The sequence below is a fragment of the Adiantum capillus-veneris genome, chromosome 3 (genome assembly GCF_014529385.1).
Source record: "Adiantum capillus-veneris isolate H3 chromosome 3, ASM1452938v2, whole genome shotgun sequence".
NCBI classification, from domain to species: Eukaryota; Viridiplantae; Streptophyta; class Polypodiopsida; order Polypodiales; family Pteridaceae; genus Adiantum; species Adiantum capillus-veneris.
In genome coordinates this window covers 147,444,201-147,588,379 of record NC_140933.1, presented here as the reverse complement: position 1 = coordinate 147,588,379, position 144,179 = coordinate 147,444,201, and the positions used below count along the sequence as shown (strand labels likewise).

General features: G+C 43.7%; 1 protein-coding gene across 3 annotated transcripts; it reads left to right on the top strand.

Moving 5' to 3' along the window:
• Window positions 1-39,653: 39,653 nt before the first annotated feature.
• On the top strand, window positions 39,654-133,310 carry LOC147461891 (proline-, glutamic acid/leucine-rich protein). Of its 3 annotated transcripts, none has more exons than XM_086509357.1 (13): window positions 39,654-40,067; window positions 40,431-40,543; window positions 40,644-40,705; window positions 73,183-73,285; window positions 73,403-73,474; window positions 105,232-105,291; window positions 105,390-105,519; window positions 105,607-105,800; window positions 130,120-130,319; window positions 130,406-130,533; window positions 130,907-131,202; window positions 131,281-131,533; window positions 131,613-133,310. In XM_086509357.1, exons 2-13 carry the CDS (start codon window positions 40,508-40,510, stop codon window positions 132,560-132,562), a joined length of 2,484 nt encoding a protein of 827 aa, XP_086365483.1. In that variant the 5' UTR covers window positions 39,654-40,067; window positions 40,431-40,507; the 3' UTR covers window positions 132,563-133,310. The 3 variants fall into 3 exon arrangements, with proteins under 3 accessions (XP_086365483.1, XP_086365481.1, XP_086365482.1); XM_086509355.1 differs by having other exon boundaries at window positions 40,427-40,543; XM_086509356.1 differs by having other exon boundaries at window positions 39,655-40,067; window positions 40,427-40,543; window positions 130,126-130,319.
• The last annotated feature ends 10,869 nt before the right edge of the window (window positions 133,311-144,179 follow it).

Below are 144,179 nucleotides of genomic sequence, written 5' to 3'. Positions count from 1 at the left end.
ATGGTTATGGTATGGCACAAAAATTATGGTTATGGTATGAGAAACAGGTTATGGTATGGCAAGTGGGTTATGTTTATGGTTTTGCGGTTTTCATATTGACGTTATGGTTATGCTTTTGAGAACTTGTCATGATTAAGCTTTTGATTTTGTGGTTTTGTTCCTCTTACAATTTTGCTAATCTGTATACACTCGCTCTTTAGCGTCAAACTATAGGTGGAGTGCGATTGCTTGTGCACTCTTCCTTTGGGTAGAGAGGGCTATTTTTTGCTGTTGTCATACATGCAGCATCAGCTCCCAGCCCTCTCTGCCCAAAAAAAAAAATGCAGGTTTTGCCGCCGGTGCAGAAATTTGTATACACATTGGAATAAGCCTCCGTATAGGCGTCGATATAGCAAAACTACATACCGACTCTTATTGAGACGCATATATCGGCGTAAGTTCCATTGCTTATTCTGACAGGTTTAATATCGGTGCATATACAGACGATACGATTATGACAGTCATTCCGACGTTTATTCCAGGGTTTTTTACTTTTAAAACAAGCTTTGAGTCGTCGGAACCTGTGTCGAATTTTGCGCGGCAGAGTAAACTGCACTCTTGAATACTCCACGGTATACGACCACTTGTTAGGAATTTAATTGCTCCTTGCTTAGCCGACATTGACTTCCCTCAAGAATTGCTCTTTTAGCTAGTAAGGTGGCAACTCTACTAGCTTCTCCTTGAGAGACTTCTTCTTTGGGATGTTATGAGTAGATGCCATAGCTCATGTGATCACCAATGCTGGAAGTTTAGTCCAAGTCTTTCTTGTAGGACCTCTTAGCATCTTTCTAGGCTGATTTAAACTTGCAACAAACAAATAGAAAAGCATGTAGAGAGAAATGAAGCCAAAAAACAAAATTTTGTCATTTGGCTATTAGATGTTAAGTGATAACTTAGCCATTTAATACGAAGCTCGGCATGATGCTGTAATTTAATATGTATCAACTTTTTGACAAATTTTGCAACAAAAATCACCCAATTTTAGGTACATAGCTATTAAGCATGCCTAATAGCTAGGAATCCCAAATCTTGGTCATTTCAGTTCTATCTTGTGGCCATGGTTGTGTGAGGTTATATTATGACTTCTCATGCATTATCGCCTCAAAATGATTGATCAAGGCCATTGTGTGCCATCCATGGTAGGATTGTGACTTTTAGTGATGCTACCATTGTGCATATTATATAAGCATGTATAAATAGTGAGAGGTTCAAATCGTGCAAAAATTGGAGTTTGACTTGATAGGTCTTCCTAATAGTGGAAATACCAAAAATATAACCCTTTTGCCCCCTTCTTGCCACAAATGAGTGATTCTCAATCTTTTTTTTTTTTACCATCAACACTGGGAAGGAAGTAGGGAGAAATTATACACCTATCATGAATTCAAAGCACAATAATCTTACGTTAAGTTAGGCAGTCCAACAAAAAGAGACAACCCATGGAATTTGTTCATGGGCTCATTCAAGGATTTTCCACCTTGTTGGCCTCATTCAAGAGAATATTGATCACCTTTGCATTAGCATCGATTAATAACAGTAACTTCCAAAGATGTTTCCACTTGTTGTCTGAATATGGGCCAGTGAGTTGACTATCTTTCCAAAGGTCCCAAGGCAACCTAGCAAGGTTGAGCAGAAGACCTATGCTTTTCAACCACACAGTTTTATTATTGTCTATTGGCATTGATATCTTGATTCATATCAATGAATGTTTAATTGGATAGAGGACTACCTATATCTAGCGGTTAAGGAGAAACCCATGCTGGGGGCATCTTGCTTCTGGTTGTTGGTATCAAGCATCTCTACAATGGCTTTGACAATATCATCCTTTGAGGTCATTGCTGAATACCAAGTAACCATGCTGGCTTCATCCTCAAAGTGAGGAGGAGATATCAAGAAGATGGAGGGGGATGATATCCGTTGTGAGATTTTAGTTGCCATATGTACGATAAGAAAGACACTCAAGAAAACTAGTAGTCCTTGTCATGTAAAGCATTGAGATATAAGCGTCTCACATAAGAAAAGTTTTGACTAGATGTAAGTGACCCACTAGTTCACTTAAACTTCTTAGCATAAAAGTGAGTGAGGGATAAGGTCATCTTTATGTATTTCTCCATGAATAGTTTTCAAACGAACTCCATTAACCGGTTTGAAAAAGAACTTTCCATCCACATTGGTTGGCAAACATGTCTTGTCATAATCTTTTCTACAATTTGGAAAGGTCTTACATATACTAGTCTAGACGACGTCCTCCGACCGCCTCTCTCTCTCTCTCTCTCTCTCTCTCTCACACACACACACACATTGTCACACGTTGTGCAGGGCACACAACTGGAGCAACCTGCTTTTGCCACGTGTCAGGGGGCGAGGGGGGTTTGGAATCCCTCCCCCTTTTATAATAGTATAGATGATTTTCAATCTTCCTAGTCTATTTCAAGGAATATTGAAAGATCCTTTGAGCTAAGAGAAAGCAAAAAGGAAAGGAAAGTTTTTTCTTTATTGATTTGATAAGTTAAGTTGGCAAGGGAGTGCTCCAAGGTAAGCAAGTGAAAAGAGGCCGTGGGGGGAGGGCGCGTGGGGGGATTCTATATAGGCGACCACAAGGCAAGCCAACAGGAGGGCGTGTGAACTGGGGTGAGAACGGATGGTTATCACACATGCCAAGACACAACGCACATAATATGGAGCTGCCAATTGTACATTGGCTTAGTGGTGCAAACCATACACCATCCTAAATGGTGTGATATCAATACTCACTTTGTATGCTATTTTGAAAGTGTAAAGTGTTGGATCTAGCTTTACATCCCAATTATTTTGAGAGATACCCCTCCCGAGGGGTCTATGTACAAAATACACAATTTACACTTTTATACAATTTTCAATATACATCACAATTGCGGAAGCATTTGCACAAGGGAGAAGTTCTCAACGTCGACCTAGCATAGAGTTTAGGCCATTAACCGGACTGCATTCAGAGGCACCTAGCGACTAGTGCTACCTCTGAATGGGTGGTATGAATGAAAGGGTACTCGAGAAAAATAACATTATGGAGGGTGAATATGCGTGTACACCGTATTGCAGGGAGGGGGGGGGGGGGGGAGAGGGGGGGGGAGAGAGAGAGAGAGAGAGAGAGAGAGAGAGAGAGAGAGAGAGAGAGAGAGAGAGAGAGAGAGAGAGAGAGAGAGAGAGAGATAGTGGAGGGTAAAATACAGTGTGCACGCGAACATAAGAGAATGACAAAAGAGAATCTTTAAATGCCCCATCTAAATTAAATATGCAATTACGCATTAATGCAATAACAAAGTCTAGGTATACCATAACATAAAAAATATAGAATGACTAGTAGAGCATCGGACCTTGTGTAGGGATCGACCAGTCCACCCATTCACTTCCGCTTTACTATAGACAAAGAGAATTCACTTCGCTGGGAGCGAGCCAAAACACCTCCAACCTACTTGAGCCAGACATAGAATGACTAGTAGAGCATCGGACCTTGTGTAGGGATCGACCAGTCCACCCATCCACTTCCACTTTACTATAGACAAAGAGAATTTCACTTCGCTGGGAGCGAGCCAAAACACCTCCAACCTACTTGAGACCGCTTCGCCTCCCTCCATGAACTTGAGCTTCGAAAGGATCCCAAATACCAACAAATGGTAGGGTATCAACACCAACCATACCTGTCTCAATGTTGATGTGTTAGCCGTGTAGGTCATTCAAACCCCGACGCACTAAGCGTGTAGATGAGCTTAACAAAAAAGAAGACCTAGGCAACACTCCCAATCTAGCAAAGCCTGACCCTTTTGCCTAAGGATAAGCGATATAGGCGATCCTAGTCTTATAGCGACGCTGCCATGAGAAACATGACACACAAGTCCAATCACAATAGTATCTTCTATATGCACAAACAATCTTTTCCAAGCCCACACTATATAGGGTCTCTACCCTTATACGTCCACTATAAACCAATCTTCTATATGCACAAACAATCTTTTTCCAAGGAGTCAAACTGTAGAGGGTCTCTACCCTTACACGTCCATTATAAACCAACAAAACCACTTCATGATCCAATCCAAAACTACAACCCATAATCCAATCACATCATAAAGGGTAAGAACTCCACCCAACTCAGGGTGATATACATCCAATCCTGCAAAACCACTTTAGCATATAACATGGGTGCAAAAATTTTGGTAGCACAACTATATCCCAAAAAAAAATCCAAGAGCCATACCATCTTCCACAATCAAAATCACAACCATAATCCATGAGAGATCTTAGCCCTTGACCATAAACCACATTCCATACCGAACCAACTCCCACAGTTGAAGTTTGACATATCTATTGCAATCAAATTGAGCATACACACATGGCCCTGAAGATATGAAGTTTTTATGCATAAAATAAGTCCAACCAACAACTAATCATGATATCAAAATCCAATTTTGACATCATCCAATCATGCATAAGTGATGTACTATGACCTCACCTCACCCACTAACACATAAAGCTAGTTTTGACCTAGAAGAGTGGAAAGCAACATGCACATGTACATGAGGTGTCCACATCCATCCATGGGGTTGTATACATCACATGAAATCATTCCATCAACATAATCATGATGCAAAACAGCTTCGTCACTTTGCTTAACCATAAACCATAACTTTACATATATGCAAAAAACAACCTTTTACCATTTTTGGGTGCATGAATACCACACAAATGAAAGTATTTGACCTCAAACCAATACATAAATCTCAAATCCATAATGTGTAATAACACTTTATCAGATTACTTGGCCGATATGAGACTCACGCAACAAACGACAACATAGAAAGAGAGCCACTTTATCCATATATGCCCGTACGGTTAGGGTTGGCTAACCATATATCCCATATAAGTTTATGGACATCAAACACTTGAAATCAACTCACAAAAACAAACCATAAATCATATATGAACACATCCAACTCACTACATCATATGGTACTCCCCCTTGGTAGCACCCCTACATGCGTAGGTAAACCCGTACATGGAACTATTAATAAGTCACATTTACGAAGTGATCTCAAAGACTTAAATAGATTTATTAGCAAGTTTAATCAAGGTTTTGATTTGACAAGTGGGTTCACTCATCCGATGAGTCAATATAGTGGTTCTCCAAGGAACCTGGGGTCCAAAATTTTGACCGTGCAATGGATGTAAGTTGTTTTTTGACCATAACTCTTTGCTCGTGCGGAATTTTCAGATGACATCCAAGAGAAAAAACATTCTATATGATGTGTTTAATTTTTGGTTTGATGGGTTTGGACTCATTCATAGCGATTTGTGAGATACGACCAAAACAGTGTTCCTATTGTCTACGTAACGTGAAACAAAAAGCGCTTATTTATGTACATACCTGATCATAAACACACTGTGTGCATAAACCAACATGCTAAACACGATGAAACAAACATGGAGAAACCTCATACACACTCAACAAGTCCATACATGCCTCATACAAAAAAAGAAACCATCGAGAGGGTAGCTACTCAAAAAACGCAGTAGAGAGAGAAAGAGATGATGGCTATGGAGTTTAGAGCTTCTTATCGTGCTTTAGGATTAATTACGAGCTGTCAAAAGTCTTCTTGCTTTGCCACAAGAGAGCACTGATGAGAACTACGGAGAGGTTTTCACCACAAAACCATTGGAGAACGCGGACACCGTGAAAAGAGAAGAGGAGATAGTAAACAACTAGAGAGAGAATGTTCTTCTTCTTCTTTCCACAAATGAGAGAGATGATCTTATGGAGATTGTGATAGAGAGCTTGCACCACTCCATACAATAGATATGTATTGCCATGCACTAGTAGACACAACTGTTGGAACTGAAAACAAGTGGCTATAAGTCAATTTATAGGCATTGTGGCAAGGCCCAAGCCAGGAGGTAGTTCTACCTCTTCTCCAAGAATAGCCCCCATCTTTTTGGTAACTTTGCTAAAAATATGGCCTTTGCTTTTGGCCCTCAACTCTCAAATTTTCCTTCAATTTTTATAGTAAAAATTGACTCATTGGACAATATCTTGGCAATTTATGTGACTGTGACTAGACTATGCTACATTGTGATGCCCGACATAATTATGACTTTTCCATACTATCTTGACATATTTACGGTGTTGCTTTTTGTTAAAATAATTCTCGTAAAAATCTCATTTAATCCCGTTTTTTCTTCGAGTGGTTGTTTTTAAATTTGACAGTGACTAAAAAAAATATTTTTTTAAATTTAGGTCATCCTAAAAAGCAAATTGCTTTTCAAAAACGACAAAAAGCAAAAAAAGCTAAAAATAGTGTAAAAAGAAAAAAAAAACAACCACGAGTTTCCCTCATCCACCGAACTAAGAAAGCGGATTCGCTTTTCACTAAAAAGCATTAAAAATCATGAAAAGCTAAAACAACGTGAAAAGCGTTTGAAAAATATAAAATTGGACGATAGCTTTCTCGAGACTTGTAGATTAAGAATCCGGCCTTGCTTTTTGCAAAAAGTACTGAAAAGCAAAAAAAGCATGAAAAGCTTTTAAAAAAAGCGGATTTTTTCAAAATTGAACCAAATGTTCGTCTAACCTATTGGAACATAAAAGACGACCTTGCTTTTTACTTTAGAACCTTACAACACTTCCAAGCAAGCACTCTAAACCAAAATTTCACGAAACAGATATTAGAATCTATTTTTCTTACTTTTAAAAGAGACCCAAAAATTGAGAATTTTACATCCTCCCACACCTAAAAAATTAAAGGTGTCCTTACCTCGACATGAAATTTGGATAATTTAGTTTCATTACATCATCACGTTCCCAAGTAGCATCTTTCTTAAGATATGTTGACCATTTAACAAGGTGTTCAATAATGGTCCGATTACAAAGAGGTTTAGCTGTACTTTGAAGAATCACTTCAAGGTATATTTCAAAAGTCCCATCGGTGGAAGTAAACAACACAGAAGCATTTAGAACGTGAGTTGAATCGGGTACATACTTTTTGAGTAAACTGACATGAAAAACATCATGTACCTTGATATGCGGTGGTAACAGAATTTTGTAAGCTTGATCATTGATTCTCTTTGTTATGGCAAATGGTCCACAATATTTGGCGTGAGATTCTTACATTTACCCATTGATAAAGAGCTATATTTATGTTTCACTCTCAAAAATACCATATTTCCTTCTTCAAAGAATCTAATAGATTGTTTATGGTCAACGTAACTTTTCTCTCTATCTTGAGAAATCTTCATGTTTTGGCGTATAAGGTCTATCTACAATTAACATGTCTTTGGATGCTTGAACTCTTATTATAGGGTCTGTCTATTTTAATGGTGTGAGAAACTTTTGTCCATACAATGCTTCAAAAGGAGACATTCCAATTGAGCGTTGGAATGAAGAGTTATACGCAAATTCAACCAAGTAAAAATATCTGATCCATTTACTGTGTTCATGCATACAGTAAGCTCTTAACATATCCTCAATAATCTGGTTGGTTCTCTGTGTTTGCCCATCTGTTTGAGGGTGATAAGCAGTACTAAAGGCCAATTGGGTTCCTGTAGTAGCTGAGAATAACAACCAACAATTCCAAGTCATGTGTAGGGTCATTCAACTCATAGTACGTAAGATATTGGCCTTCCTTCTTGAGATAGAACGCCACCGCTTGCTTGTCCACTTGCATCAATGAGTACAAGGAACATCTTTGAGAAGTCTGAAGCTATAATATAGGAGCATTCACCAAAGCTTCTTTGAGTTTCTCAAAGCTAGCTTGTCCACTTGCATCAACGAGTACAAGGAACGTCTTTGAGAAGTCTAAAGCTATAATATAGGAGCATTCACCAAAGCTTCTTTGAGTTTCTCAAAGCTAGCTTGAACATGCTCATTCCAAGTAAACACTTTAGTATTCTGAAGGGTATTAGTCAATGGAGATGCAATTTTATCATAGCCTTCAATAAAAGTATAACACCATCCTGTTAATCCAAGAAATCCACTTATGTCTTTGATAGATTTAGGTATAGACCAAGCCACAACAGCCTCAATCTTACTTGGATTAGTAGAAACCTTGGATACAATAAATTCCAAGTAGTCCACTTTGTCCGTGGAGAAGGTGCATTTGCTACACTTAGCATAAAGTTGATTCTGATGTAGAAGTTCAAGCACTTGCCGTACATGTTATTCATGTTCTTCTCTGTTATTGATGTCGACAGAGCGAGGAAAAGAATGGTACTGTGTAAGGCTTCGTGAGGAGAGAAAGAGAAAAGGAGACAAGTAATCGGGGCTTTGAACTTGGGGTTAGCCATAAGTTTTCAAAAAAGTTAGGTAAACCATAAAGGACAAGTCCCACCATCAAGCAACTCCCTTGACTTTGAAAGGGAAGTTTAAGCAATAAATTTTATGGTCTATACTTGAGAATTTTATTAGGTGTTCCTTAGGAGTTATCGAGAAGGAAGAAAGTTCCTTGTAGAATGAGAGCTCCAATACCACTACAAGCATTCTTGGGGTAGGAGAATTTTAGGACACTACATAATTTCTCTAAGAATATAGTGAAAAATTTATCATTGGTAAATCCAGGAGTATTGTAAAAAGTCCTACCCCTTAAATGAAAAACTTTTTTTAGGTTTTTTTAAAAGTAGGCCCATCAAAAAGTCTTAGTAGATTTGTGTGTGTGCGTGTGTGTTCTTGTATTAAGATATTATTTATACATAGAACAACATTTTGTTCAAAAGACAACTAGCTTTAGACATTAGGAAGATGGTTTGCATAAAAGCAATTTTGCATTCGACTCATTTTTGTACAATATGATTAGAATGACATCACATTGTTGTTATCATATACATTAGGAATTAACCATGTTATCAGGATAAATATGCCTTTATCTTTGAGGTCGGATTGCACCAAAGCTAAACCTTTTTAAGCAAAGATAGAATGCTCACCTGCATCCATATAGACAAGGAAACATATTTTGTTAGACTTGACTATATATAATAGGTCTCAAGAACCGACTAGTTGTTATTTATGCCATACTTTAAAAATTATTAGACAATCTACAATGCTATATTTGCAAAAGTTCTTAATATAACAAATGTCAAAGAATCGGTCACTTGTTATCCGTGTCGTACTTAAAAATTACTAGACAAGCTACAATCCTATATGTGCAAAAGTATTTAAAGCAAATTTTTTTGATCAATCTTAAGATTAGAAACCATCCTTTTGTTTGAAGCTTATTCCACAATTTAAAAATATTGAAAGAATAACTGCTCTTCTTCATAAAATCTTATTACTTTTTTCACAAGGAACCCATAAACAAGCCTACCTCCCACTTTGGTCTAAATAGACCAGTTTTGCAATAGAAACCAATATAAACAATTAGGGTGGAGACCAATGCAAGGAACCATATAGCTTCAAAGTACTTCAAGAAAATAACAACATTCTAGTTCTACTAACATTCCAATCTGCTTGAGAAAAAAGAACTAAACAAGAAATTGTATTCATTGATTAGATCATATCATATCTCATAACAATAGAAAAATGTGAAGGGGTTCCTAGTCAATAGGAACCATCAAGGCGATTGGAAAATTCATTGCTCTAGAAGCCAAGTATAATAGCCATCAGAAACCCAAAGAAGAGCAACATTCCCATCATTAGACCAATAGCATGATGCTAAAACCAACCCAAAAATTAGTGCCATACTCAAAGAACAAAAGGAATTAGAGTCCTCTAATCAATCCATAATATTCCATATTCTCAAGACATCAAAAGCCCATCGTAGGAAGAAGAGCCATGTACCTTTCAGACTTGTTTTCTTTAAGTGTATTAGAAAAGCATCAACATTATTATAAGAACTCACCATGTCAGTGCTCATAAAATGTACAATATTTTAGTAGTGAGACCTAGAAAGATCAATTTCAATCAATTATCAATGGAAGGATGTGAAGGGGTTCTCAGTAAGTCCTAGGGGCACCTCTTGCACCATACCACATCTCTTAGGAGCTAGATTGTAAGATGTTAGCACTATCATAACAAGCCAAAGAAAATAATATAGAACAGAGCCTTCAGTATTTATAAAAATCAAAGTTCCATGACCATAACCAACAACAACATGAAGTTATTTTTTTCAAACAAAGGAGTAAGATCATTTTCCACTTAGTTGTAGACTAGTGCTCGACACCTACAGTCGAAGTTTTTAGTCTGTAGAATTGTACTCAACCAAAGCAACCAAAGTTCAAAGAAGGTTATGTAACTCCAAGCATGAGTGACAATATAACTCTACTAGAGTAGTATAGATTTTTAAAGAGATTTTGTGTCATGCAGTAAATCAAAGAGCAATGACAAAATAAATATATTAGAATAGTATAGATTTTTGAAGAGAGTTAGTGTCAGGTAGTAAATCAAAGAGCAACGACAAAATAGCATGATTAATGAGATAGGAGTTGAGTAGGAAAAACATTTGAGTAGCGGAACTTGTTAATCGCATCAATAGATATCATAAGGCAAGAACATCAAAGCATTAGGGTATTTCAACAATCAACAACTGGTACAATTAAGATAAAAAAAGTGCATCCAATCCCATAAGGGAATGTTGAAATAAGTAGAGCTAGATTGGTAACTAGTTTTAGGCCCTCAAGTCTAAGTCAAGACCAATGTGCTACATCTAATCCAAAGGGTAAGATACTCTAGCAACAATAATTAGATTGAAGAAAAATGTATATTATGGAGAACTTCTAGCCTAGAAGTGTGAAGGGATTCAAGGTAGGTTAGAAAATAAAATGTAGCCTAACTCAATTAGCCATCACATGTTCCAAATATTGCATAACCCAAAATTTCTAATGAAAAAAAATTCAAGTAAAGCATTCGAATTTTTTGAATAATTCAGTTACAACAAATGCAACCATCATGTAGGAGAGTAAAAACCACCTATCTAAATAAGTGAGTACATACTTATCTAAAGCCTTCAAGGGTTCCAAGCTAGTGAAGGCAACCATAACTATCCACAATCATATTGGTAGTGTGTACCTTTTGCAATACAACCAAATCAACACCATTTCCTCCCACTTGCTCTCGTTCTGTTTGTAAACAAGAAATAAGGAAGTAATTAAGCTAAGTGAGGGTTAGGATCCTCACCTTATATAGAAAAGCGAGAGACGATGCACAGAGGAAGTCCACAACCATTGAAGACTTGGCAAAACAAGCCTATCAGAGCAAGTCACAAGGAGGAGAGTAAAGTTGCAAATGCACCATCCCAAAGTAGCACCCTAGAGAGGAGATTCAGTTGCCCATGCCAAGTCCATGAACTAGAATGCTAGAACCATACCTCATCAATGAGTTACGACGAGGTTATGGTAAGAAAGAAGAGAATAGAGTACCCATCAATGACACAATAATCAAATCATGCATAAAAAATATAGTACATGACTACCTTACACTGTGAAGAAGCCTAGCCAGTGGTCACACAAACCGGCCGAAGGTACTGAAGGCAGTCTCCATTGGGATGAAGAGGGAGGGGGGAAGGAAACCTCACAGCCCAATATTTACAGGAAAAAATCGGTGATGCATTAAGAGAAAGTTGGATTCACTTTTGGGCCTTTCAGTTCTACAGAGAGAGTGGTGCTCGACGAATGAGGAAGAGGCTTATGTTACGTTGAGAATCGACATTTTGGAGCCAAGCTCTTTTAGAAAAAAAGGGAGAAAATATTATTTTTGTTCATCAAATTGACGTTTTCAAAGCATAACTGCCATAAGTCGTACTAACTCCGTCAAATTTCAAAACTTTCATTGAAGACTCTAGTATCTATGTTCCCGCCCAAATATTACTTTGAGTAGCTCTACTTCCCTCTCAAAACTATCTTCCCTTTTTCATATTTTGCGCTGACTTTTTTGTGTATTCTAGTGCACATCATGACTACTTCTTGAAGGCTTAGCACTACCATTGACTCTGTTAGCATTTTTAATAGCTATATTACAGATGATCAAGTATGGATACCATTTCGAATAACTATCGGAAGTTGGGTACTACTGCAAACTAGGAGGAGGAAGAGGAGGCAACGCAATGATTTTGTGGAGCCGTTCAAGGGACAAGCTAAAAAGTTTAAAGTGTGTGCACAAAGCAAGCGGGTAAAAGAGGTCCTCATACAACATGCTTTCCAGCATGCAGACTTAAGGTTGCAAACATCTCCTCCAAGTTTTCCACTGCATCGACCCAATTGTAAGTTATTTTGAGCATCTCACTTAGTGCATGATTATATTCAAAGGTTAAGTGGTGGATATCATCTTTGGTATGTTTAAGATATTTATCCATCGAATAGGACGGGCTGGCAACCAATTGAGAGCATAGTTGGGATTTGTGATGCTTTCCATGCATTTATTGGTGATCGAGCAAATGTACCGAGGAAGACAATACACGGAGCTTGCAGATAATGGAATATTCTTTTATGATATGTCATATTTGGAACCGAGAACTTCCTTTGGTTGGGATCGTGTAACTCCTTTGCCACTTCCATCCTTCAACAGCAAGGATTGGTCTTGCCATCTTCACAAACTAGTGAAAGCTTTAGGAATAGGTTGTTTCCACTACAAGAGGTTGTGTGCTCTTGTGACGCTGTTAGCGACGGAAATACACTGGGTTTTTATAACCCCGGGCGTCGCTAAAACCGTCGCTACGAGCGTCGCTATATAGCGACGCATATAGCGACGTCCATAGCGACGCATATAGCAACGTTTACACAGAAGACTATAGCGACGCTCATAGCGACGCTACAAAGCCATAAATAGCGACGCTTATAGCGACGCCCGAGAGAATTTTTTTTTGGTGGCAGGGCATTGAATGCCCTGCCACCCATCAACCATATTGTACTTGATTCACTTTTTTAAAAAAGTGCAAGGGTAGATAATAGACCCAAAATAGTCACCCACAAGACGCATTGTTTGCAAAATTGACAATTGTACATATCATAGGCAAAATGAATTGATTGGCAAATGTAATAATGACAATTGTACAACATCATAGGCATAAAGAATTGATTGGCAAAAGGAACTGCGGTGACAAATGTAATAATATACATGGTTCAAAAAGACGTATAAAATCCGTCTCATGATACATAAGCTATGAGAAACCCTAAACTAATGCTATCTAGCTACGGCTAAACTGGCGTCGTCTAGTCAGACGTCTCATCGCGTCCAAGTGGCGTATCTGTCGGATTCTGCAAAAAAAGACAATAAGACAGCTTTCAGTAAGTATAAACATATAACGACATTTATAAAACAATACAAAAAATAAAAAAGAGTAAACCCTAATACTAACCATGCCGCCGCGAGAACTGAGAATGTCCATCAGGGCGTTTAAGCCCTTCCTACCTGCGTACTCACGCTCGTACGATGTGGGATCACGTCTTGTCATCGACCACTGTCAAAACATACAAAGATTTCATTATGTTAGAACTAAAAAACTCATAAACCCTAAACTATCAAACATAAAGAGCAATGTGAAAACACTTATAAAATCGGCCTCAAATGATGCCCATCCACCGCTCCCCAAGTGGTGCGAGCTCCCTGCCTCTACTCGCGCTCTGGCTGCATCCTTTTGTTGCTTCCACTTGTTGGGATTCTCGCGCGCTGCTTTCTTCGCATTCTTCCAATCTTCTTTGGCCAGCCAATCTAGCCTGTTCCACCCATTCTTGATTGCTTTTTGCACTTCGGAACGCTTGTGTTTGCAGTATTCACGCATTCGAATCTTCATCAGGTCTTCATTGAAAGCTGATCCCGTGTTGGAACGGGAAACTCATCATGAAGTATGCTGATGACTCTGTTTTTTAAATCACTTGGTACTTCACTCCATTTGTTTAGTATGTAGTGTCTAAACAGCTGAGAGCAAAGACCACGCATGCGCGAGATCACCTTCTTGCCGTCATCATCCATGATGATGCCGCCGCTGATGTCGACGGAGTAAGGCAAGCCCTCTGGCCGGTGACGCGTGAACCTGGGTGTCCCGGCAGGGGTCTCTAGCGGCGTGTCGATGGGGGTACGGACGTCAGGTGTCTCCACCGGCGTCTGCGCCCCGAAGCGAGGAGTGTCGAGTGGGGTGGCTCCTGGCGGAGTAGGTAGAGGTGTGTAGCTTCTAGGAACAGTCAGCCGTGCAAAACCTGGCGTAGATGGCGATGTTGTGGCTGGTGTGGGGGCGGGCAAAGAAGGGGAGGGTAAAGAGCCTCGTCGAACACGAGGCGGTGTGGAGGCATCGGTGGCGGAATCCCCACAACAACCGCCACCGCCACCACTAGAGCGCCGGTGTCTAGACGAGTGTGAAGCTCGTCTCGTCGACGCCGAAGCTTCAGAGCGCGCCGAATGCTCCGAAAGAGAGGGAGATGCGGATGGAGTAGGAACGCGCGATGATGCGCCAGAGCGATGACGCTCCACGTACCACTGTCTTTGCTGCGGTGACAAAGAAGAAAGAAACTCCTCATCATCCATACCTGCATTAAACACACGAATATTTAAACTTAATATTGAATGAATAGAGTAGACAATGACGCAAAGACCATTAAATACAATGACGTAATGACGCATATAAATACAATGACGCAATGAATTGAGTGATAGAAGAGGCAAGTTGAAAACTCAGAATTTTCAATAAAAAGATGTGAGCGCGAGTAGAAAAGAGCGTTATACACCATGGAAGGTACTTAGAGAGCCAGAGCTTTTACAACACGGAGCAAAATTGTTCAAATACAATATTTGTGGCGTTAAGAGATCTCTCTCTCATCTTCGCATAACTCAGCATAACTTCCTATATCTATATAGAGCTCTCCGTTTAAACACATATCCTCTGTTTCATTTTGTAGCTCCTCTGCATGCACCCCATATAGAGTAGTAGCATCTTGATGCTCGTCTGGCACCACCGCAGCGGCTTCTGATTGAGCATCTTCTCTGATCTCCTCCATTGATGTCGTTGTGATTAGCACATGGTAGCCTTCATACGTCCTTGCACTACGAGGGGCTACCTCTATGACGTACCACCAGTTTGATGTAGACTTTGTAGGATGAAATATTACCTGCCAGAGCCACATAACTTACATGAGAGCTTTCAAGCACATAACTTGTAAAAGGGGGATGTTAACTATTTACATACTTACTTGTTCACAATGCTCGGGTAGTACGAAAGTGTCTCTTAGGTCAGTCCATTTCTTAGTAGAATCCACCTCAAGAAAACCAGACTCTCCTCTACGCACAGTAGCGTTGCGACCCTCCATGATTATCTTGAACCATTGCACGTCGAACAAGTCGACAAAAAATCCTCTATAATCGATCCTCAAAATCTTTTGCAACGTGCCGAAGTAAGTGAGTTCCGCCACCACAGGATCTGCATCAGAGGAACGTCGTCGACTAGACTGTTCAAATTTTGCCATGATTCCACAATCTTGAGTAAAACGCTTTTTGTCGATTCGTTCCACCCTAAAATGTCGACCTTTACACCATGCTGCTGTGTATGACTTATACTACAACGAACAAAGATTATGAGTGGCCGTTCAAACGTTTATAAATAAAGTCACTTGCTAGTCGTACATTGCAAACTTACCTTGGTCGCGCAACCCCGAGAGTACTCCCACTCTTCTTCAGTCACTTCGTCACCGCATTGTTGTGCGCTTTTCAATTGGTTGTGCAACCATCTTAAGCTCATGAAGGTTGGTAGGCTCTCCAGAACCGCTGGATAGTGCATCGGTGGTCGTCTTCCACGTCTCCACTCGATTCGTGCCCTTTGTCGCTCTTTCTTTGCATCCTCATATTGTGAAATCCACTTTTGCATCACTGGATTGTGAAGCATGCAAAATCGGTTGATTTTAGCCTCTAGATCTTCCGTCATCTTCTTCTCAACACCGAGATTGCACATGACAATCCCAGATATGCGCTCATCATCTATGGTTCGCCATAGCGTGTCCCGGGATTTATCAAATCCGTCTAGCCACTCTCCAATGTACACTAGGGACTCTGATACCAACCAACCTTCTGCCATGCTACCCTCCGGATGTGCCTTTTGACGCACATATCCCTTAAGCGTTTTCATGAAACGCTCTAAGAAGAACATCCATCTGGAATGAACTGTGCCAGCTATTTCCACCTCATCAACTATGTGAACAAGAAGATGCACCTGAATGGTTAGCATTGTAGTAGGAAAATGTTTCTCAAACATGCACACAAGCTCCGCAGCATTTAGTTTGGCGAATGGTATGGAGTCTACGTTGATCTCCTTTTGTGAGATCCATTGCACCAGCTTTGCAAGTTTGTAGATTGTGTTACGGATGTCGAGAGACAAACATCCCTCAATGGCAACCGGTAAAATAAACTGTAAAGTATGTGCAGCAATGATATTAAAGTCCACATTTTATGCAATGATATTAAAGTCCACTATGAACGTACTTGACACATTTTATGCCAATCGTGTGACTTCAAACCGGTAAGCTTTCCTTCTATAGTAAAACACGTTCGGAGCGAGTGCATTACGCCAGTGGGGGTCCGCAAAGATCGAATGGTCTCTTTTACTTTGCGTTCTTGGGCTCCTGTGAAAATCCATGGTGCTTTAGGGAGTTTTATCGATCCATCATACGCTGTTTGCGGCCAATATTGCTCCATACGATCCACATTTCTAAGGTCAACTCTGGCTCCCAAAGTATCTTTCTTACCGGTCAAATGGTCCCATAGTAGATTACCCACATTCTTGAATATGTGCATTGGATCGAGCAAGTGATTGATCATGAGTCGGGGCCAGTATGGTAACTCGTACCATGGAGATAGTCTCTTCATCCCTGGAGGCAATCCGTCATCGCACATCTCCTTCTACTCTAACCATGCTTGTGCAGACATCCTTGGTGGCTCTCTTCCCAAAAAGCCGTCGCGTAACACATGATTCTCTGGAAGATACGCTTGATGACCTTCGTAGATTTGCTTCTTCAGTGAGGGTGCCCTACGTGCATTCAGTCTAGGTCCACATGTGACACATGCTCTGTATCCGCTTGTTTGAAGCCCTACATGTATACACATGATAATAGATCAACTATGGGAAAAAACAAGATTTACAGTGTCTGAGTGAGGAGTGTCAATAGATCACCTGAGCATTCTGTTAGCCCGGGATAGTCATGCATGGTCCACATTAGAATGCCTCTGATCAAAGCATTCCGTCGTCCTGTGTGTCGGCTCATATCCACCACCTCTATGCCAATCAACAATTGTTGTAGCTCTTCCAATAGTGGACGAAGATACACATCCATATTCCCCACTTTATATCGCCCTGGCACAATCAAGCTTAGCCATAGGTGCCGTTTCTTCGTAGTCAACCACGGGGGAATGTTGTAGTTGACGATGACAACGGGCCATACACTGTAAGATGTTGAGCTTTGACCAAATGGATTTACGCCATCCATATCCAGGCCTAAGCGCAAATTTCAAGCTTCCCTGGCAAAATCCGACCATGTTCCATCTATATGTTTCCACGCTACGCAATCTGCAAGAATTCGTAGCACACCATCCGAAGATTTATTCTCCTCATGCCATGATGCTAGGGCGGCCATGGACTTACATTCGAAGAAATGCTTGATGCGAGGAAGCAGAGGGAAATGTCGCAAAACCTTTTGTGGAATTTTTGTCCCGTGGAGATATACTCGATATCTTTCGGAATCACATTTCAGACACTTCTCCATGTCTATGTATTCCCCTCTGAAAAGAATGCAGTCATTAGGACAAGCGTGGATAGAATTGTAATCCATCCCCAAGTTTCGCAAAATCTTTCTTGCTTCATCTCGGGAATCTGGCATCACATTGTCAGCTGGTAGTATGTGCTCTTTCAGCAATCTACACAACATAAAAATATGATACAGTCGTGTAAAAATCTATCAGATCATTATACATTTAGAGTTCTATTAAAGTAAACTAATTGTAATAGATCACCTGAAAAGCGTTGTGACGCTAGTGTCGCTCCATCCAAACTTTGCCTGCATGTTGAGAAGAACCAGGAGTGCTTTCAATCTAGACATACGTGCTCCATTATACAATGGCGTATCGGCTTCACTTTTCATATCATCATAGATAAGCCTTTCTGAATCCATGATCGTCTCGATCATTTCATCAATCTCGGGCTCAAACATTGCCTCGTTGGGAATGTGCTCTGCATGATCATCCCCCGAGCTGTCAGAGGCTACATCTTGTGGCCTCACATATGCTGCTTGACCAAAGCGCCTGCGAACACGTCTATTGGGTTGCAAGATTGCTGCTTGTTGGCCAGCGTCAGAGTCCGACGAGTTATAATTGGCAACAACTCGATCTATAATAGATGGATCGAACTCGCCAAATTCGCGAACGTGCTGCAAAGAAACACGTCTTGTCCGTCGCACAGCATGCTTGCATTGATTACAAGGACATAAGACCCTCGTTGAGAGATAGGTGTTTCGGTTGGACGGTCCTACATCTTCGTCGCTACTCATAATGAGGATAAAAAACTTATAACCTGGACAACAAATTTAATATTCTATTGGCATTCTTCGTCTTATCTCTCTCTCTCTCTCTCTCTCTCTCTCTCTCTCTCTCTTTACCTCACATTCTCTAGTCATGTCCAATCCCCGCACACCTCGGTCTAGAGGTGCACGGAGATCAGAACCACCGGGTTATAATCTCGTCTTTATTGGTCAATACCTATATTTGTGGGTACAAGAAATCTACACACCCACGTCTACATGATACTGCATGTAGTGGACAAAACCCCTTTGCCTCTTCTCTAGCTGTAGCACTTCACTTCATCTTAACATCTTTTCACAGTAGATCTTTTCATTGTTCGTCTAACTCTAAACCCTAAACCGTAAGTAATTCTTGCGTGGACTCGATCTAACGTAAATAAACGTAAATCTAAATAAATGTAAATCTAACTAAAAATAAAGCTAAATCTAATTTAACGTAAGTCTAATGACTAGAGGTTGTCTAGATGGTCATTGTGTCGGGGATGTAGTGACTCTTGCCGCCCTGAAGATCCACCTTCTTCCCTATCTTCTGAAGACATTTCACCAGTACTTTTGGATCGACGGAGCCCACCATGAGTGAAGGCAGCAATACCCTATATTCCATTGAGGGCTTTCTTCACCCGCTTCATGCAGGCATCGCAGTCTATGGAGACCTAAATCTAATCAAATATAACGTAAATCTAAATCTAGCTTAAATAAACATAAATCTAGTTAAAAATAAACCTAAATCTAATTTAATGTAAGTCTACATATAACCTAATCTTTAACGTCTTTTAAGATAGTTTCCTACGACGTTATAACTCTCTTCTTCTTGTGTGTGTGCGCGTGTGTAGATGTGTGTGCCAATAAAAAGAGATAAATGGTATAACCTTTCTATCACCCATGCCAAGTATGATAGATTGATTATGCCATTTCCCTCTTGAATAATAGGTCTTGAGTTCAACTCCTCGTCGGCTAGATCTTTAGGTCTTTTAATTTGAATTAGTTTCCTACGACGTTAAATTAGTTTCTCTCTCTTTCTCTCTCAATGTGTGTGCGTTTTTTTGGATCGTATGCATGTTTTCTCTCTCTTTTCCTCTCTCAATGTGTGCGTTTTTTGTTTATGCATGTTCTCTCCCTCTTTTCCTCTCTCAATGCGTGCGTTTTTTGTTTATGCATGCTCTCTCTCTCTTTTTCTCTCTCAATGTGTGTGTGCATTCTTTGTTTATGTATGTGTGTGTGCGTTTTTGTTTTTGTTTGTACTCTCTCTCTCTCTCTCTCTCTCTCTCTCTCTCTCAAAAACACTATGTGTGTGTGTGTATGTGTGTGTGTGAGAGAGAGAGAGAGAGGGAGAGAGAAAGAGGGGAAGGGAACATGAGAATGAGGAGAGGAAAGGAGCATACCTGGCTCTCCTTCCTCTCCTCGTGTGTGTGTGTGTGTGTGTGTGTGTGGAGAAGAAAAAGAGAGAGAGAGAGAGAGAGAGAGAGAGAGAGAGAGTGAGGGAGGGAGAGCGTTACCTGCTCCTTGCTTGAGGGCGCCGAAAAACTCAGATCTGAGATCTGAGTTTTTGGGCGCGCTCGGTTATTTTTTTACCCCAGCCGGCGTCGCTATGAGCGTCGCAAATTTCTTTGTAAATTTGCGACGCTCATAGCGACGCCGGGAAATTTTTTTTTGAGCGTCGCTAATATGAAGAGCCTCTTGTAGTGTTTACGATATACAAAAGTCCCTCAAGTATTCAAATTGCCACAAAAATAGTCGACTCGCACTATTTATGCCTCTTGAAGTGTTTGTAGATTTCTTCTTCAATGAGCAAATAAGAACTACCGCAACAATGTTCATTTGCAAGTCTGAAAGTTGTTTGGACTTTTTAGATGATAATTGGGATAGGAAACAGTCACAGTGCAAAATTTGTATTTTGCAAAAGAAGTCCATAATTTGTAAGTTTATTATAAGCTCTCAAAATTTCATAGTGTCGTTTTACTATTTTAGATATCATCTTCTGAGTGGGCAGCATATTCCACTCGACCAAGATACATAGTCTAGCCCTGAGAACAAACCTTTATAAATGGAGCTCTACTTTCGAGACAACCTACTTACTCTGATGGAGACAATGTCAAGCAAAACTCTTGCACAGCTCAGGGTAGATCTTACATGTGAAGAACTTCCACTTTTGTTGGAATTGTATGCATTCAATCTCAACAATAGAAAGGTGCTCACTAAATGGATGAATTTTGATTGTCTTTAATACATTGAAACATAGAATCTAACTCTTTCTTCTTTGCAGATTCCAAGACACAAGGAGAAAACAACATTGTGCAAGGAGTCACTCTCAAATACACTTCACTTAATTGCTTCCACCGGAAGCTAGGTCACATACATTGTGCATGCAATGAGCTTTGATGCCATGCAAACCATGATGTACTCTTCAAAATGACTAATGCAGAGACATTTTGTGCCGCTCAAACAATGTTAAAAAAATGTACACTTTTCATTGTCTCAAAACTTTACAAATTGTGTTGTTTTTGTCAAGATGTATACAAGGAGAGGTAGTTATTGCTCCCTTCCCCTGCTACTGCTCCCCTGTCCTCTCCCCAGGTTGGTGCCAGTGGTCCCCTGCCCTCTCCCTTGGTTGCTGCCACTGCTCCCCTGCCCTCTTCCTTGGTTGCTGCTTCTTCTCTCTCGGGGGACATTGGTCTCAGGCATCCTTTTGTGTCGTTCGAAATCATGGGCCTCTTCCATGGATTCCCATGCATCTTGCACATATGAAGTTCCCTTTGTTCTTGCTCTTGTCGCTAACGTGTAACCCATTCCTCTACTTCTGTGACGTCTGCATAATATCGATTGATTGATTCTTGCATATTTTGAACCTCGTCTTGAGTTTGCTGGTAGCACTGCGTCATTTCGTCAATGCGAGCCTGTTCAAACTCCTCAGCTCTCGCGCTTTCCTCTTGAACGTCTGTTTACCGATATTATAATATGCTGGATGGCCATTACAGAAAAATTTTGCACATCATTGGGGGTGTATTTATGTAATTGAAGTTCCTGTAGGAGCGTGATAATAAGAAAGTAAGTAAAGATGTTGCTTCTTTTAATACAAACATTGCAGCAAACAAACAATGAAACAACACGATTACTTACGTTTGATAGATCCAAAATTTGACTGAGGAGCAACAAGGCATTCAAACACGTTCCCCAGCCACAACTATAGTCATCAACCTGCGTGGACACGCTGACTCGTTGGTGCCGGCTGGTAGTCCCTAGATCATGTTCTAACAAAACATGCTTAATACAACATACAAATTTTTACGCGGCACTACATATGTAACCACGTGAGTCAGTACACATTACAAAGAGATACTATTGCCAAATGTATCCAGATGTGCCTTACATTTTTCCACACCCATGAAACCCCCTGCTTTGCCCAGAGTTTGCGTAGTAGATAATCTTATCTTCAAGGTCAAATAACAACAGACTACAATGATCACTACACCAAAACCATCAAGGATGAGGAGAAAGAAGATCCTAAATCCAACATGGTTTTTACAAGGCAAGATTAAACTCACGATTGATTGTATGCAGTGACCAAAAAACGCTCTAGATTCCAATTGACTATGCTAAACCAGCCCAACAGAGCCAAAAAGAAAACTACGTTGTTATGAAGCATAGGCAAGATCAACGGATCTGTAGCATATATTTTGTTCTGAACATCAGCGGGCAGAAGCGAGATAGTGTGCCTAGTATTAATCAATGGAAGAGATTAGACTTTTCAGCGGGCTGTCATTGCCACAAGCACATGGGTCAATACCGAGCAATTGGGGCACCTATCCAATTCCATAAGCCACTGACTCGCTTGGTATTGACCCATGTCTTAACGGTAGTGAGCCATCTAATGAACCAAGCTTGACTCATAAAGAGCTTGAGACGTACCACATAGCAATGTTGACGATTGCCGCAAAGACATGGGTCAATACCGAGCGAGTTGTGTATCTATCGAATTCCATAGACCACTGACTCGCTTGGTATTGACCCATGTCTTAGCAGTAGTGAGCCATCTAATGAACCAAGCATGACTTATAAAGAAAAGCTTGAGACGTAACACATAGCAATGTTGACGAGTGCCGCAAAGACACGGGTCAATATCGAGTGAGTGGTCTACCTATCCAATTCCACGGGTCAATACCGAGTGAGTGGTCTACCTATCCAATTCCATAAGCCACTGATTCACTTGGTATTGACCCATGTATTGGCGAAAGTGAGCCATTTAATGAACCAAGCGTGACTTATAAAGAGCTTGAGAAGTACCACATAGCAATGTTGACGAGCGTATCTGTTGTGTTGGAGTTGGAGAAATTGCGCATGCACAAGAAGTCTTATTAATCGAGGTTCAAAATGCAGGACTCCTCTGACCTTCCAAGCAACAATATCTATGCATGTAGAGGCGTTGAGCTGATCATAACTTGCAATTCCTCTTTGTTTTCTTCGTTGATTTGCTCTAAAATACTCTAGTCCTCTTGTAAAGGCTCCTCGTTGGATGGCCCTTGTGAAGCAGAGGCTTCCCCTTGCCTTTCTTAAGCTTTATCCATCTCCTCCGGTACAAGCTCAGGGTCCTCCTTGGTAAGATCATTATCCTCCCTGGAGGGCTCATTTCTCTCCCTAGTTGGCTCATTCTCCTCCCTGGAAGGCACATTTTCCTCCCTTACTTGCACGGGCTCCTCCCTAACTGGCTCATTCTCACCCATAACTGGCTCCGGATCCTCCATGCCTTGCTCATTTTTCTTTCTAGCTAGTTCCTCCCTAACAGGTTCGCGCTCCTCCATAAATGTCTATGTTTCTTCCATGATTGCCTCAGGGTCCACCCTGGCTTGCTCGTGCCCCTCTACGACTGGCTCAGCAGAGGCTTCCCCTTGCCTTTCTTGAGCTTTATCCATCTCCTCCGGTACAAGCTCAGGGTCCTCCTTGGTAAGATCATTATCCTCCCTGGAGGGCTCATTTCTCTCCCTAGTTGGCTCATTCTCCTCCCTGGAAGGCACATTTTCCTCCCTTACTTGCATGGGCTCCTCCCTAACTGGCTCATTCTCACCCATAACTGGCTCCGGATCCTCCATGCCTTTCTCATTTTGCTTTCTAGCTAGTTCCTCCCTAACAGGTTCGCGCTCCTCCATAAATGTCTATGTTTCTTCCATGACTGCCTCAGGGTCCACCCTGGCTTGCTCATGCCCCTCTACGGCTGGCTCAGCCTGCCCATCTGTGTCGTTTCTCTCGACCCGTGATCGTGTCCTTCTGCTGTTTTGAGCCCTAGAAGGATTTGTCTCTCGTGCACAAGGATGGAGAGGGGGGATGTTAAGAATATCCATGGTTCTAATATCCCGGATAGGTACTGGCTGAAGCAACCCATCGTAGCGGAAGCGTAGTCTCTGAAGAGTGTCAAAATCTCGTGGCATGATAGTAACGAGGTGTGCATGGGAAGCCGGGATATATCTATCACTGAAGAATTCAACGAGGTAGTCTTCAGCAATTTCTTGCAGGCATAGAAGTGCACTGCTGGCCCATCGCATGTCCACTCTCCAATGCTCGCAAATACTACTCGTTGGAAAGGAAGACGTGGAATGGCCGGTTGCGTGTGTCGTTCGATCCTTTGCAGCACTTGCAGGACACCTGTGTGCGCCTCGTATCGATATCTTCTTGCTTGAGCATGCAAAGAGTCACCTGTTGCCCTTCTAGGCCTGGCCTTTGCACGAGGCATCTATACAAATAGCATAACAGAAAATGACACATCATTATTAGCGAATGTCATTTGTTGCACAAGGGACTTAAGCTTTCTAAGGTCAGCACAAAGCAAAGAAGTGCACCAAATACGGTTGTATTGCCTCTACTCGCTTGGTACTAGCCTCAGAAAATTATAATAGCATACCTCTTTAGTGTGTTTTGAAATTTGTGTCATGGTGTTTTTGATTTGCTCTCAAACGCTCTCCTAGGTCTGGCGCTTTCACGAGCTTTCTATACAAACATCATTAATAAGGACTTGAGCCATATTCTGTGATCAAATATCCCTTGCGTAGAAGGTGCTCCGAAGCGACGATGGTCAATATCAAGTGAACAGGTGCAACGAACAGAGTTTGCCTTCCCTTATTTGCTTGGTGCTGACCTCACAAAATACAAGTGCAAAAGTGTAGTAGCATACCTGTTCACTGTGTGTAGAGATGCGTCACTAAACCGCTATAGAACAGGAGTCCAAAAAAGCAATGGAAGCACTAGAGAGTAAAAGAAGGATGCACAAAAAGGGTTGAGAGCACAAAAGAGATGGTTTGCTCACTGCGTAGCGCCGACAAGGGCAGAATTAAAAATGTTGGGCAGTAGAGGATGCGAAAAGAGGCAGAAGAGCGCTCAAGCTTTTACTTTTTGCTCATTGCCTGAGCTCTCATCTGGGGCGAGGATATAGATAGAATGTTTGGCGGGGGTACTGTCTCTAAACTTAGGATGCTCACCTCGATGAGGGTGGCAACCTCAGTAATGTGCATGATTACACCCGAGATTGTGGTTTGTAGATCGTACTCCATGGGAATTTGAGCCCGTTTGTTACTCCCAAACTGGTTGTCCTTGTGAGCACAACCCACGTGCCTTGCTTTTTATTCCAGACATGGGGATCATAGTCCTGGAGATACATGATATGGGTGAGGATACATGTGAAGAAAAACTATACACGTTCTTATACAACGCCCGTGCTCATCACTGTGCACCAAAACTATCAGGAATGTTTAATTCAGAGTTTTCTATACGGAGGATCATTGATTGCTCATTTGAGTACCTACAAACCCATTTGCAACAGTATGAGGCAGTCATTTGTGACAATTCCATGACAGTTGATGGCATGAGATATGTGCACCCAGCCGACCTTGACCCTAACAAGAGTGCAGCAAGGAGATTGAATCGCTGTCTAGAAAAGTGTCCCTCCAATGTACTTCTTGTACGAGACATGTGTATGAAGCACTTAAAAAAGTGTCGCTTAGTGAAATTCAACCACGGGTTTGTTTGTTACTTGTACTTCCAGATGGATGGTGAGTCAGAGACTTCCCAGTCATCAACTTTTGGTAGTTGCCCATTGGCGCCGAAGGAAGAGGTAGAGGATGTGGAGGTGCAGTTAGACCCAGAAGAAGAGCGAGTAGAGGTATTAAAGGAAACATTTGATGCGAACTTAACTCTTGCAAATACAGCATTAGGATGCAAGCAAGAAAGCCCAAATAAGGAAGTGACTTTGCCTCTGAATTGCGCTCTCAGCTTTGCTATGGCGGGCGACACCCACTACATTTTGCTCACATATATCATGCATGAGCTGAATATACAAGAGGACTATTGCCTAGCTGTAGTTGAGAATTTTTGTGAGGTAGACATGGGATTTGTGGATGATGATGGAGTGGACCAACATCTTCTTGCTGACACAACTGTCCACCACTCACGGTTCCTTTCAGGGTGGCAACTGATCAAAGATACATTCAATGAAGCGAAGTCCGAAGAGGCCAAATTGCCAACAGATGAGAAGTTCCAATCGACAACAAAACAACTCATCTTGGAAAACATGGGTAGGCCCATGGCACCCAGAGCCCAGGTACTGAATAGTCAATCTATTCACTTGTGGGGAAGGTCGATGCTAGAAATGGACGACAATCAGATGGTAATTTTTAAAGGCATTCAAACGGTATTGGAGATGGCCCTGTGATGAAATATCATGATCAATCTTTTTGTTGACAAGTGCTACTGTATGATGATAGTTTCCTTAGAAGAGCGGGAGGCTCACAGCAAGGGCTTGTCATTCACTGGAGTACAAGGCAAGGATGCGGCGTTGTGTCACTACATTGGGCGTTTCAACCACAAAAAGGTTTGTAAAAACAATTCAAGTACTTGGCAATTGTATTCGTCTCACTTACGGTCCATAAATGTTTTAATATTGTTTTGTAGATCATAATATACCACAAGGAATACTTCGAGGACAATGCAAAGTTCCTACTATTTGCAATGAAAGTTATTACAAGATTGTGTGGTGGGCACCCCCTCTCACTAAACGTAGAAAGACTAATTTTGATTGAGAAAGAGTTTGCTCTACGCGTCTTTGGCATTGGGTATGGGTGCCAAGCACTCAGAGCCCCCTATTTCATGTCCTACACAACTCGGGCTATGGCTGCAAGGATTGAAGGCCCAGAGAGCTTAGATCCATACAATAAGTGAATGTTTATGAGGGAAAGAAGACGCTTGATGCCCAATGGGATGCTACCATCAACAAAGGAACGAGCTCGTCTATGGAGCTTGCACATTGAAGAGGTACAAAGTGAGGAAGAAGGAGGTGCATCAAAGAGGATAAAAACAACGGGCTCATGTCCATCTTTTCCCACTCCTGAATCGTGACTGTCGCCACTTTGCGTGGTGCTCCCCCGCATTTGAATTTCCCCAAGCCATTTGTTTCTTCTCTTTGCAGATGTGTTGTAAAGACCGTGTAATTTCTGAACTCTTAAGAAGCTCCTTCTGCCTTGCTCTATGAATAAGTCGTCTATAAGTCCATTGGTGTAACTCTAATAGGCTATAGGCCTTATCCTTTCCTCCCCCATGTCTAGTGTGCTTAAAGTAACATGTTCTTGCCATGTAGTGGGTTTTTTCCATGCCTTGTGTGGACCATATTGATAGTGAGCCGTATGTCTTGGCAAAATATGGACCATGGTTGAACAGTATGTGCTACATTGAAATAAAACAAAATGGTGAGTAGAGTATAATTTTAAATTTTGTTTGTATACATAGCATGCTAACCTACCATGTAATGTGTGATATGTTGCCCACCCCACCTTGTAAGGTAAGCCTTCTTCCAATCCAACAAGGCTGCTTAAAATGATGTGAACTTACTTTGGTCCCAAGAATGTTGATCAATGTAGTGGAAAATTTTATCTAGTGATTTTTACACGTTCGCCTTGTGATTTTGGATCGCCCCACCACCAACATTGTATTTAACCACTTTGTGTAATTGTTTCCATTTGTTGAACATGTTTCTCCTCTCCTCTCTATCTGAATCTTTGAGGCTAAACCCAAGAAACCTTCTGGCCTTCACGCCGCCTATCGATGCTTTCCTAGGTACCATGTAATGACTTTGAGACATCTTAGGGTCCTCTTCGATTTGGACATTGCCTCCATGCAAACCAATTTCTGAGAGCACTCTCTCTAATGCTTTGATCACTCTCTAGCTTTAATGTCCATGCAAAACATATGTACAAATGAACCACCTTTCAATTACATGACAGAGTGCATGAAGTGTATGAATGTGAACTCTACTCGGAGGAATATCAAGCATTGGCCTAAACGTTTTATCTTGAAGATGTATGTTGGGAGCTCTATTCCATTGCACACTCTCAAGAGATTGTGCATCAGCCATGCAATATAAGCATGGATTTGCCACAGTCGCAGGGCGTGTTATGTTGTACATACACTTAAGAGTCTTTAAGTCACCTACCATGTGCCATTTCACTATATAGTCACCAAATCCTTCCACTGAAAGTACAACTCTATTTCTTTGTTCACTGATGATAGAAGGAATTTGGGTTCGACTAAAAATCCAATCGAGGATTTCAAAATCTTCCTTATTAACCTGTAATGAAAAACGAAAACAAAAAATCAACAACCAAATAATCAACATTTTTGTTATTATAGAGTGAACTAAGTATACACAAAATGATCCTACAGTTAGAATGTTGTTTTCAGATTGCACGTTGAAGTATCGTGGATCCTCTTTCGTTGGTGATGGATCCAGAGCGCTATTCATAAGGGTAATGGTGACGCTCTCCAGCTTCTTGTTCTTCAAGACCTCGCACTCGTTGAGCTTCAAAACAAACTTGAGAACCCCACCGCACTCCTCTCGACTGATGTCAAAGAAGTGAACTGCATACCTTTGCAATGCTTCAAGATCAACGAAGAGGTTGTTGTGCTCGTTAAACTGTACCTCTTTGCCACCCTTGCCTAAGAAAATTGCTTCAATATGGAATGGTGACCCAAGTTTCTCAAACACCTCATCGTTTATGTGCCGGCGAGCAGCTTTTACATGTGATGGCTTTGGCATCAATGATCCTCTCTGTAGTTTATTTTGAGACTTTAGCTAATGGTTTGAAGAGTGCCTTGTATCCCATCTGCGATATGCCACTCTCATCATGTATTGCTTGCACTTCCATTGGTTCCAGCTGATTCTCGTTCATGAAGGAGGTAAGGAGCCTCCCTTTCAACGTATGAAATTTTTTCTGAGTTATTATCTCTTCAACTACTTCTTTTGGAACTAGATGATTGTAATGCACTTCGACATTGAAGCCTACACCATTCGAGTTTGGATGCAGTAAAGACTTGTAAAAGATCACCATGTGTTATAATCATGTATAGGAAAGTGTATCCATTTCTTAGTGAAGCACATTGAAGATACAAAAGCAGAAAAAAACTTCGAGTTACCTTAAATCTTGTATTTGTTTTTTCAGGTCATCACTACCAATCTTCATGTTATCTATGTTGCACAGATCTCGTTTTCTTTTTCGACTACCAAGCACGGTGTCTTTCTCTCGCAAACTTGTGATCTTCTTCTCAAGGCTTTGGATTGTCTCTTTGTTTGATGAAATCTTCCGAGAGCATGCTTCATTTAGTTTCTTCAGTTGCATGTCCTCCATTACCAGGAGGTTTCTTTGCTTTTCTGCATTCAATCCTCTCATTTCCAAATGTTCGGTGTATCCCAATAGCCCATCCGTGCCATCGCCTATGAAATGTAAGAGGTTAGTGATATTAGCAAAGGGAGGTGGTGCATTTGTCGTAGGATCCTTTGGATAAATAGACCCATTGGCCCACAAATCCAAATGATGTTCCTTTCTTGTCCTTCTAAGTTCTTTCTCCCTTTGAGATAAGAAAGACTCCCTCCTACGTTTCTGCAAGGGTGCATACTCTTGCCATACATCAACATGAATATGATGTGTGATCTTTCTTTGAGTAAGTGTTGAAGATGAAGGGGTTGAGGATTGCAAGTTCAAATTGGTGTTTTCAACAGAAAAAGAAGCGCTCTCCATTCCTAGAGTTAATAGAGAAATAGACAGACACTCGAAACTCATGAAATATCTCAAGTTTTGGGAGGGAAGGCCATATTCTCATGTTTAGAGTTGATAGAGTCCCTGTGGCTTATGTTTCTAGAGGGAACGCTTGTAAGTTGGCATTTCAAATCATTAGTCATACGGTTAGTTGGATTCCTGACAAGAGAACAAAGGATAAGAATGATAAAGATGGCGGCTACCTACCAACGAATGTCATTTTGGTTTTTTGTTGGTGCAAAAAAGTATCACATAAAATGCACAATTTAACAGTTTCATTTTTACTCTCTAAGCCGACGTGGAACTTCTTACAGGGCCCAAAAGTGAGTCCAAATTTCTCCTAATGAGAGCGAGCTACAAGGGAGTTAATGAGACCAAACCCCTAAAGCACTTTCTCTTAAAACAATTTGGGGCACGTCTGGCCGAGATCTCCTATGGCTGTAGGCTAGACAAGGATAAAATTCAATCTGCCAAGGAGTTCCTTGAAGATATGAATGACATGTTGAAGGCAGAAAAAGAAAGAATTCATAGTGCACAGGATCATGCTAAGGATGTATTATGATACAGGATGAAGAAAGGTTACCTTTGCAGAAGGTGACTTGGTATTCCTAAAGGTTCCTCCGAAGTCAAAAACCATGAAAGCAAGTAAGTGTGAAAACTTTTGCCTAGATATTGTGGTCCCTTTAAAGTTCTTTTTTTTTTTGGGGATGTAGCATATAAACTTGAGTTAATGAAGAGTTCTCAAGTTCACCATGTCTCCCATGACAGTAAAATGAAAAATCTTGTGGTAAGGGCTATTGTGAACTAATGCTACATGTCCACCAAAGGCGAAAGGACACAAAAAGAAAAGAACTTATAAATTGGCAAAACACTAGAAATGAAAGTGAATTGTTAAACTAAAGTGTTTTGTGTCTTGCATGTGAGAGAGAGAGAGAGAGAGAGAGAGAGAGAGAGAGAGAGAGAGAGAGAGAGAGAGAGAGAGAGAGAGAGAGAGATGGTTTGTACTTTGTCTATAATAATAACTCTACATGGTATCAAGGGGTTGAGTTATCCTACCTACGGGTTGCCCCTCTTCTTCCTTTGCGCCAGACCTCCTCTGTATTTCGCACCTCTGTGAGCACAATAACACCCTTGCCTGCATGCAACGTAGGTAATGGATCTCAATATCATGGTGATGAACCTTATGCCGCCAGAGCTAGTGTAGCTTGTGAAGATGATGGTCCCTTCTGCTACAAAGTAGAGTAGATGATGACGACCCTCCTACCACAAAGTGGAAAAGAAGGGCAAGAGTACCCTATATAAGGCTACCTCATGTTGAGTCAAATAGTTGAAGGGAATAACCTCGGAAAAGAAACTACCTCCAAATCGACCAGGATGCGAATGTGTATGCCACATCCTCTTAGCCAACTACAAGTCAAGGTGTGTAATGCAATATACCCGCACCCTTTAAGCATGTTAAAGATGAGTTCCTCTTAGCAAATGATGTGCATATCTCCCTCCCATTGACCTTCGAACCAGTCGATGATCACAAATGTGACAAATTCCTTTGTTCTCTTCATGAATTTGCCTTGCATATGCATTCAAGTCAAAACAAAAACCTTCAATTGAGTCAAAGAGCTGGTGGTGACGATCAGCAATCATATGTTTACTTGGTGGAAGTCAAGCTTCCCTTGTATGGCGACAATGTATCCTTGCATTTTTGTCATGGGTAAAATTGCTTATGTTTCTTCTAAGGTCCCTTGGCCCACTGTAAGCAATTGCTTGGATTATGCCTATGTGTCCCTAGGTTACCCAAAGATAATGTAGCCTCATTGGAAACAAACCAACAAGTAGCAAAAAATGCTAAGAATTTGTCCATCCTCTATGACCGTAGCTCATGCTTGGATGGTCACTATGTTTTGGATCGTGGTTTAATGACCAAGCTTATGAAAACAAGATAGCTAGACTTGTAAAGTATTTATACTTGATTTTTGTACCATGTTAATGGTTTAACTAGCTGAGAGACTAATGTGTGAAGAAAGGAGTGAGGCTTGCGATGTAAGTGTGTCGTGGTGTTCATTTCCATTTATGATTATGCTTTGCAATTATATTACTTAGTTTTGCAATAGACTAGGCCTAGAGGGATACGCGTGTGAACCACCTCTTGGAGTGTGTGGTTATGGATTGGCATGCAATGTTTTTGTAAATGAGAGGCCTAAATTTTGGGACAAGTTACTTATAAATAAACCATTCTAATTAGAAAGTTCCAAACTAATTTACAGGTGTAGATTTTTTTGGTGCATACTTGAATATTTTAGATAGAAAGCTCAATAATTTTAGCAACCTTTGGACTTTTCCTACATCATGACCACTCATACTCTTTAAGTAGAGTATATAAGAACACTTCTAGGACCAGTCTGTCATTCCTTCAAATAGTACTTGTATTCCTCGTTGGAAAGTATTAGAGGTCTTAAAAAACGAGAGAGGAAATTATGAGAAACACTTTTACCATATCTAAGCATGATCATAGGACCATCCTTGTTGAAAGACTAAAAATTAGTCATTGTCCAATGTTCTTGTGGCTCTTTGACACGATAAAAGGTTGAATAATGCTATCCTTTTGAAAGTTATATAAGTTCTTGATTACTTTCTTGTATGTGATAAGAAAACGCATGTAGATAACCAAGAAGTGAGCAAGAGCCGAGCAATAGTCGAGCAAGACCGGAGAGTAGCATCAACAAATAAGCAAGGGCAGGAATGGGAGCAATAACTAAGAGAAGGCACATAAAACTCTAGTTTGGGGTTGTTTTCAGTAAGGCAAAGTGAAGGCCTCTTTTCAAATGCAATCACCTATGTTTGCACCTTGATGGCTTCTGAAATTGCACCATATGTTGACACGGGTAAAACAATTTGCAATGAATTTCTAGTAAAAAAACATGGTAGTATTTTGCCAATGTGTATATATGCACTATCCTTTTGAAAGTACGACAAGTTCTTGATTAGTTTCTTGTCCATAATGTCTTTGGAGCAAATTGATTGTAAGATTTACCCTACAAGGTTGTGTGAAGGAGTTGTGGGTTGATTTTGATAAACGTAGAAGTATTGAGTCTTGGACATTGAGCGGAAATTCCTTGTGTGTGTAAACACCCTTAGCTTTAAAATTTGGCTTATCATGAGAGAAGGCCTTCCCCCAAATGGAATCACCTTCGGATGAACCTTAAAAGGGCATGTGGCATTGCACAAATTATGAGCACTAGTGGGACAATTAACAATGATATTGTTAGTGAGGGGCCATTGCAAAAACTTGTCCTACTTAGCAACGCTTTGGTCAACATCTATGCCGAATGTGATGTCCTTAGAGAAGCATGATAAGTTATTGATCGGCTTCTCGCCTGAGAGGTCATCTTCTAGATCACGTTGACCGCAGGATATGTCCAACATAATTGTGGCATGGAATTTATGGGCTCTTTTTAGCAGATGCAAAGTGGAGCCCTTTTCTTGAATGCAATTACACTTACCTATACATACACTTTGAAGGTCCGTGGCATTGCGAGCTCTTGTTGGGCTATTTTCACTGGGCACATGCAAAGAGAAGGTTTCACCCAAGTGTACACTAGAAGTTGTCATGAGATTTCTATCTAGAACGTGCTCTCTTATGATGCAATAATTGTAGGTTCTGCCCAACAACAGGAGGCTAGGGAAGCTCAGGCAAGTTTTTATGGAATGCAAAGTGAATGATCTCTCCAAACATAGTTTGTGGATGGTGCTTTGGAATGTGGTCTCTCGAAATACAATGATCTCAAAAAATGACCAATGCCAAAAGTGCCAAGAATCTCAAGGTTGGTTTCATTAGACAAAGAGAGGGTTTCTCTCAAACTCTACGCAAAAAGCTTTTCATGAGCTTTGTGTCCAGATTGTGGTATCTACAATGCAATGATTCCAGGATATGCCCGACATGGGCTAGGAAGCTTGAGGCTATGTTCATCATAGCAATGATTCTACAAAATGAACAGTGAGGGAAGGGCCAAGAATCTCAAGGCCAGTTTCATTAGACGTGGAGAGAGTGTTTCTCTCAAGCTATAAAATTAAAATATTTTCATGAGCTTTGTGTCTTGATCGTGGTGTCTACAATGCAATGATTATAGGATATGCCGAGCATGGGAAGGGCCAACAAGTTTGAGGCTATTTTCATCATATGCAAAGTGAGGGTTCTCTCAAGTTTTAAGAAAATTTTGTATAGAGCTTGTGTCCCAAACAAGGTCTCTTGGAATGCAATGATATACTAGCAAGGCAAGGGGTAGGAAGCTCATGGCATTTTTCAATGGATTCAAACTCTAGGTTTGTCTCCAAATGTAGTGCCTTGGATGGTTGTTTTAGAAATTTTCTCTCAGGCTATATGCAAAAAGTGCTTTATGAGCTTTGTGCTAAAAAAGTCCCTTGGAATGTGAATCACAGGTTTGAATTCTTGTGAGAAGTTTTGGGTATGCCGAGGTAAGTGTGAGAATGGAATTGGGGTATAAGCGATGAAGATAGGGTGGCAATAAATATATAAACATTTAATGCATTTTGGAATAAGGATCTTTTGTTTGTTACTAATTGATCCGTTTGAAAAACGCATGTTGACTAGAACTTTGAAGAAAGTAAACCCAAGCAAGGATAAAGTCCTTGGGCAAACTAATATAAGAATGCAACATGATCATCTTGACTCCACCATCTTTTGTAAAATTAAGGTAAAAATTTTCTCTCCATGCATTGTAGATCCAAATTGAAAGTAGTCCTCCCATACCCAAGGGAAAAAATAGCGAGACTCTCCAACATTGGAGGAGAAGCATATCCCGACCCTTCAACATTGGATGAGAAAATAAGCATATGAGAGAGGGAAAGTTCCCTACAATTTATTATAACTCGGTAAGGATGGTGCCACCTGTTGGGGTATAGGCGTCTGTGCCTTGCCCGGCCGCCCAGAGTCTGGGCGCCCACTGACTTGTATACCTTATACATAGCATAAGTGTATAGGGGGCTACTCACTCTTTGAGTCTCCCCACCCATATCTGTGTGTCGTGTGTCTCCTTCTCTCTCTCACTCTCCGTCTGTGGTGCTCCCCGATCCCCTTCAATTGGTATCAGAGCTATGGTGACCGCGGAGAGCACGACGGCTTTGAGAGCTCCGAGGCGATAGCTTGCTCGCTCTCGACGGTAGAGAGATTAAGAAAGCTTGGAAGCTTTGTGAGAATGCAATGGGAGCTTGTGAGCTCAGTTGAGAGTGATGTATGCTCTTGTGGAAGCTCAGAAAGGAGTGTGGAAGATTGTGTGTAAGCGAAGGTGCTGCCCTAAAACTGTGTGCGCAGCAGCACAATTTTCAGATTCGTTTTTCTCCTAGTAGAATGCAGATCTGAGAATTCTGTCCACGAAATCCATCCGTTTCGACGTGGTCTACAACATTGCAGAAGAAACTTTTTGCAAATTCCTCACCGTTTTGCTGATATTCAACTCAGACTGACTGTATACAGAAAATTCAAGATTTTCTGTTGTCGCATTGTGTGCGAGTTTGATGCACTTTTGGAAGCACGCGAGATGCTTGAAATTGGGTGCATAAATTCTGAGCTGAAGATGCAATTGCAGCTTGTGTTAAGCTTGTGGTTTGAGGGTTTTTGGTAGACTCGGGCAACGAAGTACGGAGGCGTTCACACACCACCGAGGCGGTCTCTTGAGAGACGCAGTTTTTTGGAGCACACAGGTGGAGCTTCTTTCACTGGTTTTCACAGGATACTTTGGCAGTGATTTTGTGCTTGGATTCATGGTCTTTGCGGATGGTTTGCATATGGTTATGGCGCATGGTTGATGCCCATTATACATGCATTTTGGCGAGCACTTTCAAGTGCCGGTGAGCTCTTTTGAGAGCATTGTTTTCGCATTGATCAAGTTTCCGGGTTGCAAATCTTTTGGCGCTTGCTTATGCGCGGTCACTCCGTTGATGTACGTTGAGTGCGGATTGCCATTGTATGTGAAAATGTGGAGCCATTTTGGCATTTCTACTCATTGGCATTGAGTAGTGTTATGGTTTATAGTAGAGATTGTACTTGAGTTTTTTGCTCAGTTTTGAGGGGAAATTCTGTCGGATTTTTCCCAGATTCTCGCCATAGTTTGTGATCGAGTGTTTACTCTCACTTTGACAGGTTTTGTCAGTTTGTACACAGTTTTGTGTTTTTGTATCCACTCTCGCAAGAGTGAGGAGTTGTGTGTCTTTCTTTGCTTGAGACAGTGGTTTGCTCTCGGGTGGGAGAGTCTTGTGATCTCGAGCATTGTTTGCCATAGTTTTGCAGAGCTTATGCATGTATATTGAGTGTAGTTTGATGCGCATTGATTGCTCAGTGTATTGAGCTTGCAGGACAATGGTTATTTTGTGTTGATAGCCATTGTGCGTCGAAACTCTGGCGAAATTTTTCCAGGAGTTTTATGCGTATCATTTATGCGATCTAGGTAGAGATTGCAGGTTGCACTCAGCATTTGTGTGCGGTGTTCTCTGTAGGTGGGAGATTTGTGCGTATGTATGCATCGATATCGCACAGTGTGGGCTTGGTGATTAGCTCACAGATTCCAGTGTGATACTAGAGCAGGCGAAGCTTGTATTGACATTGCGGGAGCTCTATTTTGGAGTGTGTCTCACGAGTTTTACATTGTGTTTCTGGCCATATTTGTAGATAGTTTCCAGGTGTTGTTGGTGAGGTGGTTTTGCTTTCTAGTTTGCTACATTGTGCTCATGGCAGAGACAGGTGATCGATCAGATTGTGACCTCTCACAGATGCGCGTGTTTGATGGGTCAGACTTTGCGGCATGGAGAGAGTGTATGCTTGATGCATTGACACAACGAGGGTTGCATCGACCATTGAGTGGTGATGCAGGTAGACCTTCAAACATGTCTGACGATCAGTGGCAAGAGCTAGAGGAGATGGCACTATCTACACTCTCTTTGCACCTTGTGGAATTTGTATATGCTCTTGTTATGTATGAGACTACTTCGAGAGCACTTTGGCGCAGATATGATAGATATGAGTCATCACGGACTCGTGTGAGACATGTACATTCACGAGCACGCCGACAGGTGACATGTTGGTATTGTGGTCATTCTGGACACGTTAGACGGCGCTGTTTTCGTCGTATGCGACATCGTAGGAGACATGGCAGTCTCAGAGATGTATGTAGTGATGCCATGGACTCAGTTGCTTTGACAGTTGAGGCAGATGTAGTGTCGGAGTATACTAGTGACGGGGATGTCACTTTTACCTCGAGCTATGCACGAGATGCTATACATGTGGATAGTGCACTCCCTTCGCAGTGGTTGCTAGACGCAGATGCTATGTTTCATGTCACGCCGCATCGTGAATGGTTTTGTAGCTATTCTAGCGGGATGCTTGGCAGTGTACATTTGGCCAATGGATCGGTGCATGCGATAGCAGGTGCAGGACATGTGAGACTGTCATTACCGAGTGGTGCATCTTACTTGTTACGACATGTGCGCTATGTACCAGATTTGACAGTGAGTTTGATCTCGATTGGTCAGCTTAGAGATTGTGGATGTCAGATTTCACTACGAGAGCTAGATTTTGTGATGCATTTGGGTTCGCTAGTGATTGCGAGAGGTGCCAGGAGTGGTACAGGTTACCCATTGCATGTGGATCACGCGAGCGGCGGTGCTGTCTCTGTGATCACGCAGCCAGGTAGAGAGCGAGAGAGCAGGCGAGTCTCTTTTGCTTGTGGGTTGCAGGATGCTTTGCATGGAGTGCAGAGTAGTGAGCTGGTTGTGCACATAGTTGGGGCACGACTTGAGCAGTCACACAGAGAGGTGACAGAGTCAGACATGCATGCTTTGCTAGTGACTGAGCAAAGCAGAGAGTCAGTTGTGCGAGATACTTCTATGCAGGATAGACAGGTAGAGCAATCTTGCTCTAGTGAGTCACGACAGGAGGACGTTGTGCAAGAGTCTATGCATACAAAGTTAGAGCATGAGAGCTCTAGTGAGTCACAGTAGATTGAGTGGTCATGTTTGCAGTGGATGATTGCAGAGGAGGCTGAGATGTCAGCGATTATGCAATCATTCCTTTCTATGCTCGACAGTGAGCATGGGGATATAGTTGTGTAGGATATGTTTTCTAGCAGACATTTAGAGCAGCTGGTTTGCTATGAGGTCGCACGACAGGTTGATGCGTCTTTTGCGGACAGTCAGGAGATGCATGTGGCTGACACACCTTGTCAGTCAGAGATGCCTATTGCCAGGGATATATATGTTGATGCATGCTCCGTAGAGCTAGCAGGGCCCGCTAGCATTGCATCGGCATTCGGTGGTCTCATGTATGAGATGTTGATCTTGAGACCAGATATCGCAGCTGTAGTGGGAGCATTTGCAGTTGGGGTTGTCAGTCGTTTGTTGACTGATGATGGCATAGTGCACAAGGGAGATATGCAGGTATTGCGTATATACTTGCAATACGTGTGCGGTACGTCTGGTGGTGTATGGACTTACACGGGAGCAGGACAGCCGGATGCACACGATCACAGCCAGCCAGTGGGCATCGGTTGAGAGCGGTTTTCTCTCACCTTTTGTAGTCTTTAGATTAGGTTCCCTTGCTTAAAGGCACAGTCGCCTTTAAGTGGGAGGTTGTTGGGGTATAGGCGTTTGTGCCTTGCCCGGCCGCCCAGAGTCTGGGCGCCCACTGACTTGTATACCTTATACATAGCATAAGTGTATAGGGGGATGCTCACTCTTTGAGTCTCCCCACCCATATCTGTGTGTCGTGTGTCTCCTTCTCTCTCTCACTCTCCGTCTGTGGTGCTCCCCGATCCCCTTCACCACCTCCCCACCATATATATGTATAAATTTTCCTTTTTTTAATGGGCACAACATGTGAGCACCTAATGCATTTATTATGATATCATGTCTGTAAAATCTCTATGAATACTGACATTTGCTAGCTTTCAGTTTTCCAATTGTGCAAGATTTGGACAATGAATGACACTTTTAGAAGCGCTTGGAATGGATCTATGGCAAAAAAGTCAGGTACTATTACTTTTCCATTGAAACATAGCATATTCTATGATAATTTACAATGTGGACTGTATGATTATGGGATGTACTTTCAAAGGGCAAGCTCACTTGGCTCTAAATCAAAACACATGCAATGTATTCATTGAATAGTGAAAAAGCTTACACACATCTAAAAGTTCAAATCGTGGTCAAAATCATTAGAGATAAATATGACAAGTAAGGTTTGAATCTAAATTTAAAGAACCACAAAAAATAGGAGGAGATGGCAGTGTATCATGATCGATGGTTGCTTGCAATTGCTACTAAGTAAATTGGGACTTGGACAATATGCTGCTATTGTTTTTAGTTTGCAGAGCACTTCAACAAAATTAGGGCATTCATATCTCTACACTTGTAGAATTTTATTCCTAATGCTATAAGAAACTGAAGGGCCTCCTTGTAGAACAATGTAGACCATGCCTTACTTGTAGGTATTTGGGACCACAATTTTAAGTAAAAGCAAGACATAGAAGCTCCACTCCATGAAAAATGAAATTCAAGCAAAATGCTTCCTATGAAGTAATCATGACATCAACTTCTTAGTTCGTTTAGTGTGGTGCTTTGTGGACATGCAATGCAATTAAGCATTACTCTCCACTCCATGCAAATTGAAAATAAAGCAAACTGATTGCTATGAAGTAATTATGGCATACTAGTTTTAAAACTAGATAGCGCGAGAGATCCAACCCCCCGTCCATATATGACAAGGGACGCAAATGAAGGGATCAACGATGCAAACACCTTTGTGAGGATCTCGAGGCACAATGGGTCTAATAAAAAGACCTATCCACCGAGTCAGAGCTCCACTCACACCTTGCCTCAAGATTCAAACGAGCAACCTCGAACGCCGAGTCTGTTCGCCTTGCCAACACACATTTGTTGAAAGTCTGTTTCACTGTTATCATTATATGCATGAGTATGCGCGATAGATGATGTGGCCACTCATCCAAGGGCGAATATCATGCCCACGAAGCTTTAGTCTGTCGATCCCTTGAGCTTGTCCCGTGTCGAGCACCCCCCCGGGGGGCTTCCCCAAAAAAAAAAAAACAAAGCCAAAACCCAAATTCTCCCGGGAAGATCACTAGGTTGCAATTTGAAAGGTTGCTCATGACTCATTCTTGTCTTGGCCAAGACACCGTTAGGCAGGGAGCAATGGAGTTTGAAGAAGGCCTTCATGGTCTGTACGATGCGCGGCTCAAGCTTCGCTTACTGTCCTTGGTCATGGCAAGCCACCTACCTGATGACAGGCAGCCACCCAAATCGCCTTCAGAGCTCTCCATTGCTGTCTCCATCATTCGGAGACATCATCTGCTCTGTGAAGATCCTGGAATGACCTCTGACGCCCACAAAGCTGCTGTGGACTCATGGGTTGATCGCTTAAGCCTCTTGCTCTCAAGCACCATGGTACGTTGAATTTTGTGAGCATTTTTCCAACCTAGCGGGTGCCCCACGTCTTCATTCAACACTGTGGACTTTGAGCTGGTGTTTACGAAATCTCATTAATATTGAGTAATGCTACAACTACCAGTTAGTTGTTTTGTATGCCCATAAAATAGACCACTTTTATGCTGGAGCAACTTTAAATTGAATTTATGTAACTCGCAGGCCACGGGTTAATAGAGATTGTTCCTTGGGTATCATGAGTTAAGGCGGCAGCTGCATGGTGGATTTTGTGATTAGAATTTTTGTTCAGTCAACTTGTGCTGGTGTCTTTTTTTGGGTGGGTGCTGTGTTTCTAATACTTGGCTTGATGGCCACATCAGACAGAAAAATGCTGGGCTGGAGTTTGTCTTCTTGGAGTAACTTGCCAAGAGTGTACTCGCCAGCGGTTTTTGGACCTGTATATGTCTTGGTTTCAGAAGATAGTGCTTCACTTAAAGGTTTTGATTCTCTTCTATAAAAGATTATATGTTTGCTATTTGGTAGCACCTGCAACTGATTTTGCATTTTTTGAACTTGGTGTTTGAACTACAATTGCAGCCTACAGATCCTTTATTTGTGCGAGGAGCAGCATTCGCTTCACTGACCGACCTTCTAATTAGGTATGTTTGGTCGAAGATTGGCAATTATTTGGAATTTTGTAAATTACTCACTTGGTTTTTGCACAAGCAGTATATCCCTTGATGTCTATAAAAAAGAGCCCCATTTATATCTACCACATAATTTGTCATGTACGTGCTTTTGGAAACACCATGTACTTAACACGTGAATTTTAGCTAATTTCGTGAGTGAAAGTTTATTTCTACTTGATGATTTTGAGCACATGTGAAAGTTCTATAGCGACAATGATAGAATGGGTTGTTGTGACCAGGCAAAGTTAGTACACATGGCTGCTACATTGTACTGCATATGTTAAAATTTTCTTATGTTATGATTTCCAAGCGATCTATGTCGCATCTATCAAAAGCGGCAGAAGTGGCAGTAGGATTGCTGAAAACAGCGGCACAGGTGTGTATAGACCTTGTCTCAACAATGAGAAGCGGACATCTCTTCCGAAAATAGCATTGTTGGCCATCCTGGAACAGCGTGAGCAGCTGAAGTGATATATGGGGATAACGCAAGATGAGTGCTCAGTGCGTACTCAAGGTTCCTTTTACTTTATACAAAATGTGCAATAAACTAGAGAGAGAAGAGTGATATTGTGAGAGAAGGTTTTGTGAGTGATAGAGAGAGAAGAAGATTCACACCGGATGGGGTCCCAAACCCCCCTCCAAGGGCCCCCCTCTTTATCGCTAGAGAGGTTTTGCTTTAGATTTCACAAATGCTGATACAATGGTTCTATATTGTCACATGCACATCTAACCTTGTAGACAAGCTGTAACTCCTATTTCTAGGACAGCCTAGGAAGTGTTCTGGCACCCTTGTGAGCTTGTACACAGGACGTGCATGTCTAGGCACTTTAGAGTAGTTGCATACCCTCTGATTGCACATGAGCACAACCAGTGTCTGCTAGGTGTATGCACTCGAGAGAGTTCCCATACAGTTGCATCAGTACCCGGCCTAGGTATTTATCTGCATGCGAAGCACCTCTTATAAGTGCGTTTATTAACTCATTAATACGTGACATTTAGAAATCGTGGGAGTTTTAGTTGCATTGTCCGACCCAACTTTAATTCCCTATATAAGTGACCCTAGGGGTCACTTCTCAAGCATAAGTCAGTACCCTCATTACAAGCACTAGGTACTCGTAGCACGTCAGCATCTTTGTCGATTTTGCACTAGATCAGTCCATCAACTACAGTGTTTTCAGTTTTCAGCCATAACCTCGCTGCACTGTCATAGATCTAGCCATCAATACTAATGTTTTCGTTTATCAGCCCAAGACAACAGATCAGCAAGTGTTTTCATATTCAGCCCTCAGATAAGCCAATGTTTTTCAGTTCATCGTCGACGTCGGTCGTAGCAAATTGGCCCATAGCCTCGTCAAGCTTGCAGATCCCATTCAACACCCCTAGGCTTTGCATTTTTAGCCCTTAGCCTTGCAGATCTAAGCATCTACAGCAAGATCCCATCAGCATCTCAATATCTAGGACCATTGTATCAACATTTGTGCAATCTAAAGCAAATACCTCTCTAGCGATAATGGGGGGGGGGGGGGGGGGGGGGCTTGGAGGGGGGTTTGGGACCTCATCCGGTGTTAAGTCTCTCTCTCTCTCTCTCTCTCTCACACACACACACACATTGTAACAGACTTGGACACTCCAAGTCAAGAATCTATTGCGACATCACCAAATAACCACTTCAAAACAGTTCACAGTTCACAATTTTTTCGACACTGGCCCGGCGGAGTTCCGTGCCTAGAGTTGTTGGCCCCAAAGACTGGCGCCCTTTTGGTTTTTTTTTTTTGTATTAATCTGAGTTCAAAGTACAAGAGTGCGGGTAGGCGCTCACACTCAGACTCTGCGTCCAGATGCTCTGAGTTGTGAGGCCTGCTCACATATTTAAAGGTTACAAGGGATGCCATAAGCAGAGCCCAAAAGCTGAGAATCAAAAGCTTTTAAAAAATAAGGTAAAAGCTTTTCTCTCACAAGCGCTCTTGAGCATTATAATAAAGCAATTAAAAAAACTCTCTCTCTCTCTCTCTCTCTCTCTCTCTCTAAGTCCTTGTGTAGGAATCCACACAGCCACAACTTTACTCAAAATAAAGCAATATCGAAAGCTGCGCAAGGATGAAAAGCAAACTGCCGCAAAGGTCCTGCTTTTTGTACGCTCAGCCAGTGTGAATCGCGGCGGGTGCCGTACAACATGCCACGTCATCATTTTGCGCTCACGCCAGGGCTGTTCATGCCACAAAAGGGTGTGTGTATGTATACTGGGCACGCCACGTCACTGGGTTGTGACATACCCCCCTCTTGAAAGCATTGTAATCGCCCTTGATAACGCCTGCAAAACAAATAGAAGCCATAAACTGCCTTAGCAGACACCGATTGTTAGTACCTACACACTAAGAACACACATCTAGCACATGCACTAATCGACAGTCACATCACACGACATCACACGACATCACAAGACATCAGTAGACATCACAGGACATCACATGACATTCAACATTCATTCGGATCTTAGACCATGATTTATCGGCAATGTGGCTAGCAATCGCATCTAGATCCACTCAGGATCTCAAGGATGCCCGATTGACTAACCTCTATTGCAACCATGTCTATTCGAGATCATTTAGACCAAAATGCTACAGTCATTTCGCCTATCAGTTCCTGCACTTAAAAACAAGTCAAGAACAAATCAGTTTCATACTCAGGAATTCCAGTTCATAAAGTCATACATCAGAATACTGTCAGCTCTCAGTATCCCTGAAGCTCAAAGAGACATCAGTGACTCTAGTAATCTAAAATCAAGGCATCTTTTGGCAAAGGAGCGGAGTAACTCCCCTCTTGTGCATCCCACTGCACCAGATCTGCGGCCAAGCTGAATTCTGGGTTTCATTTGGAATAGACTATGCTAAACCAAAATCTTCAAGGTAAAGGTTCACAATCTGAGGAGGTCCTTCTCCTCCATCCACTTCCCATCCAATGTAGGATAGTTCTTGAATTTTACCAAGAACCGCCTTCTTACTTTACCCTTATTCTTTGTGTTCTTATGTGCCAAAATCTGTTCAGGAACAAGGATCTCCTCGTTTTCCTCCACTTCGGGTTGCTCATCGGGCTCCCCATCATCAAGCACATCACCTTTGAAAGGTTTCAAGAGACTCACATGAAATGCATTGTGAATCCTCCAAGTGTTAGCCAGTTTTAGTCGGAAGGAGACATCATTGATCTTTTCAGAGATCTGGAAAGGTCCGTAGTATCGCATACTAAGCTTTGGAAAAAGCCTCTCGTTTCCCTTTTTCTTTCTCAGGCGTGCCTTCTCAAAACGTAAGACCACCCAATCATCCTCCTTCAATTTCAAGTCGCGACGATGGCGATCCGCTGCCTTTTTCTGTCATTCTTGAGATTTCTGCAAAGCCTCGCGGACCTTGGCAAAAGCCGTGTCTAAGTCGCACGTATACTCATCAGCTTCAAAAATCTTATCTTTTGTGCTTAGGAAGGGTGGAACCTTCGCAGCACCTTCAACAATCTCAAATGGCGCCTTCCCCGTCGAAAAGTGTATCGTGTTATTGTAGGCAAATTCCACCAAAGGTAGATACTTTTCCCATTGAGTCTTTTGATCCGAGATGTAAGACTTAATAAATCTAAAACCACTGAATTGGCAATCTCAGATTGCCCGTCAGTTTGCAAGTGGAAAGATGACAAGAATTGCAACCGCGTGCCAATGTTCTCCCAAATTACCTTCCAAAACAAACTCATAAATCTGGGGTCCCTGTCGGAGACAATCGTCTCAGGCATGCCATGTAATTTGAAAATCTGGGCCACAAACAGTCTCGCTAAGTGATCCGGCTTGATTGTTTTCTTTATTGGAATGAAATGAGCCTGCTTGCTAAATCTGTCAATAACAATCCAGATACCATCGTGACCACTCTGTGTTCTCGGGAGATCAAAAATGAAATCCATTGCAATACTTTCGCAGGGGCGGGTGGGTATGGGCAAAGGCTGTAACAATCCCTGTGCTTTATGCCTGTCAAACTTGACCTTCTGGCATACTAAGCACCTGCGCACAAACTCGTCCACATCCTTCTTGAGTCTCGGCCATAAGAAGTATCTCTCTACTCTTTCATGGTGGTAGTAATGTTGCGATGACCTGTAAAAGGCGGACAATGGTATTCAGTTATAACCTTTTCCCTCAACGGCTGTGTAACGCACAACATGGTTTTCCTCATCAAGTAGCCTTCCTGAATGGAATATCCCGCTACTGTCTCCCCATCCCGTGTCCGTGTGAAAACGTTTGCAAAATCTGGATCTGTGGCATACTGGTCGACCATATCCTCGAAGCTCCTATGATGTATCGCGGAAATAGCCAGAACCAACGGGTACCGAGATAAAGCATCTGCCACCAAATTCTTTTGTCCATGAACATGGACAATCTGAAAGTAAAACTGTGACAAGATGTTCGCTCACCGCATCTGCTTTTCCGATAGCTGCCTCTGTGACAAAAAGTAGCGTAAACTTTGATGGTTTGTAAAGACAGTAAAATCTGCTCCGAGTAGCTAGTGCCGCCACTGAGTAAGAGCATGGATAACCGCCAAAAGCTCTTTCTCATAAATCTGTGTAGTCAATTCCGGCCTTGAGAACAATCGGCTCTCGTAAGCAACGACATGGCCTTCTTGCATCAAGACCGCACCAAGACTACGACCACAAGCATCACAATATACCTCAAATGACTTCTGCAAGTTCGGCAAAGTCAAAACTGGTCCCATAGTCAATTTCTCTTTCAAAGTCTGAAAGGCAGTCACCTCTGTGGGTCCCCACGAGAAAGGGACTTCTTTTTGTGTCAAGATATGCAAAGGGGAGTCAAACCTCTGCAAACTTTCGAATAAACCCCCTGTAGTACGAACACAATCCCAAGAAGCTTCTAACTTCATCGACATTCTTCAAATCGGGCCAATCATGGATAGTCTCTATCTTGGCCGGATCCATCTACACTCCTGCTGCTGACACAATGTGTCCCAAAGAGTGTATCTCTGGTAGGAAAAATTCACTTTTCTTCGCATTAATCACTAACTTGTGATCTCGTAATGCTTGAAAGACTTGAAGCATATGATCTCTATGTTCTGCCTCATTCTTGGAGAAAACAATGATATCGTCAAAGAAAGTGCCAACAAATAGCTTGTACGCTCGAAAAATCCTGTCCATCATCCGGTTAAATGTCGCAAGAGCATTGGTTAGGCCAAAAGGCATCACCAAAAACTCAAATAACCCAAAAGTCATCCAAAAGGCTGTTTTGTAGACGTCTCCCAGCGCGATTCGATATGATGATATCCACTCTTCAAATCAATCCTGCTAAAGCACGAGGATCCCTGTAATCTGTCGAGTATATCATCGATCCTAGGAATCGAAAATCTGTTCTTGATGGTGATTTTGTTGAGAGCTCTATAATCGATGCACGTTCTCCAAGATCCGTCTTTCTTCAAAACCAAGAACACTGGAGAGCAATACAGTGAAGTACTAGGCTGGACAAGACCCTTTTCCAAGAGGTCTTTCACTTGGTTCATAATCTCTTCGTTCTGTGCTCGGCTCACACGGCAAGGTGACCGGTTCGGTGGTGTGCTTCCAGGAATCAGATCAATGGTATGATCTTCAAGACGAGGAGGTGGTAACTCGCCTGGCAGGCCCTCTGAGAAGCAATCGGCATGAGAGTGGAGAAAATCTTGGCGTTCTTTATCAAGTTCGGACATATTTGTCCTATCCTCATCACTCAACTCTTTTAAAAAGATGAGTAAACAAACAAACTGGATTTCATTAATTTAGAAATGGCCAAAGCAGATACAATAGGGACAAACTCGCCCTTCAGTTTTATATTGAGTACAATGGTTCTGTCCTTCTCTGTAGTCAATGTCGCTTTCCTCGCTTGATAATCGACCACGGTGTTGTTCTTGTGGTACCAAGGAATTCCCAAGAGAACATCACAACCTTCCAAAGGCATTATGTAAAAGTCCTGATGCCCCAAATACCCCTGACAATGCAACTGAAGTTTGCCAATGACAGGTGTAATGGCTACGTCCCTGCCGGGTGCCACTAGAATTGCCTCCGCAAGTGGTCCCATTCGATCGGGAGTGATCTCGAGCCGTGCCGCCAATTCTGATGAAATGAAGTTGGCCTTGGCTCCTCCATCAAAGAAGATCAGGGCTTTCTTGGTCTTTCACTTTGCCCCAAGCTCGGCAAAGTTCTATCCTCTCGTCCACCGTGCTGGGATCAGTACCCACACAATCTAGAACGAATCCTGTTTTCATCTTGTCTTTTCTTCCACGTTGCTAGTTGCTCTCGAACTCTCAGGCCTTTCGTGGTGCTTGTCGTTCTGTTCTTTCTATGCCTTTTTAGGGCACTTTGCGGAGATATGTCCAGTTTCCCCGCATCCAAAGCACTTCCCTTCCTTGATGAAGCGAGCTCTCTTCTGAGGAGTAAGCTTGGGTCGTGTATCTTTCTTTTCTGGGTTTCTCTTTCTCTTTCTACTTTCATTTGTCGAAGTCTGTTCGGCTCTTTGTGTCATGATCTCATCGGTGGGGTAGGTCAGACTGCCGTAGTGAATGGCAAAACCCCGTTTTGCATGACTCATCAACTCCTGAATGGAAGCTGACTTCTGTTCCAAGCAGTGGTCTCGGATCTCTGTAGGTAGACCCAAGGTAAACCGCTCAATCTGTTCCTTGAATGAGATCTTCTTAAATGAAGAGGCGGGTAGAAAAGAGCTCTAGAACCTCTCGCAATAAGCGTCCATTGTATCCTTCTTGGTCATTCGAAGATGGTTCCAAGCTGTTCGTATATCACGTTTATACTCTCGAGTCAGCCAAGAAGAAATAAAAAGCCTCTTGAATTTCAGCCATTTAACTGGCGCAGTCTTGCTTAATAGAAGCGTGGACCACCAAGTTTGAGCATTCCCCTTAAAGTAAGAGGTTGCTCTCCGAATCTTAGAGTGCTCTGAGTAACGTCCTTCCGCGAAAGCGATGTCAAACTGTTGTACAAAAGACAAAGCCTTCGAAGCATCTCTATATCCTGAAAACGTGTCAAATTTAATTGACTGTCCACCCTCCTTAAACTCTCAGACTTTCTTGCTTTTGTTTTCCAGAAAGTCATACTGGTTGGCTTTATAAAAATTCTTCTTCTTTGCATAAAAGTTGCTGTCGTCAGAGTCTAAACTGTCTGAAGACGAGTCCTCTATTGAACTGTCACTCATGGGGTGAGATTTAGACTTCTTTGCCTTTTTCTTGCCCTTTCCGAAGCGTTGCTTCTTGCTTCGATTCTTGCCTTTTCGGTCTTCTTCGCTCGAGTTAGATGAGTTAGAAGAACTATCAAAAGAAGAAGAACTGGGTACTCCTTCAAATCGAACACTCTTCTTCTGTTTCTTTGCCTTTTCAAATGTCGACTGACGACCCAAATAACCCGGGAAGTTAGTGCCTTTCTTTTGCTTTTTGCCGTGCTTTTTAGCTTTGTTCAGCGCGTCAAAAAGCTGAGGAATTCGTGCATCAACCACCTCTTATAGTTTCTTCTCTGTATATTTCTTGTGAGTAGAAGGTTTCTTGAGAGCGGGTTTTGGAGGTGGTGGTGTGGTTTTTTGCCACTGCGCGTGCACCTCATGGAAAGAAGTCTCGCTCATATATTTTGCAAATTTTAGGTCCTTCGCAAAATTGAGCATCATCTTTCTTGCATCGCCGATCAATTGACAATGCTCCATCTCTCGACGCTCCGCCTGAGTAGGCCGAGGCGGGCCATACTCCTTGCCGGAATCTTTGTTGTGATCCCTTCCTGCATCTCCGGATGCAGAGGGAGTCGACTGATCTTTGCCTGAAGCCATAGGTGCTGCGGAAATTAAAATTTGGGATCAGATTTCCCGTAGAAGAGAAATCGGCTATGCTCTGATACCACTATAACAGACTTGGACACTCCAAGTCAAGAATCTATCACGACAGCACCAAATAACCACTTCAAAACAATCCACAGTTCACAATTTATTCGACATTGGCCCGACGGAGTTCCGTGCCTAGAGTTGTTGGCCCCAAAGGCTGGCTCCCCTTTTGGTATTTCTTTCTGTATTAATCTGAGTTCAAAGTACAAGAGTGCGGACATGCGCTCACACTCAGACTCTGCGTCTAGATGCTCTGAGTTGTGAGGCATGCTCACATATTTAAAGGTTACAAGGGATGCCAAAAGCAGAGCCCCAAAAGCTGAGAATCAAAAGCTTTTAAAAAATAAGGTAAAAGCTTTTCTCTCACAAGCTCGCTTGAGCCTTAAAATAAAGCAATTTAAAAACTCTCTCTCTCTCTCTCTCTCTCTCTCTCTCTCTCTCTCTCTCTCTCTCTCTCTCTCTCCCCAAGTCCTTGCGTAGGAATCCACGTAACCACAACTTTACGTAAAATAAAGCAATATCGAAAGCTTCTCCAGGTTGAAAAGCAAACTGCCGCAAAGGTCCTGCTTTCCGTACGCTTAGCCAACGTGAATGGCGGAGGGTGCCGTACAACATGCCACGTCATCATTTTGCGCTCACACCAGGGCTAATCGATACTTTGCATGAAGGTAAAGCGTGAGGCCTAGAGAGACCAATGCATGTAAGAGTTGGTTCGTTAGTTCCTCTCCTTGAGGGTCGATCCTTCCAAAGAGGTTGGCAAGACATCACGTAGCCTGAGTAGAGACGACAACTCCAACCACCTAGTCACTGAGAAGTTGACTTTGAGTAAGCATGATGGTAGATGGATGCTTTTGTGATTTATTCTTGGTTACATCAATTTAATGCTTACTTTGCGACTAAGAAGAAGAACAGTAACAATAAAGTTTTGACAGCCGCCATGTATTTGTCAGGTGATACCATTAATTGGTATCAAGCCTAGCAAGTGGCACAGATGGAAGCGCACCTTGAGCATGCCGCTTGTCTTTCAGTTGGGTCGACTTCCAAGACAAGCTCAAGGCTCGTTTTATGCCACCGTAGTACCTTGATTGGTTGAGAGAGGATTGGCAAGGCCTCAAGCAAGCTGTAAAATGGCACTCCCGTTATGTCTTTTTTTAATCGTATTTTGTAGATAGGTGTTCAGTTACATAAGTCGGATGAGGATCGCAAGGAGATTTTCCTTTTTGGTTTGGACGTAAACATCAAACATGACAAGTCTTACGACCCATTGACTACAATGACGCCGTTATGGTCGCTCCCGAGCAAGAAATGAAGCACAACAAAGATAAGCCCAGAGAGAAGAACAAGTCACCTTCAAGTATCCCATAGAACTCTCAAAACCACCAAAATGGTAAGAACAATGGTAAGAACAACAGTAATCCTTCGTCTTCTCAATCTTCGGCTACACCTAAGGCATAAAACTCTATACCTAACAATGATAATAAAGAAAAGGCTAAGACTCATGAAACCCGTAAGTTGACACGTGATGAAAAATTTGCTAAAGAAATAGTAGGAGGATGGTGAAGTCTTGAAGAACGAACCGCTTATAGAAAAGAAGAAAGCTGTGTTAAGTGTGACAGTAAGGGTCACATAAAAAGAGATTGTCCTAAGGAATCACCTAAGAAAGAACCCACATTTTCTGTTAGTGTCTTGCTCCAGCCAAGTAGTGCGCCCCGAGTTTCTGGTGATCATCGTGATGAGTCTCTCATTAAGTGTTATGGTCATGTGAATGGTCGGTGTTTGGTAATCTTGTTTGATCCTGGCAGTGTGCATGATGTGATTAGTGATTCTCTTGTGAAGAGGGAACGCTTAGAAGCTACTCGAGCAATTTCCATTGAGGTGTCTAGATTCGTTCCTGGCATGAATTCTTTAATCACGCATGAATGTTCTAGTGTGCTAGTCTCTGTTCAATAAGTATCCTTTTTTCGCATTTGTTGTTTCTCGTCTAGTTGGATGTGATATATCTTTAGGCATTAAGTGGTTTCGTGAGCATGATTCATAGATTAGTTGGAAAGAAAGCACGCTCACTCCCTCTCCCGTGTTTAATCGCGGTGAGCAAGGCATCCATTCTTTGTCTCTAATCTCTCATGGACAGGCTAAGCGTAAGCTACATCGAGGAGCTCTTGCGGCATTCATTTATAAATGACACTCCAATGGCTTAGGACTTCAAGACCACAAAATGGTACTCAGGTTTGTTGAAGAAGTATGAGCATCCATTCTTGTAGGATGATCTCCCACCACGTCTCCCTTCTGAGCGTCCAAAGGATCATCGCATCAAACTCATGGAAGGAGCGCAGCATATCAGCAAGGCTCCCTACTGCTTGAACAATTCTCAAGAAGAGGAGTTAGAGCGGTAGCTAACCAAGGTGGTGACTAGGGGATTCATACAACCTAGTGTAAGTCCATTTGCTGCTCCTATTTTGTTTGTCCGCAAGAAGATGGGTTCATACGACCTAATGTAGATTACAAGGCACTTGTAATGGGAGGGCACTCCGAGCCAACGGAAAAGAACAGATGGAACAAACTTTTAAGCATTTCAAGAATAACTGAACACTTCAACAATAACTGAACTAAAAAAGGTGCACGACACACGAGACGAGGAATGGCGGATTTGCACCCCAAGAGAGCACTTGCCCCAAACCCTGGTGCCCCTTTCGGTATTTCTTTATATTGCTTCAACACTTAACAGCTCGGGCACACACCTCTCTATACCTTCCACGCGGTAGGATGCCGGAGAGTTAGTCCTTAGGTCATATTTAAAGGCCCTTGGTCTGAAAAGCAGTTTACATGAAAAGCTTGAAGTCTAAAAGCGACAAATCTCCCAAAAGGTAGCGCCCTTGGGGGCTGTCTGTGCAATAGTCACATTATCAGTTTCGTAGAACGTGGCGTCCGTACAATGGAATTTGCGGAGGGTTCCCATTGCTGCCACGTCATCAATTTTTATGATTAGCTTTTGTGTGTGTGGGACTTGTGCTATTTTACTGGTGACTTAGGCCTCATCAGATAGGGTCCCATAAGTTGGCACAACTTAAATATGTGGCCCACTTGGCGAGGATCTGTAAGTTGGTGAGAATTTCGTCTTCTTCTGCTTCTTGTAGGGTTTTAGGCCCCTCAATCGAAATCTGCAGGTTGGCTAGGATCTTCATTGACTTGACACGTCGGTAGTTTGTGACATTCTCCCCTTCTTGAAAGAAGAGTAATCGTCTGCAAAGAACGTTAGTTTAAAATATCTAAGGATCCTTCCGAGGGACAATCAATTTTCTCATTCCATATCAGAGCTCTTGATATTCCAGCATAGCAATATTTAGTGGTTGACACATCACAATGCAACACAAATGCTCACATATGCATGTTACAAGACATAGAAACATATAGTCACCGATGAACACTCCCCTTGCAAATAACCATCTTGGTCCGGGCCGTGAGTTGTTCAACGATTCCCTCATCATTCCTCGCGCAAATAACCTAAAGAGGTCCGGACCATGAGATATAGAGGCCTTTTACAATCAAACGCTCCCCAGACCGTAGCCAGCGTCGCTTAGAGGTGTTGAGAGTAACCATTGCTCAGGATTTTCTTCAATACCCCCCTGTAACTAACCATCTAGGTGTGGGCCATGAGTAAAAACAACCCTCAGCCCCCTCGCCCCCTCCCCCCCCGCCCCTGCAAATAACCACAAGGGGTCCAGGCCATGAGTATTTTCAAGCATTCTCAAACATCACTTCTTTTCAGTACTCCTCCCGGGAGTAAATCACCAATCATTGAAATGAGTATCAAAACATGAGTCAAGCAATCCTCAAATCGGCACCAAGACAGGTTTTAAACAGATAATATCCATTTCAAACAATATCCAAACAAAATTTAAAAAGTATTCAAATACAAAGCAATTGGAAGATTCATTCAGGGTTTTGTTTAGACAATCAAACTTTGAGGATGATTGGCTTGTCCTTCTATATCAAGGTGATTCTTCGGTTTCGGATTGGAAGTGTCACGTCATTCTTCTCGTGCTAAGGCATGCCCAAGAGAGTGTCGCAATTGCTCAACTTCATGATATGGAAATCAGCTTTCCCTTAGTATCCTTGCATAGTCATTGGAAGAGCACCAATGAACGGTACCACTTTTTGAGTTTGCCTGGTGGCTAGCTTGGCCTCAAGTTCGCCACCCTGTGAATCATAATCAAAGTCCATCTGCTTCAGGAAGTCGAGATGGATGAAGTTCTCGGTAGCTCCTAGGTCAAAGATTAGGGCTTTGAAGCCATTGATTTTGCCATATCTGCACAATTCATTTGAACTTTCAAGGTTTATGTCATAAATATAAGGTATAAGGCCAATGACAGGCCTAGCTGGCTTGGCCGGAGGTGGTCTCGAGGCTCTGTCGGTTGTCGGAGGAGATGTCGGCTTAGCAGGTTGATCTGTTTGAAGGGGACAATTAAAATAATCATGCCTTGATTGAAAACATCCAAAACATTTGCCTTCTTGTAATAATGTGTCTTGTTTGAGGCGTCAACGAGGCCTTTAAGGTTGGCTTTCCCGAAAATCGTGAGGAGCGGTTCGTTGTGGTCGAGGATTCAGATTCGTTGCCGTAGTTTTTTCTGTGGTAAACTCTAGTTTTTCTTTCATAAGCTTGTAACCGACCGCGGCATGGTCCATAAGCTCTTGTATTGTGGATCCTTGCTTGGATAGACAATACTCTTGTAATGGTGATGGCAGTCCACTTGTGTATCGCTTGCACTGGTCCTTCAAGGGAATCAACTTGAAGGAAAGGCTAAAACTCACGAAACCCATAAGTTGACACATGATGAAAAATCTGCTAAAGAAATAGTAGGAGGATGGTTAAGTCTTGAAGAACAAATTGCTTATGGAAAAGAGGGAAGATGCTGTAAGTGTCACATAAGGGTCACATGAAAAGAGATTGTCCTAAGGAATCACCTAAGAAAGAAGCCACATCTTCTGTTAGTGTCCTACTTGAGCGAAGTAGTGTGCCCCAAGTTTCTGATAATCATCTTGATGAGTCTCTCGTTAAGTGTTACAGTCATGTGAATGGTCAGCGTTCGGTAATCTTGTTTGATCTTGGCAGTGTGCTTGATGTGATTAGTGATTCTCTTGTGTAGTGGGAACGCTTAGAAGCTACTCAAGCAACTCCCATTGAGGTGTTTAGATTTGCTTTTGGCATGAAGTCTTTAATCATGCATGAATTTTCATCGCAAGTTTGTTGTTTCTCCTCTAGTTGGATGTGATATGATTTTAGGCATTAAGTGGTTTTGTGAGCATGATCCACAGGTTAGTTTGAAAGAAATCACGCTCACTCCCTCTCCCGGGGATATTCTTCATCTAATTCTCCATCTACATCTCAATCTAAGAGTGACAAAGATATGGATAAGGTTGACTGAAAATTTGATAAACCTAAACTCACACCTTATGAGAAAGTTGCTCAAGGAATCGTAGGTGGTCAATTAAGTAAAGAAGAATAGGCATTGTATGCAAAGGAACGTAGGTGTTTTTGTTGTCACACAATAGAAAGAATTGTTCTAAGAAAGAATCTAAAAATGAACATGCTACTGTGTCAACTTTTGACTCTACCTCTCAAGTGAATGCTATGAGATGCGTCCAACGACTAGAATGTCACTGCGCACACAAAGACCGGCGGCGCCCCTATTGGTATTTCTTTATTCAATTGCAAACAAACAACCCAAACACTCTCACCAAGTTGCCCAAACCTGTCAAGGATTGAAATTGCAGGTTTTCGACCTAATTTCGGCAGCATAACGTTGCCAAAACCCCTGTAGGTCAAAATAAAGTACCCGTCTAGGACGGTTTCCCTTGCATTTTAGAAGCTTTCCGGTTGTTGGAATTAGGGTTGCTAGAAAACACACGTAGCCATGAGAAGACGAAGGAAGCTCAAGGCACATAACAGAGTGTATTACTTAGTGTGCAATGGAAAGATAGATAGCCCTAGAGTGATGGGCGTATATACAATGCACGGGTGAAAAAACCTCCTAGTGAGGGGAAAAATGCCCCGGCGGTCCTAAGTGTGTCCATACACATCACTACCACATGTATATGGTAACAAATCCCCCCTGGAGTGATGCGGTGAACAAGAGCTAGTACATAGAGTAAAGGGAAGTGCCATGCCCTGAGGACACGATCAATCCACAAAGGGGAGTAAGCCCAAAGCTTTGTGGAAAGCTTCTCACTTCTCACGAGACAATGCCTTTGTGAAAAGATCTGCAAGGTTGTCCTGTGTTGGCACATAAGCCAAGCTGATCTCTCCTGTCGAGAGCCTCTCCTTGACATAGTGGTAATGCACCTCTGTGCTTTGTGCGAGCATGAAAAACTGGGTTCCTCGCAACTGCCAATGCGCTCTGACTGTCACTGTAGATAGTGTTGGCAGTGTCTTGTTCAACACCCAAATCAGCCAGAAGGCGTATGAGCCATACACACTCAACCGTAGCTGTAAAGATTGCCTTGTACTCAACTCAGAGCTAGAAGTGGCCCCAATAGGTTGCTTCTTGCTCAACCATGATATACATGAACTGCCAAGCAGGAAACAAAAACCACTTGTGGACACTAGTGTGTCAAAACAACCAGCCAGTCTGAGTCCGAAAAAGCATGTAAGTTTGGCGGCAATGATCCCCCCTTGGGATAACAAGCCAAGATGTAAAATGCCACTCAAGTAGCGAAAAATCCTCTTGACAGCCTGCCAATGCTTAGACCCTGAGCTATGCATAAATCAACAAACTGAACATCCGGCCTCGTGTTGCATATATAGGCATCCAACAACAGTTTGGTAAAGAGTGACATTTGCAGGATCACCAGCATCATGAAGACTCAATTTCAAACGTGTTTCCATGGGAGTGGCAATAGGTTTGCAATCCTCAAGTCCAAACTTACATAGCAATGTTTCTATGTAACTTTTCTGACACAAGGCAAAACCACCATCACACTGCTTAAACTGTATACCCAAGTAATGATTCAACAGCCCCAAATATTTCATCTTGAAAGTAGCATTCAAATCAGCTTTAAATTCAGCAATATGTCTCTCATTTGGTCCAATGATCAGCAAATCATCCACATAGAGAACCACAATGAGAAGTACATCACCCTCATGCTTTTCATACAATGTGCCTTCTGTTGGACTGTTACGAAAGCCTTGTTTGACCAAATGAGTGTCAGCCTTCTCATACAAAGCACGAGGAGATTGCTTCAACCCATACAAAGCTTTGTTACATTTGCACACCTTATCTTCTTGTCCTTCCTTGACAGAACCGCGAGGCTGCATTACATAAACTTCTTCAAATATGTCACCACTCAAGAAAGTAGTAACAATGTCTGATTGATGTACATTCCAACCAAAATGGGCTTCCAATGCACATAGAAAACGCACAGTAGTCATACGACAAGTGGGAGCAAAAGTCTCTCCATAATCCATGCCTTTTTTGTGTGCATAACCCTTCGCAACAAGTTGAGCCTTATAGCGATCAATCTCACCATCTGGCTTGCGTTTCAACTTGTAAACCCACTTCGTACCAATGACCTTTTTGCCAAGAGGCAAATCACATAAAGTCCATGTGTCATTTTCTATAAGTGCATCATATTATGATTGCATGGCAGCCATCCAATTTTCTGAATTCTGTGCCTCATCAAAAGATAGAGGTTCCTCAACATCATGTAAGCTAGACATAGCCAAAGCATAACAATCTGATGCATAAGATGCATGGCGAGAGCCTAAACGAGTGCGACTAGACAAAGTTGCATCCAATTTACTTTCATGCAATGTATGCACCAGCCATTTTGGCATACCTCTAGCCTGCTGAGCTCTTTCTTCATCAAGTACATCATGTACATCTCCATCAGTAATAGTAATAGGCTGATCTGTAACATTTTGAGAAACCCCCATTGGCTGTACATTTGGCTCATTGGAATTTACATTCAAACTTCCACCACTGAAAAGAGGCAACAAAGTGTCATAAATGTCCTGTGAGCTTACATTACTGTCTCTAGTACATGACAACAAGGGTTGAACAAAATCTTCCACAAACACAACATCCCGTGAAACCTGAATAGGCTTTGTTTACGGATGATACAACTTGTAACCTCTGCTTTTAGCACTATAACTAACAAAAATATTTGATAGCCTTATCATCCAATTTTCTTCGCAAGGAAAGTGTCTATGTCATCTTCCTCATGCATAATCTTCGACTCCAGCTCTTTATGCAGCAATGCAGTTTTTGCCTCATTGCGACTTGCATAATGACCAGCCAGAATATCCCAAGTTTGTTTTGAAGATTTCGCTGAACGAATGTGAGGAGTAATAGTGTGCTTCACAGACAACACAATCAATGCATGAGCTTGCGCATGTTCTGCCGTAGGCAAAACAACTGTAACAACGGCAATCCTTGCAGCAAGACTTGCAACATCCACAACATCGCCTACATCCTCAGAACAAGGACGTACATCAATGCCTTGCACAATGTTCTAAACGCCCTTTGACACAAGAATATGTTGCATCATATAAGCCCATATAGGGTAATTGTCCCCATCCATTTGTCCTCAGTAGCAAACATCTTGAATACATCTGTGTTGTTGTCAGCCATGGTGAATGCCTGCACCTCATATTGGGCGCTCCCAGTTGGGAAGAGAATTCTGGAGTGTGTGTTGGCTTGTAGGTTGCTCTCCTATTGAAATGTGTCAAGTTTGCTCCTTATGGTTTAGTTTCCTAATCCCTCCCAACTTATAAAGTTGTCAGTGACTTGCTGAGTGGCCCAAATTTCATTTTGGTGCACACAAGCTTCCATACTCATCAGAATACAGAGTAATTGGCCCGACAAGTCCCTGATTGATTGACGTAGATTCCCAATGTGAGAAACTCGTTTGGTTGTAGTTGTTTCACACTGGCCATGCAATGTCCACTTGCACTTTTTCAAGGGTTTCGAGGAAAACAAGCAAAAATAAAATAAATAAAAATATGTAGTACATATTTAAAGAAGGCAATAGGAAAAATACACCTCTTGGTGACATACCCCACCCTTGAAATACTGTAAGCGGCTTGGACACCCAAGCGAGAAATCAATATCAACACACGAACAGAAACTACAACAATGTGTAAGTGAATAGAGAAAGAAAGAAAGATCTTTTTATGTTATTAGAGGCTGAAGTTGGCCTTTAAACAAATCAAAGTACATGCGTGTCCTCCATCTATCAAAAAAGGACAAAGTAACAAAATGTGGTCTTGTGGTAAGGGGAGGGGTTGATCCATGGGAGGCTAGGATGCCAGTTACATGGTTACATGGTATATGGGGGGGGGGGGGGGGGGTTTGTGTGCAGCTATATCTTTAGAGGATATGGGTGCACATCTATATGCTCGAGAAAGTACAATCAGGAAGTGAATCAAGTTGATTAGCTTTATCCTATATCAAATTGGGGGTGTAAGATGTGGTACATGGGTGGATGTGGTGTAAGGATTGTGCGTATGATCGTGGCTGGGTTTGCTAGCATCAGAGCAAATCTCTCTTGGGCTGCTTGGTGGTGGCAAGTTTGGATCTCTTGAATCTGCATGCGATGGAGTCCCAGAGTTATGTACCTCGAAGCTTGGGGGCATCTCCTAGCTCTGACCGTCTCAATTTGCTGTAAGGTGACCCCTCTCTATGTCTGTGTGATGGGTGGTAGTATGGTGGTGGTTCTTTGGAAGAAGTGTGTAAGTTGTGACTGTCTGCGACCTTTGGTGCCACTATAGGTGCCAACGATGTTTCTCTATGTCTATGTATCTCCGCTAGGAAACGGCCAAATTGGCATTGATCTCTGACCAATTGCCACTCGTGAGCTATGTGGCGTGTATGTGTCCATGTAGTGTGGTCTTTGGAGTATAGTTGCTAAGAAATTGGTTTCTTCAATCAAAGAAACTTACAAAACGTTTCAAAACTTTCTTGAATGTTTCAAAGACGAATGCTTTCTACTAGTGTTTTGAGTCTCATGGTCTTGTCCAAATGTTACTTTGACCAAAGTTTTCAACTTCAAGGTGAGTTTTTGACTTTCTTGGTCTTTTAATGTCGATTTGTGTGTACATGTGTTATGACACTCAAAGATTCTGACGAAACTTCTATTGTGACGTTTCATAAACTAGTTGAAACCATTTCAAAACTTTTGAAACTCATTTCGTACAAAACGTTTCTAAACTTTATGGCTACTATGCTTTGGATGACCCCCTCGTCTAGCATGGTCAAAAGGTGCTCACTATAGTAGTACATCTTCGAGGGAAGAGGCTAGACAAGAGTGGTTACATTTGTAAGGGGACGGGCACTACCTGCCAACGGAAAAGAATAGATTGAACAGACTTTAGACGCTTCAAAACAACTGAACTGAAAGAGATGCACGAGATGAGAGATGGGGAGTGGTAGAGTTCCACCCCAAGAGAGCATTGACTCTAAACTTTGGCGCCCCTTTCGGTATTTCTTTATATTGCTTCAATTGAGTACGAGGCAGTACTCGGTCCTCTGCACTCCCACGTGGAGATGTGCTAGAGATTGAGCCCATGGCACATATTGAAAGGCCCTTGGCTATGAAAAACAGTTACATGAGAAGCTTCAAGTTCTAAAAGCATATGGCCTCCCCAAAAGTAGCCACTGTAAATTCTAGAAATTCGTACAATCTGCCACGTCAGCAGGCAGCGCATTTCGTGGACGTCCGTACAATGCCACGTCAGCATGCCAATGCAAAATCCGGAACGCCCGTACTTGTTTGCCACATCATGAGCTTCATACACAAGAGATTTGTGTGTGTGTGTGTGTGTGTGTGTGTGTGTGGTTCTGCTTTATTTTATTATCTTCAGGTCCCTCGGGCCCCATCGGATGGGGTCCCATAGGTTGGTGGGAACTCCTCTTTAAAAATAGACCTCTCGGCAAGACTTTGCAAGTTGGTAAAACTTCTTGTGTTGCTTCTACTGCTTCTACTGCTTCTACTGCTTCTAGCCTTTAGGTCCCTTGGCTAGGATCTGCAAGTTGGCTCAGGTCATAAGTGGCTTGACACATCAACAATTTGCGACAACATTCATGGGAGTAGCAGCGTGCTCGAGTTGATATGGCAGAGATGGTGGATATGCCTCAGGGGATATGTGTTATTCCCCAGGATTTAGGCGTATTAGATTTCCATCGAGATTTGTGGGCCAATGTCAACATTCGTAGATGCTAGTTACAATTACACAATAGGGTTTCGGATGGAGAGCAGATGGAGGCGTGTCTTGCCTTGTCTTCTCGCGCCTGGGATAGACGGGCTTCTTCTTCAGAAGTCACTAAGCAGCTCCACAATTGTGCTGTCCAAGCAAGAGCTGGGAGAGAGTGTTAGGAGTTTCTCACCTCTTTGGCTGTCCAGATGGAGCTACTAGTGCCCCAATATTTTTGAGGCGTTGATTATAGAGAGTGAGGGCTATTTATTTGAGGTAGTTATGACATTATGTCATTTCGGCGTGTTTCTAACTTCCTACTATTGTCTTGCCCACCCTATAGTGCAAGTGGTGTCATATAGTTTTCTTTTTGGTGACCCTAGGTCTTGAGCATTTTATCCCAAAGCCTCACCTACGGGTAGATTTCCCTAATAGGGAGGGGGGTGCCCACCCCAAGTTGTCTTTTTTATGCATTGTGAGTTTGCCATCGTTTTGGGTCTCTCTCTCTCTCTCTCTCTCTCTCTCTCTCTCTCTCTCTCTCCAGCCTCCCCCTCACGCAGCCCCTCCTCGCTCCCCATCACGTAGCCATCTCTCTCTCTCTCTCACGCAGCCTCTCTCTCTCTCTCTCTCTCTCTCTCACACACACACACACACACACACACACACACACACACACGCACGGATACATACCCACACACACACTACACACATACACGCATACACACACGTACTCCCTCTCTTCCCCTTCTCCCCTCTTCTTCACAATATGAAGAGAGGGTAGTTACGAAGACAACCATGTCTTCCCCCATCATCAAGACGCCGACATCGACAATGAAGACAACCTTCATGCTCACGAACAAGAGGCTTGCACAATTGGAGAAGGACATGAAAGAATGGTGGATGGAGAGAGAGATATGGAGGGAGGAGAAAGCCACCTTCATCAAGCTATGGAACGAAGAGAAGGAGGACATGAGAGCGGAAATCCAAAATCTCAAAGAGGAGAAGGAGAGAAGGGAACGGGAGAACGAGAAGGAGAGGGAGAGATGGAGGAAAGAGCAAGAAGAGATGAAGGCACAAATCGATCTCCTTCATGCTTCCATCACATCCCTCACCCCCGAGGAAGGAGAGATTAAAGAGGAGGCTAAGGAAGCCCTCAAGGAGGAGATCACCAAAGCCCTCACCGCAAGCATTGAGGACAAATTAGAGGCCACCAAAGAAGGATGGGTCGAAGTGGTCAAAAAGAATATCAAGAAGGTAGCAAGAGAGGAAGCCCAAAAAGATGAGGTACTCATCGTACACACAACCATCGAGGAGGAGAAGATGCGACAAGCTCGTCGTCTCAATGTGCGAGTGACCGGCATCAAAGAAGAAGAAGGGTCCACACCCGAGAGCGATGGGAAAGCTTTATGCAAGAAAGTGGGATACAAGGAAGAAGAGATCCCTTTCTCCAAAGTTTGGAGAGCCGGCAAAGATCCAAAGAAGAGAGCTCTCATCCTCCAATTCGCCTCCGAGGAGTCTCGAACTTCTTTCCTCCGAAAGAGGGTCATCTTGAGAGGGCTAGAAGGCCCCCTGATTTATCTTGATGATGACCTCACAAAGATGCAACAAGATCACCGTCGCGCGTGCATGCCTAGAGTCCACCAAGCCTGCAAAGAAGGGAAGAAGGCAGTATATCGAGATGGTAGGGTTATCATTGATGGCAAGACCATCGCATAGGGACTCGCGGCCTGTGGGACACACGAGGAGATTCATGTCACGGTTTGGAATTGCAATGGAGACCTATGGACACACCCAGAGAGACTTGAGGAGGTGATGAGAGGTCGAGACATCATTCTACTTACAGAGACACACGAGAGCCCAGAGAGAGGGTTACCACGGATACATGGATTCCAGTGGGAGTCTCTACATCGGGGATGTATGCGCCAGCACACCACTCGCGGCTCAGGAGGAGTGGCCATACTCTTTAGACAGGGGCTTCACAGCAGACTACAGATTGTTGCCCGGGACCCACAGGCTCGCTACATGTGGATTCGCCTCGAGCTCTCACGAGACAGGATCGTCTACATTGCCCTTTGCTACTTTGCTCCCACAGGCTCCAGATTCGCCTTTATTGAGCAAGAGTCACCGTACGCATGCCTCACGGAGGAGATTATGGAGTACTTCACACTGGGTGAAGTCTTCCTTATGGGAGACTTCAATGCTCGTACGCGCAGCGAGCAGTGTGAGGCATATGACCACGAGGACCCAGAGGCACTACACACTCTAGATGAGGAGGCTACTATGAGAGATACAGCAGACAGAGCTCCAGTCACAGCCTACGGACGACATCTACTTCGACTTGGCTCCCAGCACCGTCTCGTTATTTATAACGGGATGGTCCAGTGGCCCACCTCAGGGGGCCTGACTTGTATGCCACATGGAGTTGCAGAGGGAGGGGGGAGTACAGTCGACTATATTCTGGGACCCAGGGAGGCTACACACCTTATCACATCCTTCACCATTCCACCCATACCCATCGGAGCCGACCACACATACCTCTCTTTCTCCATCACCGGAGATACCATCCCACACAGCTCCACAGCACACACTCCACACACCACCATCCATTTCACACATGAGCTAGCCTCTCTTTACTCGGCCGAGGTCGAGCATGGCCTATGCCTCCTCCACCCATCCACACCACTCTCAGTTCTCACATCACATATCTCTTCCGTTCTCCACACTTCAGCTATTAGCTCTTTTCCACACACCACTCACACAGGACGCACTCCCCCCCCCCGGGACTATGCCTCAGAACCGCTGGTATGATGATGAGTGCAGAGAGCTATACCGACGCCTCCGTGCACTGCGAGCCTTAGGAGAGATCACAGAGAGAGAGGCCAGACGGCATATGAAGACGCTGACACGCCAAAAGCGGCGAGCATTCGAAGAGGCACAGGAGCTTGAGCTATACTGCCTATTCATGAGCATGGATAGCGCGACGACGGCATGGCGCACCCTGCGCGAGCCACGTCCGACTACAGCTATTGAGGATCCACAGATATGGCATGATTATGCAGAGCGACTTTATGAGGTGCCAGGGCAGCCTCCTATCCCACAGCCACACGAGCCACGCTCCACGTGCTCCTCCTTCTTTACAGCAGAGATGGTAGAGAGGGCCATACGCCGCATGCAGCACAGACGATCAGCTGACCATACTGGATTACAGAGTGAGCACATCATTTATGCGGCCTCCACTATAGCCCCGTTGATTGCACATGTCTTCAACCGGGCTATAGGGGAGGGCTTCCCAGAGGAGTGGACACAGCACACCATAGTGCCTATCCACAAATCTGGCGACACCTTGGACCCAGGGAACTACAGGACTATCATGATTGGCCACACGATGGCCAAGCTATATGGAGCAGTACTTGAGGCACAGCTCAGCTGCTACGCAGAGATCGAGGGTTTACGAGCTCCAGGCCAGGCAGGTTTTTGACGAGCTTTCTCCACCACTGATCACATCTTCGTTCTGCGTTGCCTCATTGATGGGGCAAAGGCGCGGAAGAAGAAGCTTTACTGCTGCTTTGTGGATTTCCGCAAGGCCTTTGACACAGTCCCACGCGAGAGACTCTTCCAGCGCCTTCACAGCATTGGGGTACCAACAGAGATGATTTGGGCCATATATGCTCTCTACGAGAGGGTGACGGGTCGAGTTCGTTGCCCAGGCGGTTTTTAAGAGACCATTGCTAGCACCATTGGTGTTAAGCAAGGATGCCCACTCTCCCCGACATTCTTTGGGCTCTACATCGACAAGATCTCCGACTACATACTGCGAGCAGGAGGAGAGGGGAGCGACTTGGCAGGTACTCCGGTCCACATCATGTTATATGCTGATGATATTGTGTTGATTTCAGAGTCACGTGAGGGCTTGCAACGCCATCTTGAGGCCTTGGACGAATTCAGCACACACAGGGGGTTGACTGTGAACCTTGGCAAAACCAAGGTTATGATCTTTCACACATCCAGTGCAGTGAGGAGCGTTGCCACCTTCACAGCAGCAGGAGGACAGGTTGATGTAGTCACCTCCTATGTCTACCTTGGCATCACATTCACCAGCCTACCAGGACCCTTCAGCCGTGCTCTGATACCACTGTAACAGACTCGGACACTCCAAGTCAAGAATCAACCGCGACAGCACCAAATAACCACTTCAAAACAATTCATAGATCACAATAGATTTGCACTGGCCCGGCGGAGTTCCGTGCCTAGAGATATTGGCCCCAAAGACTGGCGCCCCTTTCTGTATTTCTTTTTATATTAATCAGATCAAAGTACAAGAGAGTGGCTAGGGTTTCACTCTCAGACTCTGCGTCCAGATGCCCTGAGAAGTGAAGCCCTCACCACTTATTTAAAGATACAAGGGATGCCCAAAAGCAGAGCCCCAAAAGCTTTTAAAATAAAAAGCATGACCTCTCTCTCTCTCTTAGAGAGTCTTTTCTCTTTTAAAATAAAAATAAAAAACAAAGTTCGCGTCGCTCATCATTAATTTTTTTTTTCCGAGCCTCCGCGATTTTCGGAAATTAGGGTTTTTGGCAGAAATTAGGGTTTGCAGGAAATTCAAGGTTTCTGCTGTTCGCCACGTCATCACCTTGTGACATACCCCCCTCTTGAAAGCATTGTAATAGACCGCGATTACGCCTGCAAAACCGACAAAAGCCATAAACCGTCTTAGCAGACACTGACTGTTAGTACCTACGTACTAGGAACACACATCTAGCACATGTACAAAATCAACAGTCACATCACACGACATCACAGGACATCACCAGACATCACACGACATCACATAACATTCAACATTCATTCGGATCTTAGACCATGATTTATCGGCAATGTAGCTAGCAATCACATCTAGGTCCAATCGGGACCTCATCAATGTCCGATTGACTAACCCCTATTGCAACCATGTCTATTCGAGATCAATCAGACCAAAATGCTGCAGTCATTTCGTCTATCAGTTCCTGCACTCACAAGAAGTCAAGAACAAATCAGTATCATAATCAGGAATTCCATTTTATAAAGTCATCCAGCAGAATACTGTCAGCTCTCAGTATCCCTCAAGCTCAAAGAGACATCAATGACTTTAGTATCAAAATCGAGGCATCTGTTGACAAAGGAGCGGAGTAACTCTCCTCTTGTGCATCCCACTGCACCAGATCTTCGGCCAAGCTGAGTTTCTGGGTTTCGTTTGGAGTAGACTATGCTAAACCAAAACGTCGAGGTAAAGTTTCACAATCCGAGGAGTATCTGCTAGGTCCTCCTCCTCCATCCACTTCGCATCAAATGCAAGAAAGTTCTTGAACTAAACCAAGAACCGCCTTCGGACTTTACCTTTCTTCGTATCATTATGTGCCAAAATCTGTTCAGGAACAAGGATCGCCTCGTTTTCTTCCATTGCGGGTTGCTCATCAGGCTCCCCATCATCAGGCACATCACCCTTAACAGGTTTCAAGAGACTCACATGCAATGCATTGTGAATCCTCTAAGTATCTGGCAGTTTCAATCGGAAGGAGACATCATTTATCTTGTCAGTGGTCTGGAAAGGTCCGTAGTATCACATACTAAGCTTTGGAAAAAGGCTCTCCTTTCCGTTGTTCTTTCGTAGGCGTGTCTTCTCAAAACGTAAGAGCACCCAATCATCCTCCTTCAATTTCAAGTCTCGACAATGGCGATCTACTGCCTTTTTTTGTCTTCTTGAGACTCTTGCAAAGTCTTGCGAACCTTGGCAAAAGCCGTATCCAAATCTCGCGAATATTCATCCGCTTCAAATATCTAATCTTTCGTGCTTAGGAAGGATGGAACCTTCCCAGCACTTTCAACAATCTCACATGGCGTCTTTTCCGTCGAAGAGTGTATCATGTTATTGTAGGCAAATTCCACCAAAGGTAAGTTCTTTTCCCATTGAGTCTTCTGATCCAAGATACAAGACTTCAATAAATCTAAAATCACTGAATTGGCAATCTCAAATTGCCCGTCAGTCTGCAAGTGGAACGATGACGAGAACTGCAACCGCGTCCCAATGTTCTCCCAAATTGCCTTCCAAAACAAACTCATAAATCTGGGGTCTCTGTCGAAGACAATCGTCTCAGACGTGCCATGTAATCGGAAAATCATCGTGATCATTCTGTATTCTCGGGAGATAAAAAAAAATGAAATCCATTTCAATATTTTCCCAGGGGCGATTGGGTGGGTATGGGTAAAGGCTGTAACAATCCCCGTGCCTTATGCCTATCAAACGTGACCTTCTGGCATACTGCGCACAACTATTTCACATCCTTTTTGAGTCTCGGCCAAAAGAAGTATCTCTCTACCCCCTTCATGGTGGTAGCAATGCCGCGGTGACCCATAAATGGTGGAGAGTGGCGTTCAGTTATAACCTTTTCCCTTAACGGTTGTGTAACGCACAACATAGTCTTTCTCATCAAGTAGCCTTCCCGAAGGGAGTATCGAGCTACTGTCTCCCCATCCCGTATCCGTGTGAAAAACATCCACAAAATCTGTATCTGTGGCATACCGATCGACCATATCCTCGAAGCTCCTATGATGTATCGCGGAAATAGCCAGAACCAAGGGCTTCCAAGACAAAGCATCTGCCACCACATTCTTCTGTCCCTGCACATGGACAATCTGGAAGTGAAACTGTGACAAGATGTTCGTCCACCGCATTTGATTTTCCGAAAGCTACTTCTTTGATAAGAAGTAGCACAAACTCTGATGGTTTGTAAAGACAGTATAATCCGCTCTGAGTAGGTAATGCCGCCACTGAGTAAGAGCATGGATAACCACCAAAAGCTCTTTCTCATAAATCTGTGCTGTCATCTCCGGCCTAGAGAACAGTCGGCTCTCGTAAGCAATGACATGGCCTTCTTGCATCAAGACCGCACCCAGACTACGACCATAAGTATCACAAAATACTTCAAATGATTTCTGCAAGTCCGGCAAAGTCAAATGTGGTCCTGTAGTCAATTTCTCTTTCAATGTCTGAAAGGCAGGCACCTCTGTGGGTCCCCACAAGAAAGGTACTCCTTTCTGTATCAAGATATGCAAAGGGGAAGCAACCTCTGCAAACTTTCGAATGAACTGTCTGTACTCGGAACACAATCCCAAGAAGCTTTCAACTTCATGGACATTCTTCAAATCGGGCCAATTTTAGATAGTGTCTATCTTGGCCGTATCCATTTGCACTCCTGTTGCTGAGACAAAGTGTCCCCAAAAAAATGTATCTCTGAAGCATATGATCTCTGTGGTCTGCTTCATTCTTGGAGAAAACAATGATATCATCAAAGAAAGTGCCAACAAATAGCCTGTACTCTCAAAAAAAAATCCTGTCCGTCATCCGGTTAAATGTCGTTGGAGCATTGGTTAAGCCAAAAGGCATCACCAAAAACTCAAATAACCCAAAAGTCGTTCGAAAAGCTGTCTTGTAGACGTCTCTCGGCGCTATCTTGATCTGATGATATCCACTCTCCAAGTCAATCCTGCTAAAGCACGAGGATCCCTGTAACCTGTCGATTATATCATCGATCCTACGAATCGGAAATCTGTTCTCGATTGTGATTTTGTTGAGAGTTCTATAATCGATGCACATTCTCCAAGATCCGTCTATCTTCAAATCCAACAAATGTGGAGAGCAATACGGTGAAGTACTATGCTGAACAAGACCCTTTTCCAACAGGTCTTTCACTGGGTTCATAATCTTTTCATTCTGTACTCGGCTCACACGGTAAGGTGGCCGGTCCTGTGGCGTGCTTCCAGGTATCAGATCAATGGTTTGATCTTCAGGTTCTTTGAAAAGCAATCGGCATGAGTGTGGAGAAAAATCTTGGCATTCTTTTAATCAGGTCAAAACATATTCAACCTTTATCCATCGTTCTGTTCTCTCCCAAAAGAATGAGTAAGAAACTGAAGTTCATCAAGTACAATCTCTAAGCCCTTCATTTCTCAAAGTCGCTTTCTTGGCCCGGTAGTCAACCACGGCGTAGTTCTTGTGGTACCAAGGGATCCTGAGTAGAACGTCACTCGCGTGCCCTGAACACCCCTGTCATTGCAAACGAAGTTTGCCAATGCTCGGTGTAATGGCAACATCCCATCCGGGTGCCAGTCGAACTCCTCCGCCTGTGGCGTCAGTCTGTCGGGCGTAATTGCAAATCGAGCCGCCAATTCCAAGTGAAAAGAAGTTGGCCTTGGCTCCTTCAAAAGAGCTTCCTGATCCTTCACTTTGCCCCAAAAGTGGCAAAGTTTGTACTTTCATTCATTAGATTCGGTGCAGGTCCCACGCCATGTGGTACCAGTTCTGCTTTTCTATCTGCCTTTTCTGCCACGTTCCTCAACTGCTCTCGAACTCTCAGGCCTGTCGTCGTTCTTATCATTCTATTTTTTTTGTGCCTTTTTAGGGCACTTCGCGGAGATATGTCCATGTTCCCCGCATCCAAAGCACTTCCCCTCTCTAAGGAAACGAGCTTTCTGCTCAGGAGTAAGCTTGGGTCGTGCATCCTTCTTCTTTGTGTTACTCTTTCTTTTTCTACTTTCATTCTCAGAAGTCTGTTCGGTTTGTTGTGTCGTTACCTTAGCTGTGAGGTAGGTCAGACTGCCAGAGTGAATTGCAAAGCCCCGCCTCGCATGACTCATCAACTCCTGAATAGAAGCTGACTTCTGTTCCAAGCAGTGGTCTCGGATCTCTGTGGGTAGACCCAAGGTAAACCGCTCAATCTGTTCTCTGAACGAGATCTTCTTGAATAAAGAGGGGGGTAGAAAACAGATCCAAAATCTTTCACAGTAAGAATTCACTATATCGCTCTTGGTCATCCGGAGATGGTTCCAAGCAGCTCGTATATCTCGCTCAAACTCTTGAGTCAACCAAGAAGAAATAAAAAGCCTCTTGAATTTCAGCCATGTAACTGGCACTGTCTTGCTTAAAAGAAATGTGGACCACCAAGTGCGAGCATTCCCCTTAAAATAAGAGGCAGCTTTCCGAATCTTGGAGTGCTCTGAATAGCTTCCTCCCGCGAAAGCGATGTCAAACTGCTGTATAAAAGACAAAGCTTTCGAAGCGTGGAGTATCCCGAAAAAGTATCAAACTTAAGTACTTGGCCACCTTCCTTAAACTCTCGGACTTTCTTGCTTTTATCTTCGAGAAAGTCATACTGGTTGGCTCTGTAAAAATTCTTCTTGTTCGCATAAAAGTTTCCTTTGTCAGAGTCTGAAGTGTCTGTAGACGAGTCCTCTGTAGAAGTGTCACTCACTGGGCGAGACTTAGACTTCCTTGCCTTTTTCTTGCCCTTTCCGAAGCGTTGTTTCTTGCTTCGCTTTTTGCTTTTCCTGTCTTCTTCGCTCGAGTTTGAAGAGCTAGAAGGGCTGTCAGAAGAAGAAGAAGAAGAACTGGATAGACCTTCAAACTTGACGCGCTTCTTCAGTTTCTTTGCCTTGTCGAATGTCGACCGACGACCCAAATATTCCAGGAAGTCAGTGCCTTTCTTTTGCTTTTTGCCGTGCTTGTTGTCCTTCTTTTGCACGCCGAAAAGCTGAGCAATCCGTGCATCAACCACGTTCTCCAGCTCCTTCTCCGTATATTTCTTGGAGGCAGAAGGTTTCTTGAGAGCGGGTTTCGGGAGTGGTATTGTGGTTCTCTACCACTCCGTCTGCACCTCTTCCAAAGAGGTCTGGTTCATATATTTTGCCATCTTCGGGTCCTTGGCAAAATTGAGCATCATCTTTGTTGCATCATCAATCAATTTTCGACGCTCCAGCTCTCGTTGCTCCGCTGGAGTAGGCCTAGGCGGGCCATACTCCGTGCCGGAATCTTCGTTGTGATCCCTGCCCGCATCTCCAGATGCAGAGGGAGTCGACTGATCATTGCCTGAAGCCATAGGTGCCGCCGAAAAAAAAATTCGGGGATCGGATTTCCCGTAGAAGAGAAATCGGCCGTGCTCTGATACCACTGTAACAGACTCGGACACTCCAAGTCAAGAATCAACCGCGACAGCACCAAATAACCACTTCAAAACAATTCATAGATCACAATAGATTTGCACTGGCCCGGCGGAGTTCCGTGCCTAGAGATATTGGCCCCAAAGACTGGCGCCCCTTTCTGTATTTCTTTTTATATTAATCAGATCAAAGTACAAGAGAGTGGCTAGGGTTTCACTCTCAGACTCTGCGTCCAGATGCCCTGAGAAGTGAAGCCCTCACCACTTATTTAAAGATACAAGGGATGCCCAAAAGCAGAGCCCCAAAAGCTTTTAAAATAAAAAGCATGACCTCTCTCTCTCTCTTAGAGAGTCTTTTCTCTTTTAAAATAAAAATAAAAAACAAAGTTCGCGTCGCTCATCATTAATTTTTTTTTTCCGAGCCTCCGCGATTTCCGGAAATTAGGGTTTTTGGCAAAAATTAGGGTTTGCAGGAATTTTAGGGTTTCTGGCAGAAATTAGGGTTTCCGCTGTCCGCCACGTCATCACTTTGTGACAGAGATCACCAGGCTCATCCGCTAGGACCTGACTCAGCTAGACATCAGGAGGACATGGATACAGCCAACACAGGAGCTAGGCACGAAGATGGCTTTCTACAGAGAGCATCCTCCAGATTACGGAGGACGGTTTTGTGAGGAGGCCCAAATACATGGACACGCACTTGTCTCATGGGATACAATGTGCTATTGGCCACATACGCACATCTTCACACCAGTTGCGGATCAAGACTGGGAGATACAGCGGAGTACCAGTAGAGGCCAGGACATGCCCCCTGTGTGACATCGAGCCTGAGACAGAGTTGCACTACACATGCCATTGCCCCGTCTACTACGAGATACGAGGCCGCTTCCATTGCCTGTTCGCAGAGGGCTTTGGATCACTCTTAAGAGTCATGCGGGACGAGGATCAAAGATGCCTAGGTTTGTTTTTGCTCGAGTTGCGCAGACACAGAGAGAGCTTGATGAGAGGAGAGGCTAGCCAGTCACTTCTTCAGAGTGCCACTGGACACCCGGAGGAGCTACTACCACAGCAAAGCTCGTCGCCTCACACCAGAGGCACACTGATCGACCGAGCGATCGAGTTGGGGAGATTCAGACGCCCACGATTGCGGAGGACTACACAACATTGACGGAGGCTGCATCAAAGGATTCGGATCACTTTGGCCTGACATGCACGACGCCCGGTCAGACTACTAACCTTGGAGGAGATTGATGAGATCCACCAGTGACCGATGCTGGATCTATGCTATCCCAACTAGCTGCTTAGTTCACACAGCAGTTTAGGATTCCATAGTATTTTATTTTGTCATTTTGTCATCTTGTTACTCTGACTTTGTATCAGATCCACCACATTGTAACTTTCTGGTCTCATAGGTCACTTTGGCTTTTTGAAGACGTTAATATAACATTTCATTTCTCTCTCTCTCTCTCTCTCCCCATGTTTTCTCTTCCGCAAGGTTTATCTCTCTAGTGTTTCTTTTGCCAGATCGTCCCTCCTCTTTCTACCTTTGCGTTATTGCAGATCCCTTTCTTCTATGCCTTTTCCTGCCCAAGGTGACTTTGCAACTGTGTGTACCTTGCAGATCTAGGAGATCATCGTGACGGGGTTTTCTTCGTGGTGGTCGTCCGCCATTGGACACGAGAGGTTGTGCACTTGTTGCTGCTGTCATCAGCCATATCCATCCATCTTCCGCTGCCAATATTGACACCTTTGACTATGGCAAACAAATTGGTTAGTTTGCCAGGGTCGTGCCATTGCTCCATCTCGTTATGGATAATGAGATGGTGGTGTGACCTAGTCGTAGCAAATTGCGACCATAAGCTTGGGAAGGGGGGGGGGGGGGGGGGGGGGGGGGGGGGGGTCGCTATATCCTTTGCTGTTCTCTCTACCCCTGTCTCCCTAAGGGGATGTAGTATTTGAGAGCTCTCAAAGTCGTAGGTCTCGTATTGCCTTCTCTGTTTGCTTGTTGAAGTCTCCACGAGGAGAACCTCTGCTAGGCATGTATATGGTGACTATCGTCCCTCGTTAGGCCCTCTTGTTTTTGTCTCCACCTAGTGTCGATCTTGATGGAAATAAGTAACATATGGCAATATCCACATGAAGCGGACGTATGGATCTCCGACCATGACCTCGACTCTCCCTTGCAAGTCTCATCCATAGGGGATGGCTACCCCTATTGAGCCTCTTGATCACTTCCTATGGATTGACTCCCACTAGCATCCCTGCACTCTCGGCAACCCCACTCTGAGCTCTCGTATGTCTCTATGAGAAGGACGATGTCTCTATCCTCAATTATCTCCAATTCCTTTTGAGGAGTGCTTGTAGTGAACCATTGCCGTTCCGTACTGCCATATGTAGCTGTGTATGGTGTCTTGTTGTCAAAAATACCCCCAGGCGTGCCTATTGTAGGGGCCAGTACCCTATAGAAGGGAATTCTGCCCTACTCCATGCAAGTGATTGGGTCTCTCTTTTGAAGTTGTTTGAAAATTCTCTACTTTGATTGCAAGTCTTTGCAAGACCTCGCTGCCTGTCAAGTTGTGCCCTTCCGTTTGAGGTTGACATGCTATAGTTTGCCACATTGTCTATCCTTGATGACGCGCTTAGCATGCTTTCATATCACAGTCATTGGACATATTCACCTCTCACTTTTGCATTGAGTCTTGAAGTTGCAAATGGTCTAAGTCAGTTGTGGAGGGGTCATATATACGTGTTTTAACAACCTCATTACATTTGCGAATGGTATAACTCAGTCTGGAGGGGTCATAGATACGTGTCTTAACCACCTCATTATATTTGCGATTCAAAAACCCATAGATCCATTGGTGTGGCCGTAACAACTTACATGTCATTAGGAGTCCATTTCAAAGGTCCTTACACACACCTTACAGAGGCTACAATGTGCATGGACAAACATTTACATACATATTCTTTGCTCCCACTGTTTTGTATATTAGCTGGCAATAGAGGGCCAAATGTGGCATTGGTTAATCTTGAGTTATGAATGGAAAGTGCCAATCATTGTGTCAGTGAGCCACACTAAGTTATTTAACAAGACAAGTAATGTTTGGCCACCAGTGAAGTAGGCTATTACTGTGATAGGGTACTTTGGGCATTTGTGCATCTGGTTATCAGAATTGGTGGCCCTTCCTATTGCCATGGCCTGATCACTTGGATGCACATTGTTTTTTTCGTTGAGAAAGATTTGTTTGTGCATTTGTGCATCTGGTTATCAGAATTGGTGGCCCTTCCTATTGCCATGGCCTGATCACTTGGGATGCACATTGTTTTTTTAGTTGAGAAAGATTTGTTTCGTGTCAAAAATTGCTGAGGGCATGTTCTAGACGATTTAACATATGGTACTTGCAAGTTGCAGATTAGGGTCAATAGGTGTGAGGCGTGAAGGAACAGCTTTGAGTATGAAACTAGTGCAGCCTGTTTTACAGCTTTTAAGCGAAGAAAGCTCAAAATCAATCTGGGTTAGTTGCTTAAGTTGTTTGCTGGTTGCATGTGTAATAATGCTTACCTAGGAATGCTGGAGTATTGGGTGAGTGCTTCAGCTGGCTTTGAATGCGCTTCTCTCTGCATTTTCACAGAACGATGGTATAGATATGCTTTATACAGTGCTCAAGTTTTTTCCAGCGTCCCTAAAGCAGCAGTCTCCTCAGGTATGTCAGAGCTGACATTTTGCTTGTAGTTTTCAGTCAGTCTTGAGATTTTTAAAGGGATTGAGATAGCTGATTCCCTGTTGTTCGTATTTCCTAGGTTGTGCTGGAATAGAGGTATGCAGAGTAGGTTATGTGGTTTCATAGGTCGTATTCGGAGGAGTGGATTCTTCTTTGAGCTGCAACAGGCTTTTTGTGCTCATCCCCCCCCCCCCCCCCCCCCCCCCCCCCCCCCCCCCCAACACACACACACACACACACACAAATGAAATAAAATTAAATGAAATGTTATATTCACGTCTTCAAAAGGCCAAAATGACCTGAGACCAAAAGGTTACACCCATGTGATTCTAGTAGAGTGTGAGGGGAACATAAACATAAAAATAAATGAGGGTACCTAGAGTGGGTAGGTATGTAAGCCTGGCCTACATCCTCATCATCATCAATGTCCTCATCGCATAATACATCAGCTCAAAACATAGGGAGAGGGGGTACAATCACACGAGGGCTAATGAGGTGCACAGTGGGGGAAGTAGACAATGGTGATCTGTAACAAACTTGGACACTCCAAGTCAAGAATCAACCGCGACAGCACCAAATAACCACTTCAAAACAATTCACAGATCACAATAGATTTGCACTGGCCCGGCGGAGTTCCGTGCCTAGAGATATTGGCCCCAAAGACTGGCGCCCCTTTCGGTATTTCTTTTTGTATTAATCAATCATCAAAGTACAAGAGAGCGGTTAGGGTTTCACTCTCAGACTCTGCGTCCAGATGCTCTGAGAAGTGAGGCCCTCACCACTAATTTAAAGGTTACAAGGGATGCCCAAAAGCAGAGCCCCAAAAGCTTTTAAAATCAAAAGCATCAGTTCTCTCTCTCTCTCTTAGAGAGTCTTTTCTCTCTTTTTTTTATTAAAAAAAAAAAGCAAAAGCAAAATTCGCGTCGCTCATCATTTTCCAATTTTTTTTTAAAAAAAATAAATAAATTAATAATCCGCCTCCGCGATTTCCGGAATTTAGGGTTTTTGGCAAAAATTAGGGTTTGCAGGAATTTTAGGGTTTCTGGCAGAAATTAGGGTTTTTGCTGTCCGCCACGTCATCACTTTGTGACATACCCCCCTCTTGAAAGCATTGTAATCGACCGCGATTACGCCTGCAAAACCGACAAAAGCCATAAACCGTCTTAGCAGACACTGACTGTTAGTACCTACGTACTAGGAACACACATCTAGCACATGTACAAAATCGACAGTCACATCACACGACATCACAGGACATCACCAGACATCACAGGACATCACATGACATTCAACATTCATTCGGATCTTAGACCATGATTTATCGGCAATGTAGCTAGCAATCACATCTAGGTCCAATCGGGACCTCATCGATGTCCGATTGACTAACCCCTATTGCAACCATGTCTATTCGAGATCAATCAGACCAAAATGCTGTAGTCATTTCGGCTATCAGTTCCTGCACTCACAAGAAGTCAAGAACAAATCAGTATCATAATCAGGAATTCCATTTCATAAAGTCATCCAGCAGAATACTGTCAGCTCTCAGTATCCCTCAAGCTCAAAGAGACATCAGTGACTTTAGTATCAAAATCGAGGCATCTGTTGACAAAGGAGCGGAGTAACTCTCCTCTTGTGCATCCCACTGCACCAGATCTTCGGCCAAGCTGAGTTTCTGGGTTCCGTTTGGAGTAGACTATGCTAAACCAAAACGTCGAGGTAAAGTTTCACAATCCGAGGAGTATCTGCTAGGTCCTCCTCCTCCATCCACTTCGCATCAAATGCAAGAAAGTTCTTGAACTAAACCAAGAACCGCCTTCGGACTTTACCTTTCTTCGTATCATTATGTGCCAAAATCTGTTCAGGAACAAGGATCGCCTCGTTTTCTTCCATTGCGGGTTGCTCATCAGGCTCCCCATCATCAGGCACATCACCCTTAACAGGTTTCAAGAGACTCACATGCAATGCATTGTGAATCCTCGAAGTATCTGGCAGTTTCAATCGGAAGGAGACATCATTTATCTTGTCAGTGGTCTGGAAAGGTCCGTAGTATCACATACTAAGCTTTGGAAAAAGGCTCTCCTTTCCGTTGTTCTTTCGTAGGCGTGTCTTCTCAAAACGTAAGAGCACCCAATCATCCTCCTTCAATTTCAAGTCTCGACAATGGCGATCTACTGCCTTTTTTTGTCTTCTTGAGACTCTTGCAAAGTCTTGCGAACCTTGGCAAAAGCCGTATCCAAATCTCGCGAATATTCATCCGCTTCAAATATCTAATCTTTCGTGCTTAGGAAGGATGGAACCTTCCCAGCACTTTCAACAATCTCACATGGCGTCTTTTCCGTCGAAGAGTGTATCATGTTATTGTAGGCAAATTCCACCAAAGGTAAGTTCTTTTCCCATTGAGTCTTCTGATCCAAGATACAAGACTTCAATAAATCTAAAATCACTGAATTGGCAATCTCAAATTGCCCGTCAGTCTGCAAGTGGAACGATGACGAGAACTGCAACCGCGTCCCAATGTTCTCCCAAATTGCCTTCCAAAACAAACTCATAAATCTGGGGTCTCTGTCGAAGACAATCGTCTCAGACGTGCCATGTAATCGGAAAATCATCGTGATCATTCTGTATTCTCGGGAGATAAAAAAAAATGAAATCCATTTCAATATTTTCCCAGGGGCGATTGGGTGGGTATGGGTAAAGGCTGTAACAATCCCCGTGCCTTATGCCTATCAAACGTGACCTTCTGGCAAACTCTGCAAACTTTCGTATGAACCGCCTGTAGTATGAACATAGTCCCAAGAAGCTTCTAACTTCATGGACATTCCTCAAATCGGGCCAATCATGGATAGTCTCTATCTTGGCCGGGTCCATTTGCACTCCTGTTGTGTTGCTGACACAATGTGTCCCAAAAAGTGTATCCATGGTAGGAAAAAATTCACTTTTCTTTGCATTAATCACTAGCGTGTGATCTCGTAATGCCTAAAAGACTTGAAGCAGATGATCTCTGTGTTCTCGAACTCTCAGGCCTTTCGTCGTCCTTGTCATTCTGTTCTTTCTGTGCCTTTTTAGGACACTTCGCGGAGATATGTCCAGTTTCCCCGCATCCAAAGCACTTCCCCTCCCTGATGAAGCGAGTCCGATCCTGAGGAGTAAGTCTGGGTCGTGCATCCTTTTTCTCTTGGTTGCTCTTTCTTTTTCTACTTTCATTCCCAGAAGTCTGTCCGGTTCGTTTTGTCGTGACCTCATCTGTGGGGTAGGTCAGACTGCCAGAGTGAATTGCAAAGCCCCGCTTCGCATGACTCATCAACTCTTGAATAGAAGCTGACTTCTGTTCCAAGCAGTGGTCTCGGATCTCTGTAGGTAGACCCAAGGTAAACCGCTCAATCTGTTCTCTGAATGAGATCTTCTTGAATGAAGAGGCGGGTAGAAAAGAGCTCCAGAATCTTTTACAGTAAGAATTCACTGTATCGCTCTTGGTCATCCGGAGATGGTTCCAAGCAGCTTGTATATCTCCCTCAAACTCTTGAGTCAACCAAGAAGAAATAAAAAGCCTCTTGAATTTCAGCCATGTAACCGGCACAGTCTTGCTTAAGAGAAGCGTGGACCACCAAGTACGAGTATTCCCCTTAAAATAAGAGGCAGCTCTCCGAATCTTGGAGTGCTCTGAGTAGCGTCCTCCCGCGAAAGCGATGTCAAACTGCTGTATAAAAGACAAAGCCTTCGAAGCATCGGAGTATCCCGAAAAAGTATCAAACTATGTGCTTGGCCACCTTCCTTAAACTCTCGGACTTTCTTGCTTTTATCTTCGAGAAAGTCATACTGGTTGGCTTTGTAAAAATTCCTCTTGTTCGCATAAAAGTTTCCGTTGTCAGAGTCTGAACTGTCCGTAGACGAGTCCTTTGTAGAAGTGTCACTCACTGGGCGAGATTTAGCCTTCTTTGCCTTTTGCTTGCCCTTTCCAAAGCGTTGCTTCTTGCTTCGCTTTTTACCTTGTCTGTCTTCTTCGCTTGAATCCGAGGAGCTAGAAGAACTGTCAGAAGAAGAAGAAGAAGAACTGGGTACTCCTTCAAATCGAACACGCTTCTTCCGTTTCTTTGCTTTGTCGACCCAAATATCCCGGGAAGTCAGTACCTTTGTTCTGGTTTTTGCCGTGCTTTTTGCCTTTCTTTTGCACGTCGAAAAGCCGAGCAATCCGTGCATCAACCACGTTCTCCAGTTCCTTCTCCGTATATTTCTTGGAGGTAGAAGGTTTCTTGAGAGCGGGTTTCGGGAGTGGTGTTGTGGTTCTCTGCCACTCCATCTGTACCTCTTTCAAAGAGGTCTGGTTCATATATTTTACCATCTTCGGGTCCTTGGCAAAATTGAGCATCATCTTTGTTGCATCGCCAATCAATTGACGACGCTCCATCTCTGTTTGCTCCGCCTGAGTAGGCCGAGGCGGGCCATACTCTCTGTCTGAATCTTCGTTGTGATCCCAGCCCGCATCTCCAGATGCAGAGGGAGTCGACTGATCATTGCCTGAAGCCATAGGTGCCGCGGAAAAAAAAATTCGGGGATCGGATTTCCCGTAGAAGAGAAATCGGCCGTGCTCTGATACCACTGTAACAAACTTGGACACTCCCTGTAACAAACTTGGACACTCCAAGTCAAGAATCAACCGCGACAGCACCAAATAACCACTTCAAAACAATTCACAGATCACAATAGATTTGCACTGGCCCGGCGGAGTTCCGTGCCTAGAGATATTGGCCCCAAAGACTGGCGCCCCTCTCGGTATTTCTTTTTGTATTAATCAATCATCAAAGTACAAGAGAGCGGTTAGGGTTTCACTCTCAGACTCTGCGTCCAGATGCTCTGAGAAGTGAGGCCCTCACCACTAATTTAAAGGTTACAAGGGATGCCCAAAAGCAGAGCCCCAAAAGCTTTTAAAATCAAAAGCATCAGTTCTCTCTCTCTCTTAGAGAGTCTTTTCTCTCTTTTTTTTATAAAAAAAAAAAGCAAAAGCAAAATTCGCGTCGCTCATCATTTTCCAAATTTTTATTTTTTTTAAATTTATTTTTTAATAATAATCCGCCTCCGCGATTTCCGGAATCTAGGGTTTTTGTCAAAAATTAGGGTTTGCAGGAATTTTAGGGTTTCTGGCAGAAATTAGGGTTTCTGCTGTCCGCCACGTCATCACTTTGTGACATGATCATCCCATGAGATCTCTCATGGGTCTCTGCAGTATGGCCTCAACGTCCTCTATGGTCATCTCTCGGGGGGGGGGGTGTGTCACAAATGGGTGACGTCACACGCGGAAGCAGACCCGGGACACACACACTGACACGTGGCAGTACGGATCCGCAAAAAGCATTGACATACTGCCGTATGGAATTTTCGGAAAAAGCGGCGCTTTTCACGTTGACAGCTGCTGATGTGGCATTTGCGTACGGAATTCCTGGATTTACGTTGGCTGAAATTAGCTGGCTGATATAGCACTGCTTTTGGGATAATTGCTTTATTTTAAGAAGCTTTTCACTTACTGCTTTTGGGCATCCCTTGTAACAATAAATAAGTGGGTAGGGCCTCACTTCTTAGAGGATTTGGACGCAGAATCTGAGAGTGAGCACCTACCTTCTCTCTTGTACTTTGAACACAGATTAATACAGAAAGAAATACCGAAAGGGGCACCAGTCTTTGGGGCCAATATCTCTAGGTACGAAACTACGCCGGGCCGTGTCGTGTCAACTCAAGTGTGAATTGTTAACTGTTTTTGAAGCGAATCTTTGTTGTCGCCGTAGAATCTTTACTTGGGGTGTCCAAGTTTGTTACAGTGGTATCAGAGCGCAGCCGATTTCTCTTCTATTGGGAAATCCGATCCTTTTCTCGCGACACTTATGGATTCCAACAGAGATCAGTCGACTTCTTCTGCATCTGGGAATGCGGGAGGAGATCACGAAGAAGATTCTCATGAAGAGTACGGCCCACCTCGGCCTACTCAGGCTGAGATTGAAGAGATGGAACGTTGACAATTGGTTGACGACGCAATAAAGATGATGATCAACATTGCGAAGGAATCAAAATTTGCAAATTTCTTGACTCAGCAATCCTTCGAAGAAGTGCACACCCAGTGGAAGAAGGCCACAGAGCCACCCATCAAACCGGCACTCAAGAAACCTCCTTCTCCGAGGATGTTTAAAGAGCAAGAATTAGAAGAGGTGGTTCAAACACAGATCAGCCGGCTTGTGGACGCGAACAATAAAGCCAAAAAGCACGACAAAAAGCAGAAGAAAGGAACCGACTTGCCGGGTTATTTGGGTCATCAATCTACTTTTGCATCGGCAAAAAAGCAGAAGAAGCGTGTACGATTTGAATGACTACCCAGTTCTTCTTCTTCTGACAGTCTTCTAGCTCTTCTGACTTGAGCGAAGAAGACAGGAAAGGGAAAAAGCGAAGCAAAAAGCAAAGCATCGGAAAGGGCAAGAAAAAGGAAAAGAAGCCTAAATTTTACCCAGTTTGTGACAGTCCTACAGAGGACTCATCCTCAGATAGTTCGGACTCTGAGGATCACATGTTTTACGCAAGGAAGAAGCATTTTTATAAAGCCAACCAATATGACTTCCTCGAAGATAAAAGCGAGAAAGTAAGAGAATTCAAAGAAGGTGGACAATCAATTAAGTTTGACTCTTTTCTTGGATTTCGAGATGCTCCGAGGGCTTTGGCCTTCATAAAACTGTTTGACATAGCTTTCTTTGGAGGGCATTACTCAAAGCACTCCAAGATTCGGAGGGCTACCTCTTTCTTCAAGGGAAATGCTCGAACATGGTGGTCGACCCTTCTACTGAGAAAGGAAGCTCCGGTTAAATGGTTGAAATTTCAAAAGGCTTTTTATTTCTTCTTGGCTGACTCGAGAGTACGAACAAGATATAACCGAGAGAGTTTCTCTGGATGCGTATTGCGAGAGATTTTGGAGCTCTTTTCTACCATCCTCTTAAATGGGTGACGTGGTAGTAGACCTCGGGACACACATTGACACGTGGTAGTACGGATCCGCAAAAAGCTTTGGTAGATTGTCGTACGGAATTTTTGAAAAAAGCGGCGCTTTTCACGGTGACAACTGCTAACGTGGCATTTGCGTACGGAATTCCTGGATTTACGCTAGCTGAAATTAGCTGGCTGATTTAGAACTGCTTTTGGGATAATTGCTTTATTTTAAGAAGGTCTCGTTTAAAGAACAGTTTGAGCGGTTTTGCTATAGACTTCCTACAGAGATCCGAGACTACTGCTTGGAACAAAAGTAAAATTCTATTCAAGAATCGATGGGTCATGCGAAACGGGGTTTTGCCATACATTCGGCAATCTGACTCACCCCACAGATGAGATCTTGACTCAGAGAACCGAACAGACTTCTAATAATGAAAGTAGAAAGAGAGAGAGTTCCCAAGAAAAGAAAGATAAGGATTCATGACCCCGGCTGTCACGTGACACATCCAACCTTGTGTGTCCGTGGACAAGCTACAACATGGCCAGGGTTCAGTCAGTCAAGTCAGTCTAGAATAGAAAGTGATCTAGCACTTTTGTGAGTCTGTTCGCAGACCGTGCATGACCAATCACGTAGAGTAGTGGCTGGCCAATTGACGTGAGGTGGAAAAAAGTAACCTTGATGTGAGCGCAAGGCCGCCATGGGGTGCGCCCGCGGAAAAGAGCAGAACTCGGGTGAAGAGAAGATCCTTCTCTAACACAGATTGCAAGCGAAAGAAGACCCTCAAGAACCTCAAGAACCTTAAGACTCAAGATCCCCAAGACCCGCAAGAACCCAAGTTCCTCGTGAACTTCAAAAAACCAAAGATCACAGTGTATGGTCATCACCCGAAGCGGAATGGATACTTCACATGGAGGTGATGGGCATGAGAGTAGTGAAGAAGAATTTCCTCACCATGGAGGTTTTCCTGCCCCTTCCCCTTCGCCATCTACGCCAGGGCTTGCACCAAATCGTATGGAGGCTTTGGTGAAATCGATGATGGACATGATGGCACAACAAGAAGCGACTCGCATTGGCTTGGAACGCGAACGCGATGCACGAAAAGAAAGAAAAGCACAAAGAAAGGAGGCATTTCTGAAGAAAGACGAGTGGCCTTGGAGGCTGATCGTTAGGTTCAGAGAGACCTACGCACACAAGAATTGGTTCGACAGGTTTTCGCCTCGAAGTTTGAGCCAGCCAAAGATGTTGGTAGTTCATCAAGTGGCGCAAGCCGAGATTCGGACTCCAACAACCCAGTCACAGAGAAGATCCAGTTTAGTAAGAATGATGGTAAGATGGATGCTACGGTTATTCATTCTTGGTTGCATCAATTTAATGCTTATTTTACGACAACTAAGAAGACAAGAAATAGCAAGGTTTTGACGATAGCTATGTACCTTGCCGGTGATGCCATCTATTGGTACCACGCATGGCAAGAGGCATAGTTAGCCGTGCACCTAGAGGAAGCCGACGAATTCACGCCCCTTTCCTTCAATTGGGCCGGTTTCCAAGATAAGCTCAAGGTGCGGTTTATGCCACCTCAGTATCTCGCACGATTGGCGCGGTCTCAAGCAAAATGGTATTCCAATCATGTCTTTCTCTAATCGTGTTTTGCAGCTCGGTACTCAATTATGCAAATCGGATGCAGAGTCTGTCCCTATTGTATCGGCTTCGGCCGTTTCGAAATTAATGAAATCCAATCTGTTTGTTTACTCGATCTTTTTGAAAGAATTGAATATAAACATATGGCAAATATGTATGAACTTGATAAAGAACGCCAAGATTTTCTCCAGACTCGTGCCGATTGCTTTTCTGAGGGCTTGCCAGGCGAGTTACCACTACCTTGTCCTGAGGATCATACCATTGATCTGATACCTGGAAGCACACCACCGAACCGGCTACCTTACCATGTGAGTCGAGCCTAGAATGAAGAGATTATGAACCAAGTGAAAGACCCCTTGGAAAAGGGTCTTATCCAGCCGAGTACTTCACATTACTGCTCTCCGGTGTTGTTGGTTTTAAAGAAAGACGGATCTTGGAGAATGTGCATTGATTAGAGAGCTCTCAATAAAATCACCATCAAGAACAGATTTCCGATTCCAAGGATCGATGATATTCTTGACCGGCTACATGGATCCTCTTGTTTTAGTAGGATCGATTCGAAGAGCGGATATCATCGTAACCGAATTGCATCGGGAGATGTCTACAAGACAGCTTTTTGGACGAGCTTCGATTGATATGAATTTTTGGTGATGCCCTTTGGCCTTACCAATGCTCTTGCAACTTTTAACCGAATGATGGACATGATTTTCAAAGAGTACATATCTCCAAGGACGAGGCAAAATGTAGACAACATCTGCTACAGGTCTTTCAAGCATTGCGAGATCACAAGTTGGTGATCAATGCCAAGAAGAGTGAATTTTTCTTATCGGAGATACACTTTCTGGGACACATTGTCTCAGCATAAGGAGTGCAGATGGCACGGGCCAAGATTGAGACTATACGTGATTGGCTCGATTTGAAGAATGTCGATCTTCCCCCTCTGCATATCTTGACACAGAAAGGATTCCCTTTCTCGTGGAGACCCACAGAGGTGATTGCCTTTCAGACTTTCAAAGAGAAATTGACCACGGGACCAGTTTTGACTTTGTCGGATTTGGAAAAGTCATTCGAAGTATATTGTGATGCTTGTGGTCGTAGTTTGGGTGCGATCTTAATGCAAGAAGGTCATGTCATTGCCTATGAGAGCCGATTGTTTTCAAGGCCAGACTAAGCAGCTATCGGAAAAGCAGATGCGGTGGGCTAGTATCTTGTCAGAGTTTCACTTCCAGATTGTCCATGTGTAGGGACAGAAAAACTTGGTGGTAGATGCTTTGTCCCGGAAGCCGTTAGTCTTGGCTATTTCCGCGATTCATCATAGAAGTTTCGAGGACATGGTCGATCAGTACGCCACAAATCCAGATTTTTCGGATGTATTCGGTTGAATACAGAATGGGGAGGTAGTAGTGGGATATTCCATTCGGGATGGCTATTTAATGAAGAAAAGGTTCTAACGGAATGCCAATGTCCACCATTTAGGGGTCACCGCGGCATTGATACCACCTTGAAAGGTGTGAAGCGATACTTCTTTTGGTCGAGACTCAAGGACGTGGACGATTTTGTACGCAGTTGCTTGGTATGCCAGACGGTCAAGTTTGACAGGCATAAAGCACAGGGAATTTTACAGCCTTACCCATTCGCACCCGCCCCTGGGAAAGTATTACTATGAATTTCATTTTTGATCTCCCAAAGACACAGAGAGGGCACGATGGTATCTGGATTGTTATTGACAGATTTAGCAAGCAAGCTCATTTCATTCTAGTGAAGAAAACAGTCAAGCCGTATCATTTAGCGAGACTGTTCATTGCCCAGATTTTCAAATTACATGGCATGCCTGAGACAATAGTCTCTGACAGAGATCCCGGATTCACGAGTTTGTTTTGGAAGGCTATTTGGGAGAACATTGGCACACGGTTGCAGTTCTCGTCATCTTTCCACTCGCAGATAGATGGGCAATCTGAGATTGCAAATTTAGTCATACTGGATTTATTGAAGTCTTACATTTCGGACCAGAAGACTCAATGGGAAAAGTTTTTGCCTTTGCTGGAATTTGCCTACAGTAAAAACGATCCACTCTTCGACGGGGAAGGCGCCATTTGAGATTATTGAAGGTGCTCCGTAGGTTCCACCCTTCCTAAGCACGAAAGGTAAGATTTTTGAAGCTGACGAGTACACGAGGGACTTGGACACTGCTTTTGCCAAGGTGCGAGAGGCTTTAGCGAAATCTCAGGAAAGACACAAGAAGACCGCAGATCGACATCGTCGCGATTTGAAATTAAAGGAAGACGATTGGGTGCTCTTACGTTTTGAGAAGGCACGCCTGAGAAAGGAAAAGGGAAGGAACGGCTTTTTCCAAAGCTTAGCATGAGATACTATGTACCTTTCCAGATAAAAGAAAAGATAAATGATGTCTCCTTTGGACTAAAGCTGCCCGATACTTGGAGAATTCACAATGCTTTTCATGTGAGTCTCTTGAAGCTTTTTAAAGGCGATGTGTCCGATGATGGGGAGCCAGATGAGCAACCCGAAGTGGAGGAAAGCGAGGCAAGAACAGATATTGGCACATAAAGATAGAAAGATTAAAGGTAAAGTGATTAGGCGGTTCTTGGTTAAATTCAAGAACTATCCTGCATTGGATGCGAGTGGATGTAGAAGGAGGACCTAGCAGATACTCAGATTGTGGAACTTTACCTTGAAACATTCGGTTTAGCATAGTCTACTTCAGTAGAACCCCGATTTCAGCATGGGCGAATCTAGTGCAACGGGTTTGCACAAGAGGGGAGTCACTTCGTCGCTTTGTCAACAGATTGCCCCGATTTTTGATATAGAGTCACTGATGTCCCTTTGGGTTTCATGGATACTGTTGGGCTGACAGTATTTTGTGGTATAACATAATGAACTAGAATTCCTGATAATGAAAATGATAATGATTGATTTGTACTTGACTTGTTTGAGTGCAGGAACTGATAGACGAAATGACTGACGAAATGACTGCAGCATTTCGGTCTCATAAATCTCTATAGACATGATTGCAATATGGATTAGTTAATCGGGCATCTGTGAGGTTCCGATTGGATCTAGATGCGATTGCTAAATACGTTGCCGATTAATCATGGTGTGAGATTTGGAATGATTTTGAATGTGATTTGTCATGTGATGTGATAGTCGATTGGTACATATGCTAGATGTGTTGTTCCTAGTGCGTCAGTACTTACAGTCAGTGTGTGCTAAGACAATTTATGGCCTCTGTCTGTTTTGCAGGCGTAATCGAGGGCGATTACAATGCTTTCAAGAGGGGGGTATGTCACAAATGGGTGATGTGGCAGCAGACCCCGTGACACACACATTGACACGTGGCAGTATGGATCCGCAAAAAGCGCTGACAGACTGCCGTACGGAACTTTCGGCAAAAGCGGTGCTTTTCACGTTGATAGATGTTGACGTGGCATTTGCGTACGGAATTCTTGGATTTACGTTGGCTGGAATTAGTTGGCTGATTTAGCCTTGCTATTGGGATAATTGCTTTATTTTAAGAAGCTTTTCACTTACTGCTTTTGGGGCTTTGCTTTTGGGCATCCCTTGTAACAATAAATAAGTGGGAAGGGCCTCACTTCTCAGAGGATCTGGATGCAGAGTCTGAGAGTGAGCACCTACCCACTCTCTTGTACTCTGAACACAAATTAATACAAAAAGAAATACCGAAAGGGGCGCTAGTCTATGGGGCCAATATCTCTAGGCGTGGAACTATGCCGGGCCGTGTCGACTCAAGTGTGAATTGTGAATTGTTTTTGAAGTGAATCTCTGCTGTGTCGCGGTAGAATCTTGACTTGGGGTGTCCAAGTTTGTTACGGGGGGGGGGGTGTGGTCGATGTCGCGATGTCGCTTAGTGATGCTCTATAGCCTCCGATGTAGACCTCGTCTACAGTGTGAAGATCCTCACATCCTCGGGCTTCCTGAGCAGCGATGCTGCATGGCTCGATCAAGGAGAATGCCACGATGTGGGTGTGAATGGGTAACCTGTGGTGGGCCATCCCGAGTAGTCCCTTTGTAAAAAGTAGTGATCTAGCTCTGTATGGATCCTCTATGCGTAGGTCTTTTGCTCCTAAGAGTGGTTTGAGTCTACGAATCTCCATCAAGAAGAGACCTAGGCACCTCTGATCATAGTAATCCATGATGTGGGATAAGGGGCCAAAGCCCTCTCTGAATAAGCAATGAAAATGCCCGCGGATCTCATAGTATGGTGTGCATTGGCAGATATAGTGCTTCTCTGTCTCTGGCTCTCTCCGACAAACCTGGCAGAATCTCTCCTCTGGGGTTATACCTCTAAATCGGCTAATCTCTATCTCCAATTGGTGAGATGAGGTGCGTAGTTGTTAATAACACATCTAATGGCATGAGATAGGTGGGTGTCCATATACTTGGGGCGTGAGGTAAACCCATCATCTGTCATCCGGAGAAGATGGTCTTGATAAAAAGCCATCTTCGTCCCCAACTCATGTGACGGAAACAGCCAAGTCCTCCTAGTATCCAGTTGAATGAGATCATGTTTGACAATCTTGCTAATTTCCTAATTTGTGAGGGTGAGGGAGGAGGGTGCATCCAAGGAATACTGAAAAGGGGGCAGCCTGTCCATACTAAATCCATGTAGCTCAAACCAAGATGATATCTGTGCAAACCAACATGAAGTATCACCCTCACAGGCTAGTTGTCTCGATGACTCAAGCGCTAGTCGTGCAAATCTGTTGCATGGTAGCTCCCATGTGCTGTGAATGAAAGGCCCTGATCTAGCAAGAGCCTCCATTGCAAAGGCTTTCACCCAGATCAGCCCGGAGATCATGGATACAAGTGGTCTCTCCATGGATCTCCATCCATCATATTTGCGCCCTGATCTACTATGATGATCCAGGCTAGGCCCCCATATCTGCACTCCATAAAGCATAGTGGAAGTGACCAATGTGTCAAATAGCCACAACTTAGTGTGTTGCTCGTGAAACTGCACCTATGAACAAATCCTCTCTAGTCCTCCTAATGTTGCATATCCCCTCATCAATTTGGCCTCTGCAGCACCTCTCATAGAGAAAGTAGGTCCACTAATTACAACACCAAGATATGAATAAGAGTTTACATACTCTACTATTTCTCGTCCATATGTATAAATAGGTGCTGCTGAAACAAGCATGTAGCCTTATTAAAGGGCGGTACATAACGATGCCAAAACCCCTGTAGGTCAAAAGTACACGTCTATGACACTTTCCCATGCATTTTGGAAGCTTTCTGATGAGCTGCAGGTCAATTTCAGCATGCTGTAATTCCCTATTTTGGTCACTGTCAGGTGGCCAAAGCCCTGTATATGCATCCCAAGGCTTTCCCAAGGCTCCCTTGGTGTTACCTTGCAGTTTAGGTGCAAAGACCTAAACCTTCAAAAAAACACAGCAGGCTGTAATTTTCTGTTTTGGATCGTTTTGAGCGGAGCAAACACGTCACGCGTGTCTTAGGTGCTCCCGCACGCAATGGGACAGTTCCCCCGTTCCTTGGACGAGTTTTCACGCGAGAAAACTCTTTGTTTTTGCAATCCTTCACAATGGAACTATGGGTACCTATGGGGGATTAGCAATTAACTAACCCGGTTTTCGTACAGAAGGCTCTTGCCTTGGCAAACGTGCATAAATCCCCCAAAATTGTACATGGTCATTTGAGAAGCCCAACTAGTGGGGGATTACCATATGTGCAAAGAGGAGAGAGAGATGCTCAAGAACAAATCATCGCGCTACATGAGACAAGGGAGAAGGCAAGCTGTCCATGAAAGCTGTGATCACCTGCACCCACTACTCACACACTCAATGTAGTTCACAATTAGTCGCAAAGCAGCTCCCACTTCAATTTTGGGCGCCCTCTCTCTTGGGATGAGCTTCTAGAGTGTGTGCACTGTGGTGGCATGCAGGGTCCTCTCCTATTGCCATCTGTCCACTTAACTCCTTTTGGTTTAATTTCCTAGTTCCCACCAACTTAAAGTTCTGCCGAGGGGTTCTTTTACTACGCAAATTTCAATGCCGATGGGCCCAACCATCTGGAGGTGACAATATCTGAAGTTTCCTTGGACCATGTTCCTACTAGAGACGTCTTATTCGCCCATGTTGCTACCTCTCCACGATCTTAAGAAGAAAAAGATATCCTTTGTATGGGGGGCTAAATAGAAGGAAGCTTTTGAAAAGTTTAAGTGCCTTCTCACCTATGGACCAATTCTCATTATACATGATCTTTGAAAGCCATTTGAAGTACATTGTGATGCTTCACGCGACTGCATTGGCTCAATTCTTAATCAAGAAGGCCACACAATAGCTTATGAAAGTAGATGGCTTTGTAATGCAAAGCTTCATGCTTCCATCTATGAGAAGAAACTCATGGCAATTTTTCATGCTCTTTGAGTTTGGAAACACTACCTTCTGGGAGCAGATCTTACGACCAAGACATCCATCATCAAAGTCTTTGATATTTTCTCTCCTAATGTAAGCTCTCCGAGAAACAGATGAGATATGCCAATTTTCTCTCCATGTTTCACTTTTAAATACTCCACGCTTCTGGAAGCAAGAATGTAGTTGTTGATTCTCTTTCTCGACAGCTTTAAGTAAATGCTATAACGAGTATACGTTGTAACAAAGTATTGACGTGTCAAAGCCTAAAGAATGGAGCAAACTTACAGATGTGGCGGAGGGGCCTAAACTGTCACAAAGTGAGGACGTGGCTGCTCGAGAGCAGAAACCCTAACCCTAATTTTTTCCAGAAACCCTAACTACCAAAACCCCAATTCTGGAAACCCTAACCCTAAAGCTTGCAAACCTTAATTTTGGAAACCCTAATTCTGCTGCCAAAAACCCTAAAACTGCAGAAACCTTAAACCTAACCCTAAGGGTAGCAGGGAGATTTTCGAAAATTGCGCTGTCATGATGACGTGGCAAGCTGTACGGAATTCCGTATTTTGCGTTGACTGATGACGTGGCAGGCTGTATGGATTTCCGTAAATTACGTTGGCAGCTTTTGGCATTGCTTTTGGACCAGAAGCTTTTGAGTTTTAAAGGCTTTTTACTGTAACTGCTTTTCAGGCCAAGGGCCTTTAAATATGAGGCTAGGGCTCATTCTCTGGCATGCTTCCTGGAGAAGGTGCAGAGTCTGGAGTACCGGCTTGTACTTTGTTGATGCAATATAAAGAAATACCGAAGGGGGCGCCAAGGTTTGGGGCCAATACTCTTTGGGGTGGAATTCCGCCACTTCGTGTCGCATGTCGTCTCTCTCTCTCTCTCTCTCTCTCTCAGTTCAATTGTTATTGAAGTACTAAAAGTCTATTCAGTCTGTTCTTTTCTATTGGCACGTGGTGCCTGTCACCAGCGTGTGACTACTATCTATCCTTTTTGTTGATTTCTTTCTTATTATCTATTTACTTTCAGTTTTTGGAAACACCCCTCGGGAAATCTAACTGCCCTGCATTGCATAGCTAGTGTGGAACTTTCCAGAGGGAGTCCAGGCCTGAGGGCAAGAGAGCACTAAGGTTGGACAAGGACTATGGTTAGCCAAGTGGGGTCATTGACTAGCCAAAGTGGAATCCTTTGCTACAGAGGCTACATTTCAGTTCTGGATGTGGCCGCAGTGTACAAAGTGGGTCGGATGACCTAGAAAGATACAATGGCAGCATCTTCTAAAATTTAGGGAACTGCTATTTTGGGACCTGAAAATGTGTTGACGTCATTACCTCCGGAATGACAAAGGGAACATTTTCTTACTCTGCCGTGAAGTCAACTGGGCAGCCGGTTGGGAGATTTTTAGGCGGCAACCCCGAAACGGGAAAATGCTTGTAAATGTGCCAAGTGGCACCTTCTGGTGCACTTGCCTCATGCAACAAGAAGTGGCGCTGAATTTAGGAGGGGGAGAGCCTCATTTTCAGATTTTGTCACAGGTTAAGAGCTATGGAGTGCTTGCTTTCCCTCTTATGCACAGTGCGGTGCCAGGAGTGATGCCCTGCACGCTACGCACTGCCCTCTCTCTCCCCTTTGGCAGTATGTTATGCCCCTCTAGTGGGCTCTTCATTTGACCAATGTACAGTTGTGTGGGTTCATGCGCGATTGCCGAGGCAAGAGCCTCTTGCACAGGTACTGGATTAGCTAGCGGCTAATCCCCCCGCAGGTACAGGTGAATTCGGAGAGGTTTCACGCTAGAAATCTCGTCCGATTCAAAGGGCAAGTAGCCCTACAGGTGCGGGAGCTCGAGTACTTGCTACGGATGCGACCGGCACTCGAAACGGAGCCCGAAACAGTGAATTACAGCCTGCTGTGTATTTTTGCAGGTTTAGGGTTTTGGCCCTAAACGGACCCTAATACCCCCAGGAGGTTCGGGGACGCAAGGGGACCATTGTACAGGTGATCTGGCGCATTTTCGGGGCTGAAAACAGAGAATTCAGCGTGCTGCAGATTTTCGCCAGGTTTTGTAAAGTGTCCGTATGCGTCGGGAAGGTCAGTCAATGCGTGGGAATACTGACTGTGAACGGTCCTAGTACAGTTATGTTGCCAAAATCAAGCCGGAACAGTTGAAATTCAGCCAAGTTTGTGCGGGGCAGCTAGTAGGGATCCACAGCGTTTATTCCCTCTTTTGAACAAGAAAGAAATACCGAAAGGGGCGCCTAAGTTAGGGGCCAATCTGGTGTCGGTCTTCTCATACAGGTGCATTCTAGCATCTGTATCCCATTCCCCTCTCTTGTGTCACTGTAGCGCAGGTATAATAGACGACTAATAATGGGTGAAAGCTAAATCAAGGTTTGAGTAAAGTCTACCGCCCTTTTTGGATTGAACAGGCCGGTTTCATGGTTCCATCGACGGGATTAAATCACTTTTTCCCATAGAAGTGAGCCTCTTCACAGGGTCAACAGACACATGAAGTGGGTGAGTCCTCAAGACCACCACAGACAGATGACGATATATTCAGGACCCAGTTGGCTACTGCTGTGGCTATTTTCACACAAGTAATGCAGAACCCAAGGTTTTTAGCCTTTCTGCAACCTCCTGTTCCGTCGCAGCAAGTTGGGTCACTGGATCATATTCAAAAGCCTGTTAAGGCTCGAGCACAAGTGATTCTTACCGCACAGTCAATGGAAACACCTGTACACTTGACGGAGAACATGCAGTCTCCACAACCTATGCCTAAGGTGCAAGAACAGGTGGCTGAGATGCCAGTCTTTCAAGCTGTTCCAGTTCAGCCCGCCACCTTTCAGCAGCCTATAGCTGGTTCTAATGGGCAGGGAAGCAACTTACATGCTATGCAACAAGTCTTCCCACCACCTTCAGTACACCCTGGCTATTTTGGAGGTGGATCCGTATTCGAGAGCATGGCTGGTCATGCACCTGGAAATCAGTTTTACACGCCAGGAACAGTGTTTGGGGGAGCTCAAAGATGATGCCTAACCCCATGTACAGTGTTATGGGTATGCAACCAGGATTTCAAAGCACTCAGGGCCAATTTGGGATGCCACAGACAAATTTTGGTATGGCTGGAATTACAAATCAGCAGCCAAATATGGCATTTCCAGGTCAAGTTAATAGCGGCCAAGGAACACAGATGAACCCTAATAGTGTTCCCATGTTTCAGTCACTTCCATATGACAATTTAACGCCGTTGGAGAGGCCAACTCCGTACAAAGAAGGTGGCAAAGGTGTGACTTTCACGACCTTTACAGGGTTTGATGACAGGAAGAAGGCTCTCTCATTCCTCCAGCAGTTTGACAAGGCCTATGCAGGGGGAAACTTTACAGAGGCTTCAAAGGTCCGCAAGGCAGCCACTTTCTTGACAGGGAATGCGGGACAATGGTGGACAACTTTATTACTTCAAGGGCAAGCTCCGTCCACATGGATTTACTTCAAGCAGATTTTTGCAGCAGCATGGTTATCTGATGACTTTGAAGCAGATGTCATGACAGAATGGCACCAGCTAAATGCTGCCACTTGCAGAAATCTGGATGATTACAATCGGAAGTTTTGGAAAGCTCTACTTCTAGTAACTTCCTATAGGTTTGTGCCATTGACAGAACAGAGTGGAAAATACTGTTGTGGGCTACCCAAAGGATTGAGAAAATATTGCACGAAGACAAAAGTCACTACTTTGACGCAGCTCATCGAGGTAGCAAACACTGGCAATGGTTTGCTCAAGGGAGAAGATTGTGAATTTAACACTGGCGTCAAGGCAGGATCAGGCAAGAAAAATTCAGCCAAGAAGCACGTCCCCAATGAGGCTCCTAAAGGGACTCAGGAGTCGGCCAACGCAGGGAAAGATAAAGCTACGGCTGAATCAGAAAAAGGACCAGCAAAGAAATGGAAAAGACGTTTTCCTCGCAAGTCAGAAGAGCAAAAGAAGGTCCTGAGGACAGAGAACAAATGCTTTATATGTGAGCAGCTTGGCCACATTGCTTACAATTGTCCTACAAAGAAAAGGGCAGCTGATTCTGATGACAAGGAAGTCAAGAAAGGAAAGAAGCCCATGGCTGGTCTAGTGCCAGATATGGTGGGCGACAAGCCAAATTCAGATGCAAGTGAGCTTTGTAGAGCATGGGGAAAGGTCAGGGATCAAACAGTGCTGATCTTCTTTGATCCAGGTGCCAAAGCCAACTTCATTTCCCCAGAATTGGCTTCAAAGTTGGGAATCAGACCTGAAGAGATGGGGTATACAGCAGAGGCAGGTTTGGCATGTCCTGGCCATACAGAGGCTGTGACACCCATCATTGGAAAGTTGTGTCTACATATCCTGTCCTATGTAGATGCTGAAGAATTTTACATCATGCCACTGGACGGATGTGATGTGTTGTTAGGTATTCCTTGGTTGTTTCGTGTATAGGGAATCATGGATGCCTACAACAAAAAGATCACTGTATAGAGCAGAGGAAAGACTCACATTCTGGATGTAAAGCTTAAAGGGGAGTCTATTCCCACTGTATCAGCTTCTGCTATTACTTCTGTAATGAAAAAGCATCTTTTTGCGTACTTGGTTTTTGCACGTGAAGTGTCAGATTGTGATGAATCAAATTTATCTGTGCTAGATAAAGAAAGGTCAATGTTTTTACAACAGTATAGTGACTGTTTTTCTGATTCGTTACCGTCTCAATGACCGCCAGAGAGACCCGAGGACCATGCGATAGATTTGGTGCCAGGCAGTAGCCCACCAAATAAGCCTCCGTACAGGGTTAGTGCGGCTCAGTAGAAAGAGATCATGGGCCAAGTACAGGAGCTGTTAGAAAAGGGGCTGATTGAGCCCAATTCATCTCCATTCTGTTCTCCAGTGTTGTTGGTGCAGAAAAAGGATGGCTAATGGCGTATGTGCATCGACTACGGTGCACTGAACAAGAATACCATCAAGAATAGGTTCCCTATACCTAGAATTGATGATATTATGGTTAAATTAGAAGGAGCAGCTATGTTTAGCAGGATAGATCTAAAGAGTGGGTACCATCAGATCCGCATTAGATCAGAGGATGTGCACAAGACTGCTTTTAGAACAACGTTTGGCCTTTACGAATTTTTAGTGATGCCCTCTGGTCTTACAAATGCTCCTGCTACGTTCAATAGGATGATGGACATAATTTTCTGTCCACACCAGCATTTTGTTGGTACATTCTTTGATGGCATGATAGTCTACTCAAAGAATGAAGAGGAGCATAGGCATCACTTGGCCATTGTGTTCAAAGAGCTACGCAGTCATAGGTTGCTCATCAATGCAAAGAAAAGCGAGTTTTTTCTAGAAGAGATTCCCTTTCTGGGACACATTGTCTCAAAGGATGGTGTCAGAATGGATCCTGCAAAAGTTGAAGCGATCAAGTCATGGCCAAATTTGAAGACGGTGCATGATGTCCGAAGCTTTTTGGGACTATGCTCCTATTACAGAAGGTTTATCCGAAATTTCGCTGAGATTGCTTCACCTTTACATGCTCTTCAAAAGAAGGCAGTCACCTTTAGATGGACACAGAAAGAGATTTCAGCTTTTAATCTCTTAAAAGAAAAGATGACTTCAGATCCAGTCATTGTGTTGCCAGATCTTAGGAAGTCATTTGTGGTCCAGTGTGATGCCTGCGGTAGTAGCATTGGTGCAGTGCTAATGCAAGATGGCAGGGTAGTAGCCTATGAGAGCATAATTTTGCAAGGGCCAGAGATGACCACGCAGGTCTATGAGAAAGAGTTATTGGCTGTGATTCATGCGCTCTTAAGTTGGAAACACTACTTGCTAGGTGCAGACTTTGTTGTCCAAATGGACCATCAGACCTTGCGGTACTTCTTGACACAGACAAAGTTATCTGAGAAGCATATGCGATGGGCAAATATGTTGTCCATGTTCCATTTTCAGATTGTGCATGTGGAAGGCAAGAAGAACGTTGTGGCTGATGCCTTGTCAAGGAAGCCACAAATTTCAGCTGTGTCAATTCCTTATCATCATGAACTTGATGATATGAGAGAACAGTATGCAAATGATGAAGATTTTGCAAGGGTCTTTGAGCAGCTAATGGATGGACAACGTCATGAACACTATCTTCTTAAAGACGGGTTCATGATGATGCATGGCAGATTGTGTGTCACAAAGCCATTGCGACGCAAAGTTATGGAAGAGAGTCATGTCCCACCGTATGCAGGGCATCGTGGTATCGATGCTATAGTTAAAGCGGTTGAGACATTCTTCTATTGGCCTACATTGAGAAGGGATGTGGATGCCTTTGTGCGAGAATGCCTAATATGCCAAAAGGTCAAGTTTGACAGGCAAAAGGCACCAGGGTTATTGCAACCACTACCTATTCCAGATAAACCATGGGAAAGTATTGCTATGGATTTTATCTTTGATCTTCCGAGAACGCAGACAGGAAACGATGGTATTTGGACTATTATTTGCAGATTCAGCAAACAGGCTCATTTTATTCCTGTCAGGAAGAAGATAAAGCCAGATCAGATGGCACGCTTGTTTATGAGCAATATTTTCAAGTATCATGGCATGCCACAGTCGATTGTTAGCGGCCGTGATCCACGCATGACAAGTTTGTTCTGGAGAGGCTTGTTTGAGAATATGGGCACAACGCTCAAATTCTCTTCGTCATTTCATCCTCAAACAGATGGGCAGTCAGAAGAGGCAAATTCTACTGTCCTAGATCTGCTGAAGTGCTATGTGTCAGAGCATAAAGAGAAGTGGGAGCAGTAATTGCCATTGGTGGAGTATGCATACAATAATACAGTGCATTCATCAACTGGCAAGGCACCCTTTGAGATAGTTGAAGGTGGCAAGAAAGTTCCTCCCATACTGCATGCAAAGGACAAGATATTTGAAGCAGATAATTATGTTCAGGACATGGATGAAATGTACAAGAAGGTCAAAGTGGCCTTAGAAAGGACTCAGGCACAGCAAAAGAAAGCAGCTGATCGTCACCGTCGTGAAGTGGTATATTCACTTGGTGATTGGGTGCTTTTACGCTTTGAAAAGGCAAGGTTAAAGAAGATGAAGGGCAAGGAAAGACTGTTTCCAAAGCTCAACATGCGTTACTATGGGCCTTATCAAGTGTGCGACATAATCAATGAAATTGCCTGACAGTTGGAAGATTCACAATGCGTTTCATATGAGTCTTCTCAGACCCTCTGTGGGTGATGTGCCAGAAGATCGGGCGTGCTCCCGTCTTCACCGCAGTGTCTTATAGGGCATAAGCCAATCAAGAACCCAATACTTGTAATTCATGGATTCAATAGAATATTTGCAGTTTCTGCTCAACGAGCTTCGTGGCATCCTCAGCAGAATCTTCCGATGTTGCAAAGTTTTCAACAATTTTTGAACTACATGTTACCCCCTCTGATGCCCCAGGTGGTACCTCCTCCTCCGGCACCAGAAAGTACGAGAGCTTCCAACCGGCAACCTTCTCAGCCATATGTTCCGATCGGGGGAGTCTCAGGAATATGGTGCAGCCATCTGACCCTGATCCAGCGCAACCGCCTTTGCCACCGCCATTGCCCCTACCTTCACCACCCCCGCCACCAGACTACAATGTTTGGAGCCCATATGGATACCCTTATTATCCATACCCGAGACATGCGCCTAACCAACCCAAAGATTTCAAAGATGCTGGCACGACAGTCAAATTTTTAACTTTTTCCGGGGTGAAAGATCGCAAGAAAGCATTGCAGTTCCTGTAGCAATTCGACAACATCTATGCTTTGGGGAACTATACAGAAGAATCTAAGATTTCTCGAGCAGCGGGATTTCTTAAAGATAATGCTATGCGATGGTGGAGTTCAATCGCGACAAAACCGCATGCTCCAAGGACCTGGCAAGCTCTCAAGACAGTTTTTGCACGTAGCTACATGACTTCGATGTTTGAAGTCCAGATTTTGGCAGAGTGGGGCAACTTGAAAATGCTTGCCACCGAAACCATGGACGACTATAACCAAAGGTTTCTCGACGTGGACCTTCCGCTGTCCTTCTTTAAGTTCATTCTCTTGGAGGACCAATGCGAGCGCTACACCATTGGACTACCATCACCATTGCAGGAATATTGTCTATCCAAGCGAGTCTCTACCATGCAAGAACTTATGGACGATGCCGCGGTCGGCTACAAACTGATGAAGGGAAAGCTAGAGTTTACCACAGAAGAATCTCTGGCCACTAACCACAACTCTCGGCAACAACGAACAAGTTCTCGAGAGTCTCGTGAAAATCTGGAGCATTTGTGTTGCATTGTGATGTGTCAATTACTGAATATTCCTAATTGGATGAGATTGCCTTGGTATGTAATTTTAGTGCATCAAGACACCCGTGGAAGATCAGTACGGTCTGGGTGTGATGGCTAATTTTACTATGCCGGACTATCAAGAGTTCCGATCTGGACGAAAGGAGAAGCTAACTCCTTGATCAAAAGAGCAGAGAGGAGAAGCTAACTCCTTAATAAAAAGAGCAAACTGATTGTCTCTCGGAAATTTTTGAGCTAACTTGAGTTGTTTTGCAGATATGCTGTAATCGCGGACTAATCCTCTCTTTCAAAAAGGGGAGATGTAACAAACTGCTGACGTGTCAAAGCCTAAAGAATGGAGCCAACTTACAGATGTGGCCCTTAACTGTCACAAAGTGATGACGTGGCTGCCTGAGAGTAAATACCCTAACCCTAATTTCTACTAGAAACCCTAACTGCTAAAACGTTAATTTTGGAAACCCTATTCCTAAAACCTACAAATCCTAATTCTATTGCCAAAAACCCTAAAACTGTAGAAACCTTAACCCTAACCCTAAGGGCAGCAAGGAGATTTCCGAAAATTGCGTTGTCATGATGACGTGGCAAGCTCTACGGAATTCCGCGTTTTGCGTTGGTTGATGACGTGGTAGGCTGTATAGATTTTCGTAAATTACGGTGGCAGCTTTTGGCATTGCTTTTTGGACCAGAAGCTTTTGAGTTTTAAAGGTTTTTTACTATAACTCCTTTTCAAGGCAAGGGCCTTTAAATATGAGGCTAGGGCTCATTCTCTGGCATGCTTCCTGGAGAAGGTGCAGAGTTTGGAGTACCGGCTTGTACTGTGTTGATGCAATATAAAGAAATACCGAAAGGGGCGCCAAGGTTTGGGGCCAATACTCTTTGGGGTGGAATTCCGCCACTCCGTGTCGCGTGTCGTCTCTCTCTCTCTCTCTCTCTCTCTCTCTCTCTCTCTCTCTCTCTCTCTCAATTAGTTGTTATTGAAGTGCTATAAGTATGTTCAGTCTGTTCTTTTTTATTGACACGTGGTGCCTGTCCTGTGACATACGTTATCAAGAGTTGGAATCTATACACGAGATGTATCTTGACGACTCCGACTTAGCTGAAATTTGGCATCAGCTACAAATTGGTATTGAAATTTTTCTCTACTTTATTAAAGATGGTTATTTTTATTTTCACCAGACTCTGTGTGGCAGCACCAATAAGAACAAAGGTGATGGATGAGGCCCATTCTTCTCCTTACGTAGGACACGGAGTCATAATGTCCACAACACAAGCCTTAGAAAGATATTCTTATTGGCCAACACTACGAGCTGACATAGATGAATATGTTCGAGAATGTGTAGCATGCCAAAAAGCTAACTGCGATCGCCATAAAACTCGGGTCTATTTCAGTCCCAATGTATTGCTATGGATTTTATAATGGATTTGCCACGAACTCACATCGGAAATGATGCAATTTGGACAATTGTAGTCAGATTTAGTAAGCAAGCTCATTTCATTCGAATAAGAAAGACCATTAAAGTTGATTACATGGCCCAGATTTTTAAGTATCATGGCAAGCCCAAAACGATTGTTAGTGATCGCGACCCACGAATGACCGGGAATGACCGGGAATTTCTGGCGAGCACCTATTACGAACCTAGGAACGAAGCTAAATTTTTCTTCAGCTTATTATCCTCTGACAAATGGACAAAGCGAAATCACTAATTCTACAGTCCTAGACATTTTAAAGTGCTATGTCTGAGATAACCAACGAGATTGGGAGAAGTATCTACCTCTCACAGAATTTGCCTATAATAACATTGTACATTCCTCTACTGGAAAAGCTTCTTTCGAGGATATTTATGGCAAACCACATCTTCCACCAATCCTTCTCATTAAGGATAAGATGTTCGCTGTTGATGAATTTGTTTGAGACGTGGATGCCGCTTACACGCAAGTGAAACGCATTATCCTTAGATCTCAAGAAAAGCTTAAGAAAGCAACAGATAGACATCGTTGTGATCTCAAGCTAGCTAAAGGACAATTTGTTTTGCTGTAGTTTGATAAAGTGAGACTTAAGAAACAAGCCAATCAGAAAGGGAAAGGTGTCAAACTTTCCAACAGATATTATGGCCCGTTTAAGATCACAAAACAGATAAACGAAGTCGCATTCAGACCGGATCTTCCACGGACGTGGGCTCTGATGCGTTTCTAAATAGAAAATGACATCTCTCTTTGTAAGGATATCCTCGAAGGCTCCGACATCCAATCGCAACGAGCCGTTGTAATTTTATACCGCAAGCTTTAGGTTGATTCCATAGGTTGCACACTATCATGCGGTGCGTCAAGTACCTGCAATTTGTCTCCTCTATAGAAGGCGAGTTTTTCCTTCTCTTTGGTAGCGAGGATTTCGGATATGCATTCTTTCATGTGTGCTAGTTGAGACAATGTAAAATCATCTCCCAAGGAAATCCCGGTTTGGTTTAGTGTAGGCCTCTTTTTGAGGAAGTTCTTCCTCTCTTCTATGGCAGGGAAACAAACGATTGTAGCACGTTCCTAGAAAGTGCCGCCATTATCTCCTCCTTTCTTGCCCACTCTCCCTACTTCGGTGTGTTTTGGCTCCATGATTCCCATACGTGCATAGAAGCTTTTCACTTTCTCGTCCACAATGACACCCGTGACTTGTAGATGTTGAGCACATGTTTTCCTCCTTTGCTCTTCCTCAATTGTCATGATGATAGAAGTGGAAGTGGGTGTTTCATGTTTACCTTTTTTGGCCACTTGAATCCATTGGTCGACTTGCTTCTAGGTGCGAGTGAGCACCTCTACCCATGAAGAGGTCTCCCTGGCCTTCTTTCTCCGCCTCCGCTTGGATGGTGAGTACTTGCGCCTCAATGGTATTTTGCTCTTTTGCCATGGATGGCTAAATTTCTCCTTCTTCAAGCTTGGTCCAGGAGCTCGTGTTCTCAAACTTCTTTAGTTTGTCGATTTTTCATCTCGTGCGGCCACCTTGCTTTGAGACAGGCACACTATGTCTCTAGAGCTGTGATCTTCTGTCATAGGGCGCTCTCTCTCTCTCTTTCCATATATATATATATATATATATATATATATATATATATATATATATATATATATATATATATATATATATATATATATAGATAAATCGATAGATATAGATAGATAGATAGATGAAATGAAATATTATATTAACGTCTTCAAAGGCCAGAATGACCTATGAGATCAAAAGGTTACATCCATGTGTGAATCTAGTACAATGTCTTGGGAACATAAAGATACAAATAAATGTGGGTGTTTAAAGTGGGTAGGTATGTAAGCCTAACCTACATCCTCATCATCATCAACATCCTCATCACATAATACATCAACTCAAAATATTTATGGAGGGGTACGATCACATGAGGGCTAATGAGGTGCACAATGGAGAAAGTAGAGAATGGTGATCATCTTATGAACTCTCTCATGGGCCTCTGCAATATGGCCTCAATGTCCTCCATGGTGAACTCAAGGGGGGCCATGCTCGATGTCGCTCAATGATCCCTCGTAGCCTCGGATGTAGACCTTGCCTACGATGTGAAGATCCTCACATCCATGGGGCGGCCAAGTTGGATGTGTAGAGAGAGAGAGAGAGAGAGAGAGAGAGAGAGAGAGAGAGAGAGAGAGAGAGAGAGAGAGAGAGAGAGAGAGAGAGAGAGAGTGAATGAAATGAAATGTTATATTAACTTCTTCAAAAGGCCAAAATGACCTATGAGACCAATCTGTTACAAAATGGTGAATCTAATACCATGTCTGGGTACAAAAGAACTAGAACAAAGATACTACTACTAGAATCTATCCTCATCTGCACTCTGGATGTCGAGAGAGTATGGCTCGAATCCTCTACTGTAGTCTCCGTCGATGCTGTGTAGCCCCTCTCCTTAATCGTGGTCGTCTCGATCTCCGTAGCTCCAGTGCTCGGTCGATGAGAGTGTTGGTAGTGGCTGAATGAGTGCTTTGTAGTGTGGTTGCTTCTTTGGATGTCCCATATCTAGTAAAAAGAAATTTGTAATCTGTCTCTGGGACTGTCTCTTTCTATCTCTCCCCAGTAAAGTGTCTCTATATCTGTGTAACTCAAGTAGATATAGCCCAAGACATCTCTTATCCTCATAACTCATGATCCTAGAGGAAGGACCGAAACCCTCTCTGAATAAGCAATGGAAATGGCCCTGTATCTCATCATACACTGTGCAATGACATATGTAATGTAGCTCCGTCTATGGCTCTAGCTGGCATAAGCGGCATATCTTGATGTTTGCTGGTATCCCTCTGAATCTACTAGTCTCAATCTCCAGCTGATGTGAGGATGTGCGTATCTGACCAATGGCACACCGCAAACCATGAGACATGTCCATGTAGCTGGGTCGAATCACAAACCCATCCTTAGTGAGGTGGAGAAGATGCTCTCTATAGAAAGCCATCTTCGTACCCAAATCCTGTGGCGGCTCTATCCATGTCCTCCTGGTATCCAGTTGGATCAGGTCGTGACGAATGAGTCTGGTAATCTCCACCCGTGTAAGAGACATCGAGGGTGCCTGAAGAGAGTACTGGAAAGGGGGCAGCCTGTCCATGGTGAAGCCATGCGTCTGAAACCATGATGTCATCTGTGCATACCAGCATGAAGTGTTGTCCTCTAAGAGCTAACTGTTTGGAAGACTCAAGGGCCAGTCTAGCATATCTGTCTATAGTAGTATCCCACAAGCTGTGCACAAAGGAGACTGATCTGGTAAGCGCCTCAATCTCCATAGGAGGGGCAGCTAGCTGTGCTCGAATGATAGCGTGGGGTACGGAGGCCTTGGCTTTGATCAGTTGAGAGATCATAGATACCAAGGGCCTCTCCATACGTCTCCAACCATTTGGCCTATAGAAGGTCCCCATATCTGCACCCCATACAACATAGTTGAGGCTACTAAAGTATCAAAGAGCCATAACTTTGTCCGAGGTTCTTGGAACTGAACCTGCGAACACATCCTCTCCAAGCCTCCCAAGGCCACAAAAGCTCTAGTCAGTCTAGTCTCTGCTGCTCTCCCCAAAGAAAACCTCGGCCCAGTGAAGACAACCCCAAGGTAAGTGTATGCATCTGTATTGTCTACATTCTCCTGACCATACGTGGAAGTCGGTGCTGATCTCTTGATCCACTGTGGTGTGGTTAAACACGAAAAGCTTGGTTTTACCAAGGTTTATAAACAATCCACTATCCTCTGCAAAACTGTGTAATGCATCCAACTGTCGTTGCATACCCTTTGGTGAGTCAGAGATCAACACAATATCATCAACATATAACAACAATAGGATCCATGTCCCTGCTAGCTGGGCACCTCTATCACCCTCTCTGTCAATGTAATCAAACACCTCATCAACATACGTACCAAATAGAGTAGGAGACATTGGGCAACCGTATGGTGGAGTGAACTAAAATCAGATATCCCCTCCGGAGTGTGTACATGTCCCATCATTGATCTGTATAGAGCCATAATCCCCCAAATCAACACTATGGGCACCCCCATCTCCTGCAGTCTGCACATCAATCGAGGTCTCAGTACCATGTCAAATGCTGTGTGGAAATCCAGAAAGCTACAATAAATCCGTCTCCCATGTGACCTGCCCTCCTCAATGATGGCTCTGAGTGTCAGAATATGATCAAGAGTTGAGAAACCCCTCTTGAAACAGGCTTGGCCCTTTGCTCGTACACTCTCACCCTCTGGCCAATTACTCAACTGCTGCTCAAGAATAGATGCATACAACTGTGCCAATGTGTGCCCAACCATAATAGTGCGGTAATTCCTAGGCTCTGTAGGATCATCTGCTTTGAAGATAGGCACAATAGTAGACAACCTCCAAGTCTCAAGTAACCCCTCACACATGACACGATTGAACAACACTGCAAGAACCTCTACCAACATATCTCTAGCATCTATAAATTCTATGCCTTGCTAGTCCTCATCCTGTCAATGGCTCTCTTTATCATCTCAGTGGTAAAGAAGGTGCTGGTAGGTGGGCATGGCTCTGTAGGATCTAGAAGGGGGTCTTGTCCAGGAACCGTATATAACGATGAGGCATACTGGCCCCACACATTAGCAGAAGTAATGACTGGGGGAGGGGAGTGCTCTTGAAAGAATTGCCATGCCTCTCTTGAGTCTGATCTGGTAAACGCCAAGTTTACCGACAGTCCACTATCCTCGCGAATGTATGTAATGCATCTAGCTGCCTTTGCATTCCTTCTGGTGATTCTGCTATCAATACAATATCATCTGCATACAACAACAAAGGGATCCATGACCCTGCAAGTTGAGCACCTTTGTCACCCTCTCTATCAATGTAATCTGATACCTCATCTATGTACATACCAAATAAAGTAGGGGACAGTGGGCATCCGTGCTTTACTCCAACGGTGGAATGAACAATGTCGGAATCCCTTTCTGGAGTACGTACATAACCAGTTACTGACCCGTATAAGACCATGATCCCCCAAATAATCTCTTTGGGGACCCCTAACTCTTGCAGCCTGCTCATCAATCTGGCCCTTGGTACTGTATCAAAAGCTTTCCGAAAATCCACAAAGCAACCATACATCCTTCTCCCGCTTGCTCTTCCTTCCTCAATAGTGGCTTTGAGCGTAAGAATATGATCTAAAGTGGAATAACCCCTCCTGAATCCAGCTTGTCCTGTTGCCCTTATGCCCTCATTCTCTGCCCATCTACTCAATTTTTGTTCAAGAATGGATGCGTACAGTCGGGTCAATGTGTGACCTACCATAATGGTACGATAGTTCCCGGGTTTCATAGGATCCCCTGACTTGAAAATAGGTACGATAGTGGATAATTTCCAAGATTAAGGTAATCCTTCACACATGACCCGATTAAACAGACGAGCAAGGACTTCTGAAAGTAGATCCCTGGCATGGATCAGATGTTCTGCTACTAAACCATCATGATCATATGCTCTTCTTGTCTTCATCTTATCAATGGCTTTTTCCACCATTTCCTTAGTAAAGAAAGTACTAGTAGCAGGGCATGGCTCTAGCGGATCTGGTAATGGAGGCTGTCCAGATACCATATATAATGATGTTACATATTGACCCCAAATCTCAGGAGAAGTAATCGTCGGAGGCGGTGAGTGCTCGTGAAATAAGCGCCAGGCGTCATGTGAATCCTGACTCAAGAAGAGCTGATATAAATCCTTCTCCAGTTTGGCTAAAAATGCCCTTTTCTTGCGACGTACTATATGCCGAAGAGCAATCCGAGACTGCTTATATGTGATGATCCCAAGTGGAAGCTCTTTCTGGATCTGGGTTCTTGTCTCTCTGCATTCCTCGTCATACCAACTGTTTTGAGGCATGTGCCCAGATCCTCTCTTCTGATCAGGTTGAGTATGTGGGTATGCCTCTTGTGCTGCTCCATGTAGTATCTCAAGAGAGAGAGGAATAAGAAGAAGAAGGAGAGAATTTTAACGTCGTAGGAAACCAAGATTGTTTTACTAACTCTTCGTGATGAATTACCTCCCGAAAGACCGGAAGATTATTGGATTGATGGAATTCCGGTTAGCTCACCTCGAATCAACCACCTTACGAAGTTAGTTTCCACCAGGCGCCTAGTCCAAGGCCAATCTGTGTGAGAGGGGACCTCTTCCCCTCTTTTCTCTGTGCAAAGGTGTTTCAAAGGTGTAGTTCTTATCAATTCATAGTGTTTGAAGTCAACGCCTTCTGTGGAGGGGCCAAGGCCCTCATTTTTGGTGTCGGTTGAGCTCATTGATGCTTGGTTCTCTTCTGGCCTTGCTCTTTGGCTTCAACTGTTGAATTTGCCTTTTTCTGCATCTTAGTTGAGCAGGTGTTGTTCATGACCATGCATTGAAGCCGCTTGTGCAACAATCAGCTTGAGCAAGTGGATTGCGTGCTTTGTAACGCTTTGAGGGAAAATTGAAGGTTGGTTGTGGATGGCTAATTCTTTGTTCACAAGGTAGCTGAAGCAAGTAGGTTTTTGGATAGTGTGCTTATAAGTGGGAGTTCCAAGTAAAAATATTTCTCAGGGGTACTTGAAGTTGAAATGTTGCAAGAATTTCAGAAAGAGGTTTCGATTGACAACAAATTTTGAAAACTCAAACTTCCAGCTGCAGCAAAATTCTCTGTAGGGAAAAACACTGTAACAATTAGTTGGTCAATCACGCCTTTAAAATACCCAGTTTGACAAAATTTTGTGTTTTAACTTTACATTTTAAAGTTCATGGGCATTTTGAACTACTTAATTTCCTTTTAATTACCAAACGTTTGTGTTGTTATCGATTTGTAGGGTGGTGTCTTGCAAGTATTTTCATTACCTTGGTCCTTATTCCTTCAACTAAGTTCTTTCAATTAACTGTCTTTAGGTTGAAACACTTCTTGTGGCAAAGATAATGGAACCAGATATAGGGCCTGCTGTTTCCCAGGTAAGTGGGTGGATCTGATATTAGGTGTTTTCAGCCTTGCATTAAGAAATTTTGCATAAAATTGGTGCAGTGCAAAATTTGAAGCTGTTTCAGTGCAGAAATTTGCACGTTGTTTGGCTATGCTTCCAAAAGCTCAAGGTGATGCTGCTACTTGGAGTTCTTTGTTCAGAAGATTACTACTGTGCGTCAACTTTCACCTTGACGATGCTTTTAAAGGAATGGAAGATGGTATGTGCTGTGGATTCTTGAAGTCGTTCAAACTTTGATAATCACGATACTTTTGTGATTCTGCAAGTCTTTATCTGGACAATTTAGGTACACTGGCCAAGAAGGTCTCTTTGTCTTTGATGCCAAGGGGTCAAGAGCAAACCTGGTTTTTGGGTGGCATGCCAGTTGCTGCCAACGCAATGACCGAGGGTGCAAAGAGGTTTTGGCAATTATTGGTTCCAAGAGTGTCATTGCTTTTGCAATGTTGCAATTATCTGTTGATCAACAGTTTCCCAGTCCAGGTAAGATGCTATTCATCCTTCTTCTTGCACTAACATTTCACGATGTTTTTAGTTGGCAAGGCCATCTCTCTCTCTCTCTCTCTCTCTCTCTTTTTTTCCGAAGCTCAAAGTGACTTTTGATCTAAGCTCACATTACTGGGAACTTCCAGACTTTCAACCCTTTTGTTCAGCCCAGTTTCTTTTTTTTACTAAAATGGAAAATTTCATTAGTGTCACGAGACTGATTTGAATGGTCGGTAAGAAAGAAGTTGCAAAGTATAGAATGTGTCCATGAACACTGGAAACTTATGGAACACGAGGTCACATAATCAATTATACAGACCGTTTTAATCAAATTAAATGTATTTATTATTGATTTTATAAGAGTAGAGTATATGTGAACCTTGACCATGCATATATGTAATTACACTTGAAACAAAGTAGTGCAGGTTGCAAGCTACGTGATGCCTCTTGATCAATATGGAAATCAGGTACACATAGGAATAAAGGTATCTAGGCTAGCAAATGTGACGTATCTGTCCACATAAGCATCAAACTTTTAAATTGCAAAGTAGATGTTTGTTAAGGGGTCCTCCAACCTACCTCTATCTGTCCACATAAGCATCAAACTTTTAAATTGCAAAGTAGATGTTTGTTAAGGGGTCCTCCAACCTACCTCTATCTTGTTGCAATAATAGCGAGAACCAGTTGACCCAAGTAGCGCTTAGAGGCTACGAGAGGTTGTCAAGTCCTCATAAAGTTTAGTCACAATCTCTAGTGAGTGTCAATCACCAAAACTAGTCCAGCAGCTGCAAGCAAAAATTGTGCATTTTATTGAGTGAAAGTGCTTCAAACGGATCAAACTTATTGCGAAGGTAGGCAAGACTCAATAGAACTTATCTATGGTTTCAAACCCACCATTGGATGCTTTGAAAAAAAAAACGATTCTTGACAGTTGACCTAGTTTTAGCAAGGCGGTTTCTACTTTTGATAAGCTCGTCAGGTTCGTTTAGGGAAGCTCTAATGTCTCCTTCTATTATAATTCTTGTTTAGGGAAGCTCTAACCTCTCCTATCATAATTCAAAACAGACTCTTAAACTGAGAGAAACGAGCAAAAATAGAAGGAGGGCTACGCCCAAAACCTGGAAATACTATGAGAGACTTACGTTATTTGGTGAGATTTACAAACAAACTTCACGTGAGGGACATAGGAGTAGATAAAGTTGTCAAAGTCCACAATGCGGAAGCAGACACACACACACACACACACACACACACACACACACACACACACACACACACACACACACACAGAGAGAGAGAGAGAGAGAGAGAGAGAGAGAGAGAGAGAGAGAGAGAGAGAGAGAGAGAGAGAGAGAGAGAGAGATGAAATGAAATGTTATATTAACGTCTTCAAAAGGCCATAATGACCTATGAGACCCGAAAGTTACAAAGTGGTGGATCTGATACAAAGTCAGAGTAACAAGATAACCTAACAACAGTACAAAACATAGATATATACTATGGGGTCCTAAGTGAACCAAGCAAAAGACTAAGCAAAAAAAAATGGACGGCTTGTTGGGATAGTTGAATCACAAGAGATCTAGCATCGGTCGTTGGCGAATCTCATCAATTTCCTCCATGGTTAGTAGTCTGACCGGGCGTCGTGCATGCCTGGCCAGCGTGCTCCGAATTATCTGTCGTAGCCTCTGTCGATGCTGTTTAGTTCTTCGCAGTCGCGGGCGCCTAGATTTCCCCAGTTCAATCGCTTGGTCAATCAGTGTGTCTCTGGTGTGAGACGAGGGGGAGCTCTGCTGTAGGAGTGGCTCTTGCGGCTGTCCCGTGTCTGCTCTGAAGAAGTCTGTGATCCGTCTTTGAGACTGGCTAGCCTCGCCATTCATCAGGCTATCTCTGTGTCTGCGCAGCTCGAGCAAGAACAAACCGAGACATCTCTGATCTTCGTATCCCATGACTCTTGAGAGTGGTCCAAAACCTTCTCTGAACAAGCAATGGAAGCGGCCTCGTATCTCGTAGTAGACGGGGCAGCGACATGTATAGTGTAGCTCTGTCTCAGGTTCCATGTTACACAAGGGGCATGTCCTGTCCTCTGTTGGTACTCCGTTGTATCTCCTCGTCTCAATCCGCAACTGGTGAGAAGATGTGTGTAACTGGCCAATAGCACATCGTATCCCATGAGACAAGTGGGTATCCATGTATCTGGGTCTCGCCACAAAACGATCTTCCGTAAGCTGGAGAAGATGGTCTTTGTAAAAAGCCATCTTCGTGCCCAATTCCTGTGCTGGTTGTATCCATGTCCTTCTGGTGTCTAGCTGGGTCAGGTCTTGGCGTATGAGCTTGGTGATTTCTGACTGTGTAAGGGTAAGAGATGGTGCATCCAATGAGTAATGGAATGGTGGCAGCCGGTCTATACTGAACCCATGTGCTTGAAACCATGATGTCATCTCCCCATACCAGCATGTTGCATCTCCTTGTATGGCTAAGTGTCGAGAGGATTCAAGTGCTATGCGAGCATATCTGTCTCTAGGAAGTGCCCATGTGCGGTTTATGAAGGAGATTGATATGGTGAGCGCCTCCACCACAAGTGGGGGGGCCGCTAGCTCTGCTCGGATAATGGCCTGTGGTATTGATGCCTTGGCTCTAATGAGCCGCGAGATCATAGAGACGAGAGGTTTCTCCATGTTCCCCCATCCATCTGAGCGACCCGTCCTCCCGTGGTGATCCAGTGAAGGTCCCCATATCTCGGTTCCATAGAGCAATGCTGAAGCCACCAAGGTGTCAAAGAGCCAAAGCTTCGTCCGGCCCTCCTGAAACTGAACCTGCGAACACATCCTCTCTAATCTACCCAATGTTGCGTGGGCTCTAGTCAGTCTGGTTTCTGCTGCTCTTCTGAGTGAGAATGTAGGTCTGCTAAAAACCACTCCAAGGTAAGTGTAAGCGTCTGTGTACTCCACAGTCTCCTGGCCGTATGTGAGTGTAGGTGCTGACCTCCTGATCCACTGTGGGGTGGTATTAAACACCATAACCTTGGTTTTACCCAGGTTGACAGACAAACCACTTTCGTGGGCAAATGTATGCAGAGCATCCAATTGACGTTGCATTCCCTCCGGGGATTCGGAGATCAACACTATGTCATCAGCATATAACAAAAGTGGAATCCATGTCCCTGCCAACTGAGCACCTTTATCTCCATCGCTGTCAATGTAGTCAGAAATCTCATCCACATACATACCGAAAAGAGTGGGAGAGAGCGGGCAGCCTTGCTTCACCCCAATAGTGGAGTGAACCGGTGTAGAAAGTCCCTCCGGGGTGCGTACATGCCCGACTACTGATCTGTACAATGCCATGATCCCCCAAATGAGTTCTGTGGGTACTCCCATTTCTTGTAATCTGCGCATCAGTCTAGCTTTGGGTACCGTGTCGAAAGCTTTGCGGAAGTCCACAAAGCTACAATAGATCCGTCTCCCATGAGATCTGCCTTCCTCGATGATGGCCCTGAGTGTTAGGATATGGTCAAGAGTAGAGAAGCCTCTCCTGAATCCTGCTTGCCCAGTTGCACGTATTCCTTCCCTCTCTGCCCATCTACTCAGCTGTTGCTCAAGAATGGATGCATACAACCGTGCCAGTGTGTGCCCAATCATAATAGTGTGATAATTCCCAAGCTCCATGGGGTCTCCTGATTTGATGATAGCTACGATTGTAGATAGGCTCCAAGTGTCCGGTAGGCCCTCACACATGGCACGGTTAAACATAACTGCTAGAAGCTCTGCTAGAAGCTCTGCTAGTAGGTCTTTGGCATGCATGAAATGCTCAGCTACTAGTCCCTCATGATCATATGCTCTCCCAGTCTTCATCCTGTCAATGGCTTTCTTCACCATCTCAGTAGTGAAAAAGACACATGTATGTGGGCATGGGTCGAGGGGGTTGGGGAGGGGCGGCTGTCCAGGTACTGTGTACAAAGATGATGCGTACTGACCCCAGGTCTTTGTGGAGGAAATAGCGGGGGGGGGGGGGGGGGGGGACTGCTCATGAAAGAGTCGCCACGCCTCACGTGAGTCTTGACTCAAGAATAGTTGATATAGATCTTGCTCGAGTCTAGCCAAAAAAGCCCTCTTCTTCCGCCGCACCAGGCGTCGGAAGTCCATCTGTGACTGTCTGTGAGTGACGTCCCCCAACAACACCTCCTTCTGAAGTCTGGCTCTAGTCTTGCGGCACTCCTCATCGTACCAGCTGTTTTGAGGCATGCTCCCAAATGGGTGGCTCAGCTCAGGCTGGGTGTGTGGGTATGCTTCAGCTCTGCTGCCTCATGTGATGTCTGTTTCAGTATAGTAGTTAGCTCCTCCAGAGGTCGCCCCGGGTCCTCAGTGCATAGGCGTCTGTAGATTCCGTCCATGTATACAGAGTCGGTCTCCCTTGTGAATGTGTAGCGAGTAGGGACTGCTACTCGTGGCCTGTGTGCTGCACTGAAATGGAAGGAGATGGTCATTGACACCAGAGCATGATCCACTGCCACCCCGATCGGTCTGGGCCCAACTGTGAGATCCTCGATACTAGAGATGAGATTCGGTTGTGCCATGACATAGTCCACCGTGCTGGCTCCATGTCTGTGTGGGAAGCATGTAAAGCCTCCCGCAGCAGGAAATCTCTGTAGGCCGTTCAAGATGGCCAATCCATGTGCGGTGCCCATGTCTATCAGGTGTCGCCCATACTCAGTATATTCCATATCGTGTGATAGTCTGGAAAGGTCCGTTTCTGCCACATCTATCTCTCTTAGCATCTCCTTTGAAGTATCATAAAACACTGCTTGGTGATGGGTAGTCCTAGCATTGAAGTCCCCGAGGATGATAATGTTACCGTCCCTAGAGAACTCCCATATGTCATCATCCAAAAGAGAGAGAGAGAGAGAGAGAGAGAGAGAGAGAGAGAGAGAGAGAGAGAGAGAGAGAGAGAGAGAGAGAGAGAGAGAGATGAAATGAAATGAAATGTTATATTAACGTCTTCAAAAGGCCAGAGTGACCTATGAGACCAAACTGATACAAAAGTGGTGAATTTGTTACAATGTTTGAAAAGCGTGAAAGTGTGAAATTAAATGCGAAAAACTAAGTCCAAAGTATTAGATAAACTTCTTAGGAGCATTTTGGGTGTCTGGCTAGAATGCTTCTAATCCTTTGTTGTAGTCTCCTCCGGTGAAGTGTGCTTCTGCATGTTGGTCGTGGTTGTCTCGATTTCCTAAGCTCAATCGCCCTGTCAATGAGGGTACCTTTGGTATGAATGTGGGTACTCCTTTGTGCTCGCTGCTGGCCTCTTGCTTCTCCTTCCATTCCTGCTTCTCTCGATCCGAAGAAATCTGTGATTTGCCTTTGAGGTTGTAGTGCTCTTTGTCTTCTCATTAGATTATCCCTGTGCGGCTGTGCCGATGTAGTTCCAGTAGGTACAGGCCTAAGCACCTTTGATCTTGGTATTACGTGACTCTATCTAGAGCTCCAAAGCCTTCTTTAAATAGGCAATGGAAACGCCCACGTATTTCATAGTATACGGTGCAATGACATATGTAGTGTAATTCTGTCTCCGGCTCCATTCCGCATAACTTGCAAATTCTGCTCTCAGGTGGGATTCCCCTAAATCTGCCAAATTCAATTTCCAGCTGGTGTGAGGATGTACGAATCTGACCAATAGCACATCTCAAACCATGAGACAGGTGGGTATCCATGTAGCTCGGGCGAATCACAAAACCATCTTCAGATAGCTGTAGGAAGTTTTCTTTGTAGTCGGCCATCTTCGTGCCCAATTCTTGTGTAGGCTCTACCCATGTCCTCTTAGTGTCCAACTCTATAAGATCCTGGCGGATGATTTTATTAATCTCCGTTCGTGTGATTGCCAGTGATGGAGCCTCAAGAGAGTATTGGGAGGGGGGTAATCTTTCCATATTGAACTCGTGTCTCTGAAACCACGAGGACAGTTGCGCATACCAGCATGATGTATCTCCTTTCATTGCTAATTGTCGAGAGGATTCGAGGGCCAATCTAGTATATCGGCAATTATTTGTATCCCATAAACCATGTATAAAGGACACTGATTTGGTAAGAGCTTCAATTTCTATCGGAGGGGTAGCTAGTTCCGCTCGGGTAATCACGTGTGGTACGGAGGCCTTGGCTCTAACCATTTGCGAAATCATAGATACCAAAGGTCTCTCCATTGACTTCCAATTATCCTGATCCACAGATGGTCCCCAAATCTGGACCCCATAAAGCATAGCCGAAGCCACCACAGTATCAAAGAGCCAAAGTTTTGTTCGTGGTTCCTGAAACTGCACTTGTGAACACATCCTCTCCAACCCTCCCAAGGCCGCAGAGGTTGTGGACAATCTAGCATCCGCTGCTTTCTTAAGAGTAAACTTCGGTCCTGTAAATACCACACCAATGTATGTGTATGCATCTGTGTACTCTATTGTATCCTGACCATATGCAAATGTAGGTGCCGATCTCCTAACCTACTGCGGTGTGGTGTTAAACACCAGAACTTTGGTTTTACCCAAATTTACCGACAGTCCGCTGTCCTCCGCGAATTTATGTAATGCATCTAACTGCCTCTGCATTCCATCTGGTGATTCTACTATCAATACAATATCATCTGCATACAACAACAAAGGGATGCATGACCCTGCAAGTTGAGCACCTCTGTCACCCTCTATCAATATAATCTGATACCCCATCTATATACATACCAAATAAAGTAGGGGACAGTGGGCATCCCTGCTTTACTCCAACGGTGGAATGAACAATGTCGGAATTCTCTTCTGGAGTACGTACATAACCAATTATTGACCCGTATAAGGCCATGATCCCCCATATAATCTCTTTGGGGACTCCTAACTCTTGCATTCTGCGCATCAATCTGGCCCTTGGAAGTTGGTACTGTATCAAAAGCTTTCCGAAAATCCACAAAGCAACAATACATGCTTCTCCAGCTTGCTCTTCCCTCCTCAATAATGGCTCTGAGTGTAAGAATATGATCTAAAGTGGAATAACCACTCCTGAATCCAGCTTGTCCTGTTGCCCTTATACCCTCATTCTCTGCTCATCTACTCAATTTTTGTTGCAGAATGGATGCGTACAGTCGGGTCAATGTGTGACCCACCATAATGGTACGGTAGTTCCCGGGTATCATAGGATCCCTCGACTTGAAAATAGGTACGATAGTAGATAATTTCCAAGATTCAGGTAATCCTTCACACATGACCCAATTAAACAGACGAGCAAGGACTTCTGAAAGTAGATCCCTTGCATGGATCAGATGTTCTGCTACTAAACCCTCATGATTTTATGCTCTTCTTGTCTTCATCTTATCAATGGCTTTTTCCACCATTTCCTTAGTAAAGAAAGTACTAGTAGCAGGGCATGGCTCTAGCGGATCTGGTAATGGAGGCTGTCCAGATACCGTATATAATGATGTTACATATTGACCCCAAATCTCAGGCGAAGTAATTGTCGGAGGCGATGAGTGCTCGTGAAATAAACGCCAGGCCTCATGTGACTCCTGACTCAAGAATAGCTGATATAAATCCTTCTCCAGTTTGGCGAAAAATGCCCTTTTCTTGCGACGTACTATACGCCGAAGAGCAATCCGAGAGTGCTTATATGTGATGATCCCAAGTGTAAGCTCTATTTGGACCTGGGTTCTCGTCTCTCTGCATTCCTCGTCGTACCAACTGTTTTTAGGCATGTTCCCAGATCCTCTCTTCTGATCAGGCTGAGTATGTGGGTATGCCTCTTGTGCTGCTCCATGTAGTATCTCTGTTAGCTGAGAAGTAATCTCCTCTACAATATATACTGGCTCGGCTGCCCACATCTTATTATAGATCTTTTCCACATAGACTGAATCAGTTTCTAGTGTGAAAGTATATCTTGTGTGTGTTTTCTTCCTTTGTACTTGAGAGGCATTGTATTGGAAGGAGATTGATAAGGTCAAGAGAGCATGATCCACTGCAATCCCAACCAGTCTTGGTCCCACCTTAAAGTCCTCGATAGTAGAAATAAAGCTTGGTGAAGTCATGACGTAATCCACTGTACTGGCCCCATGTCTGTGCGGGAAGCATGTGAATCCCCCAGATAAAGGGAAATTCTCTAGACCATTAAGTATGGCCAAACCATGTGTAGTTGCCATTTCCATGAGATGTCTCCCATATTCAGTGTGTTCTTTATTTTTTGAGTTTCTACTAAGCCCCTCCTGTGATAAATCCACTTCTCTGAGCATTTCCTCAGAAGTATCATAGAATATTGCTTGAGAGTTGGCCGTTCTGGCATTAAAGTCTCCTAAGAGAACGATGTCTCCATCTCTAGAGAACTCCCATATGTCATTATTCAATATGGAGAAAGGGGACTGCCCATTAGGTGAGGAGTAGACTGATGTACTTGGAGGGAAGTAGCACATAGCTATATATAGAAATCTACCTGTCTCAGCTCTCATTCTCACCCAGATATACCTTCCTTGTTCATCTTTCCTGATAATCTGTAGTAGTGGTTTCAGCTCCTCTTTAAATAAGACTGCTACTCCTCCTGAACCCCGGCTACCTCGCAAAGATCTCTTGTCTGGTCGACCAGCTATTTCCCATAAATATCCCTTCACATGTGGCATAAGTTGTCCCGGTATTTGGTGTGTCTCTATCCCTAAAGCTGTCTTCAAAGGCATCTACATCTAGCCTATATGATCCATTACAATTCCACGTCGCTATTCGGAGCGTCGCCCCATAGGTCTCGCACCGTCATGATGAGCGCTTTTCATGAGAGAGAGAGAGAGAGAGAGAGAGAGAGAGAGAGAGAGAGAGAGAGAGAGAGAGAGAGAGAGAGAGAGAGAGAGAGAGAGAGAGAGAGAGAGAGAGAGAGAGAGAGAGAGAATTGAAATGAAATGAAATGATATATTAACGTCTTCAAAAGGCCAAAATGACCTATAAGACCATCAGATACAAAGTGGTGAATCTAATACAACGTTTGAAGTACAAGTACAAAAAGTAGTGAAAGTAAAAATGAAAACTGAAAATGAGTGTGAAATGTGAAATGTGAAAATGTAGAATAGGCCCTCAATGACAATCTGGGTGTCGTGCTAGAATGCCTCTGATCCTCTGTTGGAGTCTCCGTCGATGGAGTGTGCTCCTGTGTCTCGGTCGTGGTCGTCTCGATCTCCCGAGGTCAGTCGCCCTATCAATGAGGGTGCCTCTCGTATGAATGCGGGTCCAACCCTGTACTGGTGGTTGGTCTTGGCTCCCTCGATCCATAGAAGTCTGTGATCTGTCTCTGCGACTGTCGTGCTCCATGTCTCCTCAACAGACTATCTCTATGTCGGTGTAGCTCAAGTAGATATAAGCCAAGGCATCTCTGATCCTGATACCTCATGACTCTATCTAGGGGTCCAAAACCCTCCCTGAATAAGCAATGGAAGCGCCCTCGTATCTCATTATACATAGTGCAGTGGCATATGTAGTGTAGCTTTGTCTTTGGCTCTCTACCTCATATTGACATATCCTAGACTCCGGCGGTATCCCTCTGAATCTACCCGTCTCAGTCTCCAGCTGGTGTGAGGATGTGCGAATCTAACCAATAGCACATCGCAGACCATGAGACAAATGAGTGTCCATATAGCTCGGACGAGTCACAAACCCATCTCCCGAAAGTTGGAGAAGGTGCTCTTTGTAAAAATCCATCTTCGTGCCCAACTCCTGCATCGGCTCTACCCATGTCCTCCTGGTGTCCAACTGTATTAGATCCTGCCGAATGAGTCTAGTGATCTCCGTCCGTGTGACTGGCAGGGAGGGTGCATCTAGGGAATACTGAAAAGGAGGCAATCTATCCATGCTGAGACCATGCCTGTGAAACCATGAGGTCATCTGCGCATACCAACATGATGCATCTCCTTGCATCGCTAACTGTCTAGAAGACTCAAGAGCCAATCTAGTATATCTGCCTCTATGTGTATCCCATAGACTGTGCATAAAGGACACTGATCTAGTATGAGCCTCAATCTCAATAGGAGGGGCGGCTACCTCCGCTCGAATAATCGCATGTGGTACGGAGGCCTTGGCTCTAATCATCCGGGATATCATAAATACCAAGGGTCTCTCCATGTTCCTCCAACTGTCATGATTCACATATGGTCCCCAAACTTGGACCCCATAAAGCATAGCTGAAGCAACCAAAGTATCAAAGAGCCATAGCTTTGTTCGTGGTTCTTGAAACTGAACCTGCGAACACATCCTCTCTAGCCCTCCCAATGCCGCATAGGCTCTGGACAGTCTAGTCTCTGCTGCTCTCCTCAGAGTAAACCTCGGTCCCGTGAATACCACCCCCAGATATGTATATTCATTTGTGTACTCCACAGGTCTTGACCATATACGAGTGTAGGTGCCGATCTCTTGACCCACTGTGGTGTGGTGTTAAACACCATAACCTTGGTTTTACCAAGGTTTACAGACAGTCCACTATCCTCTGCAAAGTTGTGCAATGCATCTAACTGTCTCTGCATGCCCTCCGGCGACTCTGATATCAACACAATATCATCAGCATATAATAATAAAGGGATCCATGTCCCTGCTAGCTGAGCGCCTTTGTCACCCTCTCTGTCAATGTAGTCAGAGACCTCATCTACATACATACCAAAAAGTGTAGGGGACAAAGGACACCCCTGCTTCACTCCAATAGTGGAATGAACAATGTCAGAAATCCCCTCAAGAGTGCGTACCTGGCCAGTCACTGAGCCGTATAAAGCCATGATCCCCCATATGATCTCTGTGGGTACTCCCGACTTCAGTAGCCTGTGCATCAATCTGGCCCTCGGCACTGTGTCAAATGCTTTGCGGAAGTCCACAAAGCAACAATACATTCGTCTCTCATGTGCCCGACCCTCCTCAATAATGGCTCTGAGTGTAAGAATATTGTCCAAAGTGGAGAAACCCCTCCTGAATCCAGCTTGTCCTGCTGCTCGTATGCCCTCATTTTCTGCCCATTTACTCAGTTGTTGTTCAAGAATGGATGCATACAACCGTGCCAATGTATGCCCTATCATAATAGTACGGTAGTTCCCTGGCACAGTGGGGTCCCCTACAATAGTAGATAATCTCCAGGACTCGGGTAGTCCCTCACACATGACACGGTTAAACAACCGCGCAAGAACCTCTGACTGTAAATCTCTAGCATGTATCAAGTGCTCTGCAGACAAACCCTCATGATCATATGCTCTCCTAGTCCTCATCCTGTCAATGGCGTTCTTCACCATCTCAGTGGTAAAGAAGGTACTAGTGGCTGAACATGGTTCTAGAGGGTCTGGTAATGGTGGTTGCCCAGGTACTGTATATAATGATGCTGCATACTGACCCCAAATCTCGGGAGAGGTAATCACTGGAGGAGGTGAGTGCTCATGGAAGAGACGCCAGGCCTCACCTGAATCTCGACTCAAAAAGAGCTGATACAAATCACATTCCATCTGGGCTAAAAAGGCCCGCTTCTTCTGTCGCACTAAGCGCCGAAGGGCAATCCGAGACTGTCTATATGTAATGACTCCAAGTAAAAGCTCTCTCTGAATCTGAACTCTCATCTCTCTGCATTCCTCATCATACCAACTATTCTGAGGCATGTTCCCAGAATGTCTTCTCTGATCTGGTTGAGTGTGTGGGTATGCCTCTGCTGCAGCCCCATGCTCGGCTGCCCACATCCGTCTGTAAATTTCTTCCACATAAACTGAATCCGTATCTGGTGTAAAAGTATACCGTGTGTGCAATCCTCCGTGGTGTCTGAGAGGCACTATACTGGAAAGAGACTGAAAAAGTCAGGAGAGCATGGTCCACTGCTACTCCAACAAGCCTAAGACCCACACTGAGATCCTGAATATTAGAGATGAAGCTCGGTGAAGTCATGACATAGTCCACCGTACTGGCCCCATGTTTGTGTGGAAAGCATGTGAATCCCCCAGACGAAGGAAAATCTCTAGACCATTAAGTATGGCCAGACCATGCGTAGTCGTCATCTCCATGAGGTATCTCCCATACTCTGTGTGCTCTCTATCCTGTGAGTGTCTGTCAAGTCCCATCTCCAATATATCCATCTCTCTAAGCATCTCCTCCGAGGTATCATAAAATACCGTTTGGGAGTTGGCCGTCCTGGCATTAAAGTCTCCCAAGAGAATGATATCTCCATCTCTAGAGAACTCCCATATGTCATCATCAAGTATAGAGAAAGGGGATTGCCCTCTAGGTGAGGTATAGACTGATGTGCTAGGGGGAAAGTAACATATAGCAATGTATAAGAATCTGCCTGTCTCAGCTCTCAGTCTCACCCACATGTATCTCGCCTGGTCATCTCTCCAGGCAATCTGTAATAGCGGCTGCAACTCCTCCTTGAATAAGACTGCTACCCCTCCTGAACCTCGACTCCCATGCTGGGATCTAGCGTCTGGCCGACAAGCTGTCTCCCATAAATAACTAGTCACATTTGGCATCGATTGTCCAGATTTTTGATGTGTCTTTGAGTAAAAGACAATGTCTCTATCTCTGAAGCTATCCTCAAAGGCACCCACATCCAACCTATATGATCCATTACATTTCCATACCACCATCCGGAGTGTGGTCCCATATGTCTCGCACCGTCATGCTGTGCGTTTTTCCAAAACCACTACTTTCCCTCCTTTATAAAAGGCAATTTTTCCCTTCTCCCTTGCTGCCTTGATCTCTGGCATCAACTCTTGCATATGTGCTATTTGTGCTAAAGTAAGGTCATCCCCCATAAATATTCCAGTTTTCTTAAGTGCTGGTCTCTTCTTCAGGAATTCCTTCCTTGTTTCCAAAGTCGGGAAACGCAAAATAAGTGCTTTCTCTTTGACGTTTCCCTTCTCATCCACTCCCTTCTTTCCTACTCTCCAAGCACCTGTGTGCATAGGTTCCGGGATGCCCATGCGCTGCAAGAGTTCCTTCACTTCGTCTTCTACATTCTCGGTGTCTTTGATACCAGTAATACGCACATGGCGGGCTCTAGTCCTCCTCTTTTGTTCCTCCTCAATGGTCATATTGATGATGGTAGAAGTCTGTGCTGCTTCTGGCATCCGGGCCTTTCCTTTCTTTGCACCTTCAATCCATTTTTCTGCTTCGTCAACTTTATCCCGTGTTTTAGAAGGGCACTCCGCCCATGAGGAAGCCTCTTTCGAGTTTAGTTCTTCCCCTTCGCGCAGAGTTTTCACCTGCTCCGTAATATCTTCGAGCTCCTTTAACATCGAGGGCCGATTTCCCCCTTCCGTTTTGGGCATAATTTTGCAAGCTGCAAGTTCCCCTTTAAGCTCTTCAATCACTGCATCTTTTTCCTTCATGCACTTTTCCACATTGGTTTTCCAAGATTCAAAGCTTGCAATTGCCTCATCCAACTTTTTCTGCATAATACATTCCATTACGTTCACTTCTGCCCGCATTAGAGCCTGCATCTCCCCTTTCACAGATAGATACATCTCATCATGCTTACCAAGCATCGCTTTATCGAATTCTTTCCTCATATCTGCATACATAGAATTCTTATAACTCTCTGCGTTTGCGTACATCTCTTTCCTGATGTCATCTCTCATAAAGCTTAGCTCAGATTTAATCATCACTTGAACCCTCTCCATCATTAAATCATCTTGGATTCTGACGGTTTTCCCTGCCCGCAATGAGCTTGGCGAGAGTATGCTATCTCTGTTCCTCCGCTTGAATGTCGCTTTCATTTTTTGTGGGCTGGTGAAGCCACTTGCATCACCATCCTCGACTGGTTGGTCCATCCGAGAGAGAAGAACAAAGCGAGCACTGAGTCAAGGCCCTCACCAGCAGAGGTCTGGCCTCCGCCCTGGTTGGCCTAGCCCTCGTCACCAAGTCCTCGCCCTCGTCCTGGCTGACTTGACTGCTCTCGTCCTCGCCCTGGCAGGTTGGTCTCGTCTCGTCACCCTTGGCTCTTCTAGCCCTCGCCCTTGGTAGGCAGCTCGCTCTCGCCCTTGACAGCAGCTCGCCCTCGTCCTTCAGAGGTTAGGGCCCTCGTCCTCGCCCTTGGCAATCTGCTCGCCCTCTTGACACAGGACCATCAGCTCGACCAGGTCCAGTTGCTCGCCCTCGACCAGGTCCAGCAGCTCGCCCCTCGCCTTCGACCAGCAGCTCGCCCCTTACCTAGTTCTAGCTCGTCCCTCGTTCAGGATCAGCAACTCGTCTCTAGCCCAGGATCCGTAGCTCGTCCCTCGTCCTTGCCCAGCAGCTCATCCCTCGTCCTTGTCCAGCAGAGAGAGAGCTCGTCCCTCGTCCTTCGTCCAGCAAGTTGGCAGCGCGAGAGGTGGCCAGCCGGTTTGACTCTGCTTGCTCGCCTTCGCCTCAGTCTCCTCCCCTCAGCCTTCTCGCCCTCGTCAGCCTGCTCGCCACAAACTGCTCGCCCTCGTCAGGCTGCTCGCCACAGTCTGCTCGTCCTCGTCAGGCTGCTCGCCCTTAGGCTGCTCACCTCAGGCTACTCGCCCTCGTCAGACTGCTCGCCCAGGTCCAACAGCTCGCCTCAGCACACACACACACAGAGAGAGAGAGAGAGAGAGAGAGAGAGAGAGAGAGAGAGAGAGAGAGAGAGAGAGAGAGAGAGAGAGAGAGAGAGAGAGAGAGAGAGAGAGAGAGAGAGAGAGAGAGAGAGATTGATAGACTTCTTGAGATTGACTCCGCCATTCCTTCATAGTGGGACGCAGTCATGCGAGGCACGGTTCAGATGCCTCCACATAGTGGTTGGGAAGGTCTCTTTGCTCAGAGCACTCTCTTATTAGTTCGTTTAGACACCATGCTGTTCACATTTGATTCAGACTCCTCTCAGGGGATTCATGCTAGATTGACATTTGCTACCACCTCTCCGCACCTTGTCTACCCCGGCGCTCGATGGGAGGCCATACGAGTAGTTGGCTCTCGCGAAAAGCGTCGTTGTGTTGACCCCCGTTTCGCATCCGCTGATGCCGCCCTTTGGAGGCTTTGGGTGTGGGAGGGTCGTGCCTTATCTCAGCTTTATTGGGACCCAGGAGAGTGGCATTGGCCTCACTCTAACCCCACCGGTGCACATGTATCATTTTTTGAGTACAATGTCAGACTTGGAAGATTAGCATTGATGAGACAGCACCCAGAGCAGCCCACTCGTATGCGTTTCTGGTTACATTCAGGTCTCTCCCATGCCTATCTACAACAGTTTTGGTCAGCCATCTGGGTGCGGCTCCACAGCTCCTACAGGCTATCCTTACTGCCATTTGGTTGGACATCATTCACACCCTGATTTGGCAGTGGGATTCTTCCTCAGGTACATCTAGAGCAGCCGAGGCTCGACGATTTGCCTTTCTTCGGCGTTGGGCCCGACCTCCACTCTTTTTCACACTTACTGGTGGTTAGATTATATGGCATTATGCCCCCCCTCAGTGGTTTCTACTCCACTCATCACACAGACCACCATGAGATTGTACTAGCCGAGTTGTCACTATAGTGGCTCTCACCCTTACATTCAGTTTGTACACCCCACATGACAGGCTATTTTGGCATCCGTTGGGGATCATATTGTACTCGGTAATATATAGCCCTGATTTTTCCAAAAAGAGAGAGAGAGAGAAATGAAATGAAATGAAATGAAATGATATATTAACGTCTACAAGAGGCCAAAATGACCTATGAGACCAACTGATTACAATGATGAGTCTAGTACCAAGTCTGGGTACAAACAAGAAAACTACAAACAAAGAACTGATAGGAGTGCTACCGACTCCTATGGGTGGCTGGTAGGCTGAGCAATGGTATCATGCCATAAAGGTACAAAGTGGGGATAAGTGTCACCATGATACAATATAGCAGTAGCATGAAGCCTATCCCGATCGACATTCTGGGTGTCGTGCTAGAATCCTGTGGATCCTCTGCCGCAATCTCCGCCGGTGCTGCGTGGCTCCCCTCCTCAGTCACGGTTGTCTCGATCTCCCTAACTCTATAGCTCGATCAATGAGAGTACCGCTGATGTGTGTATGGGTGGGAACCGAGCTCTCTGGTGGTGGTGTCCCCTCTGACTCTGTGGTACTCAGACTGAAGAAATCTGAGATGCGTCTCTGGGACTGTCTCTGTCTTTGCCCATTCAATAGAGCGTCTCTATGTCTCTGAATCTCAAGTAGGAATAATCCGAGACATCTTTGATCCTGATATCTCATGAATTGTCTAACGAGTCAAAACCATCTCTGAATAGACAATGAAAGCGTCCTCGTATCTCATAGTAGACTGTGCAGCGACATATGTAGTGAAACTCTGTCTCTGGCTCTGCATGGCATAACTGACATATCCTACTGTCTGCTGGTATGCCTCTGAATCTACCTGTCTCAATCCCAAGCTGGTGTGAAGATGTGCGAATCTGGCCAATAGCACATCGTAACCTATGAGATAGATGTGTGTCCATGTAACTGGGCCGTGTGACAAATCCGTCTGTCGTGAGTTGAAGAAGATGTTCTCTATAGAAAACCCTCTTCGTACCCAACTCCCGTGATGGTTCTATCCATGTCCTCTTGCTATCAAGCTGGATAAGATCTTGCTGAATGAGTCTAGTAGTCTCCATCCGTGTAAGAGCCAAGGATGGTGCATCAAGAGAATACTGGAAAGGGGGCAGCCTGTCCATGCTGAAACCATGCCTCTGAAACCATGAGTTCATCTGTGCATACCAACATGATGTATCTCCCTGTAATGCCAGCTGTCTGGATGACTCGAGAGCAAGCCTGGCATACCTGTCCCTGGTGGTGTCCCATAAGCTGTGTACAAATGATACTGATATGGTGAGTGCCTCAACCTCCATAGGTGGGGCAGCCAGCTCCGCTCGTATGATGTCATGTGGGACTGAGGCCTTGGCTCTAATCAGCCTAGAAATCATAGATATCAGGGGTCTCTCCATATTAGTCCATCCAGCACTTTCAATAGACGGTCCCCAAACCTGAACCGCGTAGTGCATAACTGAAGCGACCAAAGTATCGAAAAGCCAGAGCTTTGTTCGAGGTTCCTGGAACTGAACTTGCGAGCAAATCCTCTCTAAACCACCTAGGGCTGCATAGGCACGAGTCAATCTAGTGTCTGCTGCTACTTTCAGTGTGAACCTCGGTCCACTAAAGACCACCCCAAGATATGTGTATGCATCAGTGTACTCCATACTATCCTGTCCATATGTGAAAGTAGGTGTTGATCTCCTAACCCACTGTGGCGTGGTATTAAATACCATGACCTTGGTTTTACCAAGGTTGACAGACAATCCACTATCCTCTGCAAAACTATGCAATGCGTCCAAATGTCTCTGCATACCCTCTGGCGATTCTGATATCAACACGATATCGTCAGCATACAATAAAAGAGGGATCCATGTCCCTGCAAGCTGAGCACCTCTATCACCTCCTCTGTCAATATAATCAGAGACCCCATCAACATACATACCAAATAAAGTAGAGGACAGTGGGCATCCCTGTTTCACTCCGATGGTGGAGTGAACTATGTCGGATATCCCCTCTGATGTGCGTACATGACCCATCACTGAACTGTACAATGCCATGATCCCCCACATCAGCTCTGTGGGTACCCCCAATTCCATAAGCCGGTGCATCAATCTGGCCCTCGGCACTGTGTCAAAGGCTCTGCGAAAATCCACAAAGCTGCAGTATATCCATCTACCATGTGCTCGACCCTCCTCAATGATAGTTCTGAGTGTAAAGACATGATCTAGTGTGGAGAAACCCCTTCTAAAACCAGCCTGCCCAGGTGCTCGTATGCCCATAATCTCTGCCCAACTGCTCAGCCTATGCTCGAGGATGGATGCATATAACCGTGCCAATGTGTGTCCTACCATGATAGTACGGTAATTCCCCGGCACTGTGGGGTCACCTGTCTTGAAGATAGGTACAATAGTAGATAATCTCCAAGACTCAGGGAGACCCTCACACATGACACGGTTGAATATACGTGCAAGCATCTCTGCCAACAAATCCCCAGCATGTATAATGTGCTCTGCTACCAAACCCTCATGATCCTGTGCCCGTCTGGTCTTCATCCTGTCAATGGCCTCCTTTACCATCTCAGTGGTAAAGAAGGTGCTCGTAGCCGGACATGGTTGTGGTGGGTCTGGTAATGGTGGTTGTCCAGGTACAGTGTATAAAGATGTTGCATACTGCCCCCATATCTCTGTAGAAGTAATCACTGGTGGGGGAGACTTCTCATGGAATAGACGCCAAGCCTCTCCTGAATCTCTACTAAGGAAGAGCTGATATAAATCTTGCTCCATCTGGACCAAGAAAGCTCGCTTCTTCCGCCGCACTAGTCGTCGTGTAGCAATGCGAGACTGTCTATAGGTGATCACTCCCAATGTAAGGTCCCGCTGTATCTGAGCTCTCCTCTGTCGACACTCCTCATCATACCAGTTGTTCTGAGGCATGTGCCCAGAACGACGTCTCTGCCCAGGCTGAGTGTGTGGATATGCCTCTGTCGCTGCCCCATGTAATGTCACTGTCAGCATAGATGTGATCTCCTCCACTGTGTATACTGGCTCTGATGTGCATAAAAGCCTACGTATCTCCTCTACATAGACTGAGTCAGTCTCTGGTGTAAAAGTATAGCGTGTATGTCCACCATCCCGTGAGGCCTGAGATGTATTGTACTCAAAGGAGACTGATAATGTTAAAAGTGCATGATCTACTGCTATCCCAACTGGCCTGGGCCCCACTGTGAAATCCTGAATGTGAGAGATAAAGCTCGGATGTGTCAGAACATAGTCTACAGTGCTGGACCCATGTCTATGTGGAAAACAAGTAAAACCTGTAGACAATGGGAAAGTCGTTAAGCCATTCAGTATGGCTAAACTGTGAGTAGTCGTCATCTCTCTCAGGTATCTCCCATACTCTGTATGCTCTCTGTCGTGTGAGCATCTCTCAAGTCCCAACTCCTCTGGCTCTAGCTCTCTAAGCATCTCCTCTGATGTGTCATAGAAGACTGTCTGTGAGCTGCCTGTACGGGCATTGAAATCCCCCAGGAGTATGATGTCTCCATCTCTGGAGAACTCCCAGATATCATCATCAAGTACAGAGTAAGGAGACTGTCCTCTGGGTGAAGCATATACTGAAGTGCTGGGAGGAAAATAGCATATGGCGATGTACAAGAAACGTCCAGTCTCTGCCCTCAGCCTCACCCACAAGTATCTGGCCTGATCATCTCTCCGAACTATGTGCAATAGTGGTTGGAGCTCCTCTCTGAAAAGAATTGCTACACCTCCTGATCCTCTAGTCCCATGTGCAGTTCTGGTGCATGTCCTACAAGCTGTCTCCCATCTGTATCCTGATATGTGTGGCATCAACTGTCCTGGAGCTTGATGAGTCTCTAAGTAGAAAACAATGTCTCTGTCTTTGAAGCTATCCTCAAAGGCCCCCACATCAAGTCTATACGAACCATTATAGTTCCAAACTGCCATCCTGAGAGTGGTCCCATAGGTCTCGCACCGTCATGTAGAGCGGTGCTCTGTAATCACTACTCGTCCATTTCTGTAGAAAGCTAACTTCCCCTTCTCCCTTGCTGCTATAATCTCTGGCATGACCTCTCTCATATGTGCAAGCTGTGAGAGCGTAAGATCATCTCCTAAAAAGATACCTGTTTTCTTGAGGGTTGGCCTCTTCTTTAAAAAGTCTTTCTTTTCTTCCATGGAGGGAAAGCGCAAAATGAGAGCCCGTCCTTTTGAACTCTCCCCATTACCTTCACTCTTCTTGCCCACTCTCCAAGCTTGTGTGTGCGAGGGCTTCTCCACCCCCATCATGGACATGAGGCTCTTCACCTCTTGGTCCACCTTATCTGAATCTTTTAGGCCGGTCACTCTCACGTGTAGAGCGCGTACCCTTCTTCGTTGTTCCTCTTCTAGTGTTTTGTTGATGATGTCGGGTGTAGTCGGAATTTCTTTGCCCTTTCCCTTCTTGACAACTTCAATCCATTTTTCAGCCTCGTCCATTTTCTTTTGTGTTTTGGAGAGAACCTCCACCCATGAGGTCTTCATTCCTCCTTCCTCCTTTATTTCTTTGACTTGTGCTCGTATACTATTCAGCTCGTCAATCATTGATTGCTGAATTTCCCCATCTTCAAGGCGTCTTCCCTCTTTGGTTTCGTCGAGTTCCTCCCGAAGGGCTGAGATGCTACTTTTTAAAGCTTGAATTTCATCCCGGAACTCCTTGCGTTCTAGTTCCCTTGCTTGTTCCTCCCTCTTTTTCCATTCGAAAATTAAATTCTTCTCTTTCTTCCACTCATCCATGTGGGCTTTGCATTCTTTCAAATCCTTTTCAATGGCTGTCATCCTCTTGCTTGTGACCATGTAGTGCGCTGCCATTTGTCTTGCCTTATTTGTTTCACTTTCTGAGAGAGAGGAGAGAGCAACCTATACGCACCGCATCATGCATACATATGTTTCCCCATTCAGCCTACATGGCATATGTTTGCTTTCTGTATGTGTCAATTTGCAATTTTTGTGAGCTCTGCAGTTTCCAAATTCCTTGCAAATAAATCCCTGCAGGTAAGATACTCGCTGAAAGCTATACTGGGCTCAATACGCGCTGAATGAATGCTGATGCTGCTGGCAGATGCTACTGAACTGATGTTGAAGCTACTGGATGGCTGAGTACTGAATGGGTATTGCAGGATGCTGACTCCAGGAGATGGCGATGAGGGAAGGGAGACCTCTGCGATGTCTGGTCTGTTGTCACGCCGAAGCCCCTGCTGAAAACGCTAACTCTGGAGCAGCAAACGCTGGTACAAGTTGAGCCTAACGCAGGCTGCCAGGTGTTGGGCGTAGGATAATGCAGGTGTTTGCTGGCTGACCCACGTAGATGGCTGCGTGAGAGAGAGAGAGAGAGAGAGAGAGAGAGAGAGAGAGAGAGAGAGAGAAATGAAATGTTATATTAATGTCTTCAAAAGGCTAGTGTGACCTATGAGACCAGAAAGTTACAATGTGGTGGATCTGATACAAAGTCAGAGTAACAAGATGACAAAATGAAAAAATAAAATAGTATGGAATCCTGAACTGCTAGGTGTGAACTAAGCAGCTAAACAGCTAGCTGGGATAACTAGATCACAGGAGATCCAGCATCGGTCGCTGGCGGATCTCATCAATCTCCTCTTACAGGTAGCTAGATTACATGGCATTATGCCCCCCCTCGGTGGTTTCTCCTCCACTCATCACACAGACCACCATGAGATTGTTCTAGTCGAGTTGTGACTATAGTGACTCTCACCCTTACATTCAGCTTGTACACCCCACGTGATAGGCTATTTTGGCATCCGCTGGGGATTATATTGTACTAAGTAATATACAGCCCTGACTTTTCCCAAAAAAAAAAAAAAAGAGAGAGAGACTAGCTGGAACTGTGGGGTATGTGTGATTGATGGTACAATGAGTGCCCAATACAAGAGGGTGATATAATGGGTGAAGATTTAAGAATCCATCCCTATTTGTACTCTGGATGTCGAGAGAGTATGGCTTGAATCCTCTGTCATAGTCTTCGTCGATGTTTTGAAGCTCCTCTCCTAAGTTGTGGGTGTGGTGGATCTGCCTAGCTCCAACAAACTTGGCAATGAATTAGATGGTTATACAATAGGGGCTCAAGTGTTCTTATATACGAACTTGGGGACCTTACGTACCCCCCTCAACAAATTGCCCTTCTGAGAAACATCAAGTAAGCAAAATAAATACCTACTAGACAAATTAAATAATGGGACCACATTGGCCAGTCACTTGAGATGCATAAACTTTAACATCCTCTTTGCAACTCATAGTGGACAAATGTAGGAAGACTAAGTCGATGAAGAAGCCACCATGGACACCCCAGCGGTGGATTTTCTACCACCTACTTGTCACTTGAAAAGAATGCCATCTTGAGCTCCGGTGCCTCATAGAAAGTTGAGTTGTAGACCAACTACGTCCAAGAATCCCCATTCGTGAACTGTGAACACATCATGTCCAAGATTTTACAAGATAATGAACTTTGGAAAACACCCTGTCCATAATCCGGCCAACAATGCACTGTCTTCAACACATCCATAGTGTTTTGTATACGTTGGTTCCTTGCCAGATGCATTGTGCCTTGAACTCCAACACACACGTGCCTCTCTCTGGCTGAAGCAACCACCACCTAGCGAGGAATTTGGAACCAAGGCCACGTTGCTGCCGCCATGTGTGCCATTTCATTGTCCTCGTTGGAATCATTGTCACTGCTATCCTCCTCAAGCTTGCCTTTGCCTTTGTCCTTTCTCGAAACTTGAACCTTACCCTTGGAGACTAAGACGGCTTAAGTAACCGAGATCATCTTTTCCTTAGTGATTTTCAAGCATAAGGCCTTGGCCACCATCTCGTACTCCTTAGGCAACTTCTTCGTAAGCACCAAGGCCGCTAACTGAGTACTAGCGGATGCATTATCCGTAGCCGACAATTGATCTTGGTTCATATTGGTTCTTGGAGGCCACCGCGGGAACAACCTCCGAGGGGACTTCATCATGCCCTTGTCCCATGCATTTCAAAACGCCTCCTCCAAAAGGCCCCAATTAGTGCTCGTAGGCACAACATGTCAAAATGCGTACGGAGAAGCTATCCCCAATTGGCCTCTTGTGCCTTGTGTCTCCAGTCTCCAGATGTCGTTGAGTCCAGAGAGGCGTTTTGAGAAGCAACGGTAAAGGGCATTTGCATCCGTAAATATAAACAATTTTCATTAATGGTCGAGGCAAAAATGTAGAGTCCCACTTTAAGAAATTACAATCATGCCCACTAGATTGTCTTCAATGGCATACGTTAGCTCGACAACTAACAATATTATGTTTGATATATAGTAAGCATGAGATCCTGAATATGAAAGGGTACACGGCATGGCAGCAATAGAGCACGGCATTAGAGTATGAGAGCGAGAAGAAGAAGAAGAAGAAGAAGAAGAGAGTTTTAACGTTGTAGGAAACTATCCCAAGAGACCTTAAAGATCTAGCCAACGAGGAGATTGCAGATTATCTGCTGTCAAAATTATAGTTGAGAATTTGAGCGTTTTGTTTTTGCAAATTGTATGTTTTTAAAACCACAGGTTGTCTGAGCCAAACGTTTTGTAAGTTTTAAAATAAAAGGAATTTTTTTCATTGCCACCCTTAATTATTCTAGAGAAGCAAATACATTTAGCTTGTTATTTAGCCAATTGCCCTACTTTTTCACCAATTGCTCTTTCTTTGAAAAAGTGGATGGAAAACTCTCAGATCAGGGCTCACCAAAAACTTTTTTCCTGTCCGGAGAGAAAAAGGGTATACTTGAAACTCTTCCGGTTTTTAAGTCAAAATTTGAACATCCTGGTAGACGGTGAACATCTTGCCCCCTCAACAAATTGCTCTACCCATAAACATATCAAAAAAGTAAAGTAAGTACCCACTAGACACATTAAATTGTGGGACCACATTGGGCATTCACTTGATATGCATAAACTTTAACAGGTAAGGAGGTAGACAGAAGTACTCAGATGTTAGAGGGCTTACTTTATTTATCCAAAAACTGAGTGAACTTTGCCAAAAATTGCCTTATATACCTTAGGCACAGATCACAATGGGCTTGTCATCTCTGATTTGGCAATCCAAGAGCTGTTGGTAGATCTAATAAAAGCTAGAAGCTCATGGCCCCACTCTAATCAGATAGGTTGGCATTTACATACCTAAAAATAAACAATTTTCATAAATGTTTTGAGACAAAAATATAGAGTCCCACTCTAAGAAATTACAATCATGCCCTACTAGATTGGCTTTCAGTGGCTGAGCAGCTAACAATGTTATGTTTGATATATAGTAAGCATGAAATCTTGAATTTGAAAGAATGCATGGCATGGCAGCAATAGAGCATGAGAGTGAGAAAGAGATTGCAGATTATCTGCAGCCAAAATGATAGTTGAGAATTTGAGTGTTTTGTTTTTGCAAATGGTATGTTTTTTAACCACAGGTTGTCCGAGCCAAACGTTTTGTAAGTTTTAAAATATAAGGAATTTTTTTCATTGCTACCCTTAATTATCCCAGAGAAGCAAATGCATTTAGCTTGTTGTTTAGCCAGTTGCCCTTTCTTTGAAAAAGTGGATGGAAGTCCCTCAAGGCTCAGATACGTATGCTTCAGGGCTGTGAAAAGCATGATGTTTCATTGCTGTCTCCTTTAGCAATAAAGGAAGAATGTGTCTTGCAGAATATATCATGGAATGTGCATGCCTTCCACATGACTTGCAGAAATCTTTAGGAATGTAATTTGCATTTGCTTGTGTTGACATTGCTGAGGTGAAGGTGCCTGTTCCATTGACTGCTATGCTGGCACTCATAACACGAATATTAACCGTGGATGGATCACCATATGGATCAGCTTCTGTGCTTGGGATGCCAACATCTACTGCACATCAAGTGTCACTATGTTGTGAATTGCCTGCTCTGCATTCTTGTGCTTTGGACCTGTTATATGCAATACTCTGTGGAGTGAGAAGGTATGTTATTGTCACTTCGCAATGTAATAATGGTGTTGGTTTGCTTGTTTATCCCCAGGAAGGTAACTGTTCTTTTTGTCTTTCAGTCAGCTACTACCCCGTGCAGCTGAAATAGTACGAACTCTAACAGAATATTTCCGACGCTGTGGTTTACCAAGCTTGAGGATAAAGCTATACAACATCTGCAAACACTTACTTTTATCCATGGGCGTAGGTATGCAAGCTGTCACTGTGAAAGAGAAGTAACGTTTACTGCTTTCTTCCAATAGTACAAACTTTCTATTGAGTGAGAAGGAAGGCATTTTGTAAATATTCAGTTTTTGTTCTAATGTTTATACCAATGGTTGTACTCAGAACCCAACTTCTGATTGGCAATTTGCTTATGATTTGTTTAACTGTGAAACCGTGTAGAGTGTTGGTATTTAGATTGCCAACATTTGCAGCTGAAGAATGTGTGTTATTTACAAAACTAGTTGACTAGATGAAGCATGCTCCCAAGTTGTCATATACTCAATAAGTGGTGTAAAGGAATTAATTGTGAATACAATTAAAAGCTGCAGCTAAAGCATTCACTCTTCCTTGGATAGGAATGGCATCTGAACTTGCGCCTGCACTTATTGACAACTTGTTAGCTGATCTGAAGGCAGTTGGGAGTGTACACACGTTATGCTCAGTCAATAGCCCCAATGCCATGTCATGGGGTCATGGCATCCCATCCTGGTGCCAGTCATCGAATCCAAGAAAGCGCAAGGAACCAGGAAGTATGCAGATGGATGTGTTTGCATCAAGTAGAGTTGAAGCTGGAGTAGAGATGAGTGAAGGCACGCCACTTATTGCCGTACAAGTAGCTGCGCTAGAGGCCGCAGAGGCCCTCCTAACAGTGGTTAGTTTTTGCTTATTTGCGGAAAGTTATGAGACAAGTTTGTATTGATGTAGAAATAAATTAGTACTTTTGTGCTAGGGAGGGGCACTGCGCTCAGATCAGTGGAGGACAGAAGTGGATGCTGTGGTGGCCAATGTTGCTATGATTGCATCAGCAGGGTCCTTGTCTCCTGGTGGAATAATCGATGATTCTTTTTTCAAGGGAGAGTTTCATGCTTTTTCTTCAGGGTCTTTTCAGCGTGCAGCCTATAAAGCACTTCTGGCTTCTGTATTGTCGCCGTGTATGCATCGGCCACCTTACCTCTCACAGGCATTGACTATTTTTCGGAAAGGTCTGAACTTCGCTTTTGTTCATTCTGCAAGGTCCTGCTCAGCTGTAATAGCTGGTGAGCAATGTTTAAATTGATGCAGGTCGGCAAGAGGCTGCTGGAACTCAAGTTTCCGAATTTTGTGCACATGCCCTTCTAGCTCTGGAGCCTCTCATTCATCCTAGGTCCCTTCCTTTTGCAAGCTCCTCAATGACAACACAGAGCACTGCTCCTGAGAGGGCACCTGCATCTGAAAGTCTAGTCTCCCAGATTCAAAGACCAATCTTGCCTCTACAGGCAGCAGGAGGATCTATACCCTCTGCTTCTACTATCAACAGTCATGGCTACGCATCTCAGATGGCACCATCCTCTGTGAAAGTAACTGACTCCGGAATGCAGATTGAAGTTGAGGGGGACCCCTATGTTTATGTTCAAGAAGACATTGAAAGCTGGATTGTCGACTATGGTGGTGATCAGGGTGTATTAAATGATGGCAGTGGCTCGTTGATGGCAGAAGGGTTTGATGGAGATTTTCAAGCCATGGCAAATGCTGCACAAGATGCACAGCTTGGCAATGTTAGTGCAAGGCAATCTCTGGCAGACGATGAAGATAGAGTGATGATGTCCATGGTTGGAGACCTTCTATCAGAGTCGAGGGAGATTCCCAGAGTAATGCCTATCGAGAATATGGCAGCACCAAAGCTTCAAGAAAACGATTCTCATTGCAATACATCGGGTTCACTGGAAACACAGCAAGCTGCGTTTAAAGAGGTGGACATATCGTCAGGCTTGCCAGCATATCCTGCTGCAGAAACTGCTAGTGGTGAGGTTGCTGTATCTGAAGGATCTCTAGAAAAGGAGGTTAATGCAGATCCAGATGCTGCAAAAGGTGCTGTGTTGCAGTCATCATCTCAGCATGTGGGAATCCAGTCTCAAGAATCAATGACAGCAGTGGAAAATCTGGGGTTTTCTGCTGTGGTGAGAAACAATTATTCAGAATCAGATTCAGATGCCATTCCAGATATTGTTGATGGTGATCCAGACACAGACTAATTGTTTTTTGATAGGAAGCTCATTTGCCTCTATTTTTTGGCTAGGAGAGTTGGGTTGTTCTCATTTTGTTGTTGCTGGGAAAGTCGAGCGATGCATTTGAGTCAACAGGTTACATCATTTCTCTGTGCTGTTGATCACCGGGGTTTCCATTTCAGTAGACATTTATAACCGCTGAGGGAAGGCTATGTCAGGTTTCAGTGAAGGGCTGCAGTGACATTTACAAAAATCCGATACGAGCATGCTTGACACTCGCGAAAGTGTCGAAACACAACATATCATCGGGAGACGGTAGGACTTTCGATGCTTGTATGTGTCGGGTAAGCCATCTCATGGAACCCTCTCCTATGCCACTAATGCTTGTAAAACGCTGCTGACACCCATAGAATGTTTTAGGCTAGTCAAAGAGCAAAAGAGTCTCTTTTATGGATGGCTTACCTTTGTTATATCACCCTGATGAGCTCACCCTATATGTCAACGAAGGTGCTTTCTATGTGCCCATTGCCTATAGAAGAGGCAACTCATGTACTTATTTAGATTAGTGCTAAGCTATGTCCACTCTTCAACAAGAATAATTCAGTCGTGGATCCTCCTTATCCAACAAGTGGTGTAAGAGCTATTATCGAGGTGTCATTAGCATTAATCACCTACTAATCACTTCCATCTTCTCCCACTTTTATACTGGATTAGGGTGACTCAGCCTCTTCTTTCTCAAGGCTCTCTGAAATGTCTACTCAGTCTATTATCCTCAGTCTGCTGTGGGTACCGTTTGACCTAGTAGTGGATATGCTTGCATCAGGTTTATTGGTAATTAAGTAACAGAAGGAGCTTGAGATAAGGCTATAATAATATTAAAGAGTATGATTTTGAAATTTTGGTCAGATCTTTTTTATAGAAATGACTTTATTTGCTAGTCCCTCTTTTCACCTACCATTTTTGGCTACATTCTCCCCTTGCTCCCTGCAACATCAATTGCACACATTACCCTTCAAGCTCCCCAATATATCGCTATTAATCAAAACCCTTTCAGCAAACAGTGGGCAGTAGAGCATCTTTCCCTCTTCAAGAGAACTCTCCAGTTGCAGATTGGTCATATTTTCCTTGTTCTTTTTGTTCTCTTGAATGACTTGGAACACTCCATCTGGTTCCAGGACTCAAGCCTCTCTTGGACCAAGTTTTCACTGAGGATTGAAATCTCAAGCCACTCTCTGGCCATGTTGACAGCAAGAGGATTGAAATTACCTTATTCATTCATTCTCCATGAACCCTCTTCAAGCCCACTACTCTTAAGTGCCCACTACTGATGCTTGTGTTTGCAGACCATCTACAAGTTTTTATGACATGATTGAATCCTCGTTGTCTAGAATTGGCACATACGATAAATTCACTTTTATCAAGATGATTTTATTGTCCTGTTGTAGTTCGGGATATTCAATAGCATCAAAGAGCTTTTTAAGTTGCATGCCCCCTTTACACGTGTGTTTGTGTTTGTGCACGTGCGCACACATACAGGCAAGCACCATGAGAGAAATGCCGTTAAGTTTCCTACATTTCGAGTAAAGATTAAGGAATATATCATGAAAAAGAATATTTGAAGGGGAAATGAAAAAGTAGACCTATTGCACAAATTTGAACGGATGAATGAGTCTGTTTGGTTGATCTGATTCTAAATCTAGGTGACAGGATGGGATTTAGTAAAGTGAACTTACATATTAATGATCTCGAGATTTTGCAAAGTGATAGGAAACTGGCCTCTGGTGCTAAAGACTTTGAGAGTAAGGCTTTTGGTACTTTGTTTGTTGGCATGGGAGCTTGTTGTTCCATTTCCCCATTAGCATTGAAGTACAAAGTACTCAAGTCCATGGTGATTTGGCCCTCTAAAGAATCTCCATGGACAAACGAAGTCCCAATTGTTGATATGAACTTTCACCTTTGTAGCATGGAATGATAGGTATTGTGGCTTGTAATTGCTCTTCCAAATCATTCTCTGTTTAAGGTTATGAGGTACTCATTTTTTATGGCATAATTTCATGGTTTGAGTGTTTCATTTTAGTTGGGGCATTAAAAGTTATCATATATTCTCATGTACTCTCTCTATCTCTCCTTCCTTTTTTGCAAAAGTAGCGTACACATATATTCACCCACCACTTGGTCACTTTTTAGTACACTTCCATTCTTGCACATTCAACGATAGTGCTAGTTGTTAGGTACCTTTGAGTGTAGTCTGACTCATGGCTTAAACTCCATGCTGTCATGTGTGAGAATTTCCCTTCCCTATGCTTTTGCTTCAGCACTTCAATGTACTATAAATTGTTATATTGATGAAAGGTGTAAATTGTATACATATTGTGTAGACATGTGGAGAGGGGATGTCTCATATTTTGAGGTCTCATTCTTGAAGCTTGAAAGTTTTCTTGGAGCCCATTCACTCTTGGTGGATGTGTAATAAATGATGTAGATGAAGGAGATGCACAAGACTTATTCCTCTTCCTTTTGCCATGTTCTCTATGTGTTGAAGGGTTTTGGTTGCTATTGTGGTTTGTTTGGTGGTGTTGTGGGAGGATGTGGCCAAGTTTGAGTACTATCCATGGCAACAAAAGACGGGACATGCCCCCAGCCTACAAATGTATAGATTTAGATGACATTTGCAACATCTATGGTGAAGAAGTCTAGAGATTTGAGGAAAGTAGTGACTCAACCACTTCTATAGTGTCGGCTCAACTAGATCAACTGTACATATCGGTCCAGCTAAAATTGTTGAAGAGGTGATGCAATGTGATTAATTGAACTCCTTAGACTACCTCAAATTCCAATTCAAATGAAAATTCCAACGTAAGAACCTCAGGAACCTAGAGGGAACACGGCTCCACCTCGGATGAAGTGGTGGGTAAGTAGATCAAGCATGAGACTCTTGAATTATACTATAGATCATGCTATGGTGGTAATATGTCTTATGTGCCCTTGCAAAACCAAGCCCAACTAGCATACAAATATCCACCAACACGGCTCAAATGAATAGACTAGCCATGGGTGGGGATAGGAGCAAACACAACTTGTTTTGGAAGAACAAACTTCCCTTCTTGGTAGAGCTCAAGTACCAATTAAGCATGTATAGGCAAACAAGCATGAAGAAGAATAGTAAAAGGAGAAGAGAAGTAGAAGAGAGAGAGAGAGAGAGAGAGAGAGAGAGAGAGAGAGAGAGAGAGAGAGAGCTTTTTCTTCTCATGTGTAACAAGTAAGGGCTTGCACATAGAATATAGAGATGGCAATGGAGAGCTTGCTTCACCTTCAGGAGGTAGTTATGTAGAGTTTATTTGTGTATGCAAGTCATCTTATGTACGTTGTGTGTGAGCATACCTGCTCCTTATATAGGTTTTTGGCAAGAGGAGTGGGGGCTAAGTAGAATTCTAGGTGCTTAGCCCCCCCCCCCCCCCCCCCCCACCCCCCCCAAAAAAAAAAAAAAAGCAGTGCTAATTTTGTCAAAAGCAATTATCTTTCGCTAAAAACATGGCTCACTTTGCTTTTGCTTTTCATAACCAACCCTTATCCTATGCCCATCCACCAATTCCAAGGCTAATTTACTCAATTAAAAGTAATCTTGGCCACTAATGTAATTGTAAGTGATCTAGACCTTACTATACCACCTTGTTAAAATCACGGTGCTCATCGTACCGCCACATTCATAAAAAACATTCCCATAAAAGCCCGTTTAATTTTGTTTCTTAGTAGAATGTCCGTCTCACACACCTCCAATGGCCAAAAATAATGTTTTTGTTACGATATACATGTGGTAGTGATGTGTGTGAACACACTAGGACCGCTGGGGCATTTTTCCCCTCTTTAGGAGGCTTTTTCCCTCGAGCATTGTATATATGCCCATCACTCTAGGGCTATCTATCTTTCCATTGCACACTAAGTAACACACTCTCTATTGTGTGCCTTGAGCTTCCTTCGTCTTCTCCAAGCTGTGTGCGTTTCTCTGCAACCCTAATTCCAACAATTGGTATCAGAGCAAGTCACGTCCTCCCGGGCTTAGTCGCCAGCTGCTCCAGCACACGCTTGCTCACTTTCTTCGATTTCAGTGAACTTTGGCAAACGTTTGCAGGTCTGCACAAGCAATTTCATCATTTTGTGCAGAAATTTTATCTGTGCCGTTTTCTGTATAACAGGTGCCTTATAGTCTTCTACGGTTTGTGCTATATAGCACGTGTTATTCTTGCTCCATTTCTCCTATTTTCGGGCAGTTTTCACATCAGGTTCAGCATTTACCATGGTTGACAACAACAACACAAATGTGTTCAAGATCAAGTCATGTCCTAAGTTGAAGGCCAAAGAGACTAAGAAGTTCCAAATGCTAGTTCCACTACAAATGCTAGTTCCACTACAAATGCAGCCATTGTTGAGTCTTCTGTGAAAGAAGACTGTGATGCTCTTGTTGATGCAGAATGGGCTTTAGCGCAGAGTGCACTTACAATCGTGTTGTCCATGATGCATGCTTGTTGGTTGCTGCAGATTCACATGTGTGGTATTTCGATAGTGGTGCTACAAAGCACATTGCCCCACATCGTGAATTGTTTACCTCTCTCGAGTTTGTCCCTCATGGGAATTCAGTCACTTGTACCAATAATGCTTGTTATCCGGTTCAGGGAGTCGGAAAGATTGTGCTTAGTGCCGTAAATGGAAGTTCCTTCACACTTGTTGATGCACTTTATGTACCTGGGATCAAGAAGAATATCTTGTCTGTACCCGCACTTGTTAGACTTGGACTTGTAGTTGAAGGAGTACGAGCGGAAGTGCGACGCGAGAGAGAGTGCGAGAAGAAGAGCACGGCGATATGGTGAACTCGCTCTACTGTAATGTGTAGAGCATAGTGAGTTCTTATTAGGTTTTTACAAAAGAATATGTGTACATACCTGGCGGTCCGCCCACTTAACTGGGCGACCACATTGGGCTTTATACCCCAACAGTAGTCAAATTTGTGGATGACAGATGTACAGTTCATGATCTCAGTTTTGGTGATGAAATTGTTGCATCAGGCCTTTTGTGTCGTGGGCTGTATAAGCTCGCTTTGTATGACAAGTGTTGAAAAAATTTTGCAAATGTTGTTGCAGATTCAAGGGCTATTTCAGATGCAAAACTTTGGCATGCACGTTTTGGTCATCTGAATTTTGCCAGTTTGCTGCGTTTGCAGAAATATGATATGGTGGCTTCTTTGCCGCCTCTTGAAGCACCTGTCAAACATGTTTGTGAAGGCTGTATTTTGGGTAAGATGCAACGTTCTAAGTTTCCAAAGGATGGTTCAGTTCGGGCCACATGCAGGTTACAGCTTGTGCATAGTGATGTTTGTGGGCCCATGAAAACCTTGGGCAATTACCTATACTTCGTGACTTTTATTGATGATTACTCTAGGCATGCATGGCTATTTCCGCTTAAAGTGAAGTCCGAAGTTTTTATGTGCTTCAAACAATTTCTGGCTATGGCTGAAAATGTCTCGAAATGTACTATGGGCACCCTCCGTTCCGATCAAGGGGGAGTATATGTCTCATGAATTTAATGCATTTCTGGCTAGTCGTGGGATAAAACACCAATGTACAGTGCCTTATACACCTCATCAAAATGGTGTTGCTGAGAGAAAAAATAGGTCACTTACCGAAAATGGCAAGTTGTATGGTCAAAAGTCAAGCTTTGGCACATTCTTTTTGGCTTGAGTCCATCATGTGTGCCACTTATGTACTTAACAGGTGTCCTACGAAAACTTTGCGGTCTATTACTCGATATGAAGCATGGCATGATAGAAAGCTTCTATTGAGCACATGCATGTTTTTGGCTGTTTGGCGTATGCTTTGGTGCCACAAACACAACACATAAAATTGGATGATAAGGCTGTCAAATGTATTTTTGTTAGTTATATTGCTGAAAGCAAAGGTTACAAGTTATATCATCCTTAAACGAAGCGTATTCTGGTTTCACGGGATGTAGTGTTTGTGGAAGATTCTGTTTAGCCCTTGCTGTCATGTACTAGAGACTGTTAGCTCACAGGACATTTATGACACTTTGTTGCCTCTTTTCAGTGGTGGAAATACGAATGTAATTTCCAATGAGGCAAATGTACAGCCTATGGGGGTTTCTGAAAATGTTATAGATCAGTCTATTACTGATGCAGATGTACATAATGTACTGGATGAGGAAAGCCCTGAAAATGAGCAGGCTAGAGGTATGGAAAAATGGCTGGTGTACACTTTGTGTGACAGTAAATTGGATGCACCTTTGTCTAGTCGTACTCGTTTAGGCTCTCTCCATGCATCTTATGCATCAGATTGTTATGCTTTGGCTGTGTCTAGCTTACATGATGATGAGGAGCCTCTGTCTTTTGATGAAGCACAGAATTCATAAAATTGGATGGCTGCCATGCAATCAGAATATGATGCACTTATAGAAAATGACACATGGACTTTATGTGATTTGCCTCCTGGCAAAAAAGGCCATTGGTACGAAGTGGGTTTACAAGTTGAAACGCAAGCCGGATGGTGAGATCGATCGCCATAAGGTTCGACTTGTTGCAAAGGGTTATCCACAGCAAAAAGGCATAAATTATGAAGAGACTTTTGCTCCCACTTGTCATATTACTACTGTGCGTTTTCTATGTGCATTGGTAGCTCATTTTGGTTGGGATGTACATCAATCAGACATTGTTACTGCTTTCTTGAATGGTGACATATTTGAGGAAGTTTATGTAACACAGCCTCGCGGTTTTGTCATAAAAGGACAAGAGGACAAAGTGTGCAGATGTAAGAAGCTTTGTATGGGTTGAAGCAATCTCCTCGTGCTTGGTATGTGAAAGCTGACACTTATTTGGTTAAACAGGGCTTTCGTAACGGTCCAACAGAAAGCACATTGTATGTAAAGCGCGAGGGTGATGTACTTCTCATTGTGGTTCTTTATGTCGATGATTTGCTGATCACTGGACCAAATGAGAGACATATTGCTGAATTTAAGGCTGATTTGAATGCTACTTTCAAGATGAAAGATTTAGGGCTGTTGCATCATTACTTGGGTATATAGTTTAAGCAGTGTGATGGTGGTATTGCCTTGTGTCAGAAAAGTTACATAGAGACATTGCTATGTAAGTTTGGACTTGAGGATTGCAAACCTATTGCCACTCCCATGGGAACAGGTTTGAAGTTGAGTCTACATGATGCTGGCGATCCTGCTGATGTCACTCTTTACCAAACTGTTGTTGGCTGCCTCATTTATGTATGCAAGACGAGGCCAGATATTCAGTTCGCAGTCTCACAGGTCAGCAGATTCATGCATAGCCCAGGGTCTAAGCATTGGCAGGCTGTCAAGAGGATTTTTCGGTACCTTAGTGGCACTTTACACCTTGGCTTGTTTTATCCCAAGGGGGGATCATTTCCGCCAGACTTACATGCTTTTTCGGACTCAGATTGGGTTGGTTGTTTTGACACGCGAGTGTCCACAAGTGGTTTTTGTTTCATGCTTGGTAGTTCATGTATATCATGGTTGAGCAAGAAGCAACCTACTGTGGCCACTTCGAGTTGTGAGGCTGAGTACAGGACAGTCTTCACAGCTACGGTTGAGTGTGTATGGCTCAGACACCTTATGGCTGATTTGGGTGTTGGACAGGACACTGCCAACACTATCTACACTGACAGTCAAAGCGCATTGGCAGTTGCGAGGAACCCAGTTTTTCATGCTCGCACAAAGCACATTGAGGTGCATTACCACTATGTCAGGGAGAGGCTCTCAGCAGGAGATCAGCTTGGCTTATGTGCCAACACAGGACAAGCTTGCAGATCTTTTCACAAAGGCATTGTCTCGTGAGAAGCTTGAAGCTTTCCGCAAAGCTTTGGGCTTACTCCCCTTTGTGGACTGATCATGTCCTTAGGGCATGGCACTTCCCTTTACTCATGTGCCAACTCTCGTTCACCGCATCACTCCAGGGGGGATTTGTTACCATATACATGTGATAGTGATGTGTGTGAATACACTAGGACCGCCAGGACATTTTTTCCCTCTTTAGGAGGTTTTTCCCCCCGAGCATTGTATATACGCCCATCACTCTAGGGCTATCTATCTTTCCATTGCACACTAAGTAACACACTCTCTATTGTGTGCCTTGAGCTTCCTTCGTCTTCTCCAAGCTGTGTGCGTTTCTCTGCAACCCTAATTCCAACAGTTTTTAGGGTAAAAACGGTATTAAAAAGTATGTTGCTTTTTGAAAGCGTCGAAAAGCACAGAAAGAAAAAAAACAAAATTTATAAAAATTGAACCACAGCTTCACTTGGTCTACCAAAACTAAGAAACGACCCTGCTTTTTGTTAGAGAGCATTGAAAAGCATGGAAACCACAAAAAAGAATTTTAACAAAATTGAGCCTTAGCTTGATGGGACCTAGTAATAATAGGATATGGCCTTGCTTTTCACTAACAAAACACCAAGAAGCATAAAAGACAAGAAAAGGGAATTTTTTTTCCAAGAGTCTGTCTAACCTAGTAGAGATTGGAAACACTCTTAATGCCACGTTAAAACATTACAAAATTGGACAACAAGCATCCTATATAAAAAATGGTGAAGATAAACTTATGTGCACCTGGAAAAAAAAATTATCTTATTTTTCAAAGAGACTCAAAATCTTGACTTCTATAGTATGCTAGGGCCAAATACATGGCCTTGTGTTTACATGAATTTTTCAATCCCATGCACTAGCACTATTTCCTCATCACAAATGTCATGGTAGACTCCAACTTGGTTTGGGGTTGGGAGGCTTAATCACATCATGAAATGAAGTTATAGCTTCACTTAAGAAGGAATAACTCCTTGGGTATAGTTTTTTCCGTTTTCTTTTTCCCTAAATTGCTTTCATTGAAAAGTTAAGGAGAGGTCGTGGATGATTAGACATGACAAAGATGGGGTTACGTCCCTTCACTCGTATAGGGAGTTGGCCAAGTGAATAAGAGCTGGATTGTAATATCAATTGGTGGATACATTCAAGGATTGAGTGTGTTTAGTTTGTTAATTTTTTTGCAATTTTCTTTCATTTTTTCCCATTATAATTAATAATCAATGAAAAAAATCAAATCAAGAAGCAAAAAACATGATGGATCCATAAGAAATAAGGTATAACATAAATGATTTTAGAGGACATACTGTTGAAGGTTCTCCTCATTTGGTCTAGTCAGAGTTAATTATTGAATGTTCAAGGGAAGCCCAAATAGGGAAATATCAAGACAAAACTAAGTATAATAAGGTAATGAAACTAGAAATGAGTAAAAGTACATTGATCAAGTTGGATTCCAATGGGGCTATATAGCAAGGTGTTGATTTTGTGCCTCTATTGTTGTTGTTGTTTTTAGACTTTTATTTATACACAGAAGAACAAAACAATTCAAAAGATAGCTGGCTTTAAACAAAGGACAATGATTAGCACACAAACAACTTAGTCTTTGATTCATTTTTGTACATCATAGTGAGAATGAGGTATCATTCTAGTGTTTTATAGATAAGATAGTCAAGAAAAACTTATTCTCAAGGGAAAGAGGCCAGGTCCGACAGTGATGGACAACAACAAAGCCAAAAAGATCCTAAGTAAAGATAGAGTCCCGACCCGCGTCCATATAAACAAAACAACAGATTCGTTTGCCTTGAATACATATTACATGTGGTGTCAACAAACCTATCAATTGTTATCCATGTCCTACTTAAAACTTTTTTTAACTTATACCTACCATCCATGTAATGTTAAATATCAGCAAGTATCCATTCTCAAAACAATAAGCCACACGTGAAAGTGACATGTGTGTGTGTGTGTGTGTGCGCGCGCCTGTCCTAACCCAAGCATCATACTCAATGAGTCAGCAGTAGGCCCATACTCATCAAGTTGATGAGAATAGAATAGTCAAGTGTGAAGCAAAAGAGTTGTATCATATCAAAAAATCCATGACTCTCATCAGAGCTATAAGTGACAATGTTAACAGAGAGGATTATACTCCATTCGGAGTTTTAAGGCTTTGTTAGCCAATAGAGAATAGTTTGGATGCCATTCATAGTCAGTCGTAGAAGTTTTCCATGCGTTAACCGGTTTATATGGATAGTCCTCAAACAAACAATCCATCCAAAAGTAGTTCATTTATAGGTAAAATGTTCATGAAATCATAAAAATCAAAATAGTTACACAAGGGTAAGTAATTTTGGATTAACCTACAACATTAAACCAGCAGAGTTGAAGACTACAATAGCTGTGAGCAGGAATCCAATCTACAGACAAGGAAATATCACCTAACACATGTCAACCTAACAAGGAATTATAGGTAGTGGGTCCATCAAAGCCTATAGACAAAATCTCTAAAGCCAGCGTCCTGGTTTTCCAAATTTCTGGGAGAACCTTGTGTTTAGGACGTGTGTGTTGGTGTTTTTAGACTTATAGACAAAAGAACATAACAGTTCAAAAGACAGCTGGCTTTACACAAAGGGCAATGATTAGTACAAAAACAACTCAGTCTTTGATTCATTTTTGTACATCATAGTGAGAATGAGGCATCATTCTAGTGTTTTGTATATAAGATAGTCAAGAACAACTTATTCTAAAGTGAAAGAGGCAAAGTTCGATAGTGATGGACAACAACAAAGCTAAAAAGTTCCTAAGTAAAGATAAGAGTCCTTAGCTGCATCCATATAAACAAGACAACAGATCCATTAACCTAGAATACATATTACAAGTGTCAAGGAATCTATAAGTTGTTATCCATGTCTTACTTTAAACCTTTTTAACTTATACCTTCCATCCATGTAGTGTTAAAGATCAACAAGTATTAACATTGTCAGAACAGTAAGCCACACATGAAAGTGACATGTGTGTGTGTGTGTGTGTGTGTGTGTGTGTGTGTGATTTTGTGCATTTAACTAGATCCTTTTGAGCTCTACTACATCAACTAGTAGTCACTATGCAACACTAGCTCTTGTTGGTGTATTCCTCCAGCTACTAACAAATTAATTACATTAATCACTTCCAAGATAGATGTTCCATGGGATAAAAGGAATTCATTCAATAAAAAAACTAACTCCAAACTCAAGACAATGTGATAGACGAAGCTAAGGTGTGATTTTGACCCACAAGGATTTTTTGAGACATAAGACCAACTAGAGATGACAATCTTAAGACCAAAATTAAGTTGGGCATAAACAATTGTCTAGCATTCTTACTTGGAAATCACATAATTTATAAATTTTCTATTAAAAAGCAAGATCATCACAAGAATATCAAGACTATCAAGTGTGGCCTTCGCAACCCACACAATAATTTTGAGGTGATACCCGTAGGGATCTTTGTAGGCTATGAAACAGTGAACGGCTTGACTGACCAAGTCTCTAAAGGGCTTGATCATAAATATTCTCTAGTGACATATAGATTTAAGATCTTATGCCTTAAAGAAAGACTTAATTGAGAAGGATGAATTCATTGAAAGAGAAAGAGAATAGAGGCTGAGGAAACAAGAGAACAACTCTTAGTATCCCAAGCACATGTGGCCCTAGTAGAAAGCTCGATGGAGATAAATAAGGAAACATTAGCCATTAAGCTAGCTGAGTTGAGTAAGAACCCCTAA

Bases quoted from the DNA above. Each gene is read 5' to 3' on its own strand.
- LOC147461891 (XM_086509355.1), top strand. From the start codon at position 39,771: ATGACTCATTCTTGTCTTGGCCAAGACACCGTTAGGCAGGGAGCAATG. The intron at 40,706-73,182 runs GTATGTTTGGTC...TGCAAGTTGCAG, and splicing joins CTGACCGACCTTCTAATTAG to ATTAGGGTCAATAGGTGTGA. The intron at 130,534-130,906 runs GTATGCAAGCTG...TTCCTTGGATAG, and splicing joins ACTTTTATCCATGGGCGTAG to GAATGGCATCTGAACTTGCG.